At 32.6% G+C, this 144179-nt stretch overlaps 1 protein-coding gene across 1 annotated transcript; it reads right to left on the bottom strand.

Annotated features, from left to right (window-relative positions):
- Positions 1-84553: 84553 nt before the first annotated feature.
- LOC129233825 (cytochrome P450 4C1-like) lies at positions 84554-124215 on the bottom strand. The gene is made up of 13 exons (XM_054867802.1): positions 123627-124215; positions 115513-115687; positions 112088-112162; positions 106301-106355; positions 103641-103726; positions 100107-100300; positions 98473-98542; positions 98183-98309; positions 95870-96067; positions 94214-94387; positions 93251-93317; positions 85858-86037; positions 84554-84832 (listed from the first exon to the last, which is right to left on the bottom strand). Exons 1-13 carry the CDS (start codon positions 124213-124215, stop codon positions 84675-84677), a joined length of 2148 nt encoding a protein of 715 aa, XP_054723777.1. The 3' UTR covers positions 84554-84674.
- Between the last annotated feature and the right edge of the window lie 19964 nt (positions 124216-144179).

Raw genomic sequence — 144179 nt, 5'->3', positions numbered from 1 at the left:
CAAAAGGGAAGGGTTACAGTAGCGTCGTTTCTTAGCGCGTTAAGCGATGCACTATGTAGTTGAAGGATTATTTTGAGTTTTAATCTACTGTTAATATTTTTATATGTTTTGGCGAATAGTTTTAAATTCGAAAGGGACTTTAATAGGTCTTTTGAAAACGTGTGTGCGCATTTTAGTTGAAAAAAAAAAAAAAGATCATTTCACATCAGAACGGGGCGGGCGGGGGAAGGGGCGTGGATTTTTTTTGTTTAATGAACTTCCTTTAACTTCTTAGCACGGGCATCGCCGTACTGCTAGTCTTTTATATAAAAACTCTGATTTTTTTAATTACTTTAAAATATAATTTGCATGTAGCAAAAAAAGCGAAGTGATAAAAATATGCATGAACAATTTTTAAGAAATATGTAGCTTATGGGTGACACTTTACAATATCAAATTTGAAAAGACAACAAATTTATTCGAGTGCGATTTTTAATTGCAAAATCTTGTCAAAAGCAAATTCATTTCTCTTTTTTTTTTTCGAAGTTCGAAGCCATATTTGCCAAAGTTGCATTTGAAGACCATACCGGCAAGTAGCAGGTAGGCCCTCATAACTCTCTTAAACATGAAGAAATTTCTCCTACAATGCTATCCTACTCCACAGTTTAGAAATGATGCTGAACTACAGATTCATTTTTTGTGGTGTTTTTAACCCTTTATCGTATAAAAGTAAAGCGATGATAAGTTGTGACGTGTATCTGCGTGTCTGTCTGTCCATTTTTGAGCTTGAATGAACGATATGGTTTTGATAACTCGCTTTCTATTCGAAAGGTGAATTGATCGATGGTATTATTAAATAAACCTCATCTTTTCATGACATGGAAGTTGGATTTTAGCAGGGAAGCTATAGTTGCACATTTAAAATGCAGTTAACTCCCGATTACCAGCAGTCGGATTATCAACGGGTCTTTTCACAATTTTTTCTTCCTTAAACTTATGATTGTGTCATTATTCGGTTTTAGATTTTACCTATATTTTTATATTCAATGTCAGAAGATGCAAGGTAGCAATGTTTTTAGTTATAGCTTAAATTGTGAGTGTTATTATTAATGTTTAGCTATCGTATACACTTAGTATCGTTTTTTTACCTAATATTCGGTTTATCGGTGGTTCCGGTTATTCGCGGTTACCAAGCTACCATTTTCCGAGGATAATCGGGAGTTTACTGTACTAGTGCCAAACTAAAGAACGAAATTTCTTCGTCTGATGGAATTTGTTTGGAACTTTCAAGTTGTGTATTGTCGGACATTAGACAGCCTTTTTTACTCTACTTTAAGTATAGTTATACGCTCTTTTGCACGCAATTGGTAACGATGTCATCGTTGGAACAGAAGGAAATAAAACCCATGGAGAGAGTAAGACGAAGATATGCTATAGTAAGAAATTAATGCCAGAAGTTGCAACAACCAAGATCCTTAGCTTTTCGCTAAAGATCTAGTGATACATTTTGGTTTAAAACATTGCATAACTCAATCTGCATTGGGAGTTAATTCAAACTGAGATATTGTAGCAAGTTTATGAAGCATGTTTTTGAAATTGCATTGAAACGTGAATTAAAATATAGTAAACCAATTCGCCAGCTACTTCATTCGGTTCCTTTGCAAGATTTGTGTTTATAAGAGTTAATCTCGTCACCTTGCATTTAATTAACATTGACCATATAGAACTACCAAACTACCATAAGAGCTCTTATCATTAGTCTAAGCTAATTACATCTAATGTGACAAAAAAAAATGCAACCAACCAAAGATTTAAAATTTGCAATTGTAGAGTTTGAATTACATCGATGGTTTGAATACACCACTTTGCATCGGTTTAAAAAATTATCCAAAGAAATGATCCTAGGAAATGCAGCATTTGTACCCAACATTATATAATTAAAAACTGAGCGTATGTATCTATGTATGTATCTATGCGTTGCCGTCTCTGTTGCGACGGTAACGATCTATGTATGTATCTATGACCGAGTTACTTTCCCGAATGCCAGTGATTTGAAAACCGACCAAGGTATCGATAGATTCGTAACTTTCTCGTGTTTGGCTATTTAACATAACTCTCCAATAATATTTAGCGGAGACGATACTTAGATTTCGACATAAAATCCCTATTTTTCGAAGGTTTTTTCTCTATTCAAATAACTATTCAGTGCTTCATCCCAATTTACCGTAACAATGCTTTTATTAAAAATTTGTAGCGTGAAGAAAATCATTGAAAAGACAGGTATGTTGCCATTTTGTTTTTTGAATATGAACAAATAAGATTGTGGTTTGTGTTTTGAGGTTTTTCCTGTAATCGGGGGATTTAATATGTTTTCTTTTTGGTTATTTTCCCCAATCTAACGCAAAATTTTACTTTTTTTTGTTTTGTAAAATCCTTATTGTTGAACACGTGTCACTTGACATAACTTTTATTTTCGCGATAGACCGTGCAAAGCCGGGCGACGCAGCTAGTAATTTATTTGAATTGCGAATTATTTGATTCATTCACTTAGTTTTGTGTTACAGCAAATAAATATAGGCCTTGGTTTACATATAACAAAACATAAATAACGGAAAATGGTTGCTTTTTTATTTCTAAATTTGGCAATTCATAAATAAGTATAAATGAAAATAAAAACTACATTAACTAAAGGATAAATTGTTGATTTTGGATCCATGTATAAGGTAAGGATTTTACCGGTGCTTTTGGGTATTTAACTTAAATAAAACGTAGTTCTAGTAGTCAACCGTCATTAATTTTTTGTAGACACAATAGGGTTTAATGTTGTAGCACTAACATATTAAATTGGACAATTTTGACAACAAAAAGATGGAATTGATTGTTTTCTTTAAATTTAAATGAAAATTTTGGGGATATTTCGATAATTGGGAATCTGGCGATCTTTCTTCATTGGCGTCAATTTTTGGATCCAGCGCCTGCGCGAGAAGTATTTTTCTTTGCAAATCGAAACAAAGAGATCGGAAACATCTATTCACATAGGGTTGCTGTGAATCAGCAGGGTTACCAAAATAAAATTATTTACGCCAAAAATGAGACGACCGCGCCGGATTCCCAATTATCGAAATATCCCCAAAATTTTGAAGGATTTTTGACAATTGGAGGGGATATTTCGATAACTGGGAATCTGGCGCAGTCGTTAAATTTTTTAGGATAAATATTTTATTTTGGTAGCCTTTTCCTCTGTTGCTCTATGGTAACCCTATGTGCCTTGATATTTCCGTAATACTTTTTCTCTTCGCTTACATTTGCAAAGGAAAAATTTCCCTTGCTCCTGCAAATGGTGCCAAAAAATGGACGCCAGTTGAAAGAGATCGCCAGATTCAAAATTATCGAAATCTAACTCCCTCCAGAAAAAAAAAAAAAAATCAAGCTCTGAAATAAGACTAAACATTTCCTTTTTACGAAACATACTCCGCCGAGTGATTAATGTAGGGCATTCAAAGTAAAACAGTTTGCGAAACAAGAAAACAAGCTATTAAATAACGTTAAAAGTCCCATTAAAATAATTCCCCACTAATCTGTAAATGCTCCATTTACCTGAGATATGATCTGAAAAATAAATACGTATATAACGTAAAAATAGAGATTAAGAGTTAGTTTATACTGTAAAGTTAGAAAAAGAAGCGCAAGCATTGCGACAATGTAAATGCAATTTCGCGATACTCACCAAGGTGGAAAGTAAAGAAGTCGCCAAGTCAAATGCCGTGCCTATTACGAGAAAGTACCCTTAAGTTTTCTTATTTGGAGGATGACATTATGTTTTACATTTCAGCAATATCGATTTTCGCAACAGTTGACAAGCAGCTAAGCGCTTTGTTTTTATTGGTTTGGCGAAAAATTTTGAAAACATGAAAATGAAAAAAAATCTTTGAATTTTTAACATTGTTTAGAGCTTTTTTGGGTCGGGGGTATTATCATAAGTTGGAACATGCCAACTAGTAAAAAGTTCCTGAAGCGAAAGTTGCCAATTTTTCTTTCACATGCTTAAATTTTACATTTTAATGGAACTTTTATTTGTTTTTCGATGGCATTTATTTTGAGGCCTTTTTTTTTACAATTTATAGGCTAATTTAATTATTTTGCTGCTTATTTCTGTATCTCTGAATCAGAACGATTGAAGTCACATTATGATCATTTTGCAGTAGAGTGGAATAACTTTTTTCTGGCCCATCCAAAGGATGGAACGCGCGCTCTTTTAACCCTGGTAAAAAATTGCAAAGTATTTTTTTAAGAATAACGTTCACATGGCTCGATGCCGAATAGGCTTCTACATACTATGCACTATTAACAGAAAATCGAAAATTTTGGACTCGCGTCACTCTGGCTCTGAGGTATAGATTTTAAGTTTTAATAGAAGGACCATTCAATATGACATTTCAAATAGATTTGTAGGTAGATTTTGATTCATAAATACAAATAAAACAAGCTAGAAAGTTTATATAAAGATTTGACATAAGAACAACGTAGAACGCTCAAAGTTAATGATTTTAATGCAAATAATTGAACGATATTGAAATACATCTGACGGAAAGGAACTCATATGACTCCCGTTCCGTCACGGGCATTTTATTGCACTTTCTTTAAGTATTTCATTTAAAAACAATTAATTTTAAATTTTTTATGTGATTCTTATGCCAAATCTTTACTGTTGATAATAAACGAGAAACGTAGCATGTTTTATTTGAGCCTATAAAGCGAAATCATCTGAAAAAACTAGTCCAAATGTTTCGTCACATGGAATGACCCAGATTTTTTAATCTTTTTAATGACCTTCTTTGTTTGAGAACTAAACAATTCAATTTAAAGTTTCACCAAAACTGCCTTTAGCTAGGACTGACAAGCAAATACGCGCTTTGTATTGGCAATGTTACGCATATATTCTTTTACGTTTCGATAGTTCACTCGTTTGTTTTATTTACTTTGAGGATTATTTTCAACTATAAAGTCACCCGTCAAGGTATGACGGATGAAAATTGCTTCTACATTTGAAGAGACCATTGCCTATTCGGTGATATTTTGACAATTGAAATTGCAACCCTAACTTCAGTGGATTAACCTCAAACTCCAGTACATGGCATTTATTGTTGAACACTTTTTCATTTCATTCTTTCCCCTGACATGACAAAGTTTTACCAGTAAAACGGTTAAATTACCGGATCCAGTAGAGCCTTGCCACAATAAAGACTTTCCCTGGATGTTAATCATTACCGAAACATGTTATCAAATTATCATGCCGTGGCTTGAGTTTCATTGTTGAAACTTGCGCGTTATTCCGTCATCGTATGTAATATATACGAGGATGTGTTAGATTTATCGAAGTGGAGCACTTAACTCACGTTCAGTAATTTTTGCAAAACTAGTCAAAATAATATTCTAATTTGATTGCCAAACGTTGTCATAAACTAAAATTCAAAACTTGAAATTGAGTTTTTTTTCAAAGCAAATCCAAGAATTAAAAGGGAAAAAACTTACTAAAAATATCCTCGACAATATGATTAGGAAATGAAAACATGTCACTAACCACGATTTAATGTTCGATTAAAATGCAAAATTAAAGAATGAGTAACAAATACGGCTACAGCTATTTTGGCAATGAGAATTTTCAACTCCTATTTGGTATGTTTCATATTATGATATTATCCCCTTACATTTTTACGGAACTTTTTAATGTTTTGTTTTTCCTATTTAGGGATGGTTTTTTAAATTGATAGTCTATGATACGCAAATGTATTTTGGAGAAGTTTATGGGTGTCTTGTATTTATAAAATATTTCATTTTATATTATACCTGACACTCAAAATGTTGATGTTTTTTGACTTATTGTTATCTTATTCTTCAGGAAAAATTCTCAAGGGAATCATATCACTCATGAAGCATTGCTTTATATATTCTATTCTAACTCAGTTTTCAGTACTGCTCGTTTCTATAGCATCATATGTTAATGATAATAAATACACAAATATCAACTCCGTGGCAAATTATGATTTGATTGGCTCAAATAAAATCAATTATCATCATGACTCTCATTCCAACTCCAATTTTATTTCAACAAGTGATATTTTTTTGTCTGCAAAACCAAGTATAAATTTGTATTTCATAAAAGAGAATTCTAGCAAAAGTCCCGACTTTTCAGCGAGACTCAAAAATCCGAAACTTATTCAAGAAGAGAATAGCAGAGGCAATGTTGAAGCATTTGTTGGTAACACATTAATAAATAACGTAACCGACCATACATTATTGGATTTGGAGTCAAGTTCGAACATAAAAGGAAAAAAGAAAGGGATGGGTAGCATAAAAGTAAAGCATGAAAATCCATCAAGATATTGGAGAAAAGAATTATTTCAGAGAAATCCGTACTACAATGGTGGAAATGAAATTAAAGAGACTCATTTTGTTGCTGAGTCAAACTTTAACGGATCTCTAAAAAATAAAATAGATAAACAGAGTTTATTGCACAAAAAGTTCCCTCTTGCAGATAATCAAACCTTTATAAAACATGGGAAACTAAATAGAAGTTACAATATTGCATTACATAATTCTAGAATGGTGAATAATGAAGACACATCTTCGCTGAATAAAACTTCCATCAGTGATTTAAATTTAATACATTCAAATCAAGCTTACAAAAAAGATAACTCTCCTGCAAATCAGCATGTGTCAGAACGTCAGGAATATGACTTAAAAGAAAATACTGAAACAACCATCATTACAACTATTTTACAACAACTAAATGGTTCAGGATCGATAAATCTTCCAGCCCAAGTTCAACGAATGAAAAAACATATTCTTAAGCCTATTTTTTGGAATGAATTGAAAGAGCAATTTTCAAGTACACTCAACCACAGCACTTTAGACACTCAACCACAGCAATTTAGTCAATCGTATACTTACACAGTAGATGATAAAGAAAATAGAATTGTTGAGGAAACAAAGAAACTAGAGAGATATTTCCTGCATGATTTGACAACCAAAAACGATGCAGCTCCGCAACAAGATTTATCAAACCATATTTATACTCAAGACACTATTATTGCGCAACTAGATAAAGAAAATGTTCACAAAGATAAGAATTACGCTTTGAAAACCTTCCTTGGCAGATTAGGAAAACTTCATCGTACAAAGCAAGTAGAATTTAATCCTGGGCCTCTAAACAATAACAAATTTCTTAATAGCTCCTTGGTTGAACCAAGGAATTTCATTTTTCCTGATATATTAAGCAGATATGGACACTTACATGACGAGCAAGACTTCAAGAATCAATACAAGTTACGTCAAAAAAAGAGAAAAAGAGACAGACTAGAGAGCCGACAGGCAGAGTGGTTCTCACACACGACTCAACATTTCGTGAAAGAGATGAGAGACACATCTCTGGTAAAGAAACTTAAATCAAAGAAACAATCAGAAGATGTTGAGTTTACACTTACTAACTTCTCACAATATCAGCCCGAGGAAAATAAATCTTCAACTCAACACAAAGAAATTATTTTTGATCAAGTATCACATAGTTTCTACGAGGAAATAGTAAATATAAGTTCGAATTATCCTGCAATGAAGCTAAAGAACAACACAAAAAGGCAACTACCTGTTATGGGTGCTGATAATTTCCATTATTTAGCAGCTAATAAAATTTTTAGTGAAAGGTAAGTTTGAACGTACTTGTAAATGTTGTGGAGGGGGGGGGGGGATTGGGGCATGACGCTAAGCAGGCTGACCGTTTCTGTTACCCCATGTTATTGTTTTAAGAAAGTTTTCAGCTGATTCATTATAAAACTTTACCATACCCTGCAGGCAAGTGTAAAATATTATTTTCAAATGCAGTGTACTCATTACTTTTATAGAAATTAATATTTAGCCGTGCATTCATGCGTATGCACAGTTTTGTAGTGTTTTGTTACGCCAATCATAAAGTGTACAAATCCAATATCGCGACGAAGGGAATAATGGTGCTCAAATGTGCTAATTAGTATATGACATCAACTCAACTGAAGACACTCATCAGATGCAACTGTGAGGTAATGAGGAGAATCACCAACAGAATGTGATACAAAACAGTCGTAATACGTAGACCGATATCTACTGCTTTTGAGGAAAAATCGGAATAGATTACGAGTCATGGTTTTGTTACCACAAATGTTTAAAGAGGTCGCACAAACCTCATGAAATGACTATACCCTTATGTTTGGTTGTGAACAGCCCATACATCTATCAATGTTGTTTCAGTAGCACTTTGATGCTCGTCCCAGAATTTTAGCGCAAAAGCCCTATTCTAAGCGGCATAACATATCATCAATGGTTTAATTAAATCAATAATAAAACGTTTCTTTAAATTTTCGTTCAAATTATTAGATTGCAAATTGTTTCTTGCATAGTGTTATACTATGTTAAAAAAAAATGCTTTTTTTTTTTGTAAATTAAATGGTTATTCATATTTTTCCTTAAATGAGGGTCTATCCCCTACTTTCCCCTATGTAAAAATAATAGGTAAAAATATCTCTCTAATGAAATATATCTAGTTGATTTTGAAGTAGTGTAACACGGGGCAATTATGGGTCACTCTCTTTCTGGGGAAAATAATGGTCACCAACTTTTTACTGTCAAAAAATGTTTTTGCAAAAAAACTAAATTATGCTTAGTCATCCTTATACATTCAATTTTCCTATACCAAGGTCAAGAATAATGCAACAGTGAAGTAAATATGAGAGAAAAAATAGTTTTTAAAATTCTATAAAAACATCTTCAAAAAAAGATTGCCTCCGAATATCATGATTTTTTTCAAGATTTGTGTTGGTGAAACACTGTTGAAGGAATAATTTTGTTGGTGTTGTTTTTTAATAGCAAATAATCTAAGCTTTTCATACCTACATACATTTTTGCTTCTTTTAAAAAAAATTAGCATAGAAGTATGCTGATTTATACCCCAGTTTAGCGGCGTAATTCTGGGTCACCGGGGTAATTCTGGGTCAGTATATTTTCTGATATTTTAGATGTTTTTCTTATTTATTTCTATGTGCATAATATAAGTATTAACTTCAACTTATCCTTTTCTGTGCCAAACTCTCTCTTAAAAAGAAATTTTAATGCTCCAAGTGCAACATTAGATATTTTATCATCTTTAATTACTGCTTAAGTATCATGTCCTTCAAATCAATTTCAGCTTTGTAGATAATTTATGTCAGCATGCAATTATGGCACACATCAAGAAGCAAAATAAGCAACAAATTAATGCAAATCACTTTAGTACCAAATAAGGAGACAAATTCGATAATTATAACAAATCAAACTCGCTTGTCTATCTTGTAACTGCAAGAGAAATCGAATTCACTAATGTAGTCAATGTCTATCTTGTAACTGCAAGAGAGATCGAATTCACAAATGTAGTCAATGAGAAAAACTCTGCTAGCAAAGAAATAATTGTACCTCAACAAGCTGATATAAACAGCGTTTAAATGCAAAATGAGCTTATTTTGGAGTTGTTTATGACGACGACAAAAATAGGGACGAATTTGCAATAACATAATTGCAAAAACAATCCTATTTTAAAAATGTTAAAAGCTGGTGCTATATTCATTCTGTATTTGAAAATCAGATGTACTTTGTTATGTATGACGATAAGCAACATATTCTACAATGGAAAAGTAACTTAAATTTTGGACAAAGAAAAAGCAGAAATAAATTTTTTGGAACAAGGTGTCGAAAACTTTAGTTTGTTTAAGTGAAACATTTCTAGAAGTAATTTGAAATAAGTACATTTTTTTCAATCTAGTTAATTGAAATTGAAAAGTAAAATCCTTGCAGTTAATAGAAACATGAATGATGAAGGTAGCATACAGCTATTAAAGAAATTTCTTCATTGAATTGTGGGCTTAGAGAAAAGAACAATAGCCAATTGTAGTCGGCTAGTAAGAGTAACATCAAATTATTTCAATTATAATATGTTATTTCTTAAACATAAAACTTTTTGTCATTAAAATGTCTCATAGTGGGCTAAGAAATGATAATTTAGAAAAGTTAGTTATTTTTGACATGTATTACTTTAATAAAAGGCGGTGACCCATATTTGCCCCATGTGTGACCCATAATTACCCCGATCCGGGGAAATTCCTAGTCACTGATTTAATTTAAATAAAATAAATAACAATGTAATTTTAGGTAAAGGGATTATCTGAATAATTTCTAAATTTTGTAAGCTTACTCCATGCCAAATTAAATCATTTTATCTTTTATACTTAAGAAAATATTAAGATGTTATGGCATTTTGACCCATAATTGCCCCGTCTGACCCTACATTTTACAATTGAAACAACAAGAAATCAAGGTCGTAAGCTCCAAAATTAAAATTTACATAAAAATATTTTTAATTCTAAAGACTTTTTCTATAAGCAGGGCCATTTAACTCGTTTCATTTATCATTCGATCTCATCATTCGTTTCATTCTCTCAGTGTTGTATATAAATGAACACGTTTTGATACCCCATTGTAATTTGTAGTAAAATAAAGTGGAAATACTCTACCGTACTTGATATCCACTTCTTAATTTTCTTTGAAAACAAATTACCAGCAAATTGATTGGAAGGATATTCTAAACATTTTCTTCTTCTTCTCTATTTATTTATTTTTTTTTAAAGAAATGGTAATATTAAAAAAATATGTGTGAGTAAGCATGTAAAAATTAATAAAATAACTTAAATATTTATGCATTAAACTGCTTTTGTTTTCCTTCGAAGTTTACCTTTGGATCAAAATACGTCTTGGTATGTCTATTTGAATTGTAGTAGAGATTTGTGTGAATTCACTAATGCTACAAACGAAGAGGAACTAATGAAGGAAGGTTGGATACTTCATAACTGTACCGCACATGGTGGTTGCATTGAAATGTATCCTAAAGGCGAATTCAACAAAAAAGTCATAGGTAATCAAATTAAACTCCACTAAAATGTACTTATTACACACAAATATATATTTCTATACTACCATGGAAAGGTAAAATGCAATTGCTCCAATTTTTTATTTATTTATTTATTTATTATTATTACTATTTTGAATTTTTGTTATCTATAGCTTTGTTGTACAATGTTTGTTGCTTGTTTGGTTTCCACTGAAAATGAAGTACGAAACAAGCATTTAATTCCAAAATTTCAGAATTGTTAGTATGAAATCTAAAACGTGGCTCTTCAAAGAACTAAAAACTCATTTTTCTAGATACAGCGCTTTACCTTCTCACGGCAGTATATCATAAAATTACAATGTTGGCAATGAAGCAGCCAATCAAATCAATTTCGATGTAATGACGTAGTAAGAGTATTGTGCAACAAAGACCACGTTTAACTAGGACCCACTGTTTCTAATGGGTCCATCTCCAATTTACTTCAAATTCGTTTTAAATTCATGTTTGGTGTTGTCTTTGAATCGTCGGGATTAAGAAGGGAATAAGTCAACAAATCAAATGTTTACAAAATTGAACTAATTGGTACAAATGTTAGAGTTTGCATTTAATGGCCACCACATTTTTCTGTTTCTACCTATAGGGACTGGTTTCTGTTTACATTTTTTTTACTACTCACATGTAGAGCAACGCTTGGAGATAACTTTGAGTTCGAAAAAGTAGTGTTGACATTTTTGGTTTTCTGTTCCTCCTCGTTAAATCTGAAAGTTCAATTACACTTTTGAGACATTCATGTACTTTTACAATACTTTTGATTTATTCATTACTTTATAAAGGAGATGGTAATGTTTATTTCCGTAACTCATTGACAGACAATCGTAAGCTCAAAAAAATAGTGATTTTCAGGTAGTTACTGCGTTGTATGTAGAATATTATTATGTACTAACGGTATGTGCACGGCTTTGTCCGTAGCAGAAAATTAAAAGGTCATTTGGCTCTCCTGTATATTTACAAATAATGGATGATGAATTTCTCGCCAATACGCGGCGTTAGTTTTCACGTTCATGTTATGGTAATTTGCTCGCAGAGGAATTAAATCTATCAATGGTAGATTAAAATTGGAATAGAATAATAAAAAAATCGAATATTCAAAAAATCACTTCGAGATGCTCACTCTTATAGTACGAACTAATTTTGTGCCAAATTTCATGAAAAATCGGTCGAACGCTCTATGAGCTATGCGCATAACAGACCGGCAGAGATCCAGACATCTAGACATATAGACATATAGACATGCAGAAACACATATTTTCAGCTTTATTATTAGTAAAGTTAAATATTGAACCATTGAAAACGTAATTGTATAGAAATATTTTATTTATTAGTAAATTATATATAGTGTTATAGGAGAGCGAGTTTCATCATTTTTATACACCAGACAAACGTTTTTATTATATCCTATAAAGAAGTGATTATGTAACATATGTTGATCTGACTTCGAGATTCAGAGTTGAAAAATGATTTAAAGTAGTGTGAGTGGTGTTTATATGAGTCTAATTGTGCATTTCAAAAAATCATATAGACGTTACTGTGAAAAAATCAAAACCTTTTCAATGTCTACATTAACGGCTGAATCTCATAAAAACACATTGGCGGACGATCAAGTGTTTCCGGGGGAATCACCGGCGAAAATTCGACATTATCCGATTACAAATACAACTTCCGTACTAGGATTGGAAATGTGGCTTAAAGGTAAGAAGTCTAGAAGGTCATGAACAATCTCCGTTTGCGCATCGTAGCATATAAGGCTCTAGCATATATGGTTCTATAAGCGCCAGTGAAAACCAAAAGAATCAACCGTGACTTTTTTCCTTTGCAACGACTCGCAGAAAACATATTTCGGTAGTCAACGAACAAAAAAGTTTGAGAACCACTCCTGAGTTGTATGAACGACTCAAGCTCTAATTGTCGTTAACTGAAACTCCCTTTTAATGTCTATTTACAGATATAAGTATAACAAGGTGGGTCGAAAAACATTTTCTTCTAATCAATTTCTAATAGTGCGGAAAACTTGCTCATTGGCATCCTAATAACGGGGAAAATAATAATAAAAAATATAAATTGTTTTTGAAATCGTGCAAGAGCCCTCAAGTTAAGTAAAAATAGAAAAATCTGCAATTTTTAAAGACGTTTATTTTTTTCAAGAAATAAGTTACTTCAATTTTAAAATAGAATAAAAAATACATTTTGCAGTTACCGAAATATAAAGAAAAAACTTGGGACATATTGTCGATCTTTTGAGTTTTCGCAGAAAGCCTTAAAATACCATTTTTTAAGCAAAAGTAGTTATATTATTTCAAAAATTCTTAAGCTGACCTAAAGCTGTTAAAATATACCATTAAACATCCGTGTGAATGTTTTACATACGTTTCTCTGGTTTTGAAATGACTCTGGACACACCACGTGCAGGCCCGTCGTTTCAAATGTTCCGGAGGGGGGGGAGGGGAGAGAAGCAGGAGGCTCAAAGGATTCAAATTTAAAGGAAGTTTCAACGAAAAACAGCAAAAATCACTCCCACCCAAATGTAAATACATTTATTTCTCAAAACAGTGGGGGCAAGGGGGGGGGCAATGAACCACCCCCTGGTCCTCTAAATACCGGGCCTAATCACGTGGCGGTGACAGCAAGTCGAGTCCCACTTAACACCTTACCCAATAAATCAACCAATTTGGATGTGATTCATTATGCTGAAGTTCTTAAAACTTTCTTGGTTTTCACGCATGTGACGTTTTCATTCGGCCTCAGTCACAAGTTTTTGCTCATCTATCTACCGATTGAGTGTGTTATCAAATATTCAAGTTACGGCAGGGTTTTGCTTTCAATGAATATTAAACATCCATTTTAATGCTTTACTTATTTTTCCATTATGTAAAAATGACTCAAAACTCCCCACGCAGAGGAAGCAGCAAGTCTAGTTCTCTGTCTCTATCTCCCCCCCCCCACCCTATACAAATTGCGTGTGGTTTTTTCTGTTGAAGTCCTTTAAATTCTGACTTAGAGTAAATTTTTCATCAAAGATCTTGATCTATATGTTGTATACTTAATAAAACCATCTGGGTTTTCATAGCAGCAAACTTATCCACCAGTCTCTGTCACAACTTTTACACATCACTCTACTCATTGAGTATGGCACGGAAATTTCGCCTTTTCGTAGAAATTTCCCTTCTCCGAGCACAGAAAATGTTCACCAATTGATTTAGAATAAAATTTTAAGAATCCCAGGCCCCTCAGTTTTTCCCAACGGTTAACTGTGCTAACTGGGTGTTAGGACTTTATGTTTCCCAAATTAGTCCAACAAGCGTAACGCAGATGCTGGAAAAATTATAGTTCAGACTTACACTCCTATTTGGTTTGGTAATAAGATGCATTACACCATGAAAGACGGCCCGGAGCATATGCTAAAGGTCATTCAAACAACAAGACATTTACCGAATAACACTAAATGAAATTCTTGATCTCGTCATCATAGAAACTCGTTCTTTTGTGATCTAGCGAATATGATGTGCTGAGGATAATTTACTAAAGACCACACACAGCAAATACGAGAATTACGCTAGAGGAGAATGTTGGAAGTCTGAAATGAGCCGCCAGTAATACGTCACGTTAGATTCTTTAAGCTTTCATCAATTTTCAAACTACAGATTATCCTGAACTTATTGATCGGCTTAGTGTAAGCTGATTGATACCACTACCATTGTTGTCAATTATGGCAACAGAAGACTGGAACTTCATTGAAAGTCAAAGCACGGCCATAACTTGAATATTTGATACCACACACTCAATCGGTAGGGAGATATGCAAAACTTGTGACAGAGGCTGCAAGAAACTGTTGCAGGCATGAAAACCTAGAAGGTTTTCATGGTTAATAACAATCAGATCAAGAACATTTGATACGAAGTCAGAATTTAAAGAACTTCGGCATAATGAATCACACCCTAATTGGTTGGTTTATTGGGTAGGGTGGTGAGTTGCACTCGACTTGTTGCCACTGCCACCTGATTAGGTTCGTCATTTAGTGGGGTCAGGGGTGGTTCATTGCGCCCCACTCCGGCTTTGAAAAATAAATGTATCTACATATGGGTGGGCGTGCTTTTTGCTGATTTCCGTTTAAATCTCCAGTGAATTTGCACCCTTTGACCCCCCCCCACCCCCTTCCCCCTGGAAAAATTTGAAGTAACGGTCCTGCACATAATGAAACCCGAGCCATTTCAACACAAGAGAAAAAACATGTAAAACATTAAAACGGATGTTTAATAGTATTTTTTTAGATTTCAATTTAGTTTTAAGAACTTTTGAAATAATATAAATTTTACTTTAGAAATGAAAATTTAAGACTTTCTGCGCGAACTCAAAAAGATCCACAATGTGCCTCAAGTTTTTTTCTATACATTTCAGCAACTACAAAATGTACTTTTTATGTTATTAAAATTGAAGTAAATTGTTTTTTGAAAAAAAATATACACCTTTAAAAATTGCCATTTTTTTCTACTTTTACTCAACTTGAGGGCTCTTGCGCGATTTCAAAAACAATGAAAAAAGTTTTTAATTATTTTTCCCGCAGGGCCGTGGTAGCCCGATCGGTAGAGTGTCGGAGTCGGGACCGGAGGGGTCCTGAGTTCGAACCTCGATGGTCGAAGATCCACCGTCGTCATTAAAGGGGATTGGGCGATGTTAAATATGCTCGTGGTCTCAATGTCCTCTAAGTGAAACGATACCTTTGGGTGGTGCTAGCTCCTGGTCTAGTTCTAAATTCTCATTAACTGTTCGATCCGGTGATGGTGCTACCATGTATCGGTATAAAAAATAATGGAGGCAAGGCACTTAGTATGCAGTCCTCGACATAAATGCAGTTGTAGTCAGTTGTGACTCGGAATCGAAATCGAATTTTTCCCGTTATTAAGATGCTAATGTGCAAGTTTTCCGCGCTATTAGAAATTGATTAGGAAAAAAATGTGTTTTTCGACCCACCCTAATGTATCATGCTATTTATTAATAGTACATGTTTTGCTTTGCTCAGGTGTGGTACTTCTCGTAATAACTTTATGTATATTGAAGATTTTAGGATTTTATAGTTATGTTTTACTACTGCCGACGCCTTAAACTACGCAGAAGGTCTGTCTCTGACGACGAGTTTTCATCTTAGAAGTCCTGAAAAAGAGTTGGAAAACTTGAACGTAAGTTATTGGTATAGTTTAAAGATGTAATTTAGCTCGGGTTTTTATAATCAGTACTATTATCAGTTAAATTTCAATGTAAGTTTCTATTACACAATCACTCCAGCATAAATGTTGACTATTTTCAAGCTGCTTTTAAGTTGCTTAAAACTTTTTTTTTTTATCAGATAGGAAATTCTGTCTTCAGTATAACCAATTCCCTAACCGCTTGGAATCTAGTCAAAAACGGTTGTTATTTTACTATCAAGACTATAAGTACTTCATTGTTGACTATTTCATAATTCCTACTTACTAGTTATCGCCTTTAAAACGGTTGTCCTTTTACGATTGAGGCTCCGTACATCAACCTTATACGTTTTCTAACCACTGGTAAAATAACAGCAAATATCCAGCGCTGTTTTACACAAACCATATTATAGAATACGCCTATTTCAGTGAATTGATGCGTCACATTAAAATCCTTAATACTTAGGTCCCTATATACAGAGTGTCCCTATTTATATAGCGGTTCTACTTAATGCATCTTTTATCGTGAAGCTATTTCTAATAAAGTATCACTTATCCCATTTTGATCAGATAAAATAAACTTAAGGCAACACAGACATCCAATTACAAAACAATTTTATTATTGAAAGCAATTAAATAATTTTGAAATCTTAAAATACATCTGTTCTCAAATTGAAACTAAAGTTTTTAATCTGAAGGAATTGAAAATTTAGTTCAATTGCTCCATATGACTTTCGGACCACACGTTTAAAAGACACGTACCTTGCGTGTATTGAGTCGGTCATTATAACCTCGGGCCTTGACCCGTAACTATCGAAACTGGGATGACTTACACAGGGAGGAATGAGTCATAAGTAGAATCTCCACTTCTTACGTCCTTTTCACCTCCACGTTCAAGGGGATACGATTCCGTCACAGAATAACTTCGTAAATCGTCATATTTATTAAAAACGTTTTTTTTTTTTTAATTTTCATCGAGTCTTTATTTTTTTTTCAATCGATTGTCCCATTTTTGAAATTTTTGTTTTACATTGCAATTTAAAAACTTTTTAAATTTTAAATGAAAGGGAAAAAAAAGCTCTTAATGTAGTTCTTTCTTCCTTGTAATTTGTGCAAGCAATTACAAATGATGCGGACATTATGAATTGAAGTGTTATATTGCTACTTAATTATATTAGAGTTAAGCAAGATGTTTACCATCTGAGGTAAACTAGCAGCACTTAAGTGAAAGTAAAAGTAGTACTTCTGAATTATCTTGCATATTCCAGAAGGTACATTTTAGACCATCCCAAAATGTGATTTACTTCAGTTACCATAGTACAGTTTTGTGTGGAAATAAAAGAATATGTTGAGGGGTTAACATTTGTCTGTTACTAAAATTTCCAGTATAAAATTGTACACAAATGGTATCGGCATATTAAAAAGTACCACTCCGTTTTTCATCATTGGCAACAGAGCAAACAATCGGTTTGAAAAAAAAACATTTTTGAAAAAAAAATGGAACCGACTTCAAAATTGCTCTAAAAAGTGAAAAATAATTTTATTCTTTAAAACACCATCGATAATGCTTTTAAACATAATTTTTGAAGTTGGCGCAAAAAACAAAACGTAAAATCCAGTGTAACCATGCTTCGTTCATATTTTTTTCCAGAAAAGCATCCAAAGTTACGAACGAAACATTTACGTATATCGCTATTCAAATATGCTGTCATCAATGCATAATGTATGTGATAGTGAAGAAACTGGTCCTGGTTAAATTTATAGTTGTATTTGAGTTATGGATGTGAATGATTTTATCTATCGTTTTTGCGCCAACTTCAAAAATTATGTTTAAAAGCATTATCGATGGTGTTTAAAGAATAAAATTATTTTTCACTTTTTAGAGCAATTTTGAAGTCGGTTCCATTTTTTTTCAAAATGTTTTTATTTCATTCTTTTTAGTGTAAATGTAGGTATTTCAGAAATAATAAGAAGTTACCTTCACATTTTTTTTCTAAAAATGCTCCATACTAAAAAAAAAAAAAAAAAAAACTATTGACACGCGTTAAACTTTAAGCGATTGGCACTAAAAACTTATCTTTGTTCCTCTCTGGAAATCATGCGTAGTTAATTTAATTATACCCATTTAAGTATTTCGTTTTTCCTAACTAAATTACATTCCACAGCATCTAAGTTGCTCATGATGCAATCCTGTATTTTCTTACTTAGCCCCGATCATCTGTTATCGGCATAGATGATAACGATAAAAATACTACAGAGTAGTTGAGTCGAACCTAATGGTAGCATTGTGAAGGCTAAGCAGATCCTAATCACTCCATCACCTCGCTTCCAGGTTAGGTTTACCCCTACTATGGAGCAATAGCACTGAAGAAAGGAAGATTTCGATATTTCACATAGGGTTACTATAAATCAGCAGGGTTAATAAAATAAAATTATTTACGCCAAAAATAAGACGACAGCGCCAGATTCCCCATTATCGAAATATCCCTTGAAGAAATTTGATGCTTGCTTCAGAGAAGCCTTCATTCAAAATTATCATTACAATTTCTATTACTGTTATAGGGCACCAAAGTTTTATAACAATGAGTTTCCTATTGTCGTGTAGATGAAGATAGCGAAGACAATGTGAAAGCCAAATGAAGCGAATACTCGTTAGTCTCAATTTGAGATCTTTATTCAGAACCACGAATGAACGTTACATCTCCTTATATACAACTTGAGAAAGTGCTGGAACTTTCCAGGCTTGGAAAGATACAGAAATTAATAGAACATTCGAGAAAATACGGAAAACAGTAGAAACGAAATTTTAGAGAAATTCACTTTGTCCTAGTCGGGATTTGAACCCGGGTCGCTTGTGTGGGAGGCGAGAATTCTACCACTGAGCCACCGTTATCCACGGATGAGAAGTGCGAACTTCGCTACAAAATCATTTAATAGGGAAATTGCATAAAATTTACTGTTTTTTGCTCATAACTTTTTTTCTAAAGAACAAATATGGTGAAACAAAGTAATGGGACCTAAGTTGAGCCATCCCCTATCCATTAAAAAAAGAATCATCAAAATCGGTTCACTAGGTGAGACGCTATGAGTGGACAAACAAAAAAAAAAAAAAAACATACGGTATGAATTGATAACCGCCTCCTTTTTGAAGTCGGTTAAAAACCAGTTTTGAAATCAGTACAAAGTTTGGTGGTTAGGGAAGCTCAGGGACAGAGCCGGCCTTAGCACATGTGGGGCCCGATTGAAGAAATCTCGATGGGCCCTTCACATAATGGTGCCGACCGATTTTTCTGATTCGGGCAAGGATTCGAAACTGCCGAAATTATCCTTTTTCCTTCAAATTTCTACATCACGTTTGATTTTTACTTTTTTTTCTTAAAAAATAAATGAACGAATCGCCACAAAAATAAGTGTAAGTTTTAGGAACGTAAGAAAAGTAGCTCTGAGAATCTTTATGCATAATCACTTGCGGTTGGTGCACGAGAAAATTGAGGGGTCAAAAGAACTGTGGGGGGTTAGGGAACGGCGCCCCGATGCTGGTTTTTTCTTCCTTTTTTTTGAAAAATTGGACTATTTTATGGGATTTTAGCATGACTGATTAAATAACATCCATAAAATGTGGAATATGACCTCCAAAACAGGGACGGATGGCCACCGTAGACTTCCTTCTTCCAGTTCAAAGTTCGACTATCGTGAAATAGCATGAAAAAAGTCCTTTTAGTTGAAATATTTAGTTTAGAATAAATCAACCCACCCTGTAAAAAAACCATTTTTCTATAGATCATTAATGTGCAACTTTGAGAAGTGAGAGCCCCTTCAACGTTGGAAATGAGGGGGCCGATTGCCCCCCCCCCCCCCCGTACCCCGTACGAGCCGCCTATGTGTGCAATTTATAGCTTTGACGGGAAAGGAAAATACACCAAAATTTATCAGTTCTAAAAAAGCAATTTCAGACTACATGCAGTCTTTCTGATGTCATACGTAGAATATAATTGCAGGGAACGAGTTAGCTCTTCCTTGAAATTTTTCGAAATTGAAGTTAAAAAAAAAGTTTTGATACGGAGAAGAGGTTTTTTTTTTTTTTGGTTGGGGGAATGCGTTAGAGGTACCCCCACGGACTCCGGAAGAGTCTTCAAAGCTGACGTCTAAAATCGCAAATTTGGACAATTTTGTGTAAAATGAAGGCGGTATAATTCGGTTGGCGGAGGTTCCCTGCCTACTGAATTATTTTTTTCAACTTAAGATAAGTTTAGATTAATTTTGGTAACGATAGGGAATTCGGGGCTCCTGTTAGAAATTTTAGTCCGAATTAGGTGATGTTTGATGAAAATCGAGAAGGAAAGAATTTGGGGATCTCCTGCGGAAAACTTTCGAAATCGAGGGCTTTAAGGCGCAATTTTAGACTATCATTGGTGACGTTAGGGGATTCAGCGACTCTTCGAACATTTTTCGATATTGAAGTGTTAAAAATTCAGTTTTAGACCCTGTTTCGTAACGATAGAGGAAAAGGGAGGAGATTCCTCTTGGAATTTTTTTCGAAACTGAAATTAATTTTATGCTATAAATGGGAAGGAAATGTTCAAGGGTTTGCTTTTCTCGCGGTAATATTTTCTAAAAGGGAAATTTTCAGCTATTGTGCTGGTGCTAAAGAAAGGGATCATTAGTTACGAAAAAGATTTCAAAGACCTTCCACATAATATATTTCACAATTTATATCTTAAAAACACTATTTTGTGCCACCTTTGGAGACGTTGAAGGCGAGAAGGGTTGTGAAATTTATGAATCTTCCTTTCTTGGAGCTCTTTTAAAATTGAAAACTGAATGATGTAATTTTAGTCAGCTTTTTTGTGATAAAGTTGAGGTAAGAGTGGGCGTTTGAGTAGCCTTCTCCTGAATATTTTGAAATTGAAGTCTTAAAAACGCATCTTCAGCCACATTAAGAGATATGTCAGGGTTTGATGGCTTTCCCAAGAATTTTTTTGACCTTGAAGATTTTAAAACCAAATTCCAGGCTATATGTATAAACGTTAGAAGATGAACGGCAATTTTATTTCTTTAGAGTTGTTATGGAGATATTTTACACGTATTAAGCACGCAAGTATTTGAATTTTATCATTTATTTATTTATTTTTCAAAATTGCACCTACTCAGAGCCTGATTACTGAATAAGCCAACTAGGCCGTGGCCTAGGGCCCCTTATATTTCGGAACCCCCAAATTGCTGAAATTACTTAAGTCTGGTTAAAATTGTTTCAGCCAATGGCTAAAGTAATAAACTGGCTAAGTGACTGGTAAAGTAACTGGCTTACTTTACCAGTAACCGGATTTTTTTTACCACTGTAAAAAAAATCCGGAAACGTTTCTGAGTATATCGTGCAGCTGCGGTTCATGAAATTTTCAAAAACGTTTCTGAGTATTTCGGAATTATCTTTCTATAGTGTCCAGAAACGTGTCTGAGTATTTCAGAATCCTCTTTCAATGTTTCTGAGTATTTTGGAATACTCTTTCTGTAACTTTCAGAAACGTTTCTGAGTATTTCGGAATCCTCTTTCCGTAATTTCCAGAAATGTTTCTGAGTATTCTGTGCAGCTGTGGTTCATGAAAGTTTCGAAAACGTTTTCGAGTATTTCGGAATTCTCCAAACAATTTTCAAAAACGGTTCCGAGAATTTCGGAATCCTTTTTCTGTGATTTTTTCTAAAATATAATTCTTTACTATGGTATTGCATACCATATCAGTTTCAATTCTTTCATATAGAAGAGCAATGAAACAAGCAATTTTAGAATCATTCGTGGATTTTTTTTTTCTGAATTTCTAATGACAAATAGCATGGTTAACCGCATAACATATGCAAATTTATAAATTTTTGAAAATTTCTGAAATAATATAGTAGTTTCATTCCTAATCACAAAATCATCAGGGGAGGGGAGGGGGTGCTTTCTCAAAAGTGGGATTGTTTGTTAAATAATCTTAAACTTCAGTTTTTCTCTCAATATTTTCAAGACAAAATTATCAACATATTGTATTTTTAATGCAGAACTTAAAAACATATCTTGTATCAAACTTGATAGCTTTTATTTTCGAATAAAATTTGGCAGAACTTACCTACCCTTCGCGTTCCGGAATTCGTTCACCTCAAGTCAAATTCTCTAACGTACAAAGTACCGAAAAGTACCAACAGAGAAATTGGTGAGGTAAACTAATGTCAAGGAATTTTTTATTGTCAACCACATTTAACAAAATGAATAAGCACATGAATTAATTGCATAACTATGTTGCTTACTAATAGATAACTGGGTCATTTTCTAACGGTATAAATATTTTTTAAATGAATGAATAAATTATAATAAAAAAAGATAAATAATACTGGCACATTTTTTGTGAAGCATATTACAATACTAGAAAACATTTACATTACCATATTTTTAATGAATTAAACAATTGATTTTTTTTCTTTTTTAACCAAAATGTATGTACATCCAAGTATTTCGAAATAACTTTTCTGTGATTGCTTCTCAAATATAAATCTTTTTTTCTTTTGCGTAATTAATCAGTTTCAGTTGGTTACAACAAATATTACACCGCGCACATAGGTATGTAGGATAACTTTAAATTAATTCGATAAACCCAAAAACAGTTACAATTGGAGTCTCATCAAATGCAAATCAACAAAAATATAAATGTATGTAACAACATGTTTTAAAATATTCATTAATACTTACAAGTGAACATGAGCGGAAGAAAATCTAAGTACCTCCATTACAACTGAATAAGTAATCCAAAGGGTTTCGTTTCATTAAGTATAAACGTGTTGAAACTATTCACGCTTGAACACACAATATATATCTAATTATAGTAGCACTGGAAATTGTAAAGAAGCAAATGGTTATTAACTAACTTAATAGCTGCGTACATCGTCTAAAAAATCAAGGGCAGTCCAAAATGCAAAGGCGTAAAATTAGTTTCGACACATTTTGCTACTCTCTAGACAAGAAATAACAAGCAATCCAATGCTAAACAGTTGCTGACTGCAGCAACCATAGATAAGAAAAAAATATTTCCGACTCATTGGCGCTCGTGTTGGAAGGATGAAATACGTTTCGAAGCGTTGCGTCATCACTTCCGCTTCTAGATTTCTTGAAATAACAAAAAGCTTTCTGAATAATCAGGAGTTCGCTATTGGATGAAGGATTCCTACTATTTCGGAAACGTTTCCGATACATCCAGAAACGTTTCCGAAATTTGTTACAGTGTATATGTTTTATTTTTTTCTTCTGGAAATTTATTTAAGACTAGTAGTTTTGAGCATATAGTTTCTAACTTTAATAGGGTTGCCAAAAGGGTCAGGAAACTCCTCATACTTCCTTAATCGCACTTAAAGTAGCTCCATACCCCCCCAGATTAAATATCAGTTAAGCATATTATTATTAATATTAGTTAACTTCATTTGACCTTTTTATTTTCTTTATTTTCGTTACTGAGGAAAAAAAAATAGAGCAGGGCCCCTGCTGCCACGGGGCCCCATTTGGTTCTTTTGCTCCCCTCGGCTTAGGTTCGGCTCTGCCCGGGGAACGTTTACGTGGATTGTTTTCAATGAATTTTCTAAGTTGCTTGATATAACTTAAAGAAATTATAAAAAGCTTAAGAACTATAAACAAAAAATGCTAAAACAAAGAAGTTGTCTCCACAGAAACATAAACTGTCTCATTGCTTCAAAAGTATTGTCAAAAAGTAGGACTGGTACTTCCATTACTTGATATTTTTTAAAGATTTCTTGCTTGATATTATCCTAATAAAACATACCATGTTCCCTTGTGTTCCGTGCTCGCATGGGCTCCCATTTCCCTTATCAACTATTTTCCGTTTACAAAACTTGGTTCTATACATTTCCCTCTGTTGTCTTCTTGTTCTGCTTCTATAGAAACTAGTACACGTTTAAGGAATTTCTTCTTTTTGTTTCGTTGAGCCGTTATTGTATTTCTTTTTCGCATCTAACTGCTCTTGTCTGAGGGCTTATTTAATCAGAGTATCAGTTAGGATTATGAGCATCCTTTTTTTTTCCTTTCCTGGTTTCTAAGCTTTGGTGCTACTTTTTCAAATGGTTTCTGTTGAAATAGTCCACATAGGATGAAGTGAAAGGCCTACTGGAAGAAGTACTTGGAGAATCCATATTCATAAAATCTATTAGCATGTAGATATATGCTAATAGACTTCTGCTGCACTGCCAGAACCGTTATTAGGTCTATTAGTGAAAGACGATGTTAGGTCTGGTCTGTCAGTACGTACGATGTTATGAAATCAGTCTCGAGAATTACACTGCGCGGGAAAAGCAAATAACCTGACCCTTATGTTAAATGATTCACTTAATCCAAATATGACCACCGTTTCTCAGCATCACACCCTACCTTTTAAAAACGGTGGCTCCCGTTTTTTTCCAGTTTTCTACAGTTTCATAGCCTTTATTTTTATTTGGAGGGGAATGGAGTCTTAAATTAACCACTAACAATGTTTTTTAATACAGTTATTGCTTGTCTTTATCGCTAAATAGCATCTTATTGTACAGAAGAAGGAGCCTCATTTAAAATTTAAAATGCGGGAATGAAACTTCCATTTCATATTTTTACCATGTACTCTTATGTTATTCAAGTTTAAATCAAGTATGTTCGAATTATTCTTAACATATATATTATGCATTTGTATTTCAGGTCAAAATGTCAGGAAATAGAATTTCCTTACAACGAAATCATGACACGAAAATAAAGTACGAACCTTATAAGAATTCGAGACAGCATGAACTTGGGCATTCGGATCTTAGAAGCGAAAAATGTGTCGTCAAAGATCAATATAGTCCTCAACAGTTTGAAGTAAACAGCCAAAATAAAGACATAAAGAACTCTTTGACTCTCAACTACTGCAATTTTGAAATTTGCGATTTAGACCATAATACTCCTCCAGCAAGCAAAATTATAAGAAAAACAGAGGAAGGATATGAGGTAATATTGTCCAGGGCGGAAATAGTTCAAGATTCCGAATTCGGCAAAATGAGCAAATCCAAAAGTTGCGAAATGTTAAGTACTATTAAATTAAAACTACCAAATTTGGCGAAAAATTCAACTCGAAAGCGTAGCAGCAAAATTCCTCAGTTGCAGAATGTTAAGGAACGTTTAGAAGAGTCATAAAACTGAGTACTTTCATCTCCATTTAAAATATATACTCCTGAGAAGAAAAATGTACCTATTTTTGACAAAAGCATAGAAGAAAACATTTAAAAAAAAGAGAGAGAGAGAGAGAGATTTGCCTTTCTGTATCACAGGCAATAGAAAACAAAATTTAATTATGTTTTTAATATTTGATTTCTTATTAATAAAAATAGTAAGATATAGAAACTTTTATTTTATTAGAAATACCAATAATCATAGGAATTAAGAATACACATTTCTTTTGTGTTTTTTTTTTTTTTTTGCATTGAAAAGAAATACTAATGGAGGGAGCCATAGCAAATGTCTCAGTGAAATAAGCTTGGGACCTAACGTTTCCCAGGTCAGGTGACTTGTTTGGGTGGTAAGTTGTCGCGTTTTGGCACGCGATCGCTCATTTGGCATTAAATATTTTTCAGACGACGCGACGGCGCTTATTATGAAGTCGGGCTACAAATCAGAGCAACTCTGGCTCCAACTCCTTTACCGCATTACAATAAATAAATAAAATAATAACGGATACAAATACAGGCCTATCATTTAAATTCCCTCTCCCCACTTCTTTCCGGATTTTAAAATATAATGTAATTGCATTTTTTATGTATTTTGATGTTTATTCCCTAAAATGACGGGCATGTACAAATAGTTTAAAGTGTTCTGTTATAGACAGAAAATTTATGGATTCATATGTATTGTAATCAATGTTTTGAAATGATTTCATACGCAGGCATACTAGTATTTAAATTGAAGCATAAAAATAGCAAATCTTTATTCTTTCGCATCTGCTGTTCACAGGAGCTTGGCGAAAAGATACTCGCCAACAAAGCAAATGTACACAAAATGCTTAAGAGCCGTTAAAATAATTACTAGTTAAGTAAAAAAAGTTTTTATGGAACGAAAATGTTATTTGCACTCAAGATATACAATGTTTTATAACTTTTATAGGTAAAATAAGTACAAATATTTAAAAATTATAGGCAACTGTGGAATATGTACTCGTTGAATGCATATAAATGTTATTTTTTCTTTATTTAGAAGTAAAACACATTCGTACATGCTAGGGAAAGTTACTGGACCTCCTGGTGTGGCTTTTTACTCACAGTTTACAATGCTAGAATGTTGCACTAATACTATAAATCTAATTTTTCCCTTCTACAGTTAAAGGTTGTTATCATGCATGGCTTCAGCTAATGAAAACTTCTTTAGCGGTTACGGTCAACTCGAAATTGCTCCCCAGGTCACATGGTACTGTTGCCGTATCCGGATAGTAGGATTGCACTCTCTACATCTATTCCTTCTCAATGTTTTTTTTTGCTGTATTGTTTATTCTAGATATCCATGGCGTTACAAATTATTCAAGTCATATAAAGTGTAATGCACCACGGTTAGACAAAAACCATCATAAAAGTCAGGTATACAATAACATGAAAGAATTATACTGGAACGTATGGTCGTGAGGGGCACTTTATGCCAGGTAAGTCTGATATAGTCGGTTAAGAAACATATCATACAATTTATTACACAAATACAATTTCAAACCATATTTCAAGTTCAAAGAATTTTTTGAAGAAGTTGTCCAACAAGACGGCATGCAGGTGTAGTGCATGTTTTGCAATAACGACCAACATTTTGGAAACATGGGTTAAAAGCCATTCTGAAACTCTGATCGATTGCTGCGTCACCGTTGTAGAAGCTTCACTGTAAAAAAAATTCCGAGACGTTACTCACTATTTCCGTGTAACGTTTAGCCTGGAAATGTTAAGTATCGTTGTCAAAAAGTTTCCTGAATTATTACAAGTTGTACGAATGCAGACTTTTCTCTGTTGTAAAAAATATTTTTAGCTCCCAGTTTAAAAAATCACTGAGCGTATTTATAAGTTGATCCGACTTCAGTTCGAATACGGATCGTCCATGCTGATTAAACTCCCAAAGGGAGCGACTAAGTATGGACTATACGTAGCTTTGCAAGAATTGCAATCAGGTGAGATGCTGGATACTTATATGCAATTCTGGCTTAGCTTTGGACATGTTTGCAATATTGCTTTTGGAACGGTCTTGATAAATCAGGAAGGTTCCAAGTTTTTATGTTATCCCTACCTAAGATTACTCTGAAGTTCCAATGGCACGACTGGCTTTAAACGGGAAGATTTCTGGATTTTTCAGGAAAGTTACTGAATTTTAACAGAAAAGGTTCCTGGGTTTTGCGAGGTATGTTACTGGCATAGATTGGGCACATCAGTCGCCTATTATTTTCCAGAAACGTTTCTGAATCGTTTTTACAGTGTTGTACTAAAGATAGCCGCTGCAGCACCTAAAAGTCAATTCAAACCTTTCTTAAAATTGTAATGCTGCAGTGGACTTCGGTTAATTAAATCAGTGGTTAATTAAATAAACCACTTTAATGAACCAAACTGCTAAAAACAGAACAAAATCCAGCTTTACTGAACCAGTCGCTTTATTAAATCAGCTGCTTTATGAAATCAAAACTGTTTAGAACAAACGTGATTCATATAAGTGGTTGTCGCTGTATTATAATTCTGCATTATACCTCGACGTTATATTTCTATGTATAAAAATATGTTAAAATAAATAACCAAAAGAAATAGAAAGCGACTAAAAATTGGATACATAACAACAATAAAATTAAAAAAATTAAAACCCCCGACTGAATCGCAACTTTAGAATCAAGAGGAAAAATTGAAAATGCTTTTAAATGCCTTATATTATTACTAGTGTACCCGCACGGTTTTGCCCGTAATAGAAAAATTAAAAGTTCTTTTGGTTCGCCTGTATATTTACAAATAATGTATGGTGAATTTTCTCGCCAATTGGCTTGTACCCATCTTACGGTTCCACGTTCTGATAATTTCGTATCCCGCCAATTGGCTTGTGTCCATGTTACGGTTCCCCGTTATGATAATTTCGTAATTTACTCGCCCATCTTATGATAGTTTTGTTCTTAAAATTGTAATAAAAAAAGAACCACATCGAATTTTCGAAAAATCGCTTCGAGGTGCACACCCCCATGCCACAAACTAACTTTTGGCCAAGTTTCATGAAAATCGGTCTAACGGTCTAGGCGCTATGCGCGTCACAGAAATCCAGACATCCTCCGGACAGACGTTCAGCTTTATTATCTTTACTAATAATAAAGCTGAAAGTCTGTCAGGATCTCTGTGACGCGCATAGCGCCTAGACCGTTCGGCAAATTTTCATGAATCTTTACTAATAATAAAGCTGAAAGTCTGTCAGGATCTCTGTCTGTCCGGATCTCTGTCTGTCCGGAACTCTGTCTCTCAGGATCTTTGTGACGCGGATAGCGCCTAGACCGTTCGGTCGATTTTTATGAAATTTGGCACAAAGTTAGTTTGTAGCATGGGGGTATGCACCTCGAAGCGATTTTTCGAAAATTCGATGTGGTTCTTTTTCTATTTCAATTTTAAGAACAAAATTCTCATAAGATGGACGAGTAAATTACGAAATTATCATTACGTGAAACCGTAACCAAACCAATTGGCGAGAAAATTCATCATACATTGTGTAAATGTACAGGCGAACCAAAAGACCTTTTAATTTTCTATTACGGACAAAGCCGTGCGGGTACCACTAGTTAGTAATAAAGAAAAAACCATGTCAAGTATTTTATTTGCTATTAAATAGAAACTGGCAACAGATAAAAATTTTAAATCATTGCGTTTGATTTCCTTGTCGGGCAACAATGAATTCGTTTATCAACCGCGTGAATAAAGGCTCAGCCGTTATTAAAAATCTGCTTTAAAAAACGCTATAGTTCGAATTCTATAAAACATTGAAATTTCAAACACATTCTATCATACGCGGGAAAAAAATCTTTTTTTTGGTATTAAATTTTAAAATTTTCAACTATGTTTTCACTGCTAAAACCGCAAAAAGCCTTTTAGAGGTTTTTAATTAATATCTTCTTTAATTAATGTCACCCAAAGATGCAACCTAGCTAAGAACACTCTCTCCTTCCGAACATTTTTTTTTTCAAAATTGGTATATCCGTTTAGGCGAAAAAGTGTCACAGAGAAACAAATACACAGACACGTCAAATTTATAACTCCCTTTCTTTGTGTGTTGGGGGTTAATTACTGCCCCACATCCGTGGGTGCCAGAATTACACACCAAAAGTCAGGCAGCTCAATCAGATTCTGAAATCTCCATGCAGTATCTTGCATTTAGTTCTGTTGCAGCTGTTCAGTATAACGAGCACAAAAAAAAAGGACAAACCAGCAGGCTCTGGATGCTGTTTGGTGTTCCCATGCAGTCACAAAAAATGGTTAGTGATAAACAAATTAACGTTAAACGTTTATTGATGTTACTTTATAGAATACTAGCGGTATGTCCCGTACTAAGATTTCAGTGAAGCCGCCAAAGACGTCAGATATAGAGGAAAAGTCATCTTCTCCATAAAAACATATAATTCAATTAAAATTCTATTGGAAAAATTAAATTCCTCTCCGATATAAGAACATTAAAAAAAAACAAACAAACACGCGCATTACAAATTCAAAAAAATAAATAAATTCGCTAATATAAACAAAAAGAAAACAAACTAAGTAAAAAATTTGCGCAGTGAAATTAGAAAAAAAAAATGAAAGTAATCTTGCTCCGAAAAAAAAAAAAAAAGAAAAACACACTAAAATATTCATACTAATGCTTCACAATTTCAACACAAATTTAATTTCCATTTGCCGGAAAAAATAGCTTTGATTTATATGCGCATTTTAGTTGCAATGAATGAAAATACACTTTCCTATAGAAAAAAATACAGGTTTTAAATACGATTGACATGTAAAATGGAATAAGAAAATTCACGTCATCCAATAATTTTGTATTTATTTATTTTTTTTTTAAATCGTTAAATACACTCATAAAAAAATCTTTTACTGTACGGATAATACCATTAAACATAAGAGTTAGATCATATTACCCTACCACTCTCTCCCGAAGAAATGAATGCAATTTTAAAATACGAAAGAAAAAAACAAATTTGAAAGGATGGATGTTTGTTACTCTTTCACGCAAAAACTGCTGAATGAATTTTAAGGAATTTTTACAATAATATAGCTTATGCATCAGAACAACACATAGGGTAGTTTTCGCCCTGTTATGAGAGAAAACCCTCCATAGAGAGGCAATAAAACACAATTTTACTATAAACTTTCTAATATGGGGATGAAAAAATACTTGAACATATTAACATTATATTTCCATCGAAAGCTCTGATTTTTCTACTGAAGTCGACACTTGTTCGAAATTTCTAAGTAGAATAAGAAGCGAGTTATAAGATTTTTTTGTTCTATGTTCGAAAGCTTTTCTCAACTCAAAACAGTATTTAGTGTTTCATTTCAACTTCCTGTCGATAGCGACAATTCGCAACTCCAACGAACTATAGGGGCACTGCAGTCACTGTCTAATGGCGGACGAAAAAACTAAAACAAACGCATGTGGTAACGAAGAAAATGCTAATAAGTCTAGTAAACGTTGTTCGTATGCATGATTTTTTCGCTTTATTCTTTTAAAATTAATTTTCAAAGTCTTGTTGATATTCTGGCCCATGTAGAAAGAAATGAGAATTCAAGAAGCATTACTAAACGTCAAACATTAATGCAAACTACGTAGTTCGTAGCTCTAAGCAGCCATTTTCACGATGTTGAATTCGATATTTATCAATTCTTGATAAAACTAAATAATAATTGTGGCCTGACAAGAATAACAATTAATGCTAGAAAATTTAATATGACATTACAAATTATTACCAAAAGAAGATGATACTTCTTTGCTTTTCTTTGGCTAACGCTTATTGTTTTGCATTTGTAGCTGAGTTATTTCTCTCGAATTCCCGAATCGGTTAATTTAAAATTTTCTGTTTCGATGTTTCTAATTTCTGAGTTACGATTTAATTATGTCATGTTATGCAAATCATCTACAAAATTCTTACGGATATATGGTGGTAGTTTTCTTTTCAGTTGATTGACCGTTATCTCTTTTTACTTATCGAATTCTGTAATCTTACTACCATTTTATTCCACTCATACTCGCACAATACTAAAACTATAACCCTAAACAAATTTGGCGAAACCTTTCAGCTGAGAATAAAAAGAATAAAGTAAAACCTTTCAGCTGAGAATAAAAAGAATAAAGTAAAGTAAAGTAAATTCTTTAAAATAATTGAAAAAAATATTTTTCATTTTGTTCAACGATAATATATTCAAGAAAATATTTTGCATACTGTGCATTCCAACTAAATGTAAAATATGGTTATTCAAATTAATTTAAGACTAAAAAAAAACTCATATTCTTACAAATTCATACAAAACAATATTTTTTTTACCTTGTATAACGTTATCCAAGTTTGTTAATCCAGAGTTTTCGCTTTCACCATTTCTCAACATATTTTAGAAGGAAATAAGGAAAACTAACATTATTTTGAGAAGCTCGAGAATACTACTAAGGGACGAATTAATTTCTGTAGCTGAAAGCAAACTAAGACACATCGATTGCGTTAATAAATACTCAGAACAAACTGCCTCTGTTTACGTCAACAGACACACGTGGAACGCAACGTGGCAATGTTTTAGTTTCATCCGCAGTTTTGTAAATCACCGCAAGGTAGCGTATTCGAGCGCTGGAGTTGCGAATTGTTGTATTTTTGACTATTTTTGCTTTTCGTCTGACTGTTCAAGGCTTTTCTCAAGTCAAATCTTAAAGTAACATTTTCGCACAAGATTGGCAGATTATAAATGGCTTTAGCCAATTATTTTTCTTTTTACTGCAACTTTAATGCTATTAATAGGCTTTTTTTACTAATTTGGGCTGACTGGACATTTACTCATCTTCCAAACGAACAGCAAGAATCTTGCCAAACTTTTTTTGAGGAAAAATTTCAATAGCTAAGGAATTTGGCAATTTTTACAACTGTCGTTATTTTTGAAATTAAAGAATACGCAATACTGTTTTTCGGTTTTCACCATGTAACCAAAATATCGCCATCAAAAGAATCTTCAAAACTCTTGTTAAAACGTTAAATAATCCGCCATTTAAATTAAGCAAATTCATAAAGAGCACTAAAACTTTAAATAATTTATCTTTGCGCTCAATTTAAAATCATCGCCAAATTTGACTACTTATATTCGAAACATTTCGGACGAAATTGTGTAGCAGCATTTTATATTCATCAGAAGTATCTCAGTATTTGGCGACACTATCTTTTCGACGAAAATCAGTTACACACAGTTTTAAAAAGTAGGTAGGGGGAGCCTTGTCCAAGGCATCTCAAAACGATTACCGCAAGGTAACATTTTGAATCGCAGCAAGAACCCACAATGATTGAAATTTTCCAAAATAACTAAAGCAATTATAGGGGGACTACGGGCAGCTACATTTTTATAAACAGTTTGTACTTCAATAGCCATATAGAGAAGGTTTTAGATTATGTTCGAAATAAATAAATAAATAACTGATAAATCTTTTTAAACAAGTGAAGCTTAATTTCATAGTTGGAAATTCCTCAATTTTGTAAATGCTTATATGTCGTTCTTTTCATTTCTAAAAGAATCCTATTTTGTAATGCTTCATACTTATTGCCATTTTATTTTTTTAATTAAAGATGAAGCTCAATTTTTAATCACGTCAAAGCGGTGTGTTTTGAGATTTTTTTCAATTAAAGCAGAAAACGAATAAACGTAGCCATTGTTTCTGATCACGAGGGAAATTTTAACTCCAGATAGATTAAAAAATGATATTTTAATTGGGTCTAAAAATTTAATAAATGAGTAAAAATTCCACTGTTTCAGGCTTTAAAAAAATGTTATGTTACTGACGAAAGAAATTTTCTGAGCTCAAAGATAAAGATTTCAGTGCGCTCGAAGGACGAAAAGGTTATACAGAAACTCATTAATGGATTTGTTGAGAAATAGTATATTCATTGAGCGTCAAAGGTAAAGTAAACCTTTAATTGGATGACTAATTTTCTGTTTCATACTAAACAGTTTCATCCAAAAGTTTAAACATGAGTTTTAATTTACGTACTTCCAAAAAAAAAAAAAAAAAAAACCATCCATAGTTATGGAGGAATGAAAAAAAAAAGTTTTGAATTTTTTAATTAATTATATGTTATTAAAGAATAATATATTTCACATTTTGCAGCAAGTAAAACTGCAAATATGTTCTGTATAAACTCATCACCTTAATCGAAACATTTGCAAACCGTTCGGCAAATTTCCTGACGTAAGATAAGAACTCTTAAGCTTTGGAAAGACGTTGTCTACTTCATTCATCGCAAAGATTGCCAATAGTAATCTACCTGTCAGTAGCATCTGCGATATAACTCCTATGCATTTATCTTCTCATGACGTCATATCTACAAAGTCATGAAGATTTGTTGTGACGCCGTATACAAGGAGAAGGCAGGATGCGTTTCAGTTTCTGTTTTGAAGACATTTGAATGTAAAAATAATTGTTGTAAAGAAAGTTTTGTATGTATTGTTTAACAAAAGTTATTAAATAAACATGCAAAACTGACTCACAAAGTGCATATACCTATTTTTTTTTCCTCCAGGTGCAATCAATTGGACATGGTTGGTAATACATGAGGAATTACTAGTTGTGATTCAAATTAAAATATATTAGTATAATCACAAATAACATACTAACAGAAAATGTAGTGGGCACTTTAGAAGCATGGGTATACATTGCAATTAAAATGACATTTTCATTTGCTTAAACAGTTAAATTGTAGTCTCTTAAAGTAGAAATACTAACCTCTTTCACTAAACACATATGTGCACGGTATAATATCCACTTAATAATTTTCAAAATGTCGTAAATTAAAAATCCCTTTATTTGGAAGTCTTTATCACATGGACTCCAACAGTTTCAATCGGCTCAGTCTTTAATTGTCTCCACAAAGGAATTATTAACTGACTAGCAAAAATACCCGGCGTTGCCTGGGTCAGTAATAATTATTAGAAAAAATCGTTACTTGCTTTTGTTTTCTGCTTTAAGTGAAAGAATTTAAAACACATCTTTTTGACATGATTAAAAATCGAGTTTCTTCCTTACCCATTACACTAAAATAGCAATAAGTATAAAGAACAAAGTAGTATTGATTTAGAAACGAAAGCACTATATTTAAGCATATACAAATTTAAAAAACATGAAATTAATCTTCTCATATTTAAAAAGATTAATCTGTTGATACTTTTTTTTAACATGGAGTCTAAAACCTTCTCTGTATGGCTAATGAAGTACGAAGTGATTAAAAAAAGTAGCTGCGCTCGTAATCCCCTTATACTTGCTTTAGTTATTTCGGGAAATTTCTATCATTATGACTCTTGGTGCGATTTTACCGAATTTGCGAAAGTCGTTTCGGGGTACCTTCGATGATGCTCCCCCATTCTTTCCTTACTTTGTAAAACGATATGATATTAATTTTCGTTACAGAGATATCGTCGCCAGATGCTAAGATATTTTTGGTCACCATAAAATGGCGCTAAACAGTTTCATCCGAAATGTTACCAAAATAAGTAATAAAATCTGGTGATTGTTTGAAATTGTGCAAAAAGGAAAATTAATGGAAGTTTTTGTGCTGTTTATGGATTTGCCTAATTTAGTTGCTGGATTATTTAACACAGTAAAAAAAGTCTTTTGAAAATTCTTTGATTGGCGATATTTTGTTTACATGGTGAAAGCTGAGAAACATTATGACGTAGTCTTCGGCTTCAAAAACAGCAACGTTGAAAAAACTGCCAAATGCATCAGCTACGGAAATCTTTCTGCAAAAATTTTGGCGATCTGCTGGTTGTTTGGATAATGTGTAAGTGTTCAATCAGCATAAATAATAATAAAAACCATTAATTACATTAAAGTTCCGTTTAAATGGAAAATCATCAGCCAAATCATGTATTATTTGCCAATTTTGTGTAAAAATCTTACTTCAAGATTTGACTTGAGAAAAGCCTTGAACAATCACGAAAAGCAAAGAAAGTCAACAATACAACAATTGTCGCTATCGACAGGGAGTTGAGATGATACACTAAATACTGTATTGAGTTGAGGAAAGCCTTCGAACATGGATCTAAAAAGCTCATAACTCGTTTTTTATTCTACTTAGAAATTTCGAACAGGTGCCATCTTCAGCAGAAAAATCAGAGCTTTCGATGGACATATAATGTAAATATGTGCAAGTATTTTTTCATCCCAATATTAGAGAATTTATACAAAAATTGTGTTTTATTGCCCCCCTAAGGGGGTTTTGCCCCCCATAACGGGACGAAAACTACCCTATGTGTTATTCTGATGCATAAGCTATATTATTGTAAAGTTTCATCAAAATCCGTTTAGTAGTTTTTGCGTGAAAGAGTAACAAACATCCATACATCCATCCATACATCCATACAGACAAACTTTCGCATATATAATATTAGTAAGATTTATAGCTTAATTCAACAAACGAATATATCTTATAAACTTGTGGTGTTACATATTTGCTTGTTAAATAGCATACATTTTAATAAATGAAGTATTAAGCACGGAATTCTATACATTTGAAAAAAGTAATAAAGTGCATGATAAATATATTTAACGCTACCCTGCTTGAACCTACATAGAACTTGTTCAAATAAGCGTATATCATTGAAATTTGATATATATATCTCACATGTATTATGGATAAAATAAATTTCAACTAAGAAATTAGTTGTTCAACATTTTAGCACTAGGTGAAAATGGGAGCATGCAGAAAAAAAAAGTCTGAAAAAAAGCATTTGTCTTTACTTAAATAGAGAATTTTCTCAGTGCGTTTTCCATTTGCTTCTATTACACGTTCGATATTAGTGATCTGAAATCGTTTTGAAAACATCGATGTTTTTTTTTTTTTTAAACATCGATATTTTCACCATTCACTAAGTTATTATTCATTTGCATCAGAAATATTAACAATTAACTCAATATTGCTAAAAATGGTTTTTGGAAGTTTAAAAATCTTAGTAATTAGCAAATTTAGACTATGAATTTGATTTGATCATTAAATAAACTATTTAAGTTTATTATGCAATAATATAGATTAACATCGATGATTTTGAATTCGATGTAACGATACTAGCCATGTTTTTGTTTTGAACATTAAAGTTTATTATGCAGGAATATACATTAACGTCGAGGATTTTGGGGTCGATGCATCGATACTATCGATGTTTTAATTTTGAACATCGATATTTTTCATCGATGTCGCACCATTTTTCGGAACATGTTATATCATGCTCAATAATATTGCGAATTTTGTTTTTATCAATTGCGAAAACTTGGCAATGATAATTGCAATTGTCATAGAACTCACGAAACACCTATCTAGGAAATTAAAAAAAAAAAATTATATTTTTTTATAGCACATTAATTTTTTCCTACGTCTATATAACATTCCATGAAATTTCAATAACTTACTTCATTCAAGTTAACACCTCGTAAGTATAAACATGTTAATTTTAACTACAACCACCCGAATTAAAGCGATCAGTACTTAGAAAAAATGCAATTTGCCTACTTTTTCGTCTTCTTCGAAAACGTAAAAACGCTATTTGTCCCGATTGAGGAGCAATAGTTGGTGTAAAGAGCAGTTAGGAACGATACGCAGTGTTTTGCGCATTAATCACACAATAAGATGAATTTTTTTTAAACATATTTGGTAAAGAGGAGGACGCATCTTTCTAACTGGTGAGTTATCTTTAAAGATAGTTATTCGTTGCTGTGCTAAATTTACTTCAGTCGAAAAAAAAATGCTCCTGAGTCTCGTTAATAAAACCTGTTTTGATGGTAGGATATCTCGATTACCTTGGATAGAGTGTTCCCGATCTCTTGCTGGCACACCTCCATAATTTCTGCCAGTGCAACACGCCTTCAAAAAATCCTTTATTTTGGGCAATTCCTTTGTTGTTCCCTCTACTGCTTCTATTCTATTTTTTATGCTGTTTGCTTCTACGAATATTTCAATGAAAGCCATTTCGTTCTGAAAGCATCAAAATATACTACGCAATAGATAAAATATTTCAAGGTTCAGTATAGAAAGTAAGTTAAGCAGTTATTTGGATAAAATAGCAGTACGTTATGCATTCTAATTGAACTTGCCAAATAGCTGCACGCTATGATGACTGGTTTTCTGGAGGAAGAAAAACAACAAGAAATACTGTGTGTTTGCTATGTTGAATGATTTTATATTTACTTATCTACTGAAATCTAATACTCGTCGACATTACCCGGCGATTCTTTGCATTCACATTCTAAAGATATTGGCGAAAGACCGAATATTTTCAGTGAATCACAGGTGAAATGTCGTATTTACCAAGATCGGTGTTTCAAGAAAGCACTTACTCACTCACTCACTCACACACACACAGACGCTCACACGCATTTATGTTTTTTTCTCAAAGTATTTTTTTTTCTATTAGAAATCTTTATCTTCCTCCAAACCTCAACAAGTTCGATAAATAGGGCCTAATTTTAAAGATTTTTTTTTTTTTTTTGACCGCTTTCTGAAAAAAATAAGTATTAAAATTATTTTGTGTTTAATTAAGCATTTCTTTAATGTATAGCATTCTACGAGGAATGCGGTGCTCAACAGCTCATTTGGCTAGAGAAGCATGCAAATAACTTTAAGGTCTTGGGTTCAATCTCACATAAGCCTTTTTTTTTTTGAAAGGCGTTTTTTCGTCCTACGCAGAATTTTCATTTACGTTTCAGTGACTTAAAATTTCTTTAAGAATCTGGAGACATTTACTCACCACGTTCTAATTTATAATATTTTTGCAAGTTCAAGAGTATTCTCACATTAACAATATATTTTTTTCCTATAATGAGATTGCGCTTTATTGTATTCAACCATTCGCAGACATACTTGTGCGGTACCCTGATATGGCATCCGTTCTTTCACGTGGCATCCCCATCCGAGAATACCTATTACCACGAAAATTTGCTCAGTTTCCCTTCTAGATAACTGCACTTGGGATTTAATTTTGCTGACAGCAGTTCAAAGTTAAAGGAATATTTTACGTGCCACAGATAGTAAAATACAGGAGTTGCTTTTTTTTTTTTTCATCTCGAAAATTTATCGAGTGTGCGCCACGCAGCCGACAAAATAATAATATATTCTGTGTGCTTTTTTAAAGCCTCGTATGTTTTACTAGAATTGGGAATTGCCCAAAATTGGTGATTGTGTCAAAATCTAAAGTAGGGTAGACCGGGGCACGTTTACGCATTGGGCACGTTTACGCAGTGCCCTTTTTCGAAAATGAGATATAACTGGAGAGTCAACAGTCATACCAGATTGATGCTGATCCCTAGCAAATATTCTTACAAGTTTTTGAGCATCAGTCGAGCTTTGGTTTAGCATGCGGATAGAAAAATATGTTTTCTACCAAGTCGAATAAATTTTTTGTTGAACGTTTTGAAACTTATTGTGAATAAAAAATACATAGTTAAGAACAAATAAATATATAAAAATGCGCAGAATTTTATCATTTTCTGAGAATTATATTTGTGTGGACAGAAAAGTTATTAAATTTCGTTGCACATTAAAAATAAGTCAAAACTTGCCGACAAGGCACTTTTATGCATTTTCATTGGGGGGGGGGGGAAGAGGCACATTTACGCACGTTCTTAATGTGCCTTACTACACTGCCTTACTTTTAAACGGGCCTCGGAAGCTTTTTTCTCTATTTACTGCTTCAAACATATAGTATTTTTAGATTACTTAATTTCAAAAATAACAATTCATTTTAAATTAAGTAAAAGTTTCGTTTCTTATAGCTTACAACCATAGAGTGTGACTTCATGCATGTTCAGCTATAACTTTATACACTGTTCAGCCTCTGACACATTTTCTTTATCTTAAAGTTGGTAAGACATCATGCTCAAACAGAACCACATTAGATGTCAAAATAATGAAAATACTTACCAATAATCCACATATTTTTCCCAGTAAGCCTTCTACATCATCACATACGGACTACCCCAAGTGAGACCATTTGAAAAAGTAGGACCAACTCTGAGGAATCAGGAAAGGAAAAAGAAGAGAGGATGCTCATAATCCTAACTGATACTCCGATTAAATATGCCCTCAGACAAGTGTAGTTAGAAGTTACAAAAAAAAAAAAAAAAAAAAAAAAAAAAAAAAAAAAAAAAAGGTCAGAAGAAAACAAAAAGGAGAATTTACTTTAAAATTTACAAGTTTCTATTGAAGTAGAAATAGAAGATATCAAAGAAAAAAGTAGGAAACCGAAACCAGCGACAGGGGACATCTGCACCTATTGTTTGAAAGCACAGAAGCAATCGGAAAAAGGACAAGACAGGGTTCAACGTCTTAGATGTCAAAACGCAATCCCATGACAAGTATGCGAAAAGAAATACTTTATTTTTGTTAGTAAAATCTAACAGTGATGAAGAAGATGACTAAAAAGTTTCTGTTTTTAATTAGCAATAAATCCCGTGATTTTAGTTTAGCCTATAAATTGATCTTTATTTATTTATTTGTGATTTTCTTATTTTAAAGTGTTTTAAGAGAAATAAAATATTTAAATTTGGTTAAATATCTATTTCAATTACTATTTGGTATCATTTTCAATATGCGTGAACGTGCCCCACTCGATGCGTAAACGTGCTTTCGGGGCAAGTTTACGCAACCGATTTGCACTCAAAAAAAAAACATTTTTTTAACGGTTTAAAACACAAGCTGAACAACTGAACTGAATATAAAAATTTTGACTTCATTAACTGCTTCATAAAATCACACAATGTCAAAAATTTCCTAGGTTCAAACATAAAAATTAGAAAATTCATTGAAAGAAATTGTCGTAAATGTGCCCCGGTCAACCCTGTTAAAATCTCCCTCGCCATTGGCGCCTGCTTTAAGTCATACCAAAAATATTTCATCATAGTATGCTGTGACGTTAGTTTCATACATGTTTAATTAGGTTTGACTTAGCGTTGAATTACACCACTTTTTCACTATTTACATTTCAACAGTTTTACCTACTTTAATATATTTCGGGAATAAAAACTATACGAAATACCGTAAAAAATCCACTAAATACGAACAATTAAGCCATCAAAAGCCATCACAACAGCGCTTTTCAACGCCTTTTGACCTTCAGAAGGGCAACAGGTTTTGAAAAAAAGATCGTGGACCGGTGAGGCTAAATTGGTATTTTGAGGCATTGAGTTTTTTTTTTTGTTATGAAAACAAAACAACTATAACATATTTTATGACATTTTTAAAGCGATTTTTATGCTTAATTTTAATAATGATGTAACAGAATATTTTTATTCTTATGTCGTTTTTTATTATCGTTTACCACTGACTACGAATAAATACTACGAATTCACTCAAATGAGAGGAAAAAATGCAATTTTGTCTCACAGTTCCCCTAATGAGTGGGAACAGTGAGACACGCAATTTTTGAATTAGCAAACTTTGAAAGAATCGAATTTTACCCAGAAAAATATGAATGATCGTTGCTGTTTGGGTTTGGTATGGGGTATTGTCTTTGGCGAAGTAACTTTCATGTCGTCTAGACACACAGTAGAGACATCTACCGAGTATTTGTTTGGGACTATGATAGCATGATTTAGATTACTCTGAGTTAGCAAACTGACTTAAGTTTCATCTTGTGATGTTGAATTTGACAAGGAGGGAATGCTTTCACTGTTAGCCTTTGTCTATTACTAGCTCTACAGTTTCGCTACTATCTGTTTCAAAAAATCTCCAAACAGGCTTATTTGATTTCATTTATTACATTTAGCATATTGCAATGAAACAATAAAAAACAACATAATATAAATAGAACAAGCACAAAATGTACATATTTATGTGATACTGAATAACAATAAAAGTTATAATTTCATTCAATCATCCTTATTTTGTGAATGCACGGCTTTCAAACATATTTTAATGTTATTTGAATCAACAGGCTAGTGGTAATTAAATGTATTTCAATGTGTTATTTTTCAACTTTTATATAAAACTGCCTTGAGAACAATGAGCAATACATTAATGGTGTCTCACTATTCCTGTCTCCATGATCCATATTTGCAAATTATAAACTTAATGGCTGACAGTATCAGACATAGAAAATTAACAACATCATTATGCTGCTGATATGAACTTTAGTTAATAAGCTAATGTAAGATTAATAATACCAATCTATAAAGTTTATCCAACAGTTTAAAAACAGTGCAACAAACAATAGAGATTATTCTACTTTAATGGATTCAACCTATAATGACATAGCTATTTTTGTACATGATACTTGAAAGCAAACTTTTTTCTATTTTTTACAGTATGTCGACCTGACTTTTCAAAAATATTACCAGGCAGGATCCAAACAGAAAATAAGTTACTATTGCCTCACTGTTTTCTTTGATTCAATGTACCCGCTTCTGCCTTACCTTCGATTTTTCAATATACATTGACTAATTAACTTAAATAACTATTGAAAAGCTTGAATATTGATAGTTTTCAAAAGCACCGAAAAAAAATTCATATTTTTAACCATCATTCTTTAAAATTTAATTTCACTTACACAGTTTATTTGATTCTTAAGTCTATAAGTGATGTAACACACTTAGAAAAGACATTTTATGCCCTTAATCATTGTCACATTTATCACATTTTCGCCACGCCCACCCTCTTTAAAGCATCACATCATTTGCAGAAAACCTTTAAATAATGTTTAAACTTACCTACCTAAAACAGCTATATTTTTTAAAAAAGTCATTGCAGAAATAATTGTCATGGTTATAAAAATGTATTTTTTAAAGTATGCAATGTAAATTGTATTTGATTTAAGGATGTAAGTATGTTTTGTAAGTTTTATTGATGATTGTTTTCTTCAGTAGTATGAACTCTTTAGAGATTTCAATTAATCTTGGGTATAACTTAGGAAGTGTACTAAAGTTGAAATAGCTTAAGACTAAGGATCTCAACTAGCAAGTGGTATACTTGAATATGGAAGAGCTTTACGTGTTTTAGCATAAAATGAAGCTGCCAGGAAAACACACTTAACCATAAATCAAAGTTATTTCTAAAACCAAGAATTCAAAGTGCAAACTCCTTCTCCTCTAGCATTCACAGCTTTGATTACAGTGAAATATAATATGTTTAATTAAATTGCATAAATCAATTTTGTTTAACGTGAGAAACATGGAAACCACCAAACTATTTATTTATTTATTTATTATTATTTTCTTTTTTTGTTGTAATATGCATTGTGTCTGCCTAAACTTGGGGCAAATCTAATCTGGCAGCGTCATAATGTTGCGATTAGGATCTACGCAGCCTTCACATTGCGGACCGGTTAGGTATGCCCCAACTTTAGAAACAGTTGTTATTAGTAGCAATATTTTTCGCATGACTTAATTAAAAAAATATAGATAGTGTAGCTGTGGTGCAGAAAAAAACACCTCCAAATGTATTGAGGTTCTAAAATCTGTATCTAAGTTACTTTCAACAAAACAAATTATGGCTACTTACGGTAAACGCAAGTTAGTAAATGATATGTAAAGAAGAACATTTTGGCTCTAATGAGTGTTGTTTATAAAAAATGAATATTATTTCCACTTGCTTTGTCTAAACCGGATCATGAAAACGTTTCTCGCTAAAAACCGCAAGATGAAAAGTAGTTATAAAATGCTACGTAAACAAGGTAGAAAAATGCAAGGGTACTCACGGGGGGGGGGGGAAGGATTATGGCGCAAAATGCATCATCAAAATTTTTGAGGGGGGATTTAAAAAAATGCATTTATTTAAATATCTTATTTGATTTTTTTAAAGTTTAAAATACTTTATTTTATTTCATTTATTTATAGTTTGTGAGTCTGTGTGTGTATGTTATTAGCGTAGCACATAACACTTCAAATAAAATAATAATTAAAAATACATAAATAAATAAATTAAGAAACATTAAAAAAAAATTAACAAAAGAGCTAAAATATAAAAAATAAATAAAAAACGGAAAGAAGGTTGAGAAATATTTTGAGGGGGAATTTTCGCCATTGAACTTGGGGGGGGGGGCACACCTGGAAACAGTATTGTGTCTCAACGATTATTACTTATTAGTATATTAAAGGAATACTTAATTAGGTACAAATATAAATTAAGATAGAGCCATCACACCCTGATACATTTAAAAAATGTTTTAAGTTAACAGAAAAATAAATCAAACAATCTGAAGATAGTTGCGTGTTTTTGGATTTCATAATTCATTTTCACCGCGGCGGTGATCCACTTTTTGTGCCCCAGCAGAGGGAGGCGGTTACTATTTCTATTTAATGTAATCTACAATTTTATATACTTAACTAGGGCAGTGTAAAGTAAGACAAAACAACAAATGCTTAAGTAATATTGCTGTTGATGCTAGCAGCATCTTACGATCTTCCTTTCCAATACAGGGTGAGTATAAATTGTAGGGAGAAACTTAAAGAGGTGTTAGAGGGGAATATGAGAAATAAGATTCGTACAGGAACATATACAGTGGGATTCATATACATCACAAATTAATAACATAAAGACGTTTGTACAAAAGGATGCAGCTGTATTACAAGCGTCGCAATGTCAAAACACCTCCAGTCGCAGTAACGAGCCATTTTGATAAAAAGCCATCGATCGATGCGCCGTTGTTGCGACGTATGTATTAGAGCTACTACACGCTGTAACTTTTCAAAAACTCATCTAAACCTTTCTTTAAAACTAAAATGTTGGGTAGTTGTTAGGATAACTTATATTGTTAACATCAAATAATGCAATACTATAAACTTTTTAGTTAAAAAAAAAAACTTAAAGCTAACTTTTCCTAGTAACCATTAATAATAATATTCAGAGCTAATACATTAACAAAAGCATTTCATTAGATCATATTTTCTGGGCACAATTCCTTCTCCACACATTGTTTTCTGTTACTCTTGCAGAGTAAAATATGTTACTAACAAATTAAAAACTAATTACTAGCAAAAAAAAAGCTGTAAAAAGTTTTACTGGCTGGGGAAAATAACTGAAAGATTCGTCACTGACTATATATGAAAGTTTCAAGCTGTTTCTCGGAAAGACGAAATGGAACAGTCACGCACACTCACATGCTTATTCATCCTGATCATTCCCCATTGGGAATCAAACCCTTCGACCTGAGTAAGTTCTTTCGGAAAAACATGCCTTTATTTATTCTGCACAGTATGAATATTTTACATACGCAAATGGACATGTTTTAGCATGCCTGCATAAAGGAAAGAGCCTCGTTGCGCACACTCTTATATTCGCATAAGCTAATGTACTTGATGAAACTTCTATGAAGTAAAAGCCGCTGATCGGCGTTCGTTGCATGCAAAATAACAAAGTGCTGCTTGAGTTGAAATGTTTTCTGTGCAGAAAATTGCCGTTTCCGTAGGTATCTAAAAGTTTTTTCCTTATATATATATATATATATATATATATATATATATATATATATATATATATATATATATATATATATATATATATATATATATATATATATATATATATATATATATATATATATATATATATATAAAAAGAAACACTATCATATATTGTATTTATAAACTGGACAAGTCAACCGAAATGAACTTCACTAAAAATTAGCATCACTACCCAGGCCCCAGGTACCAGAGGCCCCAGAGTATTTTGGGATTTTTTCATTTTTTCCTTCTTTTAAAAGAATTTTTCTTTCTTGTTCAATCCTTATATTGCTATCAAATTATATATATATATATATATATATATATATATATATATATATATATATATATATATATATATATATATATATATATATATATACAGTCAAACTCGCTTATAACGACAGCAAAGGGATCGCGATTTTTCTCGATATAAACGAGTGCTCGTAAAAAAAAACAGGTTCTTGAAAAAAATCATATAAATCCGTCAAAGTTCTTTTTTTCTTCTTTTTAATCACTTAACAGAACCAAATAAGCTGGTTACGCTGCTTTGAACTGTCTGAATGACTCTTTCTTATGTCACTGCTTTTGAGAAATACACATATGCACACATATATTATTTTTTAATAGTTCTTTACTCCACAAATAAAAAAAAAATGGGGCTGTCATCGCTTGTTCTAAGGATTTATGATTTATAACTAACTTTGGTCGACTTTGGAAGGTTAAAGAAAATTTATCAAAAAAGGATAAGCTAAGCTATAGAATATAAGTCCATAGAAATTTTATGAAACAGAAGAATCTTGCTTGTTTTAAGCGGGATTTGTTCGTTAAAAGCGAATTATTTTCTGATAGATTTTACTTTTGATCAATTAAGCATTTCTGTTTTTCTTGCTAAATACAGGTTTTCGTTAAATCAAGGCTCACTATAAACGAGTTCGACTGTGCATATTAGAAACTCACCCGTCAAGATATGACGGTTGAAAACTGCTATGGTTGAAATTTCAACCTTATCTCCAGTAGATAACATTCATTGGTGACCACTTTTTCGTTTCTTCATTTCCCTGACATGATAGTCTTACCAGTAAAACAGTTAAATTAGCGGATCCACTTCAACCTTGGCACAATAAAGCCTTTCCCTACATGTCAAACATTACCAAAACATATTATAAAATTATCATGCCACGGTGCTACTTTCTTTGTTGATGACGTCAGAAGCGTTACTCGATCATTGGCTTTTAGAGATATGAAGATGCATGGTGTAACTGAAATGCTTCAACAAACTTGGAGGGATGATGGTACCCATCTAGACGAGCAATAAATATAAAGGAATATGTGGTCGCAAACGTATTTCTGACGCACTATAGGCACACTAAGACATACTGATGGCATCAAGGTGATTATTTAGAGAAGAAGTCTTAGTTGTACTTGCTTACTTTTTTTTTTCTTGAGCAATCACGATTGCTTATTGTCCTCACTTGACCTTCCTTTTTCCTCTTGAACCAGGGGCCTCTGCAGCACCACTGTCCACCGTCCTCTGCAGACACGGCTCCTCCAGTCCTGTGTTATCCGCTTCTCCTGGTCGGAGGCGTCCATGTCCTACACATACGCACGCTCACACACATATACACACACACACGACTTCACACGCGTACACTCCCAAACGCCTAAGTGCATACACACAAGTCTACGCACACACACAAGCCTACACACATACATACACAACTATGCACACGTAACCACCCCGGAGGAGGGGCAGGCTGGGGGAGGGGGGGGGCAGGAACCGTTTCTAGAAACAATAACTCCATTGAGTAGGGTTCTGTCGCAGTTCGTGATTGCAAAATACATAATTTGAATTCAAAATTTCAGAACTCAAATTAATTTTCTCTTTTTTTTTTCTTCTTCTTTTATTTATTTATTTATTTATTTATTTTTTTTGAGCTGTTACGATTGTTTATTTTTTTTACTTGGCAGTAGTTGACGCTATTTGATTTAATTTGTCTACTATTATGATGCAGACACCTGTGATTCCACTAGCCTATCAAACCTCCTGGGTGGTCGCGTCCGTGTAATATGTTTCACAGGCCTAATCGAGCATTTCCTTTCCCCTAGGCGGTGTCGCCCATTTGCCTTGGAGATTTATAAACGATCTTCTTGAAATTACAATCTTTTTTACCCAAAAAACAGCATCCAGCACACAACATTCAGCATCGAGCATATAACATCCAGCTACCAGCTATTGGTATTCATTTGAATTTTGAAGACATGAATTCAAATTATGGTTGCGTTGAAAGTCATTAGTAAGAACAATAAATCCAACGAGTAGGGACCAGGGTTGTTAACTGCTCCGCATTTTGCGTAGTCGCACCTTAAAAATGACGAAACTCCGCGGCTCCGCAAAAGAAGTTCTTTTGCTCCGCATTTCCCGGCCTAACGCTTCCAAGCTTACGTTTTGCTATTTTATCATAACAAACATGTATATAGTATGAGAAATTAAAGTTGCTGTACATTAAAGTAGTGTTTAAAGCTCCAAAACAATTTTAGATAAGTGATTTTAGTTATTTTTATAGATTTTAATACACAATTTCTAACTGCCACGCAAAATTTTAAATTGCTCCTCAAAATCAACACAGAAGATCCTCAAACTTTCTCCAAGGTTATCAACCCTGAGGGACCTATCGAAAGTCGTTACTGTAAAACACATAATTTGAATTCCAAATCTCAAAATTCAAACTGTTTTTAATTTTTTATACAGAGTGTAACTAAGATGCTTTTACAAATTCGAAGGGATGATAATACCCATCTGGATGATGGCACCTATAACATATGGTCACCAATGCAATGCTGTCGCACTACATACACACGAAGGCAGAAACTGACGGTATCAAGGTGATTATGTAACGAAGTAGTCTCCACTGTACCTTATTTTCGGTAATAAAATTGTTATTTTTTAATATATTCAACGGTCTTTCCTTTGTAGCCCGTTGGAGATTTAAAAAAAAAAAAAAAAAAACAGCCTTTGTACTTTGATTTAGTTTCTCTCTTATACCCATCAAATTTAAGCAAAGCGCATGTTTATCATGCTCCTTCTTTATATATATTCCATCTGATCAGGAAAGGTAAAAATCGAAATTTTGTACAAAACTATTTCAATCGCATTGCTTGTAATTTTTAAGTCCTTAAAAGAAGCGTTTTAAAATAAATGATTAGTTTTGATTGCTTTAGAGTTCCAGAGGATTTAAAAAAGTATTGATTTTTTTTCGGAGAGAGCAGAATTTTACTACTTCACGCAGAAATAGCACTTGGACTTTACGAGCCCATAAAACTGAAATTGGTGTTACGGAACTTGTGAAAACGAGTTGTAAAACGCAGCAGCTGGGGAACTACAAACTTGTGCACCCAAATACGATATTTCATTCTTAATAAGTAATTACATTGACCATAAATTGCGAAAAAAAAACTATTATGCATATTAACTAATATTTTATAATGGTAAGTAAGAGTAATTTTTAAAAAATTTTTATTTTTTAATAAAGACTGGTGCAGCCCTTCACGATAACTTTAACCATTCTGGTTAACTTTGTGACTATTTGAATTTTTTAGTACATTCCAATTTAAAAACAAAACTAGAAAGTTTGGCGCTGAACTCCGCTAGTGAGAAGATGAAATCAGTTTTCAACTCTTTACTTAATAAACAAGTTCTCAAATTGGGATCGTTTCCAAAATTTTAAAAGTATTTTTTTCTGAAAGAGCATGCTTAAAAACATAGTTTCTGACCATTTTTTGATAGATTTGTTTACGTTTAATATTTCTAAAAAAATTACTTAAATCGTGGAGCTTTCGTTGTTTACACTTCTGTCGTGTGACATCAAAGCCATTCAGTGTTGCCATTTACAGAACAAAATATTTAATTCGCATCTTTACTCATGTGTATTGGCAACGATATGGTTGATAACAAGCGTAGAGCGCAATTTTAATTTGCTGATTGATTATCATAACGTGGAAACGTAGTAGAAAGATGCGCCAAATTGCATCATTTTTGACGTCATAAAGACCACGCCTTGTTTGAAAAATCGTACATTAAAAAAAATAATTTGAAAAAACTGTTGGGAAAATGAAAGTATTTTCTGGGTCCATGTATATATATATTTTTTTTTGCACATTCTATTCATTTTAATGACTAAAAGTAGTACTTTTGACTGAAGGAAACCACCCCATTGCACACGGCAAATAGCAAAACACAACATATATAGTTACCACTACTTGGAAATCACTTTCTAACGCCGATTGAAGTTGCTGAAATCTTACTAATATTTTAATGTACGTGCTATTACTCATTTATCAGACATTTTATTTTCTATATATGGTGTCCGGACCCACCTACCTCCCCTTACATTACAAAACATACCATACAATTGCGTTTTTCACAGTTTAGTTAATCTCAAAGATTTTACGGAAAGAGCCCCCGTGAACAATAACAGTTTACTTAACGTTACCAGAGAAACTAAAATTGAGTTTTTAAATTCTTATTTTCGGAGAATCTCTAAGATAATCCCTTGAACCATTGGCGTTGCCTAAAATTAATCATGTCAGTAATTTACTGAATATACCTTGCCTCGCGTTCAATCTTCGAGTTGAACCGAATCATTGCTTCGGTCACTCGTCTGGTCTGCTAATCCTGTATTAGCTACGAGTTTGTTTCGCATGTTGGCTTCCTTAGGAGGTTTTCCATCTCCAGCTCAGTCACTTTCCTATGCCGGGTTGATGAGTGCTAATAAGCACGAAACTGCAGTCCTCGGCTGGAAATGACTGAGCTGGCGGTGTATTCCATGTATTTCTGCTTTAGCCCTGGCTAATGGGCTGTAATTTACTGAATGTGATACTGGAATACCTGTATTAAAAACAGTATTTGAAATTTTTAAAAAACTGCTTGAAAACATATTCTTTCGTTGCCACATTTCATAATTTGGTACAAAAATTGTATTATTATGAAAACTTATTGTGAACAAATATAAAATGAAGGAACAAAAATGTCAAATCAATGCTAGTGAAAAACATAATGCACATATTTAACTGTATCTAAGCAAGGAGCTCATTTTAGTGCTCAACTTTCCTACTGTTGAAACAACTCTTTCTGAATTCACGCAGATCGGTGGTACTGTTAACAATGCAGGATACACCTCCTCTACTTTAATTGTCTAAAAGTATTTTACGTTCAAAAAAATTTGGTCTGTTGCATGTCATTTTTTTATTAAGCCTTTTGTGTGTGTGTGTGTTTATACGCACTGTGTTTATTTCTGTTATTTTTTTAATTTAAAGCAAGTTGAAATTTCTCCCCGGAGAAACGATACTTTTCAAATTTTAACATCATTTTCTCTTGAACAGGAGGGGTTTCTGTTTAATTTTTATTCAACCCCTTCCGTTATCCTTTGGTTTGAAATTTACGATAAACTTGACTCAATTTGATCTTGTTTGTTTCTCTTATTCGTATTAGCTTTCCTTTCAAAATTCTTTGCAGTTATAATTATGTAAATATCTAAAAATATCTTTGAATTCGCGGAACATATTTATGTTTTTCCTCTATGCAAATTTTCAAGGCAATGTATTATTCCTAAATATTATCTTGCCAAGTATGAAGCCAAATAGCGAGACGGCATAACAAACCATTACTGGTGCCAATAAATTTAGTACAGTTCAGACACACATTTAAGAAAAAAAATATCATACATAATTTCTAAAATTGATGGTTTAATAAATTGTTCATCATACAAGGGGGGGGGGGGGTCATTCAAAATTATACTCGAAATTATCTTTAGCAAAAGGGAAAATGAGCAATCAGGGAAATGGAAAAAATAAATACAGGCGTCCCTCAAATAACACGGTATTTTTATAACACGGTTTTGATAGTACACGGTACCAAATTTGTAATTATTATAACACGGTTTTGATACTACACGATACGGAACTTACTTCATGGTAGTATTTATACTTCATTTTAATACTTCATGGTTTTGATGTAACTCAAATGTTAAATTTAAAAAAGATGGAATTATTTTTTGTTTAACGCATTCTGTTACTGGTTGATAACTCTAAAAAGTTTTACTTTGTTTTTATGAAACTTGGTTTCGATATAAAACCGCATGCATCCCTTAATTACATTATTTCTAAGTCTTGTACAACTTTATTTCGATATAACACGGAACACGGTTTCGATTTAAGACGATACATAATGACCTGATTTTTTTCATGCACATACATAATTAGTATTGAAATAAGTAAAAATGTTATTTTTAAAAAGGCCTTCTATAATACGGTTTCGATACTACACGGAACGAATTAAATGTGTTATACGAGGTACACCTGTACATGGTGCACAAAATACTTTTGTTTAAGGATATTCTATTAGTTCATGCTTTCGAAGCTAAATTTTTACATCAATAGATTGATTTTGATTCCGTATCATGGTAAAATAAATGTACGTTTAACGTATACGTAGATAGTTAATAAGTTAAAATGAAAATTCTTGAATTGAAACTATTTATTATTTTTAGCTAATACCGAAAATAGCGGTATTTTCCTCAGCAAATGCCGGTATTACAAAATTGCAAAATTGCTCGGTATTGCAATCCCTATATACAATATTTATAAAATTACTTAAGATTGCAATTTTTGATGTTAGTAGTTTCTTTATTTTGACTCTATGCTTGAGGGTTTTTTTTTTCTTTTTTTAAAGGAAAATCATTTTCTCAACTCTTACCTCATGCATTACAACGAATAAATTCATTCTTCTAGATTACGTTAAAACATTAAAGCAAAAAAAAAAAAAAAAAAAAATTAAAAAAACCCTAAAAAAGTGTTAAAGAAATGTATTACTATACTACACATTAGAACCATTGCCATTTAAATAAAACTAGTTTGTTGTTTTGTAAATCATGATCTCCATTAGAACTGTAACTCGGTTTCTAGATATTTTATTCTTCTCATTAACATCTTTGTCTCATTTAGACTCAAAGACTTCCGCAGCATCTCCGATGTTTCATCATTAAGTTCTGCATGAAACGTGCTTTGAGAATGCCCTCTGGCTAACTTTAATGTTTATTTAGATGCCAATGTGTTGTTGGCTGCTTTTGGACTTTTAATGCTGTCTTCAGTACTTGAGGTAGACAGAAGATGCAAAGTAAATATTTTCATTTCAAATGAGGTGATGTTATATTTTATGAGATACCCATTTATAAAATTTAGTCAAAAGTACTTTACTAGTCATTCGTGCAAGATAATATTATTACATAACTTAATACAATATCAATGGTTTCCTAATTTACATTACGCTTTCTTTGAAAAATGAGGTTTTCAAATAGCCCCTACTCCAGTTTGCAGCTGTATTAGGTCTAATTTCAGTTATCTTTTTTTAACTAACACAGAATATATTTTTTACTTAGAAAAACATAGAATAAAGCTCCATAATAGCAGATGCTAATAATTCAAAAAATATAATAAAATGTTAAGCAACAACTATTAAAAAAATAATATATATATTTTTTTTTTATGTTTGAATATATCCTCTTGTGATTCAAATAGCTAATAATAAATAAATTGTTCATACATAGCCACTTGTAGTACTACATGTGCATTCTAGCAAAAAAATTGCAAATTATGAATTATTTGCTAATGAGATAAAATTTTAATAATGATGTATCGATGTTTAAAGGCAACGTTTAAGACATCAGGCATTTCAAAATTCATTTTTTTTTAAATCTTATTTTAATTAATATTGGTAACATGCAAACAATGTTATATTAATTAAAACTCTTTTTTGAGTATCCGCAAGTGATATGGAAGTTTTCAAAACATATTGATTTAAGTTCAAATAAAAGTTAAAAAATATATACGATTTATCTTAGGCTGGGGGAAGGTGGGGCGCAGTAAGAAGAAAATATAAAATTCAAGAAATTTTTAAACTTTGATTCTATAAGAAACATTTTATGTTGGATTTGTAATGCAGCTGAAGGGTACAAGCTTTGGAGACATAAAAAACTTAACTACTATTTAAAGTTTGTGAGATAAAAAAAAAATGGAAACATAAAACTTCGTCTCACTGTGTCCCACGCTTGGGGTACAGTAAAACATAATACGGGACACAGTGAGACAGCATACAAAACACATAGAGACAGCACACAAGGCACAGAGAGACAGCATATAAGGTTGAGTGAAACATAATTTGTTCAACATTTAAAATCAAAATTAAATCATTCTGAAAAAATATTCTAATTTCATCGAACATCTAAATAACTAGCATGTTGTGGCTATCACGAAACTTTCTTCTATATCTTTCTTATAATTTTGATCCCTCACCATGCTTGACAAGGAAGCAATATTCCCAACAAAACAAATTACACACGCCAAAACTTGGAGACCGTCCGGAAATCTGATTTATCTAAAAAGCAAAGCAAAGAATGAAAATTGAAAAAAGCCTTGCTTAAAATGATTACGAACATTTATTTGTTAACAAACACAAGATGGTAACAGTTAAAAAGTTTAAATCATCGCAGTTTTCTGGTCATTTCCCAATAATTAAAATCCAGAATGTAGCATTTCTTCTTGAGATATGGCACTCACAAAAAAATAACATTCGATTTCGACACCCCCTTTTCAGCTATTAACGCAAAAATAGAATCAGCTCTTGTACCCTCTAAGAGTTACTTGTCGATATACTTTTGATTGATTTCGTTCATTATTTCTTGAGATACAGCAGTCACAATTAACGACAAAAAACGTTCTATACCTCAACCCCCGATTGAGCTATTGACACTAAAAATGAATCAGCACCTGTACCTATTAGGGGTAACATATTGAGCGAAGTTTGTTTGATTCCGCCAGTTTTTTCCTGCGGAATAGCAGGCACACATAACTCAAGAAACGTCCCATTGCTCCATCCCCCCCCCTTAGAGGAATTCGCCAAAAAAACCAATGGGCAAAGTTCACATAGAGGCCATGTGTACCAAATTTCGTTCGATTTCATGCGGTAGTAGTTTTTGTTGCAGAGCGGCCACAAAAACTGGTCACACACATATGTGACACACACACACAGAGACATTTTTCAAAAATGGTCGAAATGGACTCAGCACACTTCAAAAGGTTCAAATCCGTCAAAATTTGAAATTCGAAAATTGGCATGAATCCAATACTTTCTTCTATATATTAGATATAGAAGAAAGTAAAAAAATAATTTTCTACCACAAAAAAAAAATTGATTTTGCTTTGTATTATTTCTTTTTTTTCGGAGTTGTTATCAACAATTTTATATTTTTATTCGGATCGGATGCAACATTCGTTACAGATGGTCAAATAACTATAGTCAAAATGGTTTTACTTCTGTGCCAAAAACTATTATACAAGTCTCCATCTTTACTAGCTACCATCAGAGCATTTCCAACATAAAAGTGTTTCTGCTTGATTGCAAATTGTTTTAAAACAAAGTCTCCTTCAAGTGTTTCACGATCCAAGGTCCACTCTTCAAACGTAGAAGATTGATTTTTGAGCACATTAACAGAGTCTGATAAAATACCAGATCCCCATTTAATTTTTTCTACCTCATCAGTTGTGTCGAATAAGTCTGCATTTTTCTATATAGTTCACTTCTTTTTTTCTTTTCTCTACTTGTTATGTTTTTTTCTTCTAAAATTTGTTTTCCAGGAGTATCACTTGCAACAATCTTCTAAAACTCTAAGAACCTGAGAAACCACTAACTGCTAAACTAGATCTCTTTTGTATAACTTTTATCCAGATTTATTGATTATTATGATCTATTATATCTGAATTGCCACTTGGAACCAGTAAGATACATAAAAATGAATGTATTATGGAATCATCAGAAAATGTCCCTATTTTCGCCTTAAGTGGTTTAATTCTTGAGGTAAAAATGCCTGTAAAGTACGTAAACAGTAAATTAAAAAGTTTTAAATCCCCCTAAAATAAATTTAAAAAAAAAACATCCCTTTAGAATCGGAATTCAGGATGGGTCACAGTTAACCTGTCTCACACTGTCCCAACTACGACTGTCTCACTGTACCTCACTCCGTCTTTTTCTTATAATTCAAAACTTGAAGTAGTTCGTTTAAAGCCTTTCCTAAATGTTTTGAACGATCATTTGATTGCAAACACAAGCAACAACTTCATATTCCAGAATGCATAAGGTCGACTGCTGCAGATTCATGGGTTCACACCATCATTTACAAATTATAATTAAAAAAAAAAAAAAAACCAAAAATAGCTTTGTCTCACTACCCCACGTTTCACTGTGCCCCATCCTCCCTTAGTAGTATATAGTTGTGTGCGACTAAAAATATATTTGTGTGTGAAATATAGCTCATCAAGTGCGGTAAAAATGATTTTCGAATAATGGGGCGGTTTCCTTCAGTCAAAAGTACTACTTTTAGTCATTGAAATGGATAGAATGAGCAAAACAAATTACATGAACCCAGAAAACATTTTCATTTTCCCAACACTTTTTGTAAAATTATTTTTTGAAAATGTCCGATTTTTCAAACAAGGCGTGGTCTTTTTGACGTCACAAATGATGCAATTTGGCGCATCTTTCTACTACGTTTCCAAGGTTATGATAATCAAGCAGCGAATCAAAATTGCGCTGTACGCTTGCTTTCAACCATATCGTTGCCAATACACGTGAGTAAAGATGGAATTAAATATTTTGTTCTGTGAAAATGGCAACATTGAATGGCATTTCATCATTTCTGATGTCACACGACAGAAGTGTAAACAATAAAAGCGCAACGATTTAAGTATTTTTTAAAAATATTAAACTTCAATAAATTATTTTAAAAATGGTCAGATCCTATGTTTTTAATCATGCTCTTTCGGAAAAAATACTTTTAAAATTTTGGAAACGACCCCAACCATTGCTCACAGATTTGTATCCGTTGACAGTTTTCATTTAAAGAGCAATTAGCATGTCTGTACTTCTACCATTTTCATTCTTTTTCAATGGACATATTATTTTTAAAACGAATATGATGATGAAAACCTATTTCTTCATTTCTATTTCTTTAAACTCTGATTAGAAATTCCATAAAATTTGAACGTAGGGATTTTTTTTTCGAAGATCTAATTAAAAAGTGAAATCATGCATCCTAAACCCAATTTAAAGAAATCAAAATGCAATCATGAAGATAATGTGGTTTTTAAATCAACCTGTCAAATTCATACTCTCTTCAATGTAAGGGATGTCAGAAATTTATATTGTTTTGAAGTTTTTTGGAATTGCTTCATCATGGATCTAAGCAATTGAAATATCTAATTATGGAAACTTTTTGCAATTTGTGTCACTAAGCGAAAAAAATATCATCTTTAGAATAAGTTTTTATTTACATTTTTGAGAAATGTATTACAGTATTTAAATATTGCTAATGTAGTTACAATTTTTGATATTTGTTTTACTATGAACGGCTATATTAGACAAAGTTGATTGGTTTCTCCCACGACTTTAAACTGAGCAAGACGCAAAAATGTATTTAGCGTCCTTTTAGAATGGACGAATACAAAAAAAAAAAAAAAAAAAAAAAAAAGAAAAGAAAACGTTGACGCATAATACATAACTGAGAGGTCTAGTCTCTGCCCATACGTAAATAGCATACGTTAATCGTGACGTCATCGCACGAACACATCGTATCGGACGCTAGCAACTTACGCACTCACCGTACGTACGGTAACTGCGGTAGTCTCTGCCCAAAAATACCGGAAGTTCGTTAATACTCACTGGGATAACGAACGTACGGTAAGCATTAAACCACGCCTTTCTTCCTGTCCCTGTAAGCCAATGGAAAATTAGAATCGTTGACATGAGAACGCTCAGGAGACGAGGCTAGCCTCAGTTGTTTTGTTTTGATTCTCCTTTTGACGTCTGCTCTCAATCATAGAAAGATGGAAAAAAAATTTCTTGTTATTACTTACACCACTCGGGTACCCAAATCAGAAGAAAAGGGGCACAAAAGAAGAACCTTTTGACCTAAGAATCATAATGATAATAAAAAAAAGCATTTTTGTTGGAGTTTTTTACCATTTTTTTTATTTTTTTTGGAGCATTCAGTAACAAATTCCTAAAATTTAAAATATCAACCAGCAAAGAAAACAAAGCAATGGAAGGTTCTAATTAAATTCATTTTTAATATTTCTTCATTGATCTGTCAATATGATAATGAAATTACAAAATATTCCTAATGTAGCGAAATATCATTCTTTGAAACATTATTTTGAATTGTTTTGTAAATTATCAAAATAGCTTTAACACTATAATATTTTTTAAGAATTTGGCTCAAAGTACTTTTGTGCCAACTCTCAAATAAAAAACAGGCATTTCTGGCACCATGGACATATTCACCGGGGGGGGGGGGGGGCATTTGTCAATGAGTTTGAAAGTGTATACATCTTCTTCCAAGTACATTAAAAAAGAAAAATTACTGGTGTTGAGTTAATACTGCTATCATTTTAGAATTGCATTGCTTCCAAAATCTTGGGGGGAGGCGGGGGGCTAAAAGACCAGTCCCCAAACTGTCCAAATTATGGCCCTGCCCAGGAGGACACTGAACTTTAATCTTTGGGAGGAAAAAAAGTCTTCAATTATTTGCCGAATGGAATGCCACAAATATTGTCGCTGAATGAGGATAATTTTACCTAATAAAAACTCCTAATTTTGCTGAAGCGGCAAAAAAATTTATCAAATAAGGAAAATTTTGGGAGGTCACAACGACTTTGCATTGGGACTTTCCTGGGCCTGCCCTCCCCCTTCCATGTTGAGATGGTGACACCCTTGTCTGGCTCTGATCTATAAATTTTAGGCCCCCCTGGCAAAAAATTAGCAGAGCCCCTAACTGGCTACTGGAGTTCTAAGCCACTTAAAGCCGGGGGCCCATTTAGTATAGTGAGCCGCCCCGCGCTGCAGGTAAGTAGATCTGGAGCGGGGGCTAACTGAGCCCAGGCCCAAGGAGTTTAGAAACCCATCTCTCTTTAAATATCCAATGAATGAAATTTAATTTGTATTTATTAGGCTTTACATATGCAATTACGAAAAGAAAAATAATTGCTAAAATGTTTTTTCGTGAATTTCTTTCTATTTGAAGTTTGAAAATTAAAACATCATTCAGAACAATTTGCATAACCAGATTATCTAATAGTCGATAATATTAATTTCTGTGACTGCCTGTCCTCTAACCGCATCTCCTCTGAACTGGAAATGTCTGCCAAGTCAATACTGGTACTGTTGAATACATCACACTCTAGGATTCCCCGTACCTACCATTTTTGTTCTAAACTGTAGGATGGGGGCCTGAAGACAGATGTTTTTTGATCCAGGTCAGAAGACGAGTAATCTCTGGTCTAGCACTCCCAGAGGTATTAATTCTTTGAAGGACTTTGACTGCGACATATTTAACTTGCCCCAGTCACCATTAACAAACATGGAAGATCTTTGACCGGCTGGCATCGGACCTTGGACCCTTCGGGTAAGCAGGGGTCCTCCCCCAAGAGCAAAAGCACCCCCCAAAAAAAATACCTCTCAATTTTCTTCCCCCCCCCCCCTTCCCTTAGAAATTCTATTGGCGCAGTCTGTACCATGACCCCTTCCAGGTGGGCACCCCTGAGTTAAGAGTCTGACACCTTACGAATCCGGCCAACACACCCCACCTTTGGATACGGGTTGTTAATCTCTGTATTTATTGCACCCGTTTATCTCACCCCTCTAAACCTTGAGGGGCCAGATATCCAGTTATGTCTTGAGGATATCCAAGGATGTCATGATACCCTAAAAAGCATAAAATCTTTGAGGCGGATGGCAAACGGGTTGGCGTGCAAAGCGAGCAGGGGAGTCGGGCCCCCCTAGTCTAAACTATTTATTTCTGTGTCTATCTTCTCCGGATTGGCCGTGTCTACCTGTACCACTGGATACAGGGCAAACAGGGGAAGCCATTTCCACTCTTTAACGCCCCTCTAAACCTTTAGGGGCTTCCATTCCTGAGGATATTCTGGGATGTCTCGACACCCCTAAAATCATTAATAGTCACCTGCTGCAAGTGGCTTTGAGCGCCCACAGGTGGCAACCGGGGGTTGGCGAGCCAAACGAGCAGGGGGCAGAGCCTCTAAAATTCCATTACAACTATACTGCAGTTTGTACAGAATATGTTTTAATATTCCTTTTTATAATAAAATGACAGCTTAAATAAAGAAATTTGTTTGAAATCAGCCGAAGGTATAAAGTGCATATTGAAGAAAACAACAATGAACATTGATGTAAATGTGCATTTATTGGTTCCGCAACTGTGTAAAATTTTGTGATGTGTATTATGGGAATGATGATATGTATAGTGAAGAACAGGAATTCCAGATTCATCAATTGGGTGGTAAGGGAACCCTCTGAATTTTAGAAACAATCAAATTTGGCATTATTGTGTGTACGCAGTTTGTTTTCTTCCTATATAATCTATTGCGCAAAAATCTTTAGACCCCCCCCCCCCCCCCCACCCATGGAAAATTGTGAAATGAGACCCTACTGTAGCTTAAAGGAGTCCTACGGAAGTATACATGTGTACCTGAGCTTACAGCTATTATGTGCAAAGTCTATGATGGCTGCTGAGTGATGAATTTGCTGCTTTGAGTGTTCAACAAAAAGAAGCAGAAATATTGGAAATGCATCAAAAGACAAGTATTTCAGGAGTCTTATACAATGTGTTGAATAGTTTTAGATGCAAAGTTTGTCAAACTTTTTTTCTGACCAAAATGTTCAGATTAACCTCACAGCAAATGAAACATTGCTTTCCGTCAGCAATATTACCAGCTCATTTGCTCATTCATCATTATGGGATTACCAACTAATTTACCTCATCATTCGGCAAACACAACATCATTTTTAATTCCTGGTATTCATTTATATTTACTGATGGGAGTGAAGTAAAAGATCTTGCAGCTTGGCCCTAGAAACATTGTTGTTTATTTTATTTGTACAAATTAATATTATTCGACACGCAAATGGATCATATATCAAACCTATAAATAAATAAAATTCTCAACCTGACCGTCTCAAATTTCATGAAAGTTTCAGAAGCCCTACTCTCTGACATCTTAAATGTAACAGTAAAACCCCTCCAAACGGCCACCTCACTGATGTGAACAATATTTTATTCTCCGATTTCAAAGAAAATAACATTGTTAAATCTCTGTCCTGCGGACATCCCTCTATTGCCGACAAAAAAATTGTCCCATTAGTGTCTGTATTAAAGGGGTTTTACTGTATATAATTTTTAAAAAACTTTCATACATGATTAGTAATTAATTTCTGAAAGTTGTTAAAAAGCACAGCACTTCTTTCTAACTTGCTGGCAGTGAGTAAAATTTTTATAATTCACTCTTTATGAGAGCTACAGAGCTGTATCATAACTCACTTTGAAGAGAAAGACATGCACTTCAGTTGAATGTGTAACTTAAATACTTTTTCGGAAAAAAATTCTCTTTCCCAAAATTTTCAAATTAAAAAAAAAATGAGAATAGTGTCATTTTATAAAAAAGAGCATGATTTTTACTGTATTTTAGTGAATAGGGCCAAACATTTTCAGAGTGGGACTACAACAAAATTTTAAAAAGTACATAATTTTAAAATTATTGGAATAAAAAAATGTTTAACTTACAAATCAGAGATGAAAGATAATGAAATTATCTTTAAAAATGCGCTATTGTACAGCTCTGTAGTTCAAAAAAAAAAAAAAAACTTATAACTAGTGATGTGCTGGATCGTTAAAAGTTCAGATCTGCGGATAGGGATCACTAGTGTCTAGATCTGTGAGAAACTACTTGTGGGTCAGTACACGCCAGAAACTGTAAGTAGATAAATTTTAAATCGTGGAGCAACAAAGAAATTGCTATTACTCGCAAGCATAAAGGTTTAACATTGAACTCAAAATTTTCTTTTATTGTGTAAACAAGATTATAACTCCTACTTGGAAATTCCTAACAAATATTCAACGCAGAAAATTTCATTCTTTCAACTAGTCCCAACATTTAAACGCACATATATGATCTCACTGTTCAAACTGCGAAAAACACTACGTTGGTTTTTAATTAATATCTTCATTAATTCATAGGTGTCCACCAAGGGAAGGTCAGACTTTGGCATTGAAAATTTTAGGAAGGTTGTTTTCAAGGGTATTTTTCTCTGTTGTATTTGGGGAAGAGGTGGACACCCCTGGGTAATTAGGGTTACAAAGATGAGACCAAGCTAAGAACACAAAGGTCAAGTCACTTTTTGAGCGTAAAAAAGAATGAACAAAATCGTTTCATCTGTTTGGAAGCTACGATTCCACAAACACACACAAATATACATGTCAAACTTATTATCTCTTTCCTAATAGAGTCGGGGTTTAAAAATTAACTTTTTCAATTTCTGAAATGATACCTTATTTAACAAAATGAAAACACTTAACTTACATAGAATTTAAGAGTGTTTCATGCCTATCTATATTTAGAATTCAAATATGTGTTGAAATTTAAGAATATAAAAGATTTGTTTAAGATCTGGAAAAAACAGATAAGGATACACATCTTTATCTTCCCTCGGACATCCGGCATAACACTAGTCAGGATTTTTTTAAGCCAATTTTTTGTAAAAATTATCCTACAATATTTGTATCAACTGTTCTGAGCCCACTCTGAACATTTGGGATGCATTCATTATAATACATTACAAAAAAAAAAAAAAAAAAACCCTGAATTTTTGAGACACAATGTCAAAATTTAAAATTGTGAAAAAATATTTTTATCTGAAATATTTGTGTTGTTACACATCAAAGTAAGGCATATGCAGTTTTCTTTAAAATGAGCTATTATGCAACTCTGAAGCTCCCATAGAACTTGAGTTAGGTATAACATTTCAAAACACTGCGGGGAAAATAGTGTTTAACAAACTCAGACATTAGTTACTGATCAATTGTGTAAGATAGATTTTTTTTAAAGTTTATATACATTTGAGGTGTCAGAGAGTAGTAGGATTTCGCAAAGTTTCTTGAAAATCTGAAACGATAAGCTTGAGAATTTTGTTTATTTTATTGCTTGGTTTAAAATGGAATGACCCACTTACCTGTCGGAAAATAATTAATCTGTACAAACAAAATCAACAGCAAATTTCGTAGGGCCATGGTGCAAGATCTTTTACTTCACTCTTATCAATAAATATAAATGAACGCTAAGAATTAAAAATGATGTTGTGTTTGTAGAACAGTGACGAAGAATGTAGGAGGGAAAGCAATGTTTCACTTCTGTGGCGTTAATCACTTAACTTTTGATCTATTTATAAAGTTTGACAAACCTTGCATCAAAAATATCCAACGCGTGTGATGATTCTTCAATACTTTTCTTTCGATAAGTTCCAATAGCTCAGCAAGTTTCATAAAACTCATTGCGCGGCGAATACAGCAGCCATCTTTGTTTTGACTCTTAAACGTACGTACGAAAGGTTTACGCCAGAAAAATCATGGCGTTAATTTACCGTACGTTCGCGTTTTGGCAGCTGCCTTTTGCGTCCGGTAAGAAAGGGCAGAGACTAGCGAATTTTGTTGCGTACGTAAAAGTGACGTCACGGGTGGGCGTTGCATGCGTTAAATTTTTACGTATTGGGCAGAGACTAGGCCTCTGAATAGCTAACTTGTTTTTACATTTTCTTAGCATTCAGTAAAAAGTTGCTTAAATTACTACATAAATCACTAAAACAAACTTTTCTATCTTTTTAAAACATTTTTTTTTAAAAAAAGGTTACGTTATGTTATCTAAAAGAACTTTTGAGTTGATATATTTCCATTTCTGAAATTTAATATTTTCATTTTCTTTATTTTTTGAAACTCATTACCATGTCCTTGTAAGATTACGTTGCAGATGATTATAAAACGACATTGACTAGTAGTATTCCGCAGAAGAAGGTTTAAAAAAATTTTAAAACAATGATATATGTTGTTTTTAATTTGGAATACTTATTTGCGACATTATGTAAATGGACCATTTTCATTTGATTAACAACAAATACATTGTCTAACATGAAAGCTTTATTTACATTTTAGTTTAAGACAGTTTGGGTTTATGTATATTGCCCGTTCGTATGTTTGAACAATGAAAAAGTGTTCCAAAAAATGCAATGCAAAGTTTTCTAACAATGGACTTATGTGTCAGTGTTAAACAAATGTTCGCAATGCGTCCCGCAAAATATTTGAAAAATGGTACTGAACAGAATAAATGTTTTGAAAATTGTTTTTACAAGCAATCTGAAAACTGTTCAATAATGTGTATTCTAAAGTGCTATAAAGTAAACATATCACGGTGCTTTATTATTTTTTTTAACCTCGAAACTGTTCTAAGAAGTGTCTAAAAGGGATCGAATTTTTTTTAAAGCGTACAATACTGCTTTTCGTAGCTACGCCTTAGCAGTCGAAGACACAGTTTTATCGGATTTGCAGCAAATGTAATGCAGTTGACGGCGAGAAAAAAAACTTTGCATTTTGTAATAAATTCAATGATATTTACATATTTTACTCTGCATCAGAAACTCGGAATTTACTTCTCTACATTTTTTTCTTGCATAGTTGAAATACTTCATTTAACATTTAGAAAACATTTATACTTTATACAAATATAATTAGAGTTTATTAAAATATTTATTTACTTTTGAAACTTACAAACTGAAAACCTTTGACTATCAATTATAGTGAAGTCTTCATCTACATCACGCTTGCTTAGTTACTAGTGGCCGAGTTTAGTAGGATCCGTGAAGAGCATGGCCTCCTAATCAATGACACGGCACTTAGCAATAAAAATCAGTGTGTCAGATTTCATTATACTATTTATACCAACCGTGTTCATTTAGTTAAATATTAGTGATTAAACAGCCTGATGATGCGAATAAAAAAAGAAGGCTGACTTCAAAGTCAAAAGTAATTAAGAACAGTTGTGAAACGTGGCTAACTGCTTAATTAAAATTATTGAAGGGATTATACTAATTGCAAATTTTTGCTTAAATAAATTTGCATTTTAGAACCCAAATATACATACGTTTTGCGTGTTAAGAGGATAACATTTTGCATAAAATGTGTTTGCTGTCATTTCTTACATTGCATTGCAGTTGAAAATATTTGGTTGCAAAAGTGTACTATTGTTGTACTGTATAAAACTACAAAAGAAAAAAAGCGTGGTTTTTAATCAAAGAAGGAAAACAATTAGCAATTTAAAAAAAAATGCAAGTGAAGAAAAGAATAAATAAATATAACTTTGCATTGACGCCTGGGTGGAAATTTAAGGTGAATGAGATAAATAACTTACAAGAGAATTTGCTTTAAACAAATGTAATTGGAAGACACTCTTGATGCATATTTATTGATTTATATTTTTTTATTTAACTATTTTAAGGATAATTTTAGGATGATTGTGTAGAGTTCATTTTTTTAATATGTACGACAACGAAAAAAAATTGCTTTTTAGAACCGGAAAACTGAAAATAGTGAGTGGATTCTTAATAATTCATAATTTTTTCTTGAAGTGATGAAATTAGATGTTAATTGTTTCGTTTCCCCACATATGTATGAATATTTTTCTTAGACATTTTGCGATAAGTGCACCCATCAGGGTAGAAATTGTTTACTTTTTTCAGACATGCTAACTAAACTTATTTTCTGTTAAATTAGTACCTTTTCAGAGATACGCATCTGTGAACTTTGTCTCAAAACGAAATTCTATTAAAACAAGCATAATCAAGTTCCAACATACAGTTTGCTGAATATAAGTATAATAAGTGAAAAGTTTTAGGATAGTAGAATAAAAAACGGAGATGTTGTCTTACTTGTAAATTAACGGAGAACGGATTTCTAAAGTTAATTTTGCTCTCACAAAATTAGCACAAGTAAAGTGAAATAAGATAAATAGTTTAACAGTATCAGAATTGGTTTCAGTTTTGTATAAAATGCCCTAGCATGTGTTACTGTACTTAATTATTTAGTTTTAATTAGAAATGCGGAATTTTACGACTTAAGCGTGTAAGATTACGCTGTTCTTAAGTAAATTCATTTTGATCCATGAAGCAAAGATACTATTTTCAGAAGTATCCCGAAATATATAAATCATGCATTTTTTGAAAATAAATGAATTTGTTGACAAAAACTGTTTAAGAAGACATGATCAACCTAGTGATACATCTAAGGTATTGAATGATTATCAAGCGCATTATTACTAAGGGATTAGGGTGTTTAACGACGTTAGCTTTCTCGCATTTTTTATCATCCAGTATCGATCAAAGGGAGGAATATAATCGATTGATTGGTATAGTTTTTTCTTTCAACTTTTTGTTTAACTCGTCGTACTTTTTCTTTTAATGTGTCTAAAAATTCTTGAGTATCCCAAAAATGATTAAGTAACCGAAAGTAAATCAACCTTTTTTTTTTAAATTTCAGTCTGGAAATTCACTTGTGTATTTTTTCTGTCTTAAGGGAACATGTCCCCTTTTCACACAAATTTTCTCTGAAACAGAAAAGAGGAGCACACATTGATGAATGCCTTCTTTAAAGAACATTTTATTAAAGAAATGTGTCTTTATGAATGAAATTTTTACAATTGACAATAAGGTTTGAGCAACTTACAGTTGCGCAACTATGCATAAGTGGCACGTCTATGCACAAACGGCACAGATTGTGCCAGACGTATTTTTCGTTTTTTCTTTTTTCTTTCTTTTTTTTTTTACAAAAGTTCTTGTTTTTTCTTTTTTTTTTATTGCTTTAAAAAAGGTCTTTGTAGCCGTTAATCACCTATCTTAAATACATATTGCTGTTTGTACAATGTTAACGGTTTTATTTGCATATTTGTCAACTTTATTTCGTAGAAAAGCAGTACGAACTTACACACTTTCATTTGTTAATTTTTAAATAAGAATTAATTTTTTCTTTGATCTGTTATTTCAATCTAATTAAAAGTTTGGAAATAAGATTTCCAAAATAAACTAAAATCAAAGTGAAAAATTAGAAGCTAATAACAATGTTCAACGTAATTATTGCTATATTCTTTATTTTGCATTATTATATTAGTTCAAATTTCAATTTAATAGCTTGGTGTTAAATTGAAAAAATTACCAATATTTTTTTCCAGGTATAGAATAGAGATTTAATGCAACAAAAGTATTCAAAAAATATTTTCAGTGACATTCTTACATTAACTCTAAAGTGTTTCATAATTTTTTGTGCAACTGTTCTACTTGGAAAGTTTTCAGCATAGCTTATTTTACTTACGAATTTCGCCAATGAGAAGCTAATTAAAAAAGTTAATTCCACCATTTTCAGTTACGTAAACCTTTTTTTTTTGTATAATTTCTCACATCCGTGCGAAAAGCAAATTAATTGGAAGATGTGGCTTTAAAATACAGCATGTAATTTGTTTCGCCATGAAAAACACTAAACAATTTGCAGAAAACATACTAAACAAAACTAAACAATCCTCCGTCGCGCTGAAGTTTCCATTTGGATATAAAGTCAATGCAAAGAAAACTATACTTAAAAAAAAATATTTCAAGGCATTATAACACATTTCCATATCACAAGTGCGCTCCAAATGCTTAAGGCAGACCATTTGTAACCACAAGAAGGAGACGAAGCCAAGTCCCAGTAATAGTTTGGCAAGGGATATTGTTTCCTTCCATACGACTTTCGTTACGATTTTTTTCAGGAAATCATCATTAAATTGGATTTCGTCACTAAAAAAATTTAGAAAAAACATGGGTTACAAACTGCATTTAAATAAAATAAATAACATATTAATAGCTTTCAATAAATTTTAGTCTCAGATAAATCATTTTCCGTTTCACTTGTTTGCCCCCCCCCCCCCCCAAATAGTAACAATAATAGTAATAATAATAATAATAATAATAATTAATATTATTATTATCATTATTATTATCGTTATTATTATTATTATTATTATTATTATTATCATAGCAATAATAGTAACATTAATTTTAGCTAGCTATCCCGTGCGAAGCATACGCACGGCTCTATTATCAAAAACACCATACTTACTTACTCACGAACTAAATAAGATAATGGCTTAAAATAGCATACCCTTTCATATGTTAGTGAGCTTCATAGACGTATAAAGTTTAAAAAAGTTGCTTGCATTTTTTCAAGAATTATACATGACTAGCATAAAAGAAGATCCCGGTTTTAAAAATTTATATTTCATAAACTCTTACAATGAGCACTATAAATGATACCTTAAAAAAAATAGATAAACTGTCGAAGTTTTTTTTTTTCACTCATACATGTTCGATATGTGCACCCTTTATAACGCTTCACACATCTAACATACTTTTTGGAGTGTTTCACTGTCAATTTTTCGTAATGCTTTACTTGTGTAATCTTTTAGTTCTTGCAATGTTGTAGGCAATAGTGGTGTATAAACACTGTCTTTGACGAAACACCATAAAAAAATCACATGGTGTTAGGTTTGGAGATCTCTCTGGCCAACGCATAAAGCATTATCACCTCCACAGTCAATACAGCGTTGCGGAACGTCAGTGGCGCAGCGAAGTGGAGAGTTTGGAGATAAAAACACCCCCTAGACGTCTTGGTTTCAACATTGCAGCCAATCCTAAGACAGAAGGAAAGACACTTATAATTACTATTGTGACCATTGTGACCAAAAAAAAATGTCCGCCAAGAGAAACGATACCTCTGGGGGTGCTGGACCAGGGATTGCCCGTCATCTGGTCTGGATCAAAAAAATCAGAGTTGTCTTCAGGGTCCCATCCAACTGATTAAACCAAAAATAATTTTAAGTACGGGGGACCCTGGAAAAGTAAAAAGTGACCAAAACATCCAATGCTAAAAGAATTTCCGGTTACGTGTAAGTGTTATGAAATATAAATTTGAAAAAGTAGGATACTCTTTTATGCTAACTTTGTATAATATTTATTGCTTTTGGTTACTAGGATGGTTTGAAAAAATTGATTTTTTTTAATTTAAAAAACAGCGTTATCCCTCAAAAGTAATAGTTTGATATCCTCAATTGGAGGAGAAAAAAATATATAAGTTGATATTTTCAGTTTGCGCATAAGACTGCAAGTGTGAGCAAATGCGCTAAAAACTGAATTTTTTCAAAAAAAAAAAAGAAGTTTTTTCTATACTTTTATAAGGCAACAGCCATAAAGTGTCAGTATATAATGTTATTTGAACCTAAAAAAAAAGAAAAAAAAGAAAAAAAAAAGTTATAACTTTTACATAAGATCTTTAGTTTGCGCATACGCCTTAAACTGGGCTAAAATCTCCTTAAATTTGAAGTCCAATTTAAGGCGTATGCGCGACACAAAGATCTTATTTGAAAGCTATAAAATATATTTTTAAATTCAAACTACTCTATATACTGAAATTTTATTTAACTTAGATTTTTTCCTCCAACTGAGGATACCAAACTATAACTTCGATTTTTTTCGAAACACCCTATTACTTCCCTGGGGAAAAAGAAAATCTTAAGCAAAAGATATTCAAGGATTGCAAATAACAGAACAAAGAATTAATATGAAACACAGTTCTATTTATATGCAAATTATTAAGACTATTAATAATAAAAGGTTGAAGCAAATTATTGAATATAAATATTTTTCTTTGTATATTTCCATAAATCATAATGTAGCAGTAATACAGTTACCGTTAATACATGTCTCTACATAACAGCACAAATCTACCTATCCAATTCCAAACCATGATAACGCGGTATTTCAAAAATCCGTTTCTTTAACGGAGTTTTCAAAAAACAACCAAATTTTGAAATTGTTTATATTTCTTCTGTAGAGGTTAAAAAAACTTTAAGATGATACGTTACTAAAGCTTTAAACTAGGAATTCTAAATAGTAAACATTGGCTACCAAAGTCACAAAAAATGGAAGCGCCGTTCTGACAGCAAATTAAAATATTATGATGCTCTCTACGAAAATAACAAACAAAATTGCACCGGATGTATTTTTTAATATAAGGAGATAAGCATACTACAAAAGGAAATATTTTACAATTTTTTAAATGTAATGCACATGTATATAATTGTAGCTAAATGAAAGCAAGTGTGAAAACTCATGCCGGCTTTGGTTTATTTATAAGTCAAAAGTGTTTCTCTTCGGACACGATATGTTTTCAGGGAGTTTGGAATTGTAAAAGGTCTTAAATGCAGAAACGAGCCTGTACCAAAAAAACAAAAAGATAATCGCGATCGTAAATACTTAAAGCACGCAAAATCTCGCAAAAAACGATGCAGTTCTTATTTTTTAATATGTTGTTTGAAACAGTTAAGGTAGTGTGAATCCTTGCTTAGAGTTTCAAAAAATCAGTACTCACTGCGTAACATTTTAGAAATTACAAAATCTTTGGCCTTTTTTTCAGTTATCTACTTTTGATAAAACTAGGAGAGTTTTGCACATAATTCAACATACAAAACACTCCTGTTATTAATGATTTGCTCAACTAGTTATGTATAATTGTAATGTAATTTTTTACCTATGCGTTTTCATTGCTATTTTGCTGTTGCGATTTAATGTGATGCCACAGTTGAACCCAAACCAAGAGGGCACGCTTGCGCAATCTGTCCTAATAGGGTCGGATAAATTGTGCATACCACTTGGAGAGATTGTTCGTAATAATAACTGTAAAAATCGTTAACAACAAGAATTACACTTAAAATGACAGTATTATCAGTTCGTAGTGTCATTATTATAGTAGGAGTTAATATTTTAACCTAACCATTAATAAATTGGAAAATGTACAATTATTAGAAAGGCCGCGGAAATTGCAACTTAGATAAATAAATAAATAAAAATAAAGAAGCAAAGCAAGGGACGTCAAACAGTTTGCAAAATTATATTCATTTACTTTGTAACATGTTTAACTTCAAAGTTCTCCATTTTCGTTTTACAATACAAAGTAACCAGTAAGTCTAGTAATATTTCCCGCCATTAAAATGAAGGAATGCATTGCGCTATATCTACTGAGTAGGAGATGTGGAAACACTCCTATTTCTATGGAAGAGTTTGCTCGATCTTCGAGAAAGACCGCACCTACAAATAATAACATTTACAGTGCTCGTCTAGGGAAGTAACTTCATAAGAAATCATTAAAATCAAATTTTTATTTGTTGCCACTAAATAAAATTCAGATAAAAAAGTATGATTATTAAACACTTAACTTGGTTAATCAATGAAAAATAACAATATTTTGTCACAACTGCTTAAATAAAAGATTAAAATGTAATTTTATCTGGACACTCAAATACTGCTGTAGCACAAGAAGACGAAGTCTCCGAACTTTTTCTCAACGTTTACCTCCTTAGACCGTAGTTCGCAAACTCTACTCGCTTTATTTACTACTAGTGGTACACACACGGCTTTGCCCGTAGTTGAAATATAAAAGGTCATTCGTTTCGCCTATATATTTACAAATAATGTATGGTGAATTTTCTCGCCAAATGGCTTGTGCCCATGTTACGATTCCACGTTATGATAATTTCGTAATTTACTCGTCCATCTTATGATAATTTTGTTCTTAAAATTGGAATAGAAAAAGAACCACATCAAATTTTCGAAAAATCGCTTCAAGGTGCACACCCCCATGCTACAAACTAACTTTGTGCCAAATTTCGTGAAAATCGGCCGAACGGTCTAGGCGCTATGCGCGTCACAGAGATCCTGACAGACAGAGAGAGTCCCGGAGAGATAGACTTTTAGCTTTATTATTAGTAAAGATGCGTACATGCTCGCCGCTGCAGTTTTATGTTTGGCACGATGAGCCAGGACAATTTCATTATCTTGCAAAAAGCGAGGGAAAGCTGTGGACTCTCCGTAGGGTGCTAAACTTCTTTTTGCTACTATTTTGTTGGCACTCTCAGCTTCAATGAGATGACATCTGGCTACATCTCGGTTATTGTCTATTCCAAACTAATGACTCCATAACAAGGACAAAACTGCAATATCTGGAATTCATAACAGGGCTGTCATTATATTGCATGTAGTTCTGCCCTAGTCCTGGCTGAAAAGCGGTTACTAACTGCTTAATGCCTAAATACATATTTTACTTATGAATGCTTTTTAAATGAGCAAATACCGTTTTTCAAACATCAATCTCCTTTAAGTGTACACTACAACCAAACCTGTTTTCATGCGGTGAATAGGGACCGCATCAAAAAAATCTCACGTAGAAAATAACCCAAAAAATTATCTTTAAAAGAAATCACACCAATCCAAGTGATGATAATTTTGCGAATAGACGGACAAAATTTCCCTAATAAGGAAATTTTGGGGAGGTCACACTGACTTTCCATCGGGATGCCTCTGCGTCGCGTTGCTTGGATATATTACCTCGGATTCGAGTTATAAATAATTTCGCCAATTGAGTCCCAATCTAACTGAAATTTTCATACACCGCACAAAAAAAGACCGCGTAAAACAGATTTCAGTGTACTTTGACTGAAGAAAAATAGGCAACGTAATTTAAAAAAAAAAAGAACAGCAAGGGTTTTCTTCTTATTTAGCATGATACTGCACATTTTATGTTTTTATTTTATTTTTTATTTGCGAAACTGATCAAGTATATTAGGCTAGGCTAATTTTTAAAGTAGTTTATTCGCTTAAAATCAGCATCTTTTGTGTAAATGAACCGTTGTAAAGAATTTATAGTTATTGTCATAACACATGTTGGTGCCTTTATTTCATCATTGAAGAAACCTTTATTTTCGCATTTAAGCTAACACCTATGTTAGGGTAGCGAGTCATTATATTCGGGTAGGTTTTATTTCATATTTAATTTTGTGCACTACTAAAATAAATATTAGACAAAACATTTTCGTTTCGTTAAACATTTCCTGTTTTATTACCTTTGGTGAAAATGGGTAAATATGACATTGATTTATTGCTATATGCTGAACAAAGAGTGAATATTAATGCGTTTGAAGCTTTTCCACTAAATCACAAACTTACCTTGATTTTATCATCATGTGTGGTGGGACATAATTTATTAAGCAATTAAATCCAAGGATGAGCAACGCTGGATTGATCATTTTTTCCCTCTTGGACGCAATATGCTTAAAATTCAAGTTCAAACTATTAGTTTTTGCATGTAAATTCCAGAACTAGCACCACCTTAATTTTAGAACAATAGAGTTCAAGCGAAACAAAAAGATGCATGTATCCTAATGTGACAGAGGCACTACGTCGCACATTTTTTGTTTATTGATCATTGTGAGTTCGAAAACTAATGGCTCGATAGCTGTCTATGTCGTTTCCGGTACTAAAGAATAATACTCGAAATTACGATTGATCTGTCCATTAATATGTGCGCACTGCCAAACAATTGAACATAAAAGAAGAAATATTCTTTAACATTTCTACTTATTTGTCTTTCCCTATTTGAAAACGGCTGACTGATTTTTAAATTTTAATTAGTCTTGACGTTTAATAAACGCCGTTATGCATTTATTTTAAGAAAAGAAAATTACAAACATACTGTTATTGTATTCATCAATAGAATAAAGTAAATGATACATAGTTGTAAAAAGTCCGAAAAGTAGCAGTAATATAATGCAGAAAAAATAAAATTAATTTACTTTTTTTCTTCTGAATATAAGATTTTTTTGCATCAATGCAAACAACAATGATTTGCTATTTTGACATTTAACTGGCTATATCAACTCACTAACTCTTTTGTATTGTTGAAATTGATGAAGATCTTTTGGATTTAATTAAGAATCGCTCAAGTATGTAATATCGCAATTTCGTGGTCCATTAGTCTTAAGCATTCGTGGCTTGTCTAGCAGTGAAAATGTAAACAACGTGAAAAGATTGATTTTGAATAATAAAATGCTACGAGGAGTAATACATTGTAAGCAATATTAACATTGGAATGTTTCTCGAATTTCTTAAGCTAACTTAGGAAATAATAATAAAAATAATAATAATAATGATTCCGTAGTTTGGTAATTATGTTCTAGTAACCGCCGCAATAAGAAAATCCATTTTCTTTGAGAAATGAATAAATAGATGTGCTTTTGACAACGTAACGGTAGTAAACATTGAAGATAAAGTACAACTTAGACAATTGATTGCTGAAACGTGCTTTTTTTTTGACAAATTATAAAAATTGAAAATTAACAAAATCAAACAAAATAAAATATAACCTTGAGCCAAAATTTATTAAACAACACTCGTAAGAAAAAGTTTGTTTAGTTAGTTTTTTAATTATTTTAGTATGACTAATTTATAGATAACATTCGTGAATACATTTTAACTTTCTTTTTTAATGACACATTTATGAAGAACAGATTGAAAAGTTCGTACAGTAAACTTAAATGCATTTAATTGTAGCTTAATTCATAACTCAGCGAACGCTTTCATAAATTTAAAAATACTACTCTATGCACATTTTTTTTGTTTATACTTATACAGTAAATTTCAAAAATATAGAAACAATCTTTAAACTAAAGAAAGTGAAACATACCAAAAATTACTTTTCTACTTAAAACACCTTGAAAATTTCGTTACCTTTTGTATAAAAAGACATCTGGTACGGTAGACAATACTGTATCTTTATTTTTAAAAACAATCTAAGCACATAAAAAAAAAGAAAAAAAAAACCTGAAACACGATAAATCAAGAGATAAACCCAATTTTAGCCACTGTGCTTTAGTTATTTCTTTAACTTCACTTTATATGTAGAAATCAGGAAATTGAAATGTGTGATAAATTTTGTATGACGTTTTTAAAGAAAAATAGAAATATCTTTTTTTTTTATATATATTTCTTTTGGAATAAAGAAACTGTGATACTAATTTAAAAAGTAATAAATAAAGTAAAATAACTGCACGAACGTATTTTACTTAATCCGTATTTTAAACTTTAAAATATTACATTAATTAAAAAAAAAGCTCTAATATTTATTTTTTTCAAACCAGAATTATTTACCAAAAGAGTAAGAGGTTAAAAGCCTGAGCGCTTTCATACTTGAGGCTTGCAATTTCTATTAGACATTCTTAGGTATCGATAATTTGTAAGTTCAAAATTGACCAATACTTTCAGACATTTATAATGATATCAATGGAAGGAATAGTAATTATTTATTACAATTAAAACATGAACTATGTTAAAAGTTTTTGTCCACTTTTTTTTGTTACTTTAAAAAATCTGTTAGCAATTACGTTAGCAAATAAATAAATAAATACAAGAAATATGCCTCATCGCGTATTTAAAGTACATTATAATTTGCTTACCTTAATGTTAAAAGCTTCCGTGAAAACTTTTTCATAATATGACATATAAACAAAGCAGTGTTTCGACGAAATGCTTACTCTCAGCTCTAAAACGTCCATGAAAACATCGGTTTTATGCAATAAAAAATGAACCCGAAAGGGACATCTAAGTTCCATCTGACGATGAGGAGCAATGATCGTCTATACGTTAGACGATCATTGTTTTGCTTGTTTTGATGTCGATTATAATGCTTGTACGCAGGTGATTTTGAACTACGTGCTTTATGCGGGATATCGAAACCAAGAGTTCATGATTATTTAATTTAAGCTTTAAATATTCATGTCCCCTCTTTAAATATTTATGTCCGTCCTTAAATCTGCAGTCACATGCCATATCCGGAAATGTCTTGTTTGAGTACCGTAGACTTGAATACAAAGCATATAATAAATCAAGTTTATGGTGAGTTTTCTTAAAAGCACACTGTAAGTTTACTCTTGACTTAAATTATTAGAGAAAATTTAATTTGTGTAACATATAAGAAAATTAATCGCAAAGTATTTATTTATTTTTACAACTGAAAATACATTAAAATTGCTTCTGCAGAAGCATAAAAAAGTGAATAAGGTAAATGAGATGTTGAAAAATACCTTCAAAACATAATAAACTCAAAAAAAAAAAGAAATATATATGAAATTGATCAAACAGTTTTACCAAAGTTTAGTTTCGGAGTAAGTTTCATTGCGAGGATTGTTTGGAGAAAAGAACACATACAAATATAAACAAAAAAAGAACAAAAGAAACGGAAATGTAGATGGTTAAAGTGTTTAAATTAAAAAAATTAAATCTAATCTAATTGACTCCTAAACGGTATCGACGTACACATAATTGCCACAAACCCTTCTCATTTAATGCCTATTTTCTATTTTATTGACTTCAGTGTTTTTAAAATCATTTAAATCAAGAAGTTAATAAAAAAGGAAGGTATTAGTTGCAAAAAAAAAAAAAAAAAAACTTTTCCATCTATAACTATAGATGAGTTTTGTCATTCATGCTTTTACTAGAAAAAATAGAAAATTATTTTTTCACTGCATCAAAAATGATACAAATAGAAATCAATCACAAATAAGTATATTAAATACATAAAGAGGTACACTCCATATGAAATCAGCAAAAAAAAAAAAAAAAACGTTTTATTTAAGAAGTATTATTGCTTTATTTTCTACCCATAAAATTGACAAAAAATAACACAGCCAAATCTAAAACTAAACTCAATTCTATGATTTTTCGAATTTCAACCGTTTTTTGCTGAACTCGGAATAAAAAACCTTGATAACTTTTGTTCATCCTTTAAGCACTGTTTATTGAAAAATGTCAGTATTTTATTTCCTTTTTTGAATGCTTTTCAACTGTTATATACGACGACAGTTATTTCTTCATTTCAAAAGTCAACTTTTGAACGTGTTATTATTCAGCATGTTTGTAATAAGCTAATGATGTAATAAAAAGAAACCGGCAGGCTTGGTTTTAAAAAAAAAGAAAAATACTTTTATAATAGAAAATGAGAAAAGTTACATAATCAAAAAAAAAAAAAAAAATGACGTCCTACTAAGCAAAGAGGTACCGAACATCGTTAGAAATAATTTACTGGATCTGTATTTTCATCTTAAGAATATTGTAGTGTTTAGGATCAAACCGTATTTCATCCAGTATGTATGTGATTAATTTGGTATTTTATACATTTTTTAGTTCTAATCAGTATTAATGATGGTAATTGATAATCTGGAAATTTTGCTCTTAGATGAAGTTTTGCTGTAAAGTTCTTCTACTACAGAAGTGTTTTGTTTCCTGAAAAGAAGTGATTTCAAAAAAAAAAAAAAAAATTGAATGTCAAGTCTGAGTTGGATCCTGAAAAAATATGAATAAAATCAAACAATAACTAACGTTTAACTATGACGACGAAAATTTCGACCTCTAGCTAAATATTAAAAACAACTATTATCTTGCCAAACTAAAAAAATCAGAGCAACATCAACTTTGGTCAAGTGAGGATAACAATCAATTAGTGATCACTCAAAAATGCTCTAATATTTGCAGTCATATTTACATTTGCATAAAAATATATCCGGTCTAGACAGTTGTTTTTTGGGGGGGGGGGGGGAGAGGGAGTGCATTATTCATGGGCTAAAGCTATTCTTGCAAATTGTATTAGACATAATTTGCAGCGTCCTTAAAAACATTTAAACTAGTAAATCCCATTTCATATTTATTTTGCAGGTTTTAGTTAGTACATAAATATAGCTTGACTGAACTGCTTCGTTATAAACTGCTTCAACTATTTATTAGATTTGAATAACTTTTCGAAAAAATGTTTTTTGTAAATTGGCAGAAAATAAAAATTTTGGACAATGACATTATCAGCAATAATATCAACTATATTAATTAATTTTGTCAAGAAAGCTTTAATATGCTAATCTTTCAAAATTTTTGAAACATAGTTTCAAACTCTAAACTGTTTATAATGTCTGGGAGATAAATTATTTTTCTATAGTGTAGTGAATTTATTAAATAGATGCTTCGTAATTAATTTAAGATGAAACAGCTTGACGGTTAGGAGTTCATCTTTTTTAAGAAATGTTATGCATTCATAACTTCCTTGAAAATCCTGGATTTGCCTTAAAGAGTTACGTCATGTCTCAAGAATTTCAAACTAAAAATATACTGATCCAGTTTATTGCAGTTTATACCGAGTATTTAATTTGGCTTTAAAAAAACAAGACTAATAAAATGAAAAGTATTTTTCTAAGTAATAAAATCAAACCATTCAAAGTTAAAAAAAAAAGTCCGCCAAATGAAGTATTCCAAAAAAGTAATTCGCAAAATAAATTTTAAATAATCCATTAGCACAAAAAATTATTTGCATATCGAGTCATAAATAGACATAAACGTTCTATTAAAATAAAATTAAAAAAGAAGGAGCAAACATGGCAGCAACGATGTAAGCGTTTTCTTTTCTTTCTTTTTTTTTTTTTTTTTTTAATTTCGCCAAACAAACAAGGAAAAAGTGAAGTGACGTACCTTTGATAGAATTGTACTTTAGACACTGATGACCTCATTTTAATGACGAATTTGGAGAATATATATCTTTTTTTAATGCAGAATTTTACGCATTATCACGATTTAAATGGGAATTATTAGAGACTGTTGTCCTTACTCTGATAAGTAGCCTTAATGAGAACTTTGATGCTGTTTAGGAACATTTCTCATCATTTTGAGGGGAATTTTTAGAGACTGTTCTTCTCAGTACATTCGAGCTTTTCAGGAACTATATTAGAATGAGGGAGCGATATAAAAATCGAGATACTTTGTGCAGCGCCGGGTACATTATGATGGGATTGGGATTTTCAAGGGAAATGTTGATTTTATTTAAGAACTGTTCTGCCGTGCTAAGCACAGATGTGGTATCTGCAGTAGAGCTCAAAACGAGAAATTGACGATTAAAGTTTTACAACTCCTTTCTTTGATTTATGACTTAATTAAATGCTCAACTTGAGGTAGTTGTTTCGTAAATAACTTATCTAAAAACTGTAAGAGAGTATTTTTGTAAAAATATTGATTTAAAATTAATAAATGTAGTTACAACAAATTTTCTTTTCAAAACTTTTTCATATACTAAGCTATTTTCACCGTAAGTGACAATTACTAGGCATTTTTAGGGGTATCGGCACAGATACGACAAAAATAGCTTAGTAAAACGTGCTCGGAGTATTAATAAATAATACTGAAAACATCTGCTTTCTTTAGACTAAGCTGTTTCGCTTTATTTTGTTAATACAAATCTAACAGAATCTACCTTCTGAAAGATACCATTTTTAAAATTCCGGACAGTTAAAACTGTAATCCATTACAATTTTCTGTTTTTTATATTCAAAGAATGTGTTTTTTATAATGTTTTAATTTCTAGATTCATTTTTACCGAGCATGAAGATAATTTTGACAGCAGACGATACTTAAATAAAAATATGACTGGCCGTAGAATGAAATGCGTTTTTTGTTTTTTTTTTTTTTTGCATGAAAGAATTAAATATGAATATTTTACATGCATTTCATTTTTAGAATTTGCATTTTAAATAAACATTTAAATAGAAAAAGCTGAATATTTACTCTAATAATTATGCAAAACTGTATTAGTTTTTATTATCAACCTGTATCAACTATTCAACAGTAAACTAATTTTAATAGTCTGTGTTACAATAAACTGCTACATTATTACATATGCTGCTTTACTAAGGTGTAAAAGTCGTATCTACAGAAAATACTAAGGAAAAAAGTGGTAACTGCGCAGATACCACTTTAAAGGCTTAGTATTTGTCACTTACGTTCAAATTGCCTTAGCAAACTCCGCAAACTATGCAGTTACGACTTTTTTCTTAAAACTTTTTTTAATATTTCGCGTTCACAAATCGCCGAAAAACTTGACATTTAGGTAAATTAAATTACTAAAGAGCACCTGGTGACAATAACTCAATTTTGATAAAATGTGCAGATACCACATCTGTGCTTAGCACGGCAGTGTTGACCTTTTTGGATAGGTAACTTTTAGGGATAGGATAGCCCGTGCAACGTCAGACAGAGATTTTCAGGGACTGCTTAAAAGTTTCCCCTCCCCCCATTTCGGCGGGAGTGCTGAAATTGTGTCACGTGACATGAGATGATTTTCTCCTCGCCCTCAGGAAATGACGGAATACTTAAAATAGCCAGTGCAACGCCGGGCGTGGATTTTCAGCGACTTTTTTCGCCATTCTCTCTCTAAAGGGAAATTTTACCCTATTTTTTTCTTTTTAAGCAATCCGCTATTGACGTTCATTTTACACCAATTGCGAACGGCAACACTTCTTTGTTGAAAAGTAAAAGATGCACGAGATCGTGTTCGATAGATTTTTAATTTAATAGAGCGAAGACTTCTTGAGGTGTAAAAACGTTATGTGTGATGTTAATAAAGTTTGATTGATTTTTATATTATAATGGAGCCAAATTGATATACGAAATTAGGGAGTTGATTTCTACCTTCCCGACTTCCTCCTTACCTTAGGTTGGTTTATACCTTATACTTTTGTCATACCTTCACGAAAACTAACCGATGAAGAACGTGCTATCGCACTAATAACGTGTTTGAACGCAATTGCAATTCGGATTGCGAAAACATCTTTTGAATGCAACGTGCCAGTATTCAAATGAAAAAAGCCCGAAGGGCCCATCGCCAGATGCAGATGCTTTTTATTATTAATATTATTTTATTTTATTCTTTTGACCTGAGTGTTAAACATGCAAATCACTTTTGATCGCTTTTTCAACAAGGTAGCCTGTACAAAGCCGGCGACGTCGATAGAATTTAGTAAACAGTGATAGTCATTACAATACTTTCTGTTCAAAAATGTTAGGCAGTCATTCTTTTTTAGCGACATCGGCAAGGCTCAAGCCTCAGTGCTTATTTATGACGTTTAAAAATTTGGCGACACATGAAAAGATGGCCAAGAGATTCAGTTATCGAAATTTTCTGAAAATCATTATAAGGAAACAGTTCTTAGCAGTGTTTCTGAACGACAGCCTTTTCAAAAGTCCCATAAAATGTTTTGTCCAAGGTTTACGAAATCGGTTTTGCAACGAAGGATAATTCAACTTCAAGTATAGCTACTACTTCTTGCTATTGCGTCTATGCGTTTAATTCAGTGAGTTCTTAAGTGCTAAATTACAAAGATTTAATGAATGCTGTTTTCTTCATATATTTATTATATTCTTATTTTGTAAATACTGAAATAATTAATTTTGTAAGTATAATGATGTGCTATATGTTTGGCATTAACTTTTGTTAAAATTAATTTGCTTATCTTCCAGAAAATTAATAAAAATGAAATGCTTGACAACTGCATTCATACACAGTCTGGCACTAAATTTCTATGCCTACTACTGGAGAATTCAGCTCGCATTTAAAATAGCTTATTTTTTTTTCAAAATAAAAATTGAAATATTTCTGAAATAATTAAGCGGTATAAAATTAGGAAAGTACGTAACATAGTTTTAAAACGTTTCAATACAAAATGATTTATTACTAATTCAGGAAAAATTACCCACGTATTTATGTTATCGCCTAGTAATTGGCGATCGGTTCATGATCGTAGGAGTACGTTATATTTGATTTTGAATTAGATATATAACTTTTATAGGATCTTAAATGCCATTTCAGCCGACTTGTGGAAATGGGACGAGCGCTGGTATACTTTTCCTATTTCCGAGGATAATGTAACCAAAAATCAAGCTAGTGCCGGTGAAACAAATAATAAAAACGACCAGAAGATTGACAAATGTACTTAATATGAAGCTGAACAACCTTCAACACATTACTGAACTGATTTTCATAAAATGAATTATAGTAATATTTTTGCATTAACTAATAGAAAAATTTGGAAATAAAACATCTTAGAAAACAATAAAAAAAACCCACAAAATACTAAGAAAATTACCAAAATTAAGTTTTATGTTTATCCTATTCTAAAATGACAGACAGACAATATTTCCCGCTCGTAACCGTTCTGCCCCCAAAAAAATGTGATATGTATTTCATTAATTTAAAAATTCATTTAAAATAGCAAAAGTTCAATTTTGTGCATTAGTTTCTGTAATGTAAGGGTGAGAGAGGTAAGTATTTATACACTACTGTAAGAAAAGTGTTCAAAAATGTAAAAATAGTAATTTATTAAGCATCACTTTTTAATTTTTAAATGTATTAGCTAACGTGGCATTGAATTCCAATTACAAGAAAACTATTTAATCAAAATATTTTTTTTTTATGAAGCATGTTTTCCCAGTACAACAATTATGCACATGATGCGTTTTAAAGTGTTATTTTTCGCTTTTCTTGATTAAGAAGCTATCAGCGCAACACATCGTAAAACTGCTGAAATTTACAGTTTAAAATGTAACCCAAATTTGTAAGGATTGTCTTTTTTAAAATTAGTTTACCATATACGGATTTATACTACTGTGCTAAGCACAGAAGTCGTGTCTCTACTTTTTATAATAATTGAATTATTACCACCACGTGACTCATAGTATAACTAAAACTCTTATCAAAGCACAACGTTTTACAGACATTTCTAAATTAGAAAGTATTGAAAAATTCTGGAAGAGTGGTGTCTGAGTCAATTATAGGGAGACGTAACACTTTAAAAAGACATGTCTCATTTTGAGCTCTACTGTAGATAACATTTTTGCATTTAGCACAGCAGTATAATGACTGGTAATATTGCGACAAAGGTTTAACGCTTGCATTTGACTATATAAAAACACTGGAGTTTGCAACAAACATTGTTCTGTTCACACTTTGTAAATTGAAAAGTTGAAAAATTTTAATAAACCGTCAAGTGTCTGAACCGTTGTGTTGAAAATAATAAGTAAAAAGAAAAGGTTTTAAGCTGCTTCGTGTCAGAATGCGTATATTTATTACAACTTGATTTATCTAATGCCTACTGAGCAGTTGTTTTATCAACTAATTTTTCTCGCGTACTTGAAAGATCTTCGTGCATTGTATGGTTTGTTCCTTCAGCTATACTCAAAGGATAAAAATCATCCTCAGATGTTAAGTATAAAAAACTAACTACCCATCTTGAACAAACGAGAAATTCCGCTGCAACGTCTCCCATATGAAAAAGAATAAAACAACCGAAAGGATATCGTTTAAAAAATAATAAAGGTAAAAATAGTTTCCAGAATAAACGAAAATCACCCCCCCCCCCTTCTTGATGTAAAATAAAACACGTTCTTCAACTAAAATGACTAAATATTCATTAAAAACGAAAAGCAATATTTTGCAATTTAAAATATTTCGCCAAATAAACAAAAAATACAATAAATTACCCTAACAGTAGCTATTAAATAGAAACAAATAATCACGCACTTCTATTGTTTATGGCCCGAGTTGCCACGCCCCCACGTTCCCATAATACAGCCGATCAGTAAGCGACACGAACTCCGACAGATTAGCAGTCCGATCTTTTGAACAAAAACTTTAAAACCTTTATATATTGCGAGATGTGTTCTTTCCACCAAAGATAAAAATCTTCAACTGCACTGATCTTGTGTGTACAGAACTACCCTGCTGTAGTTTATCTGGACTACAATAAAAAAAAAAATTGTCTTTAAATTCCACCATCTTTTCCTTTAATAATGTACTGATTAGTTTGACAATCCTTCAAGTATTTTCTCCATTTGTGCCAAAACTCAGATGGATTTGAACCGAGAAACAAATGTTGCTAGGGCCGGTACTTTCTGATCATTTGGATTATTAAAACCTAAAGCACCGATCCGGTCACGTGGTTTAACTACGACGACAGAAGACGCGGTTTGCGTGAACCTAGTGAAATAAACCCGATTTCTTCCAGTACTTTACTTTAAAATATATCACGGGACCAAAAGTCGTTGCTTTCAAGAAATGAAGGCTTTAATTTCTCTCTACGCTCTCTACGTTTTATCTGTTTTCAATTGACATATCAGAGTAGGAAATTTCATTACAAAAAGCAGAACTGGATTTCTGATTGTCCTATGGCAACGGGTTAAATATTTACTTCAGTTCTTGCTCAACAAAAGGTTAAAACAAATATTAATCATTTGGGAAATGTAACCATCCAATGCTTGAATTTGTTAATTAATTAACGAAAACGTTTCCGATTCGATCCATCGCGACTGTGAATCATTCTCGGATCAACTTAATTACACACAATTTTTTTTTATCAAAATCGTTCCAGCCGTTTAAAAGCCTTATGACTATAAACACGCGCACAGAAGAAATCTTACTAATATTATATATGCGAAAGTTTGTCTGTATGGATGTATGGATGTATGGATGTTTGTTACTCTTTCACGCAAAAACTACTGAACGGATTTTGATGAAACTTTACAATAATATAGCTTATGCATCAGAATAACACATAGGGTAGTTTTCGTCCCGTTATGGGGGGCAAAACCCCCTTAGGGGGGCAATAAAACACAATTTTTGTATAAATTCTCTAATATTGGGATGAAAAAATACTTGCACATATTTACATTATATGTCCATCGAAAGCTCTGATTTTTCTGCTGAAGATGGCACCTGTTCGAAATTTCTAAGTAGAATAAAAAACGAGTTATGAGCTTTCTAGATCCATGTTCGAAGGCTTTCCTCAACTCAATACAGTATTTAGTGTATCATCTCAACTCCCTGTCGATAGCGACAATTGTTGTATTGTTGATTTTCTTTGCTTTTTGTGATTGTTCAAGGCTTTTCTCAAGTCAAATCTTGAAGTAAGATTTTTGCACAAGATTGGCAATTAATACATGATTTGGTTGATGATTTTCCATTTAAGCGGAACTTTAATGTAATTAATGGTTTATATTATTATTTATGCCGATTGAACACTTACTCATTATCCAAACAACCAGCAGATCGCCAAAATTTTTGCAGAAAGATTTCCGTAGCTGATGCATTTGGCAGTTTTTTCAACGTTGCTGTTTTTGAAGACGAAAACTACGTCATAATGTTTCTCAGCTTTCACCATGTAAACAAAATATCGCCAATCAAAGAATTTTCAAAAGACTTTTTTTACTGTGCTAAATAATCCAGCAACTAAATTAGGCAAATCCATAAACAGCACAAAAACTTCCATTAATTTTCCTTTTTGCACAATTTCAAACAATCACCAAATTTTATTACTTATTTTGGTAACATTTCGGATGAAACTGTTTAGCGTCATTTTATGGTGACCAAAAATATCTCAGCATCTGGCGACGATATCTCTGTAACGAAAATTAATATCATATCGTTTTACAAAGTAAGGAAAGAATGGGGGAGCATCATCGAAGGTACCCCGAAACGACTTTCGCAAATTCAGTAAAATCGCACCAAGAGCCACAATGATTGAAATTTCCCGAAATAACTAAAGCAAGTATAAAGGGATTACGAGCGCAGCAACTTTTTTTAATCACTTCGTACTTCATTAGCCATACAGAGAAGGTTTTAGACTCCATGTTAAAAAAAGTATCAACAGATTAATCTTTTTAAACATGAGAAGATTAATTTCATGTTTTTTAAATTTGTATATGCTTAAATATAGTGCTTTCGTTTCTAAATCAATACTACTTTGTTCTTTATACTTATTGCTATTTTAGTTTTATGGGTAAGGAAGAAACTCGATTTTTAATCACGTCAAAAAGATGTGTTTTAAATTCTTTCACTTAAAACAGAAAACAAAAGTAAGTAACGATTTTTTCTAATAATTATTACTGACCCAGGCAACGCCGGGTTTTTTTGCTAGTATATATATACATTAAGATGTACTTAGAAATAACTAATGCAAAGCGAGTATTACCAACACCATTCGCCTTTTTCAAAATTTTATTCAGTTAAATTCGTACAAATAGTTAGCACGTTTTTGAGAACGTCCCACGTATTAAGGCATAGCTTCATACTTTGTAATTATTTGTTGACGTTTTAACTTCTAATGTTAAAACTTATCTAAGTATAAACCGCATTCTCAGAGGCTCCACATTCCGTATAACAAGATCTGGTATGACGTTAACTTTGTCACTTGAATCAAGTGAGGTAACACGGAATCTTCGCAGAAGGTTGGCCAAAATTGTTTTCGCTTCCATAATGGCAAACCTTTGTCCTAGAAGGAAAAAATATACAAAAGTTTTATACAAAAGTTTTGAAAGAAAAAAAAATAAACATATTGCCTTATTTTATATTAGACATTATAATTAAACAAAGGTTCATCATTTTTATATAAAATAATGCTTTATATATCCTTACAATTACATTTAAAAAAAATCGGATTTGTGTCCCACTTACCCCAATGGTGAGTGCGAATTATTTTTTTGTATATGCCTTCATTTTAGAGATATTTACTGCCTTTTAAATCTGTATCACGTAAAATTTTAAAACGAAATTCAAAACTATTTCATTTGTGAAATTTATTGAAATCCTATAGGTATATACTTTGCTTTTACATATAAAGGTATGTTTAATGAACGTAATACAGTTGATTAAGATCCATTTGAGTAAGTTTGCCAAAACTATAAGCTGAAAAAAAAATGGAAACACTAAATGACTGCGTCTATGTAAAGTTGGCTAAGGATGAATAATTATCGCTTCATCCTCAGTAATTATTCCAACATCATTTGCACTATGCCAATAAAAATTGTCACTATTTCTATTCGTTCTGCAAATTCAACAGTAGTTTTTAATTTGCGTTGTCAACTTACAACATTAGACCTACTTAAATCCTAATGATTTTCTTTCATATATGTTTTACAAATACATAATCATCAGTTTTAGCAACTTTTGTAGCTGAACTAACAATTCCTACTAAGTCATCATAGTTGTCTTGAATTTCACCAATACAAATATTTAATCAGAGTTGCTCTTGGTTTTGAAATCCCATTATTATTATTGGGGGACTCGCTTACCCCATAGTGAGGTGATCCACTTACTCCGTATAGCAAAAATTATGGAGTAGGTGGGACCACTCGTCTTAAACTCTTATTAATAGTATTTTATGAAAAGAATTCTTGTTGTCTGTGTGAACTTTAAGTTAAACTAAACGTGAAAAATTAAATATCATAAAAAATAATAATAACTAACCTGGAAACACTATATATATATATATGTAACTATTTTTTGTTCGATACTCACCAATGCAGTTTCGTGGTCCAGCAGAAAACGGAATATACGAATAAGGATGCCTACGAACTGCATTTTCGATGAAAAATCTATCTGGTTTAAAGCGCTCCGGATCTGGGAAAAGTTCTTGATCCCGATGCATTATCCAGGGGAATATTAAACAAACAGTGCCAGCAGGAAGCTTATAGTCCACTAAAAATGAAAGATCGTGAAGAATAAGCGTGATTCTACTATTTTTTTTTTACCGTTGAGTAATGTCTACTACTTACAGTGTAAAAGCAAACTCACTACCTAACAAAAACATCTTATATAAAAAAAAACATCTTCAAAACATGTTATATAATTAAAAAGTGAGCTTATGTACCTATGTATCTATGTATGTATGTCCAAGTTTTCCCAAGCGCCAGTACACTGACCATCGAACCAGGTATCGATGGATTCGTTATTTTCCCGTTTTTATGTTTGGCTATTTAACAAAATCCTAAGATAATAATTAGCGGAGAGATCAATTCACAACTCCAATAAACTATGGCGGGCGCTGCAGCAACTGTCTAATGGCGGATGGAAAAGGTAAAACAAACAAGTGCCGTAACTTATACTTAATGCTTAATGAATGACACTAACTTTTCACCATGTTTGTGGGAAGCTTTCTTTTCTATTCCTCTGAAATTGCGTTTCACCTCAAGCTGTCTGAAGCCTATAATTTATCTCAAAGAATACACGTGGAACGGAATGCTTTACCTTTTTCGGTAGCATTGTTAATCCCCGTAAAGTAGCGTACTCAAGCTCTAGAGTCTTGAATTAAAAATTATTAATTATGATACTTAGATTTCGACATACATTCGAAAAAAATAAAATTATCGATTTTTGTTTTGATGCTTTTCCTGTAATCGGGAGATTTTGAGTGTTTCCATTTTGTTTATTTTTCCGGAATCTGCCGCAAAATTTTATTGTTTTTTTTTTGTTCAAGCATGATTATTGAACACCCGTTACTTGACATAACTTTTATTTTCGAGGTAGACCGTGCAAAACCGGGCAACGCAGCTTATACTTGCATAAAATCTAATGTGTGCAAATACTTTTCTGACATCAAAAATCCAACAAAAAATGCAATTCCTGATTTTTATTTTTTTTTTTTTTCAAAAAGGTTCAATTACATATTTATGATAATACTATCCACTTCGATTTTACATTTGAAAGTATTCCGTTGAATATTATTCCTTTTATTTAAATACAAGTAGTTATCAAAATAATGGGAACAGCTGTGAATTAAAGTGACCTTTTTGAATGCGCTTCGTAAGCAATAAGGAATAAAACTAGGTGTCTGATTTTTTTATAAAGAGCAATGAATGTATTCTGGTTGTATGTGGTGGCTTAATTAAAGTACTGGAAGGCTTGGATTTTTTTCAAGCGTGCGAAATGTCGGCCCTCTCAAATTTTAAAAGATATCAAATTTTTGGAGCGCGACTAGCTGGAGCAAGTGTAACTGAAACATCTCAACTTTTTGGCGTTTCTAAAGGTGCAGTATCTAAAGTCATGACAGCATACACACAGTGCGGTAAGACAAGCTCGGTAAAGCAAAATAGTGAGGGGAAAGAGAAACTCAGTGAAAGTGGTCAACGGTTATTGAAGCGGATTGTAAGGTCCAAAAAGCGAACAACAGCAGCAAAAGTGACCACAGAACGAAATCATCACTGGATTCACCAGTGTGAGTGATTACCGTTAGATGGCACCTTTATAAACCGAACATTTACGGAAGAATAGCGATTCCCAAAACACTTGTCACAAATGTTAATGCTAAACGTCGTTTACAGTGGAGCCACACTCACAAATTCTGGTTGATTGATGAGTGGATAAGAGTAACATGGTCTGACAAAACGTCTTTAGCATTTTTTCCTACTACAGAAGGGGTAAGAGTTTGTTACACACCAACACAAGCGTATGATCGTGATTCTCTCCTTCCAACGGTCAAGCATGGATTAGGATTTGTCATGATATGGGCAGTCAAGTCGTAAGTTTTCGCTGGACCAGTCGTAACCCTAAAAAGAAGGATCACTGGGGAGAAGCATAGACACATTTCAGCTGACCAGATCTATCCTATACTGCAAACTTTGTTTCCTGAAGGAGATGGAGTTTTCCAAGCTGATAATGCTCCAATTCATGTAGCGAGACTTGTCCAATCGTGGTTTGGTGAACACGAGGGTGAATTTAAACATCTGCTTTGGCCAGCACTGTCACCTGACCTTATTATAATTGAACCGTTTCGGTCTATTTTCGAGCAATCGACATCCTCCACTAACGTCTTTCCCAAAGCTTTCACAATATCTCCATGAAGGATGGTACGGAATTCCTCTGAACACTATTCAACACTTTTATGAATCGATTTCTCGGCGAATCTAAGTTGTATTGCATGTCAAAAGTGGTCCTACACTATACAAATAAAGAATTCTTTATAAATCTCAAGTGTTTCCATTATTTTGATAACTACCTGTATTTGCATTGCGCTTAAACATTTGCACATTTACTGAATTAAAATTTATTTACGATGCTTAAATCCTGATTTCTTCGGCGGACATCACTGGGAGTTGAGAGCGAACGGAGGTATCGTCCGTTTTCCACAAGAAGGCACCTTACTCCTCCTTCGTCACGCTGATTCTATTTCGCTGTTTTCGGCAGAAGATATATTCGGATCAAAGCATTTTATTGCAAACGCAGCAGTTTTTAAAAGGCAAGAATAACTAAAATGGCAACAGAGAAGTGAAGCAAGGGATGTAAAGGACACTAAGACGTTTTTGCACATTAAAATTCACGCCCAAGTTACGACTGTCTGGTTGTCTCATTTAGAAGCGCGTGATTGCTTATCGATCACCCCCGCGTAGAATGGAACTCTGCGCTCGAGGAGGTGGGGTGAAGTGCCTTCTCATGAAAAACAGATAATAGCGATTCGTGAAGAAATTTCACAAGGAATTCAAAATACTCGATATTATCTTTGAAAAAGTGTAGTTAGTAGATACATTAATTTAAACGTTGATAATCTTTCTAATGCCAACTTACGTGTTTGCTGTGAAGCCCCCCGACATAATCCGCTGTAGGCACTGTACGACAAACACCACTGAAAGGATTGTGGCTAGCCTTTGCAGGTTTGAGAACGAAGCAAGCAGAGGACTGAGCCCCCTAGTGAATATTTTATACTTAAAAACTTCGAGGGACCCAAATCAAAATAAAGAAATAAATCTATACTAATATTACAAAGAGAGAGAACGGGTTTTTGTATGTTTATATGTTCGAGGTAATTTCTGGAACCATTGAAGCTATTTGAAAAATGCTGTTCACTATGTGAACAGTCGGATCCCGGCTTACGCGAGGGATACGTTCCAAGACTCCTCGCGTAAGTCGAAAGTTCACGTTATGGAAAAGGGTATGTATAGGATTTTTTTATTAACATATCCAATTATTGTAGACATGTTTAACATGTTTCAAACTGTTTTAGACCATTTTAACTATATTTTCCCGTTTCTTACATAAAGAGCTGGATGTTTACTGTATTTTTAAAAAGCTGCATTATTCAACATAAAATAATGTTACGATGCACAAAATCAATGATCAACGGGAGAAAAAGACATAAAATAAAACAGTACTGTACGTACAGTATGTAGTAATAATAAAGTGCTGAACTATAATAGTTCTGTACAGTAGCTACGATTATAGTTACCGTTATTCTAATATAATTTTTAATGCAGTAGCTTCGCATTTACTTTTATTACGTTTCCATCTATGGTAACACCCCTCTTTCAGGGTCTCTATAACCCACAATACCAGATGAGCTTCCAATTTCATACTGTTTAGTATAAAGCATTTTGCTTAGACACCACTCTGCGAGCTTTATATTAAAACTTAGTTCATAACTACTACGGGTTGCGTTTTCTTGACTTTTAATTGTACGTAAGAAAGATTCACTGATACTTAATCGTCGTGCTATCTTCGATCCTATTTTTAGTTGTCTAAGCGAATCAAGAATATTTTCCTTTTCTTACATTCACTCTAACTTTCCCTTTTTGCTTTCATCTTCAAACTTTAGATGAAACAGCATGCCTAGGTGCCACAATATTCAATCACCTTTCATTTTTGGAATAAATAAAGGAAAAATGTGGAATGATTATTTATACACTCTAACAAAGTGATATTAGACTAGTGCGGTGTGAGTTAAGTTGCGCAGTCAGTAATGCTAAAAAATCAAGTTATTATCAGGTACTCCGGCTGAGCTACCAATACATATGTTGTTTCTTTTTTCGTTGTACATGGTCTATTGGTAGACCTGCCAGATTTCTTAAATGTTTATTCGGGATACTGGAATGTTCCCCCCCCCAGCTTCACAAGTACTCAAAAGGGTACACAGTACACGAACATGGCTTGATTTTTAGTATTTTAGAGGGTAGTTCATTCCCAATGCTATGAATAAATAGTTATCAATTCTGAACCTAAACCAGGGGATAATAGTAAATGATAATAAATGACACAAGCTGATAAGTTTAAACGTCGAACTTCCTACTTGTTACTATTTGTAAATTACTTGAATAAAAAGGACAATTTTGGAATAAGGAATAAAAATTTGAATAATATTTACGTGTACTTTGGCAAGTACTTATTTCTTCTTTTTTGGAATGTATTTTTGTTTTTAATCTTGTAAAAAAATATCACACGCTAATCTGATATTGATTTTGAAAGTCAATATTACAAATGACAAAATAATTATCCTAAATTATTCTTCAAAGATAACTATTTTTAGAAATTTTCGGTCATCTGAAAATCAAATTTATCTTTTACCGGGACGTGAAGTAAACCGGCCGGGACTCAGGGATTTTGTCGAAAAACCGGGACTATCCCGGTTAAACCCGGACGTCTGGCAAGCCTATCTATTGGTAATACAATATGTATGTATATATACAGTGCTGTATGGGGGGGGGGAATATAATAATTTAATTTTTTTTTACATGCTGAAGTGGAACCTGCGATTTTTTTGAATGAAAAACATACCTTAACAGATAAGACAACTTAGTGACTTTTAGGTCACTATAGTTATTTTTTCTTCAGAGAATATTACTGATCTAAGGAAACATTTCGAATGTACGTGAGTATGTCGTGCAGAGAGATCACCAGGGAACTTTTCTCAAATGAACGAATTCGTTCAAATGAACAAGTTAAATGAACGGATCAAGAGAATGAACGATCCTCTGATGAACGGATCATTAATAAGAACGACATTGCCCACCTCTAGACTCTATGTGCTTGTACTAATTTTTTAAACCATTAGTTTATCTTCGCTAGCAGTTTATGTTTCGTACTGATCTATTCTTATATCCGTAAACACAAACACAGATTGTCCCTTACTTGCAATGACAAAATAGCTGAAGGTTTCCTTTGAACTAAATGCTTAGGAACAGAAGAGAGTGAAAGAAGAAAATCACGATGGCGGCACAGGAACCGCAAAACCTATATACGTATTTGAAGCTGCACAGGATAAGGCATATAGCATTCTATTAGTTTTGGACATTGAGAACTATTTAGAGTCTCAGAATAATAAAAATTTATTCAAATGGATTATATTTGAGATTCGCTTCGAGCAAATTAACTTTTAAATTCATGTAGTGTTGATATACGATATTAACCCCTGATTCTAAAGTTTTAATTTTGCATGCATTTCGGGCTACTCTTTGAGGGTTTTTTTTATCTCTACTAATATTATAAAGGGAGCGGTTTCATTTTGTATGTTATATGTCCCTGGTAATCTCCGGAACCATTGCACCTAATCAAAAAATTTCTGCCTTGTATGAAAGACACAAACTTGCACAGTGACATCTATACTAATATTATAAAGAAAGGGAGCGGTTTGTTTTATGTTTATATATTCCGGAAAAGATTGATGCATGATTGCAATCTACTGAATGAGTATGTTTCCAATCACACAGCTAAATTAGTAACCGATCAGCGACTTCCCTATGCTACCAGAACAGAAATTAATATTTATCGGCATACTCGGTATAACTGAAAAAAAAGTTTAACAAATTTAACCAAAATCAACAGGCAGACTGAGGATTTGTGAGTGTTTTTTCTTTTTCTGAATTGCAGTAATTTTACTCAGTGGTCGAAAAACCTCATCTTTACACTTGCCGGTGATTCTTACCAACCAATTCCTGTGGCTCCCTTGATAAACGCGTACATATATACTTTAAGCATCTTTAAAGTCGTCTCGTTTTACTAACCCCGTACGATCTCTGTATCTTAAGAACACTTTTAAGAGCCCATATTCATTCTGTTAAAATTAAAGGCAGTATTCCAATAATTTCGGTCTGCAATTGAACTGGACCCCAAGTAAAATCAATGTAGACTAGTTCGATTTACCGTATTTTTATTTTGGACCAGCAGCAGGTCATTAAGGAATATTTCTCGAAATTCCATGGTCCGTGCGCATTTTCCATTTCTAATATAAGTAATTGCAATTTAGAATGAAAATTTCTTATGCCATCACCGTCATCAAAACTGAAGGTTAAACGTACAATGTTATATATGGGAAGATTATACTGTTCACGGGGAAGTAAAGGTTGGTCTCTCTTGACTAGGAATTGATTAGGAAAATTAGGATAGTGAATCAATTTCTTTCAAAAGCTCATAAAAATGAAGCTTTATGAGCTTCGTTTTTGTAATATATTAGCATGTTTCGGCAACAGGACGTTTTATAATAGCGATTGGTAATAAGACTGCATTCCATGAATTGATACTTTTGGATATGGTGTTGTAACAAAATTAGTAGTAGCGTTATTAAATGTTTAGTTTTTTATAAGCGATGTTATATTATTGTGCATATAAAACAGTTTTCAGCTCGTTATGAGCTTTCTTTATATAAAAAAAAAGCTTATGTATACCATGATACCATGAAACCATCGTATACCACGATATTTTAAAACAAAAAATTCTGCATGATATTTATTTAACACAGATATATTTTTAACCCGAACCGTTTCTGGACGGGTCCCTAGTGAGCACATAAATAAATAAATACATATTATAAAACCTGCGGAAGACAAACTTGGAGTAGAATATGAGCATTGGTCAAACAAAGTGAAAATTAGATACTAAATGAATTATTTTTAAATTAATTTTAAGTCACGCGATTTAGTTCGAAGACTATCTCATTATTTAAAAAAAAATTTTTGTAAAAAAAAAGTTTAGCAAAATTGTTTTCTTACAACTATTAGTAGTAAAAATAAATAAATTTGAGTATGCATATAATATTTATTTTTGTATCAAGCTTTGCAAAAGAAACATACAGCGAACTTTTTTAGAATGTATGATTCATTGGTTCAGCTTATGGACCAAATTACAAGCGACTTAAAACACATTTACTTACAGATTTGAATATCTTCTCTGAGTTCTCTAGTAATGAAAGGAACAGATGGATACAAGCGAAGGGCTTCCTAAGAAACATACTTGTTACAAAATGCACAATAGATTAAAATTGAAACATTTTTTAACAATGAAAAAAATAAACACTTGTAGTCAACAGCTTTTAGCAAAGAAAATTTCATAAATTTGCTTGAAGAAAAAATAGTATCAATAATCTCATAACAGGCTTAAATTGTTAAGGGAAGACAATCGACGTTCTTTTACATTTTCCTTTTTTTCTCCTCAAAGCTCAAATGTTTTGAGGCGCACATCACTTCAGCACAATATTTTCGAAATTCCTCACAAATATATTTTATACAAGATAATTATATTCTTTAAGTATTATTATTGTTATTGTTATTATTATTATTTTGAATTCAAAATGCTTCGCGCACGATGAATTTTAATATACTTCTTTAATTTTCTAGTTTTATCACGTAAGAAATCATTGCAGATAAACAGTCGGAAATTTTTTAATGAATATCAGAAAAGTATTATGTACGATAAATATTTCTATGCAAATTGTATAAAAATGTTTCGTATGTAAACAACTTTTAATTGGGTTTTATCAACCTGAATTAATTGATATCTTAAAACACATTCCACGTCATATTGTCAAGAAAGTTATATTGACCATGATACGTGCTGTATATTTCATTTACCGTCTTATTACTGGCAGCCTCAAAGAAAAATAATAAGTATTATATAAATAATATTTTATTTATTTATTTTTTTTTTCAACGTCAATCGTAATAAATATTTTTAGGATTTTCAGGGGTTCGCAGAACACGAAAAGATAAAAATCAAACACATTATAAGTTGAGAGAATGACAAACAGCAGTTATGTTTACACAAAAAATCAATTTCACTTTTAAACATCAAATTAAGATAAATGATTTTCTGAAGGTACAAGAAAAACTATCCTTACTTTTATAACGCATTCCAAATACTTCATGCATGACAAATCTTCCCGAGTTATAGGAACGCTGACATTACTCCCAAGAATATCATCTAATTCTTGGTGCACAAGAGCTTGTACATCTGAATTCAAACCTAATAAATGCAAAGCCCAGGAAATTGCAATTGAGCTAGTGTCATGACCCTATAGATATAAAAGAAAATTAACTTGAAATTTGTTTCAGATTGGTTGAAAAGTGATCCACCTATTTTGCAAAAGACTAAAGATACGTCCCATTCTTGCTACTGTTATCTTTGTCTAAATTATATTAGTAAACCAACATTTCAATAATCAACTAATAAACCTACGATTGTTTCAGTAGAAACAGGCGCAAGAATAGAAACTTACAAAACTGTTAGTAATTATCAGAGCTTATCGTCAGCTCAAAGCAAGAGTAAGATATCTTAATGTCATTCATGGAATTAGATGTTTTACTGTTGATCTGAGGCGATGATATATCCTAACACATAGAAATTTGAAAGAAGAATAAATGTTAATTCAGGACAAGCTGCTCTATTACTAAGAATGTTTTTCGTTTGCACCTTTCATTTTAAAGTGTTACAAATTTCGTTTTAATCAGTTCTTACTTTGTCTTATGCGATACCTTGCATATTAGCGCCAAAGCTATTTCACACGGGTAGAGCCACGGAGGGATGTGAATGAAATGGAAGCAAAAGGCACGTGGTTTTTTTTCGCTTCGCGTCATCTTGCTCGCTGATTATACCTGTTACAGAATGAAGTGTTCCTTTCCCACATCCAAATCAACAGTCATCTCTCCTTGGCACGAATATACCATTCTTGCACTGAGCTTTTAATAATAAGTACGAAAACATATACAACGTAAGCAGTGTGTGTTTCAAAAGCAGAAGTATTGAATTGAAGTAGGTACGGATTTCAAAAGCAACGATATAGTTCCGCTGATGAAATGATGCAGGCACTTTCTATACACCATTGACAGATTAAGAATTTAGCAGATTTTCTTAAAACGGCGTCCCTCAAACATGTTCTGGATTATCAGTCAAGCTTTTAGTGCATGCATTGTATGACCTCACCTGGTTACAATCAGTTGAAACATAACAAAACAAAACACGAATATAAATGATTGCAAAATAGACGCAGCATTTTCCGTATTTTTCTAAGTAATTGAAACATAAGCAGAAAAAAAAAAGGAAGTGGAAGGGAATACCAGATAGTAAATATTAATTTAACTGCTTTTACATTTAAAAAACAAACTTAACGTCGTTAAAAACTAGCATTTCGTCCATGATACTAGTGGCATTTTAATTGATTCATATAACTAAAAATTACAAAATATTTTACAATAATGAATCAAGTTTTTTTTGGAGGGGGGGGATTAAAATGGAAATTACCAGCAACTCAATAACTGAATACGCCCCAACCACCAAAAAAACATAGTCGTTTTCTTTTAGGAAGTGGATGAAAGGAGGCTATTTTACTAGGAATATCCAACTAGGATTTTATTTTTGGAATATCCCTTTGTTTTTTTTTTGGAAGGGGGGAGGGGGCTGGGACAGGACCAGTTCATTTCATTTGTTTATTAATTTTTCAGTGCACTCTGTTACAATTTAAATCAGCTAATCATTTTATGTACACATTTAAAAATACCTCAAACATAAACGTGTTTACTTCATCCCTTATATCCTCTTCAGTAAAGGATTGGTCCTCAAAATGATGATCCAATAACAGTTCCAAGAATACTTTTCGTCTATCCTCATATATTAGACTATCCTCGTCACGATTCACATTAGATGTTCTTTTCTTAGTTCGTGTTTTCAGAAAGCATTTTTTCTTTTCCTGGATAATCTGAAATAAAATATTAATAAAAAGACTGAGCAAGACTAAGGCAAATGAGAAAATAGTTTTATTACCAAAAAATTTAGCAATTACTGTGTACTTTCACTATTTTAATGTACTTTCTTTCTTTCATATTGTAGTTATTAGTTAGGTTTTTCCTCATTTGCTAGTAGTAACAGTTCGCTGCTTAACATTTTGTCCTCAAAAAATCACGCCTTGCCTTAGCAATAATACTATACAATACTTAAAATGTATCACGTTTAAGAGGAGCATTCGTCTATACTTGGGGCAAATCTCAGGGGTACAAACCTATGGAAAGTCATGGTGTAGATTGGGCCGTTTAAATCTTTAGGGGAATGTTTTGAGAGGTATTTTCTTTCTTTTTTTTTGGGGGGGGGGTCTTTCGCTTCATGGGTTGGTCTTTGTGATATTTAGGGTGTGCGTCCTTGCTCTTAGAAGGGAGGGACACTCCTGAAAAAGCTAACAAGGCAGCGTCTTAATGGAGTGAACAGTGATTTGCATCTGCGCAATCTTCAGAATGCTGCCAGGTTTGGTTTACAACTACATTGGATTTTTTATAGTTCACTATGCTATTATCACGTGTCAATCTAAGTTTTCTTATGCAAATTTTTGCTACTGCTGTTCATTCGTGCTTGTTTTATTGTAGCTGATGATTTTTTCGATGTATTTGGGGATTTACTGCTACTTTAATGGTGTATTCAGTAAATTACCGCCCATTAGCAAGGAAATGACTGAGCTGGCGGAGAATTTCATGTATTTCTACTTTAATGGTGATTTTGCGTAACTCTTTGATGTATGTATAACTACCAATATTTTTTTTCAATCATTAGCGAGAGTAAAAATTAAAATTTGTATAAATTATTGCTTAATGTGGAGAAAAAACAGATGCTTTTACAGTTTTGTCAAACAAAGCCAACTTTTTTTTACACACCATATTTTTTAATCTGTACAAACTCGATAAACTATTCTATGCGTGAAAATATGTTACTAGTTTTCTTAATTTAAAACATTGTACTTATTGACTCATGGACGACATTTCAGCCACAGTCAAATCAAAATTATGTATTGTTCTTTAAGACTGGATTTCGGGTATGAAATAAGAAGATTCAATAACAAGTGATGATTCATATCTTATATAACAGCGAGAATGTCAGATATATGTAAATTTGCCAGGTGTACTGCCTTACGTGGAGACAACCGAGAAAGCTCCAGCTGCTGATGCAACAAAATACAAGATAAGCATGTATTAAAAACTATAGAATTGCGAATTTCCATTCGAGATTTTATCAGTGTTTTATATTATAATGATTTTCACTCCGTACCACTGTGTTTGAAAACTTTGAGTTGAAAGTGCTACTCAAGGTTCTTGCAGCTACGGTTTTGTTGATAATTGTATGTTTTTCAAGAACGAACACATAATCTTAACGAATCATTTATGAATTTGGAAATTATAGGTTTTGTCTAGTGGGAAGAAGGGGATCTACGGGTTTCACTTTTGATTTTTTTCAAATTTGAAGTACTAAAAATGCACTTTAGATGAGCTTCAATAATGTTAGAAGGATAAGAGTTTCGGGAGAGCTCCCACTTTAATTTTTGAAATTGAAACGATAAGAACGCAAATGATATTGATCGATATATTGAACGATAAGAACGCAAAACGATAAGAACGCAAATTATATCTAAGCATGTTAGAAAGAGGGTTCTCAGGGGAAGTCCCTCGGAAATGTTTCGAAATTGTAGCTCTTAAACGCAGTTTTAGACATTGTTTAGTGATGCTATGGGGAGGAGAGGTTCGAGGACTTGCATACGAAAACTTTTTATAATTTGCAGACTTAAAATGGCATTCTAGACTGTCTCTGGTCTAGATAATGTTGTTGTTTGAAGAGGCTTGGGGGAGGGGCTTCTCCGGGAAGTTTCGAAATTGAACTTTTAAAAACTCGTTTGTGGGTCATTTTTAGAAACGTTTAGTGGACTGACAATAATTCCAAATCGAAAGTTCAAAAATCATAATTAAAACAATTCTTTAGAAAGCCGTGATAAAGAAGTGATTTGACGAATAATGTATAATCTGTGAATTTCTACTTAAAGTTTTAGAGCCGTTACCTTTTTCGTAAATCCATGAACTTTTTCCAGGTTTGACTGAAATTTGCGCCCTGTGGGTGACCGATAAAAGATTCTATCGTTCCAGAGCCATGGCCTAAGAATACGATGAAAAAATATTTCGCCAATCCTGGAAGACAAGAGTGTAAATTAATTGAAACAACCTAATACAGATTCCTCTAGTAAATTTTATACGCAAGGTTCGTAATAAACCCTATACTCCAAAGTATTGGTTTTCAACGACACTTAGAATTTCGCAGTGAAAAAATATTTTGTAGGCAAAAAATTCTTACTCGTAAACTGCTTTGACATAGTCTCTATATCCTCCACTCTGAGCATTAATGTGCACTCCCATTGCTGTTTCTGTAAAAGATTATATGATATAAATAAAAAATACCAAGTGTAATATTTGTAAAGGCATAAATTTAATGTAACTTGATACTCCTTGTTTATCGACGGTCTGGAGTTTAATGCTAGATATTGCTAGCAGTTTTAAAATTAATAGTATAGCTGCTGATTATCTACTCCGGTTTCTTCAATTAACATTATGTATCTAGTAGATCGTCATTAGGAATTGCAATTCCGTACCAAACATTCAATACCGGTATTCGCTATTTCGTGATACCGGAATACCGTTATTAATACTGATATTAGAAATTTCTCAAAAAAATGCTTGAAAAAATATTGTTTCGTTTCCCCATTTCATAATTTTGTACAAAAATTGTATTATTTATTAAAACGTATCGTGAACAAATATAAAATGAATGAACAAATGCCATAATAAAACATCAATAATAGTAAAATACATAATGAATTTCTTGAATTATCTCTAAGCATGGAACTCATTTTAGTGCTCATCTTTCCTGCAGTTGAGAATACTATTTGTTAATTCACGTAGGTCGGTGGTACTGTTAACAATGCGCGATACACTTCCTCTAATATTGTCAAGAAGTAATCTTCAAATAACTCGGTCTCTTGCGCGTTATTTTTGGATAAACCCTTTTGTGTGTGTGTGTGTGTGAGGTTTTATAACTGCTTGTAATTTCTTTCCAGGAAACGATACTTTTTCAATATTATCACCATTTTCTCTTGAGAAAGAGAGGTTTGAATTTGCTTTTTATTAGCCCTTTGGTTTGAAATTTGCGATAAACTTGACTAAATTTGATCTTAGTAGTTTCTTTTATTGCATGTTAAAATCTCAAAAATTGTATTGTTTTCAATGAAACCTCCGATGTGAGGCAATCTGCGTTCATCTAAAATGTCGTTTAACTCTAGTATGTTTATGATATGCTTAATCTGTAAAAACGATTCAGAAATGTTCCTGGAAAATAATAGGCAGCTGATATGCTCAAATTCTGCCGGTAACATATCTTGCAAAAACCGTTAAAAATCAGAAACCTTCTTGAAAATATATTTGAATTTTTCTGAAGGTTATGGAAATCTCACCGGTCAGAATTAGAAGCAGGAACCAAACCTGAAATTCTTGCCCTGCAAAGCTGCAGCTATCCAGAGACCTATTTGCTCTAATTGAGAGCTTAGTTAACCTGGACAGGGCCGTAATCGGTCTAAAGACGACACGCCTAATAAATACACTCAGTTCATCTTTAAAGTGGTAGCTAAAAATATTTTTCACACCAGTGAGGAGGCTGCATGCTTGCAACTTGAAGCAATTAAGGAATAGTTTTTGCAAATGTACTTGCTTTTACTGGGAAACAGGTAAAAACCCGTGAAATCCCGCACATTCCACGGAAATAATAAGCAATGTTTCGGATTTTTTTTACAGTTTACAAAATGCTTTATATAATGCTTCATTTATTTATTTATTTTTGATGTTATTAACCCTCTCCATCTTAATACATATTTTTGTTATCTAATGTACTCTAATGCTGAATAATGATGTTGCAAGAAGAATAAAAAAATGACTCACGACATATGATATCTAAAGTGCACATCTTGATAAGGGGAACTATATCAACACAGGAATCGTGGCCACTGAGCACCTCTAGTTTATCCGCTAGCACTGTAGATTGTTCGTTAAACACTGGAAAAAAATCTGAAAGCATCCTGAAGTGAAACGCAGGTGTGAGGAATTTCCTTCGAGATTTCCACTTTGTTCCTTTGCTAAAAACAAATAAGTTACAAATACATTAAGAGTTATAAAGAGATTTAAATAATATTATCTTATTTCGTATCTAAAAGAAAGTTGGTTAAAAACCTGCTTTTGTGATTGACAGTCATTTGCCAAAAATTTTACTTTTTCCATGACAATCGACTAAAAAGGATGATTCAGAAAAATGAAATGATCCCACTAGTTTCAGAGTAACGACATTAACCTCTGAGAAAAATTTAACTGATCATAAAAGTGGTTTAAGTAAGAGAAAAAATATAAGCAATGCAGCTATTCTCTACCAAAACCAACAAGATTTATGAGTATAAATTTAGTTAAACAATGAGCATTTTATAATTTCAGTAGTAAAAGTGGTGCATTTTCTAAATAAGAAAAAAATAGAGAAAAATAAATTATGAGTGAAATAAGTGATCAAGTTATCAAGTGCTTTTGAAAGGTCAAAATTAGAAATTTGAAAAAAAGGAAAAACAGTGACGGAGAAATTACAGCATTAAAAATCATAATCATTATACTTAATAACTTACCGAATAATCGGTATTCGGCAATCGGTCGATTCGGTTATCGGCGCATCCCGAGCCTGAATCCATAAACGAGTTTTAACCAGGGCTGTGGAGTAGTTGGACTGATTTTGGAGTACAGGAGTCGGAGCGGGAGTCGTTCGAAACTATGCCGACTCTGACTCCGAGCTTCTTTTTTTCTTTAATTTTCAGTGACTCTCCTTGCATTTTTCAAAAAACTGACCACCAATTATTTTGATTACATGTATAAAGACCTACTGACGAAAAGATAACTGGTCAATGTGGCATCCAGCTGGCTTAATTGTTTATCAAACTTTCCTTCAAACCTTCATATTTTAAGGTTAGTTCTGAAGCTGCCAATAAAACTAAAACTAATAAAATAATAGTTTTAAAAACTAAAAAAAACGCGCTTTCGTAGCAAAATGAACTAAAAAGTGAAAAATAATCTTTGGATGATAGTAGTTGACCAATCACTTAATTTTCATGTAATACAAAAAACTGTGGGGTGCTGTCTATTTACATTTTTGCATGGACAACAAATTTAAGAAATTCAAGGCAACTGATTAGAAGCCCCCCACGCTTTTTATGTATTACATTAAAATTAAGTGATTGGTCAACTACTATCATCCAAAGATTATTTTTCACTTTTTAGTTCATTTTGCTACGAAAGCGTGTTTTTTTAGTTTTTTAAACTATTATTTTACTTTCTTCTTTTTAGTTTAACTAGTTTTACGGAAAAATATTCATTTCAACATTGTTCAAAATCTTTCATATTCATGAAATTAGCACAAAAAAAAACAACTAAAGGTCTCAGGTGGCATTCGAAACGTGGTCTCTGGAACTCCAAAAAGAGCAACTGTACCCCTTAAATTAAAATAGTCGAGCTCTAAAAACATTCAACTTCGCTGATAAATTGCCTGTGGAGTAATTGTCTAATCCAGCTAATCAATCTCAGTCATCGATGTATGTGTGCGGAAATCATATCTACATTACTTAATTACAATTTGAGATGCATCTGAACAAAAGTTTTGTTCAACAATGGTCTGATCAGCAATGAATTTCCAACTGAAAGCTCACCGAAATTTTGGCATGAAATTAGGTAAAAACAATTATATTTCGTGTTCTAATTAACTTGGAAAATTGGAACAAATTTTGTCTGATGCAGAAAAATTAAAGGTTTTTGTAGATATTTTTAAATAATTTTTGCGAGCATTTTTTAATGTATTTTTTAAAATTTTTCCTTTTTCACATTGTTGGATTAATGCCAAAATGTTGATTAAAATTGGAGAAAACTAACAATTAAAAGAGTTAATTAATTAATTTGATCATAGAATATTGCATTGTCATCGGGTCTGAGGTCGCGAGCCAAATTTCAAAAGAATCCGATCGTAGGAAGTGGGCGAAATTTGAGCTGCAAGATTCCGTTACAAGGTACATACATACGTACATACATGTGAATCTTATAAAAGCGTTTTAAAATCAAAGCCAGGAAATATAGGTATACGTAGTAAGAGCTATTGGTACAAAGCTGTATACTGCCGCATTTTGGGTCAAATTTGCTCCAGACGTACATGTACCCGACCTTTACCCGCAATATAGTGCAATATTTTCGTTGAAATTTTTGAAATGAAATTTAGGATTTGTTATTCGGGAATTTTTTTAGAATTAAAGCATTTAGACTTTTATAAACTCTGAAACTAAGTTGAAGTGTAACTCACCACGTGGGTAGCACCCGGGGGGGAGGGGGGAGAACACCCCTTCTCAAAAAAAAAAATTTTCGATTTAGCAAAAAAGGTTTTTTTTTTTTTTTTTTTCTCTCAACTTACTGCTTTAAAAAATTGAAAGCACATGATTAGATCAGCATTTATTTGTTTAACATTTACGGGCAGCATATTAATCCTTTTCATTTTTTAATGTTATTTTTAAGTAATCTCACTTTTAAAATCGCAACTGTTAGATAATTTGATTTTCAAATTGAAATTTCTAACTTGTATGAATCTTTGGTTTATAATAAAATACACCGCGAAAATTTCAGAAGAAGGAATTAATATTTCAATATCTGTTTAGGGGTTTTTCCGTCTTCCCATGAGGGAGGGGAAAATAGCCTCCATAAGGGAGGGAGTGTTTGGAAAAAAATTAAAAAAGCCTAAGTCGGAGTCCGATGTTTCAAAATTCAGGAGTCGGAGTCAGAGTTTCAGTCGGCCATTACTCTTCCGACTCCGCAGCCCTGAGTTTTAACAAGCCATTAAAAATGTAGGCAAATAAGAACGTGGTCAGTAGTACTAAATATGATTCCCATACTTGGAGTATATTTTTGTCCGAATAAATGTATAAGAGTAAAACATACTCAACATGAACGCAATTTCTGAGAGTATCACCTGTTATTTCAATTAACAACTGACAGTTAGATGGATAAGCAATTTCGTGAAAGCAGGAATTTCTTTTAATGATAGCTACCAAAGCTAATTGATGGGGTTGAAAATCGACAAGTGTCATGCGATCGGAGGCTTGACACTTGTCATCAATGTTGTTGGGCTCTTGTTTTTCACCTAGAAACTCACGAACTTGCATAATGAGGCTTTTTATTCTAGCATTAAGTACTTACACCTAGAAGAAAGTAACTTGCTCATTTCCACGCGGCGTCAGTAGAAACTGAAAATTAATTGCTTTAAGCGCAAATATGAATTACAGCAGAAAATTAAGTAATAGTTGGAGAAAACATATGCTAGAAACAAGATCACGGGATAATCAGATACAAATCAAAGCATCGTGACTCTTGTCAGCCTGCTTGAAGCCTTATAAATACCCAACTGACCTGGTAAGTAATCCTGTGCCAAGCCATGGATGTAGGAATTTATATTCCGAAGACTTTTCAATCTCAATTGTACTGCTGAGTACCACCTAAAACAGTAAGCAACATCAGAAAACTATTAGCTATATCCGTTGTAATTTGCGTAAGTAGAAAAAATATACAGATTTTAAATTTGCTATTTAACAAACTTTGAAACACATAAACAGAATAGCAAGATTAATGCAGTATAAAATTAAACCTTAAGAATACTCCAAATACGTTTTTCTAATACATAACATACTTTAAATGTTAAAATAGAGCTTAATGAAATAAGTTATAAATTATGTTATAAATTTGAAGCAAAATAATTTAAGTTGACCAAGAGAGGTAAAAATCGAGCGGAATGAGCTGTGGTCAAATCTGCAGTGAAACCTGAGTAAGATTACCACCTGTATTGCAGCACTTTAGTTTTACCTTAGACAAGTGGTCAACTTACGGCGATTGACATATGCTCTAAGACTAATTGTGGCAGTGAAAAGCAAAGGGATGTAAGTGGCAAAATTAAAAATTTGGAGGTAACCAGTAAAAATGGCGGTTGAACCTATCCTCCTTCTTGGGGCAAGCGATAGTAACAGTAGCCCTGGTAGGTGCTGTTATACAGCATGTTTTAGAAAAGCGTGTCAATGAAAGCCTATTAAAGATTTTATCTTTTAACGTGTTTCACTCAAAGCTTGAAAATTTCCACTTACATCCCTTTGTTTCTCACTGCCTTAGTTATGTACCTCAATTTAGGTCTACCACCAGTGGTGTAGACTGGTGGAAATCTTTCAAGAATGGTCAATTTTACTGGTTTTACTGTTATTTAATTTCGTTGCATAATCAACATCTTAAAAATTTACATATCGATGTATTTACATGTATTCTAAAGCAGCTGCGAGGATTTATACCCAGAGTGGACATTACGTTCAACAACTCATTTTCTATGCATAGATATTTGTTAAATTGTGTACACTTCAATGAAGAAATTAATGCTGAAACGGTACTCAAAAAGTACACCACTTTTAGAATACACTTAAATCATTGTCAACTCGATACAAACACAGGTAGATTTTGTGTTATTTCTACGGATTGAAATGCCTCTTCGCAATTCATCTTGCAAGTTGCTGTAAAGTAACCAGCAACTCAACGTGTTTTTCTGAAAGTTTTGACGTATGAATTTAATTTTTCTCTGTACTGCTGGTGTTTACTTTTTCTTATTTATTCTCTAACAACTATCAAGTTAAATTTAAAGAATTATAAATCGACTATCCCAAATGTAAAACCATAATCTAATTCCAAATAAAATTGTTCATTTTATTTTTTAAATAAATGTAATTATTTTTCTATAATATTTTTTTTTCTACAAAATTTTATTTTCATGTTTGACAATTCCTGTTACCTATTGTAGAGTGTTAAAGCAATTCTCTGGTTAAGTAAATTTCTGCGACATTCTGTAACAACAGTGCCACAAAATGAGAAATTCATTGAACTATACGCATATAGTTGCCATTAAATTTAAGTTACATGTAAATTTATATTTGACATTAAATTTACCAAATATTTAAAAAAGGATATGCGTTAACTCACGGTGGACATTGAATTGCAACAAAACATTTCACTTATTGTAAGGAAAGCTAATATATACACTCCTGTTAGTGAAAATTGCAACACCATGAAGGAAGCATCATAGTTGAACGAAATTTAATACACATTTGAGTGGTAATGGTACAATTAAATGATTGCGTTTTCAAACCAAACAAACAATAAAAAGAGATAGAAATTAGTATTTTGTGTGACCACCACGCGCCGCAATAAGAGCTACTGCACGACTCGGCATGAAGTGAAACAAAATTTGAATATGTGCATGCGGTAGAGTATTCCATATTGTTTGTATGAGCAACCAAAGTTCGTCTTTCGAAGCAACGGGACGAGAATCACGAGCAAGACGCCATCCAACGAAATCCCACACATGTTCAATCGGTGATATATCCGGGGAATATGCAGGCTAAGGAAGAAGCTGTACCTAATGCGAATCAAGGTAGGATTCGACAGTCCTTGCGACATGCGTAAGGGCATTATCCTGCTGGAATACAGCCCCTGGCAATCCTCGCAGAAAAGGAACAGCTTGGGGCTGTAAAACTTCATTTATGTATCGAGTACTGTTCAAATTGCTCACAATTCGTAGCAATTGTGATCGTCCATGATATGCTATGACACCCCAAACCATAACTACGGGTGTTCGCCCACTGTGGCGTTCGATAATGCACTCCGGAATGTGCCGTTCACCGGCATAGCGCCTGACACGAATTTGGCCATCATGGTGCCATAAATTGACGCGGGATTCGTCAGAAAAGACGACCTTCTGCAAATCAGCACGCCAGCTCCTATGCACATTGGCCCATTGTAGCTGCAGGACGGCGATGGTTTTGCGTGAGAGGAATCCTGTATAAAGGGATCCTTGCGCGCAACCCACGCTGCAGCAGACGTCTCCGAATGGATGAAGCACAAAATGAAACACCTGTAACTGTTCACCACTGTGCTGCCAAATGTCTAGAAGAAACTGTGCGGTCCGTCCTTCGTGGTGTTACAATTTTCAAACACGAGTGTACATAAATATGAGAAAAAAACTATTATAGCATACTTACCTCTACTGTTTCGGGCTTATACAAATTGCAAATTGCCTGCCGAATAACCACATACCTGTAATTCTATGGCAATTAAATATTTGGCAAAGTCCACACAAAAATTGAAAAAAGGCTGTAAGAATGAATACAAAATTTAGAATAGTTCTGCTCTACGATTTGTCAGTATTATAATACCATAACCATAGCATATAATATATATATATATATATATATATATATATATATATAATATATATATATAAATATATATATATTATATATATATATTATATATATATATAGTATTTATATATTATATATATATATATATATATATAAATCAGTTCTTATTCATAAGTATAATATTCACAGAAAATCAACTGCTGAAAATTATGTTTTACGTATCAGTAAAATGTACTTACTGCACAGGGGGTGAACGTTCTCTTTTCCGGTTTTGTATGCAGAGCGCATAAGACCATAATAGACAAATAAATGACTAGCATTCATACTTGGTAGAGGTGATGTCAAATTGCATATTTTATAGATGATAACCGACAGGATGATAATAAATAAGCAAACTCCATAAGAAGTCCATAAGTTGTTGAAGATCATAAAGAGCTGTTTAAAATGTATAAGTGTTAATATGTTAACGTTAATTTCAGATGCAGAATCTATATAACTAAAAAAAGAATATAATAATATATATATATATTATATATATATATATATATATATATATATATAAATATATATATATATATATATATATATATATATATATCTATATATATATAATATATATATTATATATATGTATGTATAATTTTTTCTATGTTTTGAATGCTAAAGCACACTTTTTTTTCCTGTAATACAGATATTTTTTTGTCCTTAAATATCAATTATTTGCTTTAACCTACTGTGTTATCTCAGTTATTAGATAAAGAAATCTGATAATATATTATAACGCAAAATCTAATACACTGCGCTTAGATAGATTTGTGTTTAAAAAAAAGGATAAGAGAGAGAACAAAGGTTCCAATGAGTGCTTTTCATATAATAGCAAAGTATGCTCTTAAAAACGACAGAAAAATATTTAAAACGAATAAAATATGATTATATTAAAATACGCTCTAAAAGAGGGAAATATTTGAAAAATACCCAAAGTATCAAATCAGAACTACACACGAGGCAGAGCACTTTTACAAATGTCATTTAACACATGTTTTGTACTACAAACGAAACATCACTTATGAATAGAGTCAAATGAATCAAATGAACTTTAAGGGTGTTAACTTAAGCATCCCTATTAGTTGTTTATATATATTTATAGCATAAATATGCTTGAATAAAGTATAGAAATATGTTTTTCTGCAGATGAATATAGCAGTTCCAATCCTTACGTACACGTAAATGATATGTAAAAAAAAAAAGAAAGAAAAAAAAACATAAGCTAAGTAGTTTTAAAAATATTATCACCACGCCCTAAAAATAGCTTACCAGTGGCAAGTAAATCACGCTATTCTCTCGCTATTCTTCCGAGCACTGTGTATGCTTAAAAAAATTAATATATTTACTTACAAGTAAGTTTCTTTTGCATAAACAATTGTACAAAAAGTGCTTTTACTTTTTTTTTTTGTATCTCTTTATATTTTATTGAAAATCGATTTCTGGTATCATTTTTTTTTTTTTTTTGCAGTTCATTTGTTTAAGTTGTTTCATATATTTCTGAAAACTTTTATATTGAAAAAACCCTTTTAACTTTAAAAGTTCCGGATTTTAAAAACAAATGTATCAGATTGAATTTATTGAAGCATAATCCTAAGAATTTGAGAGAATGAATTCAATATAATTTTTATGTTACTGCCTACCTGTTTTTTTTTCTTTGTACACATAAATTGTATTTTGTTTTGTACAAAAATAAGTTAAACTCTGAAAATTTAGTACAAAAATAAAAACTTATTAAAAGTTGACGGATTAGAGGAAAAAGAATATATATAATTACATACGGGAAAATAGTATTGTTTAGTTCTGAACAAACTTCTTGTAAAAAAAATAATATGGTACATTAGGATCAGTTATCAAATTTAAATCTGAAGGTATGATTTCATTAGGTACTGCATACAGAAGAATAATTAGCAAAAAAAAAATCCTCTTTTTCTTAATATTTTCGAACAATGACTTCGAAAAAAAAATAATAAGTAAAATACTAATCAGATCTCATCAATGTTTTTTCAAACCACGATTGATTTTTAATAACAGACTCCTTTTCGTCTCTGTTTTTTTTTTCTTTTTTGTTTTTAAAGAAAAATTTTAGATCATCTTTAAACATCATATAAAAAAAAATAAATAAAAAAAACTAAATAGATCTAAGGAAACCTCACCATAGTAGCATTCTTATAAGAAAACGGCTTTGTTCGGTTTCGTACGAGGAGACGCTAAAGAGATTTAGATTTTACTACATTTGCACAAGTGTCCCACTTCGGAAAGAGTACCAAGCACTCTTTCAGTTTCTCTGATGAGAGAATATTTGTTCAACGTGCAGACTGCTGAATAGTATTAAGCATTCCAAAGAAAATATTGGTTTATGACGAAATCGTTGCATAATGTTATCGTTGCATAATGTAATCGTAGCAAAATTCATTTGATATGAGAGGAAGGCACGAAATCAAAAGTTATGCTGTGAATAGTTAACTAAACAAGCTGAGGTGTGCATCACATGAATTCCTTTTACTCCAATTTCCCCATTAATGGCAATTTTAATGTGATTCAATAGTTTACTCTCTAAATATCACCAACAGTAGCCAAAACTTATCGACTAAAAGATTGAAGATATATTGCCAAGTGCCCGCCAAATTATAAGACCACTTGAGTTTACATCGAAATTAACAATGACTCCCCCCCCCAAAAAAAGGGCAAAAACCCCTTTAGAAACACTCGAATGCAACCAAAAGGGAAGTTGCACAACTACCCGCCACTAAGAGTCTACGTACAAAATTTCAACTTTCTAGGGCATACCATTTTTGAGATATGCGACATTCATACGCATATACATACATACGTACATGCAGATGTCACGAGAAAACTCATTGTAATTAACTCGGGAATCGTCAAAATGGATATTTCGAGTGTCATAACGTTCTTAGGCGTAGTGGTCGAGTCGAAAAAAAAAAAAAAAACCTCAACATTCATTCGGGGGTGAGCAAAATGGAAATTAATGTCAATTTTTGAATGAAATCTTTTTCGCGAATACAATACTTCCTTTTTTGTAAAAGGAAGCAAAAAAGGTTTACAATGAGGCCTACAGGGCGTTTATTAAGTCTTGCACAGAAAAATGAAATGTATTTTAATAAAACTATTTATGGTTTATTCAATTTTCCTCTTTTTTAAAAATTCTTTTTCAACAATCATTTCGCCATTAGTACAATATTTGCCAACGACATACAGTTAGCGCTATTATTTAGGACTAAAAATGCCGTCAAAAAATAATAAACACCCTTTGGCACCGCTAAGGGAATGTTAAATTTCAACACACCAAGATTTTCTCTGAATGCCGTGTACAGACTTGGACTAGAGGTAGAGAACACGATAACGAACCATTATGCCTTTGGGACAGATGACCGCAAACGCAATTTTGACTTGCTGCATGTACATAAACCCAGATATGGACGGATGTGAAACGGGTCATACCTTTATTACACAAAGAGGATTTTACACAGCATTTTAGATTTTAAGAATAACTTAAAGCGGTTGTTTGAAATTGCGACTTAATTGTAACATGCGCGTAGCAACGACAACGCAACAACGAAGGAAAACTTGCCAAAATAGCTCGTAATTGCGACATTTGGTACGTTGCCATTCCGACGCATATACTACAGCTGCAGTCGCAAACATTACAACAATCCCTTCTCAATAACTGAAATGTAGAGTCAAATTTTATTTGTGTGATTGCTTATCATTATTTGTTCTCTTTTTCGCATCTTTCAGGGTCTGGATTCGTGTGCATAAGGGTGGCCAAAAAAAAAAAAAGAAAAAGCACTCTTAAAAATCTGATTTTTACTGTTTTTATCCTCCCACTTGATTCTTCTTATGTAAAAAATGACTATTGTGAAGTTGCAGCTCATAATTTTAACGTTTAAAGGTAACTCAACATCCTCAAAGTTGGGTTAATTTTTCATTTTACGCATTAAGGAAAAAAAAAAGCAATACAACTATATATTATAAAAATCTTTAGCGTTTTTCATTGAAAACTATAATACAAGACACAAATTATATTTAAATGATTATGGATGTGGTTGTGCTAGTACCTACCAAACTACTTTTACTTCCTTTTACCAAAAAAAAGGAAGTATTGTATTCTCGAAAAAAATTTCACTCAAAAATCGACCTTAATTTCCATTTTGCTTACCCGTGAATGAATGTTGAATTTTTTTTTTTTCCGACTCGACCACACGTGGATAAGTGTCTAAGAACGTATAGACACGCGAAATATCTATTTGGACGATTTCCGAGTTAGTTACAACGAGTTTTCTCGTAACGTCTGTATGTACGTATGCATGTATGTGCTTATATGCCTATGCGCGTATGTGCGGATGTATGTCGCATAACTCAAGAACGGTAAGTCCTAGAAAGTTGAAATTTGGTACGTAGACTCCTAGTGGGGTCTGGTTGTGCACCTCCCCTTTTAGTTGCATTCGGGTGTTTCTAAAGGGGTCTTTTGCTCCTTTTTGGGGGAAACCATTGTTAATTTCCATGTAAACTCAACTGGTATTAGAATTTGGCGGGCACTTGGCGATAGATCGCCAGTCTTTTGGTCGGCAAGTTTTGTCGCCAACTTGGCGACAAGTTTGGCGATTTTTTTTAAAAAAATTTGACTTCATTTTGGGCACTGTTGGTGATATTTAAAGAGTAAACTATTGAATCACATTAAAATTGCCAGTAATGGGGAAATGACATTAAATTAGAGTAAAAGGAAGTCATGTGAGGCACACATTAGCTCGTTTTCTGTCGGTATAAGCGCGGCAGTGTTTTGATGCAACCTGCAACAAGAATTGAAATATATCTTCAATGTGGTTATTATTTTTTCATTAAACTTTCTTATAATAATATATATTTACTCCTTTTTGCAAGATTATTAATAACTGATTTCCTCCAGTAAATTTTAGTGCTTTGCGATTATTCTCCTAAACTCGCAAATTCGTTGATCTCAAAAATTTTGCAAGATTAAATAGATCAAACTCATTTTTTCAGTTAATGAAGCTGATCATAAGTTAGGAAGTCCTCAAATTTCATGATATTTTTGGGCATAATCTCTGGTGCTTTACAGCACGTTCTTTTCATCCACTTCTTGAACTGCTTTACTAATTGTCTTATATCAAGTGCGTCAATTGATTGCTAAAAAAAAAACAAAAACACTTTTATTTTTTTTTTTACTTTTTAATCAATGTTTTTACATTGCAATAATAAAATTTTTATTTCATTGAATTAAAATCATTACGTAGTGCATTATGAAGTATAGAAACTGTCCCCAAGGTATTAAACAGACAACAATCTGCAAACATACCGATGTTTTTGAAATCCAATATCTTCTATTGAAGTGATGGTAAACGAGTGGTACAACACTTGTATTTGAAAACATTACAGCATTTTTTATGTTCATTTAGGATGGTGCAAAGCTCTAGGTACAATAACTCTTGATTCTAGGAGGGGGGTTTTATGCTGAACTATTAAAATCAGTTCAAGAAATTCTCGGTAAGCATATCTTAAGTCATACAGCAATTTTTTAACAGATTGTATTCTACAGTTCTTTACATCAGCCACTTTTCTTCATCATTGAGTCTTGTAATGCATTTATCCTTATCACTGAACTCCCAGCAGGCTTGGTATCTGTTAGAGAAATACATTTGGGGCAGAAGAGAACCTTATGCATTTAATAAAAATGGCAATACTTTTAATTATATAATGTGGTGTTGACATTCCAGAAGTAACTAATTTCTTAATTATTTTGTGCAAGTAAAACAGGTGCTACTGCTCTTGCCAGTATTAGTGCTTTTTCGGTCAAAGCGTAACATTTTGTAAATTTACAAAGAATGGCAGAATTGCATTAACTGAAATATCTTACAAAAAACGTTTGTATGTTTACAGAATATATTTCATCGCAAATGTAATGTTGAACTTGTGTACATAAAAATAACAATTTTAAAATGTAATTAATTTATGTAAATGGAAAAAGCAATCGTATTTGTAATTAGTTTGGTCCTTTGTCAATACACTTACATTCGGTAATGATGCCAACTTCATCCTCTTTGAGCTACCCTATGTGTCCAAAATATTGAGACACTATCAGAAATTCCCATTTTTACGGATTTCTCAAGAAATACAAGACCAATTGCTCTGTATTTTTTTCACATGAATAGTATACTCCAGCAGTCATACTCCAATGAAAATCAAGTCTACTTTTCTTTTAGGGGGGCCAGCAACAGATTGAGGAAGCAAAAAAATGTTTCTGATTATTTTACCTTGTAGATAGCTAAGATTAAGTTATAAATTATTTCAGAAATAAGTTAAAAAACTATAAAGAGTTTATTTTTATTTATTCATGAAAGTATCTCCTATAGCCACGGATATATAAGCATTTGTTTCAAAAATGAAAAAAAAAAAAAATCAAATTTTTTGGCTCATATCACGCAAAGTTTTCCGTCATACGTTATTAAACTTTCAGAATATTTGACAGCATATTAGAGAAACATAATAATAAAATTTGAAGTTAAAATATTGAAAATTTAATGAAATATGAACGTTTAAAGCAATTAATTTTTCATTGCGCATGCGCGAAAGATAGCAAATTTATAAACTTCATCATCGGAAGTCCAGATATATCCTACAACTCATAAAAAAATTCCACCTTGATATCTTTAAAATATAAAACGTTATCAGCGATCTAATGAGCCGAATATTAGTAAATTTGACTAGACGACGAATCGTGCGGGATCTTTTGCAAACAGTCCGTTCTTATCATGAATCACTCTGCAACGATAACAGGAAAGTGTTGCCAGTTTGCGAACGACCCCTTACCATTCGTCGCCTCTCCAATAACTATAGAAATTTGGTTTATTAGATAGCTGAAAACTGTTTAAACTTTAACGACATTGATGTTTAATTTTTTTTATGTGTTGCAAGATCTATCTGAGAATTGGATTATGAAAATTATAAGTTGCTATCTTTCGCGCATGCGCAGTGAAAAGTTAATTGCTTAAAACGTTCATATTTCATTGAATTTTCAACATTTTAACTTCAAATTTTATTATTATGTTTCTCTGATATGCTGTCAAATATTCTGAAAGTTAATAATGTTTGACGAAAACTATACGTGATATAAGCCAAAAACCTTCAAAAAAAAAAAAAAAATGCATTTTTACAAGAAATGCTTACATCTCCGTGGGTTAAAGAGATACTTTCACAAAAATATAAAAATACATTTTAGATAGGTTTTAAACTGATTTCTGAAATTTATTGCTTATTCCCAGCTATTTACAATGAAAAATTATCAAAAACCTTTTTTTTGTTTCCTCAATTTGTTGCTGGTCCCCTAAATGAAAACTAGACTTAATTTTTATCAGAAAATGACATCTAGAGTATACCTTCCACGTGAAAAAAAAATTACAGAGCAATTGGTCTTTTATTTCTCGAGAAATCTGCAAAAATGTGAATTTTTGAAAGTGTCCCAAAACTTTCGGTTATATAGTGTACCTCTAAATTTTATTCAAATGTTATAAAATTTTGCCCTACCTATTTTCTAATGCATTGCAACGAAATTTTAGGGTAAGACACAAACAATTTTCACCTTCGAAATTTTGGACCACCCTAGTGTGCATGCATCGCGTCGGCATTGCGTTTGCGACCTTCGTGTTCTCTACCTCCGCTCCAAGATTGTGCACGGCATTCAGCGATATCCTGTGTATAAGAAATGCGACACATCTTTTAGTTTTCGGGGACGCCAGTTTTTGCAGATGTATGTTAGCTTTTCGAAATCAGCGAAGCACGAGCATAAATTTTTTACTCTATCCGGTAATTATAATAGACTCATTTCAACTAAATTTGGCCAAGCTTCATATCACCTATTAGCAGACAACACTTAAACTTTTTTTTTACCATCAAAATGCTTCATTTTTAACAACATTTTCAAAGATCTTTTTTTTTTTTTAGTTTTTAGTTCGTGCGTAAGCGGTAAAGTTTCTTGTAACTAATCAAAATGCGACTTTTTTAAAAAAAAGACATTGTAGTAATTTTCTCTTACAGTGCAGTTTTACATTTTTTGCAGTAAATGTGCACTATGTAGTTCTTTTCTAGCAAAGCAATTATATTTTAACACGTCAACAACCCAGAGCCTCCCAAGTAGGAGGTAGGTGCACTTTGTGCCCCACGCTTTTTTTCCAATATAATCAACCAACGAGGATTATTATTTGGAGTGTTAACGGATATTTACAACTACAACTACTGTATCATTTAAAACAAGTTTCAACTTTCTAAAGGCTTTTAGTTCGACTTTACATCAGCTTAAGTATTAATGATCGTTATTTGAAAAAGTTAATATATTGTCTTTCCTCAAACACCCCTTCATCGACTCATGAACCAATTCAACAGCCTTCAACAGTGACATGGTTCAAGTGTGACATGGACCTGGTTTTCGGATAAAAGAACATTACCTAATTCAAAAAGCAATTTACTATTAATTTTCCCAGAATATGCTCGGACTAAATAGAGGACGAAAAGTTTTAAGAACTTACTAAGCAAGACCAAAAGCTTTTATAAATATTTATCAGAGAAATAAAAATAGGAAAATATGAACATGATCTCGCTATCAAAAAACCATATCCTTTAAGTCATTGGCATTGGTTACTGTCTGTTAGTATAGTTCAACGACTGTATTTTTCAAACTTAACTGCTAATCAGATCAATATATATTTCCATGGTATTTTCTAAGAAATATGAGTCAGTATGGTCGGTGTAATACGCTGACCTCAAAATGTTAAGGTACAACCGTTTTTTGTGTCTAATTTGCAAATGAATGAGTGTAGAAACAAAAAATTTGGAGGATATGTGCATTAAATAGTTTTTTATTGAATGTGTCATATAAATTTCTATAAGTGTATTGCAAAAACGATTTATAACAAAAAAAGAAATTTATTCTTGAAGAAAACAGAACATCATAGTGAAATGTAGTAAAATGTTCTAACTCATGTAACGACCTTGGGGGAGGGTTTAAAGCAGCAACTTGTCTGTCAAGATAGACCCAAAGCTGTTCTATCGGATTCAGCTCTGGAGATCGAACTGAGCATTCTATTCGTTCCAAACCGTGGTCATCAAGATGCTCCACAACAATGCCAGTTTGGCGAGGTCGTGCATTACCATCTATCAGAAAGAAGTCATTACCAACAGCACCAGCATGTGGGAGATCATATGGTTCAAGGATCTCATCCTGATATCTGAGACTAGTCAGAGTTCCTCTGAATTCGTCTGGTCACACTGACCAGAACTTCGTTCTGGTCAGTGTGACCACCGAACGAGATCCCTGCCCAAACCATGATTCCACCATCTCTATAACTGTGCCTTTCAACTGTGTTGGATTGATGGTATCTAGTGCGCTGTTCCCTCCGGATCAGCAGACGCCCTGAATTATTCTCCAATGTAAATCTGCAATGTAAATGTGAGCAGCACAGAAGCACATTGCTGCTGGGTCCAGAAAACATTTTCTCTTGACCAGAAAGGCATTGATCCCGTATGATTTGATGTCTGCGTGTTCGGCACCTCAGTCGGCATCCAGACATCACAACGGAAATATCTCTGCGTTGCCTCTTTTTTTTTTTCGTTATTCAACTATCAGCTATCACCAATACCAACTGGCCCCACTCAAATCAACTATGAACGACTGCGAACAAGGCACATTGCCTTTTTCGATATTCAAATTTAAAATGTTCAATTGAAAGAACCAAAAGTTGAGTGGTGCGGTGTGTGATTCGGTTTTTCTTGGCATAAAACATAAAACTTGAAGAAATTAATTTGCAAGTGTATGGAGTATGTGGAAACACTGTAATTAATAAATGTTCCTTCCAGAAAATTGTTGTTTAAAAATGTTTAATGTTTAAAAATTATGTTTAACATTATGTTTATTATGTTTAAAAATGGCAGTACTAACGTTCACGACGAAAGGAAGTTGGTGATGAGAGATTTTCTCCCATCCGTCATATAGTCGCGGTATTGCACCCATTGGTTTTCACTTGTTTCCAGGAATGAAACACGCATTAGCAACACGGCGCTTTGGCGACAACGGTTAGGAGCTCCTGGTGAGCGTCACTGAGTGACTGCGATCCCTTGCGACAGAATTATACGATGAACAAATTTCAAAGCTTGTCCATTGCTATGTTAAGTGCCTCAATTGGTAAGGTGACTTAGTAGAAAAGTAGAATTTTAGTCGCTCCTTCTGATGTATATTTAAAAAAAATTGTGCTTTGTTTTTTTTTTTAAATCTAAAACGTTTCTTCACTTTCAAATAGCTAGATGAGATTACTCTCGTATTTTCTTTTTCAGTTCCATCGGCAAAACACACACACACACACACACACACACACACAAACACACACACACACAAACACACACACACACAAACACACACACACACAAACACACACACACACAAATTCCACGTTTTTGCTGCATTTCGAAAATTTTCACTTAAACATCATACTTTTAGGCTACTTATGACGAAAGCAAATGTTTTTCGCGGTTGTTTTTCACGGGTTAGCTCCTCCGTTTTAAATGATAAACCCTATCCCTTTTTGCATCAGAAAACTTTTATTTCTAAAAAAGCCCATTTTTGGCCCATCCGAATGTATTCTCTCATCTTTCAGTCATTAAAATATAATGATATTTTTATGCGATAAATCTAATGCGCTAGCCCATACAGATTGTGTAAAATACCTTGCTTTTAAAGATGAGAAAACGCAGTTCAATGATCTTCATTCATACCATAGTAAAGAGCGCTCTCAAAATCGGCATAAAAAGTCTTTAAGTTTGAAAAAAAAAATGAAATTGTGTTCCAATGTACTCTAAAAGAGAAAAACAATGGAAAAATGCACGTGCGATCAAAATAACTACACGAGCTGCACATAAATTTTTCTAATGCCATTTAACGCGTATTTTGAACTAGCAAAAAATATCGCCTATGAAAAAACTTAAATATGGATCAAATGCGCTTTTAAGTTGTTTAACTTGTAATGTTTTAATCAATAGTCACTCATTTATGTTCGTTTTATTAATATGGTTGAATTAGATACTTGAATATATTTTTAGTGCAGCTGAGTGTAGCAGTTTAAAGTGCAGCAGTGCAGCTAATTAATTTAAGATATTCTTGCCGAACCAGAAAAGTTGTTTATGAGCGGCAAGTAAACCACAGATTCACTCACCATCATATAGATTGATTTATCTAAATTTTATTTTATTTATTCTCTTTTTTTGTAATTTATTGTTTTTATTATTATTTTACTTTATTTATTTTTTTTAAATTTATTTCATTTATTTATTATTTTGATGCGATATGCTCAAAATTAGGTTTTCTTTAATATACTCAATTTCACAGAAATTGTTTTACTTTTTTTAAGTATCTTACAGAAACTAGATTTATTATCTTGCTCTTTTTTTTTTTTTTTGTAGTTTCTTTTTTTATAAGTTATTTCTTGTGCTTTTTTCATCTTACAAAATAAAAATCGTTTTATATCACAGTGCTCCTGTTTTAAGAGACAATAGTATCAAATGTTATTTTTTGAAGCATATTGCCTGACAGTTTGAGATAAAAAGTTCGGGATCCTTTTCCTACTTAAATATGTTTGTTTTTCGTTTTTGTGCAACAGACGCATTTTGTTTTCAATAAGAACTGATACATTAAAATGGAATACTAGGATAAAATCGTATTGGAAGTTCAGAGGTCAACTGTCAGAACGTAGTGGAAAATGTATTAGTTTAGTTCTGGAAGAACTTCTAGTTAAAAGAATAATGTGGCGCACCAGGCTCAGACGTCAAATTTAAGTCGAAAAATATGGTATCATTAGACTTTGCATCATGTATCCTGCTGAATAATTAGGAAATAATTTTTCTTTTCATTTCTAGAACCATGACTTGGAAACTAAATGTAATGTACTCATTATTAACCCCATTATCGTTAAAGCCGTCAATGCGGTCAAAAACCAAGCGCGCAAATTGCCGGTTACTCCTCGTCTCAGGTTTTCTTTAAAAGGGATAATTTAACATATTTAAAAACAAGACAATTAATTGAATTTTGACGTCTTGAATTCAAACTGGTTTTTTATAATCCCGAAATTGCAATAGGACCCTACTCGCTGAGCTTCTTGTTTCTCCAAATGGAATGGAATAAAAAAGGAAAAGAAATTTGCAGCCAACATATTATGACTGGCAATTTTCTAGATTAGGTAATACAAGGCCTATCTAATGAAAAATAAATGGTAATTTGGATGCGGAAATAAATATGCCGTGGTTATTTTGGCCAATTTGCACCCTTACACTTATCACAAGGAATTATATTTACAGCGTATACCGTTATAGTATTTTTATTTCTTTTCCATCTTCAACGGTTGGAATTATTAATCGAGAAATTTTGCATTTAAATAATAGTTTTGCTTTTAAGTTCATCTATGTAGACTTTTTCCTGGGAGAAAAAAAAGAAAAAAGGAAAAAAAAAAAACGTGATTTTGCACAAAACTCCCCGTTTTTTTTAAAGCAAAATCTGCTTGAGTTGATTCCTGATGAACGCAGACAATTTGTTACCATTATGACGAAACAATTTCTCTATAAATAAGTATTAAAAACATCGAGCTGGACTTCTGCCCGTCGTCATGGTAATCTAAAACATCATACTACTCAAATGAGAGAAAAAAAAAACAAAAAAACATTAAATAGAAGTAAGGAAAACTCACCATAATAAACTTTTACGAAAACCGTTTTGCTTATTACGAGAAAAAGCTGGAGAGATTTTTACAATATTTGAGCAAGTGCCCCACTTCGGAACGAATACCGTGCGCTTTTTCACGGTTTCTATGATGATATCATTATTTGTTCATCCTGCTGACAGCGGAATTATATTAAGAGCTCCGTATAAAATATTGTTTTTTGACGAAATCGCTGCATTCCATTGTCCGATAGTAATATAGTATTTGATGAAAGGAAGAAACCCTCATTCAAAAGCCATACTATGCATGATTGTTAAAAAGTAGGTTTGAAATGCGACTAAGTACGGGGTGTTAAATGATCTGCAATAGTAGAGAAAATGTATTTAATTATAACTATGAAAGGTTTATACTTTTTTCCTTTTTTTATAAGTTTCTTCTAATTATTGTTTTTTTCTATTGGTACAATATTAGCAAACGGCGTACAAGTGGCGCTAACCTCAAAAACTGTAAAATACGTATATACCAGAAAAAAAAAAAAACACGCAAGGGTTTCACGGTCGGGAATTGATGAGTCCAGCCCTCAAACCTATGTTTTTACCACATTTGTTCAATCCTAATATGAGTTTATATTCATACGAGAACATTGTTATATTATTGTTAGCACATATCAACCTCCAGAAGGTAAATTCTTTATAAGCTATAGCCTGGTGAGAAGTAGAAAATTGAGATTTTATTTGCAGTGCATGACTTTAAAATCAACCTGATTTTTTTTCGTTTCAAAACTCCTAAATTGTCACATGGCGAAACACCATTGAAATATTTCGTCAAACTAATTCTAAATGCTCCATTTATTTGCAAAATAAGCAGTCAAAGTCACGACTAAACATTAAAAGTTCAAGTAAAATGCAAAATTAAAAAAAAAAAATGCAAACATGGCAATAATTTTACTTATTTCTTTTTCCTATTTTTTACGAGGTAGAAACTGAACAAGGTGTCAAACCGGAAGTGATTTAACAATTATGGGGAAGTGATATGTATCAGCTCATTTAAGTAAAAACTAATGTTACATTAAAATTTAAAATTGGGGGGCGGGAGGGGGCAAAGTAGCAGAAATATCGATAGGAATTTTACACATCCGAAATGTTTTCGTCAATTTGCTTCGCTCCATGTTTCGGTAAATCACAATTCCTGAGTTTCGATTTTTCTGCGATTGCCTGAAGAAAACGAGCATTACCCGAAATTTGCTGATTGCACAAAACAGCGCCCCTCCCCCTTCGAACAAACAAATTAAAACAACAATAAAACTCCATTATTTTATAAGCATTCTGGCCAATCGATTATGTTACAACAAGGGATTGCAATACCGGATCAAAAATTTAATACCGGTATTCGGCATTTTCAAAACGTGATACCGGAATACCGGTATTAATACCGGTATTTGAAATGTCTCAAAACATGCTAGAAAACATATTGTTTCGTAGTCACATTTCATAATGTTGTACAAAATGTAAATTAATTATGAAAACGTATTGAGAATAAATATAAAATGAAGGAACAAATGTCATAATAAAAAGTCAATAATAATAAAAAACACAATGCATCAACAGAATTGCCTCCAAGCCTCTCATTTAGTGCTCAACTTCCCAACAGTTGCAAATACTCTTTCTGAATTTACGCAGCTCATTTAGTGCTCAACTTTCCAACTGTTGAAAATTCTCTTTCAGAATTCATGCAGGTCGGTGGTACTGTTAACAATGCACGATACACCTCCTCTAATTGTCTAAAAGACCTTCATCTTCAAATAATTCGGTCTCTTGCGTGTTATTTTTTGAAAAATCCTTTTGTTTGTGTGGGAGATATTTTGTGTAGTGTGTTTTATTATAAATGTTTTTAGATTTATAGCTATTTATAATTTCTTTCGAGACACGATACTTTTCCAATATTAACATTATTTTCTCTTAAGTAGGAGAGGTTTGTGTTTATTTTTTATTATCCGTCCTTTGGTCTGAAATTTACGATAACCTTGACAAATTTGATCTTGTTAGTTTCTCTTATTCGTCTTCGAGTTTTTTTTTTTCCCAAAGTTCATTACAATTACAATTATGTAAATAACTGAAAACATGTATCAAATGATTATGCTTAACCTCTATGCTAATTTTCAAGGCACTATAATTTCTAAATACTATCTTGTTCAATATAAAGCAAGACGTGACAACAAACCAATACCGGTAATAGCAAATTTCGATTTGTTTTTCGAACAAAAAAAAACAAATAGAAACTTCGTACAGAATTTTTCGTACAGACGTACAAGATTTTTTTTTTTTGTTTTCAGAATCCAGTGCAGTTCAGACAAATATTTAAGAAAAATATCATAAAGTATTACTGCAATTTATGATTGGAATAAATTAGTCGCAGAACAAATAAATACATTCAAAGTTACTCAAAATTAATTTTCACAAAAAGGAAAGTGAACGATCATGGAAATGGAAAAAAGAAAAACATGGGGCAAAAAACGCACAAAATACGATTTATCTGATCGCTAGTAATGAAAATGTCATTTTACAATATTTTTGCTACTTTTTTAAAAAATGATATTCTATTAGTTTGTGCCTTTGAAGCCACATTTTTACATCAACAGATTGATTTTGGTTCTGTATCATGGAAAAGAAATGTACATTTAAAATATTAGTAGATATTTTATAAGTTAATTTGAAAATTTCTTTAGTTGAAGCTATTTAATATTCTCAGTTAATACCGAAAATACCGGCATTTTGCCTTAGCAAATACCGGTATTTTAAAATTGCTAAATTGCTCAAAATACCGGTATTCGGTATTCCAGTAATGCAATCACTAGTTACCATAACTTTGTAAATTTCGCACTGATGGAAATTATTGCTTTTTATTGGAAATTATTTTAGTTCTAGATTACAAGAAATAGTCAAAACACAAACATAAAAACTAAAGGAAAAGGAAAGAAGAAGATTGAAATTAAAAAAAAAAACATAAATAAGGATAGATAAATATTAATATAGAAAATTAAGTTTCAATATTTGAAGTTGACTGCTAAAAATTTAAATGCCATTGAATTTTAAAAAAAATGCAAGAATGGCAATATGACGGGCAAAAGGGATTTATTTAAATCTTGCAAATGTCATTCACATGTCCGAGGTAATGTATCAATTCAGCAAATGTAATTAGTGCATCTTTATTGAGAAACTTTTGAATTTACACAAACACTTACAGGTCAAGCAAAAATACAATGAATACATGACAGAATGCATTCGTAACAACACGTGACAAGATACTGTTTTGTCATTTCTTCTCTTTAATATATTATCTCGACATTAATTAAACTTCACTGTAGCATGTTTTTCTAAACAGAACATAAATATGTTTTCGTACTTTAGTTGAAAAAATTTTCACCAAGTGTTTTTCGTTGATATTTTTTATTTTAAAATTGTAGGTATTATTAAAAAATCTGCTTGGAGTTAATTTTATTAATTTTTTGATAAGTTTTTGCTATGCTCCAATGCTAAAAGTTGTGCAATAAAAAAAAGATTATTACACCTGGTGATGGCATTGTTTCAATTTCGAAGCTGTCAAAAGAATGAGTACATTGCGAATCTCTATTATTGAATCCGGCAAGTAAGAGCAGAAAAAGCAAGCACATGTCGTAGTTCTAGAAACTTCATATTTCCAGTTATACGCACAAACCTCTTCAGCAATTACACTCGGGCTGGTCTATGAAGTTAATTGTTGAGGGTTTTTCCACCCTAAACCTGTAGGGAAGCAAAATCCTCTTGCAGTAACTCGTTTTACTACTGCTTGCGCTCTTTTAAACAATTATGTTATAACAAAATAAGCGTTTTTTACTGTAGTGAAATGCATACAATATGTGTTATTTGAATTTTATCTAGTGATGTTGGAGAAAAATGTTTTTTAAAAAGAGCATCATACTTCAAACTAAATCGGAAGGAATCCCGAGCCTTAATAGTTACCAAACAATTTCTGAGATAACATTTTTGGAATTTTCTTAAATGCGTTTCTGTAATCTTTTCTCAGTATACCGTAAATAAAAGGATTTGTTGCAGACGATAAGAAAATCAATATTGTTGTGATGTAACTAAACCACTGAGGAATTTTCAATCCAGTTCTAGCTTTAAAATGCTTTGATAATGCGTAAGGAGCGTGGCACGAAAAATAAGTAAGAGTAAGAATGAGAACGCTTAGTATAGTCTTGTTCGTGCTGGAATCCTTTGAAGTTGCTCTTGTCTCCTCCGCGTGGTTACGTCTTACAAACAGTGTGCGTTGTTTCGACTTATACGCTGTGAAAATAATCAGCGAATTGCAAATCCCCATTATTGAACCCGGGAAGTAAAAGCAGAAAAAACCAGCACATGTTGTAGCTTTTGGGACTTCTTCGTTCTTCCAGTCGTACGCACAAACCCCTTCAGCATAATCATAAGCGGTCCAATCAAAAACAACTGTAGAAGTAGCCAAGGAAATTCCTAAGATGACAAGGTATGTGCCCATCCATACCATTATCTTTGCAGTCATAAAAGTTGGGTATTGCAGAGGTCTCATCACAGCTAATGCCCGATCCAAGCTGATGAAAGCGAGGTCAAATGATGAAGTACATGCAAACATGTAGCTCAGCCCTGCGTGGAATCTGCAGCTGATATCTCCAAGAGGCCAATAGTCGATGGCAACCGATATAGCAGATGGTAGCATGATGAAGAGTCCAGTTGCTACATCAATCACTGCTAGATACACTAAAAGGACGTTGCTAAGCTGGCTTCGGAGCACTTGGTTCCAAAGTGAAGCAAATACAACTGCCAGGTTACCCAGAACTGCTGTGAAACACAGAACTATCGTAACGAATGCGCCCAAATAGTTAAAAGCAGGTCTTCGCCGATATAGTATGCTGCATGTTTCGTTGAAACTGCTATCTGAGGTGATATTAAACAACTGGAGCTCCATCTTTCTGAAAAGAAAAGAAGAAACCTCTAATATATTTAATATATTTGGCATATCAAGCAAAACATAAAGTGTTAAAAATAAGCTAAAAAATAAAGTTTTTACTTTGCGAAGTATTATGCTACAAATACTCACAAACTTTACACATAAAATAGAAAAAATAAGTAAAAACGATTGCATAAGTTCTGTTAAAATAAGTTTTAAAGGGAGTTCAAAGGGGGTTAGAAGAGCCTATGTTGAGCATAGAACCACCCATTATCTTTCCAAATTCGAAACCGTAACTGAGTTACGGTAGATAGAAGAAAAATAAGTCAAAATCAACGTCTCTATGATTAAGTCCGATTTCTAAAATTCCTGGAAAATCTACACACAAAATAAGTACATATTTAAAAACAGCAGACAAAATCTTGTAAAATAACAGTTTTTTTTTCTTTGAGACGGTTGCATTTTGCAGTAAGCTACAAGATTTGAGACATTTGAAGCATTTAAAGTGGAATTGGCACCAAAATCTGTAAACGGCGTGTTCAAAAGCAATCGTTTTAGCTACAACCGGTCAAGTCTACCAATAACTAGTTCACCCCACTATCTTTCAAATGATATCACAGTAAATCATATTCGGGTTCAAGTTCGGCAGAACATTTGTTTGCAGCATTTTGTTTGAAGTTTTTAAATCAGAGTTTGCCGAAAAAAAAAACGAATCACAGCGCTTTAAGTAGAAACTATCTCTGCACTTACCTATTCGTGTAAGTAAAAAATTGTTTATGCGTTTGGTTTGCAATATAATTTTTTTTTTTTACATTTTACCTATTTTGAGATAGAAGGCAGAGAGTGCGCATCCCTAGTGGTGATGACGACTTGTTTAATACTATGACAACTTGTTTAATATCTAATTAAATAAAGTTAAAACGCTATGATCAAGTTTTACTGGTTTCAATTGTCAGCAAATCTGTGAAGATTAACGACTGCAGAGTATCTGTAGATCCATTGTTACTCTTTCAAAGAATAACTGGTTAGCAAGCAATTTTTGAAAAAAACCCTGAAGAATAGCTTCATTAAGAACCAAGCTCGCATCCAACACCTTTATTTGACAATGTTGGAATCTTAAAAGTCTCGAAATCGACGTTATATGATAGTAACACTTGTCATCGCGTCGTTTGGAGCAAGGATGATACGTTTTCGATTATTTTAGATAAATACGTAAGATATTTGCAAGCAAATTGTGGTTCAAGTATTGTTGTTGTATTTGACGTTTACTCTGACTATAAGAAAAACATAAAAGCAATGGAAGAGCTAAGAAGGTTTGCTGCTCTTTAAAAATCATATGAAGTTTGTTTCGATGAAAAGATCGTACCAATTAGTCAAGAGAATGTTTTAAGATAAAAATCATTAATACGCTTATTGAGAAATTAGAAACTGTTGATATCCGTACAAAACAGACCAGAGATGACGCAAATGCTCTTTGCATTGAAACAACTTTTGAAGAATCAAAACCTCAAAAGACCGCCGTCATAATAGGGGATAATAGATACTCGTCATTTTAATTGGGCGTACTCAGTCACATCAACAAGAAGTTTTGTTTTTTAACGTTGGCAAAGGAAACATTAAAACTAAATTATACTCCTTGAAAAGTTTTGATAAATATCCTCGCTAAAAAAAAAAAAAAAAAAAAAAAAAAAAAAAAAAAAACATATTGTATTTCTGCACGCATTTAGTGGCTGGGACACAACGTCTGCACTGTTTAAAAATGTGCAAAAAAAAAAAAAGAAAACTTTCACTAGAATACTAAAGAAACCTCCCAAATTGGATCAGCTAGCTGAAGTATTTCAATAAGAAAGCTGCCCTCTACAAACATTATATGAAAATTTAGTACGCATCTTGTTGGCAATAGGCAATATATAATGCTCCAAAATCAGAGAAAAATATCGATCAATTTCGTTACACACAATTCGTCAAGTCAACAAAGCTCAATAAACCTGTGTAGTTATCTAACCTTCCACCAAAAAGTCCAGCGGCTCATCAACATAGCAATCGGGTACATTATTAAATTCAAACTTGGTTAGGGAACGATTTAGATCCCCAGAAATGGGGCTGGATACTGCAGAATGAATTCCTGAAACTGATTACGACAATATTACCACCAGCTCCAGATGAATTACTTAATACAATATCAGAGTTGCAATGTTTTTCAGCTTGCGGTCAGTGTAATGGGCAAGCATGCTTCAATGCTTCACCATATATGAGAATCTCGATGAAGATAGTACCTTTGACCCCGAAGTTCTTGAATATCTGGAGACAAATTTCGTTGACGAGCAAACTAATGATAATGAATCAAAAATTCTCCAGCGTAATAAAAATTTATTTTCTTAATTTTTTTCCTACCTGATGTGTAATTAGTAAAAGTCAGAATATTGTTAAAATGTAATTAGAATATTTCATTCAACAATTTTTTAATCACACGAATAAATTATTGTTATTAAAGAAATATATACATTTGATTAATGAAAAATAATAAATATATTGGAATTAAATAAATATTTAATAATAACTAATTTGGGACTTTGCATGAAATGTTTTCTTCCGTTTCACACATGCCAGGATGCTTGACTGGAAAACCTTACACAGTAGCGGATTGTACCATCGTCCTATATATAGGGCAGCTTGTTACTTCCTTTTACAAAAAAGGAAGTATTGTATTCGCGAAAAAATTTTCACTCAAAAATCGCCCTTAATTTCCATTTTGCTCACCCCAAATGAATGTTGAGTTTTTTTTTCGATTCGACCACATGCGGAAAAGTGCCTAAGAATGTATAGACACGCGAAATATCCATTTTGACCATCACCGAGGTAATTACAACGACTTTTCTCGTGACGTCTGTATGTATGTGCGTATGTGCGTATGTGCGTATGTATCTCGCATAACTCAAAAATGGTATGTCCTAGAAAGTTGAAATTTGGTACATAGACTCGTAGTGGGGTCTAGTTGTGCACCTCCCCTTTTGGTTGCTTTCGGATGTTCCTAAGGGGGTCTTTTGCACCTTTTTGGGGGGAAATCATTGTTAATATCAATGCAAACTTAAGTGGTGTTACAATTTGGCGGACACTTGGCGATATATCGCCAGTCTTTTGGTCGCCAAGTTTTGTCGCCAACTTGGCGGAAAATTTGGTGATTTTTTTTTATCTGGTTTTAATTTGGCCATCGTTTTTAATATTTAGAGATTAAACTATTGAATCACATTAAAATTGCCAATAATGGGAAAATGACATTAAAATGGAGTAAAAGGAAGTCATGTGAGGCACACATCAGCTCGTTAAACTAAAACTAATAAGTTTTGGTAAGTTTTAAAATTTTATATTTCTTCTTTAGTTCGTATTAGTCTCTAATGTCAATTTTCCGGGAAAATGTGAATTATTTTTCAACGTGGCAAAGTAGGGGTTAATGACAGTCCGTAAATAAACATACTAAATGCCTCCGTCCCTAGGAGATGATCTAGATGGAAGGGAGAAGGGAGCCAGTTTTTTGAGTTCATCTTGAAAACGGTGGAAACGATTTGTTGAAAATATTAACTTATGCCAATTAAACTACCTATAAAGTCTACACATAGTTGTCAGATTTCCAATGATTTTCGAAGTTATATGTTATTAAAAACCGATGATTTTTAAAGAAATAATGTTTATCGCTCACTTTTTGTATTTGCTCCACGTGATATTCAGGGTCGTCAATCAGAAAAAAAAAGTAAATTTCGAAGTTGTAGAGCTTTGAGTTTTCTTTAAATTGAAATGCTACTTTGTTACCTTTTCTTGGACCAATAAGAATTGTAGAATTTCTAATATGCACCCTAATGTCAAAAATGGGAAACTTGCCATCCACAAACCTTAAACTGACCAGCAAAGATCCTGCAGTTCCTCGTTGTTCAATGAATTCGACAACCCAGATTAACAATGAAAAAGGTTTCTGTCGCTCTAATCTTGCTTTTTACTCGAATTTCCATTACCAAGAAATCAGAAGAAGATATGAAAAATTATATACATTATTATTTAGCTTTCTACTCCTACGCATTACTTAACGACAGAAGAATTAGGTAATACAGAAAGTAAGCACTCTACACTGTTTTCGCCGCAATCAAGAGGGGGAAGGGTTTTAGCATAAAAAAAATCTTTTTTTTTACGAATTTTTTTTAGAAAATGGTTTGTAAATTTATTAAAACCTTGTGTGCATTATTTTGTAAGGTTTTAAAAATAATCTATAAACTTTTGATCAAAAAATATCCACAGACGAGAGGTGACTGAGCTTTTCCCAGAGCATTTTTGAGAAAAGATGATTTACCGTGTTCAATGTATTTCATCTCTGACATTAATTTTAAACAAAATTCTACTTGAATTTAGTCAATATATTAATTAATCCTTCCCCCTATGTTCTCAGATTTTTTTTTTTTTTTTTTTTTGTTTCACTTTAAAATTTTTGACGGCCATTTGAATTTAAAAGTGATTTCATGGAAAATTCCGCTATTTTGTTAGTAAAAATCTCATTAAAAATATAAAAAAACTCAAACTCAACGTAGGCGGGAAGTTATTTGTATGCAGAATGTTTGTAGTTGATTTGAAATAAATCGGCCTTTTGGTTTTAAAATGGGAGTGATCACAGACTTTGAAAAAGTGGTTTTGAGAAAACCGCGTTTAACGTTTTAGAAGCGAAAAGCATCAATTTCAGCTTAATAGACTACAGTCACTGTAGCAGCTTTGATCTCTTCAGACTTTTCCATTTTCGTAATTTATATTATATTTAACTAACCACAAGCAAGCAGCATTGACATTCTGAGCGTCTGCATCTGTCAGAACTGCTGCATTCTTCGGTAGCTGTCGGAGCTGCAGTTTGAAGGAGCGAAGGCTGAATACTTGATAACTTTGAGAATTTTGCCCGAAACGATTTGAAATTTTGGGAATATATTAACTAAAAGACAAAATGAAAAAGAAAAAAATCACTTTTTTTGAAACTGCAAAAAGAGACGGCAGTATCAACTACTGCGATGGTTACTTTAAATTTATGAAGACCCATTATAATGTAAAAGGCTGTACAGCGAATTTGTAAGGGTATAGATACATCAGAAAGCACAAAAACAGCAGAACAGAATCGATGATGTCTGATTAAGAGGTGTGTGGATATATATGTCCGTTTAAGAGTGAAATGATATTCAAACAAAAATATTTCCTTCCAACTTTCATAATAAGAATCAAATGATAAATCTGCTGATGGTGCAGCTGCTAATAATGGGATAAATACACTCTAAGCTTTACGCGATGCTTACGTCGATATTTTGAAGACATTTATCTTCATATCACAAAATTCTTCAATAGTCAACATCAGCTTCAGCAAGAGTTGAAAATGAAGGACAGTTGCCTATTTTTTTATTCTTACATGCATATACAGGGTGTGGCTCAACGTCCTTAGCGTATCGCAGAAGTGACGAGGAGTTTGTCAACGTGTACTAGATGTCTAAAACCATAAAACACGCATCTGATGTATATGTCAGCATTCCTTCTTCCCGTAAACATATTGAGACAGCTTGGATCATGAGTATTCTTTGATAGTATGGTGCTTCAGCCACAGAGACGTTTGTCAGCAAGGCTACAAATCATTTATCAAAGTAGCTAAGAAAAAGAAGCCTGATCTCTTAACTCTCCCTCTAACTGATTTAGATATTATGCAAATCGCCTTCCGGACATGCCACCTTGTACACCTGTGGCTAGGGAAGGATCCTAATAGTGGAGCACCGATCTAAAGTTTGGTAAAAGGAGCGACTAACTCACTCCGAAACTCCAGAGTTAGATGCAGCTCCTGACGAAATATTGACGATGATTTTTGCCGATGAATGAAAGCTTTTGACAGCGGCAAGTGCAGTTGTAAAAAACTTCATTTCAAAGTTCATTGCAACAACGGTGTCAAAATATACACGACAAGGATGTAAACGATAGAAACAATAAGCTACCTATCTTTTTGGACAATATTCGCACTGCTGATGAACATGAAAGAGTATCGACCATTTGGAATAGAGCGTTACGTTATAATCGGAGAGTCCAGAGCCGCCAGACCTTACTTATTTTCAAACGAAAGTAAAGTAACAAATTGCAAGTAACTAAGTGCAAATTTTCCCTCGGTCCAAGTTAATAAACACGCGTATGTTCAAAGAACATGCTAACTTTATTCTGTCCTATATTTTCGTTTTCTTTTGTTAGAAAATAAGTAATGTCTGGTGGCCCTGGCTCTTGGACTATTACATGTGCATGTAAAACGGATAATATAGAAAGTTTGAGCATTGATAAAATCAAATAAATAAATCAATTTAAAAAAACGACATGATTGTTGGACAACATCTTCTACAAGACTGTGCTTTCCAAAGCTTCAAGATAGCTTCAAGCAAACTGAAACATTATTCACAGTCTAGGTGGATTAAAACTGCCTGAAGAGTTTTATCGTTTTATTTTAGCACCTCGAAACCTAGAAAGTCTAAGATATTTTACGATAATTTTAAAACGAATTTGCGCACCCGTATGTTTTTTACGTAAAGAAAAGAATAGGGTACGTACATAGATCTAAACCCCTCCTAAAATTCACTATTAGCAATAGCAGCTGATGAAAGACAAGGCATCAAACATCAGTGTACAAAATAACTAAGAAATGAGGTAGGTAATTTTGAGAACATAGAAAAATCGGCAGGTTTAGGTGTAAGCTTCAGAAAATTAACATTATTTCTAAGGAGTACTACGACTGCAGCAACGGATTATCAACTAATATTATCCAGTCACCGATTGCAATGTACTATTCCTTTGAAAAAACAGATAGAAACAATGCATCATGAACAATTTTGCATTACCTATTTTATTTTTGACAAAAGCTACAAAGATTATATAATGATGTAATAAGTAAAAGGATGTAAGTGGAATATTTGAGTATATCGCGTTTAAAGTTCAGATCCTAAATAGGCATTGGTTAAAATAAAATTCAAAAAAAATATATATATATATATATATATATATATATATATATATATCCAAATTTTTAATTTTATCATTTACATCCCCTTGCTTTTCACTGCTTGATATATGGTCATTAAGTTAAATATTTTTCTATCACCACAGAGCTGCAATTGAAGGAAAATGCGAAAAATTCGAATTTAAAAAATGCTTTTCTTGCCTAAAATAGAGGGAAATGCGCTTTAGACAAAACAATATGTTGTAAGGGCGAAATGAATCTTTCTGTACAATGCCCCCAAAGAGCTCTGGGGCTGTTACAAGTTCTTTTCGAACGCGAAGCAAATTGTAATTTGCAGCAGAATATTTTAATAGCAATGAACATTTTTTTTAATTCACCAAGCATTTAAGAAATGCATAAAGTTGGACACAATATACTTTTTGAAAAATTCCACGTACTTAACAGAAAAAGTTTCTGGAAGTCGTAGTTGCCATCCACTATGCCATCGTTTAGACCACTCAGCCTATGTGGCCACTCGAGAATGTTGATGTCCTTTCTACTCACCGTCAGCGTAGACAATATCTTCTACCGACTCTTACTCAACTTCTAGCATTTTGGTCAGGAGATGGGTGTCTAGTCAAAACTGCTACTTTGGCCAATATTTTCAGATCAAGCTGGATTGTAATTCCTATAATCTTTCAAAGTTTCATATTCCCCATTGAAACGAACGACACTTTTTAGGTAGCAAAGTGTTGGTTAAACGGAATAATTTCCTTCTTGTAAAATTAAGAACATTTTCTAACATGCCATTTGACATTGACAAAAAAAAAGAGTTATAAATTTAGAAAGAGTGTTTTTAACGAAATACGTAAACACTCAACAAATAGTAAGTTAAGAATCTTTCAGAAGTGAAAACAATGACATTGCACATTGACTTAAACAAGTAGATTAAGTTTGGCTTTAATTATGTATTTTGATGGGGTTTATTTTTTGCCTTTTGTGTATACATTATTGAAGTTGCTCATATCTGTATGTGATAACATTATCCATTTTTTAGTGCTCAAGTTGCATGCTTTAGATCCATAATATCATCCTTCTGCCAAATCTTATTACATAATAAACATTTTTTTAAAACTTCCATTATTGCTCTATGATCACTGTGTTACTGGAATTTATTTTAATAAACATCAGAGGTTTATTTCACACAAATACAACAATTATAAATGTTTGCTTAAAAAGTCAAAAAGAGTGAAGTAAATAGTAAATTGGAAATTCAGGATGACATAAACAATGACAAAAAATTAGATTTTCTTACATAATTAAATTCTATGTTAAAAGATTCAATAAACTTTCTTTAACTAAGGTAAGAAGATATACTAACAGAAAAACATACTTTAAAACACTTACCTATGTTCACGGAAACTCTAGGAAAAAGTCGAGACTCCTGTGTGAGACGACCCGTTCTCGGAAGAAAAATTGCTCCAAAAATCGCTTTACATGTCCGTTGAGAACGATTATGCCATCTGATTTTCGTCAGACGAGTAGCAGAAATAATCGGGGCAACAAGCAGGAGCAAAACAAGCAATCGGTTTCCAAATCGGACATCAAGGCAAAATACGCAGGTGATTTGTGCAACAAATGTTTTCAGGAAACGCAAGTCAACTAGGCAGATGCATTGCTTTCCTGGCATTCTTAGATAAAAAATTCATACCTTCCTGTTTTTCGTATATATTTACCTCATCTTTAAATCCTAGTTTTGAACATGATTGACTTCATTACATCATAAATTATGAATTGAAGGCCTGATCTATTGAACAAAACATGCAATAATAACTTTAAGAACGTATTTAAAACAGAGATTTAATGTGAAATTTGAGTTCGAAAAATTCTCTAACAGTATTTTAAAAATGAAACAATCAACTGATACAGTTGGAATCAGACTTTCAAATGCAGCTGACAATTTAAAAATGGATCAGGGAAAAGAAAATGTATATGAGATATAATTTGTTTTTCGTTCTAAACTCTGAAAAGAAAAAATCGATATTAAAAATGACGACTCAAAATTTAAAAACGTTTATCTATGCAAAAAGGTTTTACTTCGTATTATTTTCCAAATAGTATTATTCCTTCGTATTATTTTCCAAATAGTATTATTCCTTCGTATTATTCCCAAAGTGCTTAATTCCCGAAAGACACACTTCATAAAACAACGTTTTCAATAGATCGTGGACGTATGCATAGTTACTAAAAAAAGTACAATAGTATTTTAAACGGTATCTACAGTATCAACATCCATTTTCAAATATAAAGGGTAAAGAAACGGATCCTAATATTAACTTTAAGTCCAACAGGTACAAAAACAGAAGCGGTTACATTCTTTGCCGAAGGAACAAAAAAACAGAATTAAGCTGTTTTTTTTAATTCTTTTTTAACTTATTTGTTTTAAATGCTATACCGAAGAATAATACTTCTGTTTAGTGAGTGAAATTTTTCTCTGCAGAGTTTATATTTTTCCAAAACTCCAATTTTAAGAAATGTTTTTCTGGTGAGTTAGCTACAGAAAAATTAATCATAGGTCATGCTTCCGGGAACGATGTTTTTTTTTGTATGTTTTTTTTTAAATTTTGGTATTATACTTTCCTTTCAAAACTAAAATATATATATAATTAAAATGAATTATTTCATGAGACAAGTTGTTACAGTACAAGTTCTGACCCAGTGTAGCAGAAACAACCTGCCCAATATACGCTATTTTATACTGTTCAGTCATATTAATTTGACCACCATCTACTTCTGACGTCAGCGTTATATATCCTATCGCAAAAAGCACTTGTTTTCAACAAATTTGGTGGAAATACGTAGTACGATCCAAAAGATCAGGGACAAGATGTATCAAACTTTACTCTAAATAGTTAACATCACCGAAGCACATCCAGCTTCAAAATAGTCACCTTGAGCGACTATGCACTTCTGCCAACGTTCACATAACTTTTGGAAGCGCAACTAGAAGCCATTTTTTTGCATAATCCTCTAAGGCGTCCTGCAATGCAGCTTTAACTTTATCTGACGAAAGAAAGCAGCGTCCCTGCAAATGCTTCTTAACTACTGGGAATAGGTAAAAGTCAAACGGGGCAAAGTTCAACGAAATGTGGTGTTATTTGATTTACATCCAATTGAACTGTCCATCCACAACATGAAAGTCGCCTTCTTCACCATGATGAAATTAATGCTGCGTGGCAGGAGGCCTTAGAGGAGGTTGCGAAAAATTGCTTTCAGGAGTGCTTCCAAAAGTTATACGAACGTTGGCAGAAGTGCATAGTCGCTGAAGGTGAATATTTTGAAGGTGGATGTGCTTCGGTGATGCTAACTATTCAGGTAACTTTTTATACAACTTGTCCCCAAACCTGTGGATTGTACTACGTCTAAAGTGGATCATACACAATACACATTCGAAAAATATTTTAGTTCGTTCAGACTTGCAGAAACAGCGATTTACCCGACATTCGAAAGGCATGATCATTGATTTTCAGGGTATAAGAATTACCGGAACGGCTTATTTTAATTTGTTCGAGAGTCGCCGTGGTAAAATATACCCTGCATGACAAAATGGCACAATCCAAAATCAGTGACCGCTAATGTGGTGGACGAACAGGCCGATAAGGTGCAAACGGCGATAGCATAGGTGAACGCCGGCTGCGGTGATGCGTTCCGTAAACAGATGGGCAACTGTTCAGAAACTGACCTCTCAGATGAGCCAAATGGGTAAGCTAATGTTGATGCGCGACATACTTCCGCAGCAAACGGCCGGTTGATACGCCTATGCAGATTGTTGTTCACTGGCGACAGACTAGAATTTGCACTCCAGTGACGCAACTAGACTTCAGCTTAGGGAAAACAAGGCTTATTCCGATAATTATTTTGTTCCATTCGACAGAGGGACTTTGGCGTACACGATACGATACATAGTAAAATCTGTATGCTCTTATTGTTGTGGAAGACCCAATGGATCTACACAAGTATGCATATGTGTTTGCGGACCATGTTACCCCCAATATTCGAACTATATTTCCACAGACTGATGGATCTTTATCTGATAGACAATGAAAAGCACCATAAAGCTCGTAGAGTACGAGCTTATCAAAGAGCACCAGGATGATCTTGCCGTAGTCCAATGGCAAGCAATTATCCCGGACTTATACCTGACCGATAATAATCTCTGAGAAAACCCTCGATCGGGTTCTTTTCACCATGTGATTCCACCGCGCAACTAAGCACGTATGGCCATGGCACAGGAGTCGGCACGGCTCAATACTCTAGTAAACAGCTCTAGAAACCTAATTGACTCTCTTTCTGCGCGTCTTGCTAAGGTCCGCTTTGCGACACGTAGTTATTCTGGATTTTTGAAGGTAGTTTCATTAATTTAGCTTGAGAGTGTATCTTCTTTCCTATAAATATCATAATAAAGTCGTAGGGAACTTTTAAATATGCAACCACAGGTTTGAATTGTGGGTTTTCACGTAATACAGAAGGTTCAGGATTTCAGGATTAATTCAGGAGTTTTATAGCATAAAAAACAACAACAAAAAAGCACAAAGATTAGTAAATAAAACGCAAACATCCAACTGAATTCGATCTTTTCATTAAAAACAAGAACGGTTTCTGTGCTTAAGTTGTGGGGAGGGAAGAAATATTTTTCATTTTTTTCAAGATTTTGTGGATCAGTATCATCAGTTATTGAAACCAAAAGATGTCAACTTCTGACGTAAAAATGATCTATAAATCTAAAATAACAAAAATACTTTGATATATTACTTATTTTTTTTTTTTTTACTATCTTATTAACCAAAAAAATAAACTAGGTGACTTTTGAACTTGAAGTTCATTATAGTAATGAAAATTCGTCAATAGAAACCGAAAATGAATAAAGCATTGTATCTTATGAATGAAGTATAAAAAAAGACAAAAACGTGGGCCAAAAATTAACAATTGGATACAGCTAAAACACATAGTTCACGTGCGATTTTGTTTGATCTTACAGCAACTTTTAAAAAAGGCAAAATGCTCCTAAAAGATAAATACATGCATTTTTGAACTCAGAGGGAGAGACAGAGAGAGAGATTATTTTGAGAAAGCCAAAATATAGCAAAAAGAAGCACAGGAAGGACAGGGATACAATTTACACCGATTTAATGTTCATTTTACCTCAACATAAAAATCGACCTTTCAGGGTGCAAAAAAAAAAAAAAGAAAAAAAAAGCATTCAACAGCACTGGGTAAACTGAAATGTACCACAAGACAGTACTATACCAAACCAAGTTAGGGCATAAACTCACTCCAATGCAGAGGTTTGATTTTTTGAAAAGACATTGCAGATTAATATTACAATAAAATAAAAATTTTACAAACATGAAAAGTGGACAGCATCTTCCTGCAATTTATCTTTAAAAGTGCTAGTGTAAATGGCGCATGCTATGTGATGATCGGTTAGGCATAACCATTTGTTTATACTCAACTATACTGTACAGTTACTTATTTATCTACAGTTGTCACTGTCATAACAATCCCCACTCTCCCATACATTCGAATCGATTCTAGCTCCATGTTCGTCAATGACAATATAGCAAAAAAAAATAGATAAGAATAGCTTCAAACAAAGAACAAATATTCGCAGCAGATCCGGAGCACAGTGCTTAATTTATTGTTTTTTTTTTTAATTCATTGAAAACAGTTTTCTTTAAAGAAAAAAATACCTGACAACAAATGTTTAAAAAAGGTGTGTGCTTTCAATGCTGCTACAAAATATTAGAAGGTCAAAAACGGTCTATTGTACCCCGATCTATGCTACTGTCGAACCACGGATTGTATGGAATTTTCAAACGACCAAATAAGACGAATCTATTTGAATGAGGGGGAAATTAAAAATTTGATGCCGGTATTCCGCTTGTTTGATTGAGACTCTGCTTCTGCAAAAGCTGGCATCGCTAAAAAATAATAGATTCGTCCATTTCCGGCTGTAAAACGGATGTTTGTCTTTCCATACAATCCGTGGTCAGACAGTATAACATTAAAATTATATGCCAATATGTAGCAATATACATTCTTTTTTTCAATCAATATTTAATGGTAATGCCTATTTTTATTTAATGATAAGATTCTGCCAATATCAATGTTTATTGCTAAGGCTATTCTCAGCTATAATACCTTTCTTCGCCAACTTCTTCACAATATTCCAATATGAATCATTATACATTTTTGGTTCAGTCAATATTTAACGTTCACGTCTATTTTTTGGTACATAAGTTGCGGAATATATCGTCTCAAATACGTATATTTCTAAGTCAGAAAGTCAGTTAAGTAGCGATTTTTCAGATATGTTTTAAGATACTGTAGTACAAAATCACATAGAAGAAATTTTTATAACATAACAATTGCTTGAAAATATTCCACAACAAAATTTTTATCCCAGCTATTAAATTGCTATGCGAAGATAATTGCTAATACTTTTTGTATTATGTTTACCAATAAACAAGCAGAAACAAGTTGTTATTTTCAGAAATAGATGCAAATGCTTTTTTTGTTCGTTTCTTTCGCTTGTTTCTTTCTTATCTTCGATATTTCATGCTTACCTTCCCACGAGACAACACTATCTTGGTCCAAACAACTCAAACTCTGAAGAAAAGATGTGAAGCGGCTCTTTACTTTAACAAATGTGTTTCCATGCCGCCACAGAAAATAAAAAGATAGTAGCCCGGAAAAGCTTCTTCTCGACCGCAAAATAAGACATTTCTTTCTATTTGCTTTAAATTTATTTTATTTCTTTACGATGAATAGAAGAAAGGAAAATGCTGAGAGAAATGTGTTAGAAAATTCGATCCGATGACTAAATCAAGAAAAGAGTGTTAAAAGTTTCAACATACTTTTACGATATTTTATATCAGCGTGGGGTGTTGTATTTTATCTTCTACTGGCTAACTTGTTTTTACGGAACTTTAGAAGAAAATAAAAGTGGTAGAGATAGTTTTACATAAATAATTTTCATAAATCTCAGGCGGTTTGTAGTAAGTTATGAACGCATTTACTTATTTAAAATGAAATATATGATAGTCAAGTTGATAGAAAGCATTTTTCGCTGGCAAGACATTCACCCAGAGGAAAGTTAACAACATAAAGAATAGTTAATGAACAACAAAGTAATGTTACGCTATTATGAGATGATGTCTACGTTAAGTTAAAAACCATTTTCTACTAGTTTATTTACTGTAGTTTTAATTTCAAGAGCGTCTATCAGAATGTAGCGAACATTATTGGAAACTAATAACTTCAAATGTATAAAAATTTATATCTATATACAAGGGTGGTTAAAAAAAAAAAAACGATTTTTTATATATTTCGGAAGCGCATTACCTCTCAAAAGTGGTAGGTTGGTATCCTCAATTGGGGAACAAAAACAGAAAAATTCTAAGTAGACATCGTGAGTTCACGCATGAGGCTAAAGTTTGAAAAAATACGTTAAAAATTGAAATTTTCAGGAAAAAAAAAAAAAATTAGTTTTTTTTGGATTTTTTCGTAATTCAACAGTCATAAATTGTCAGTATATAGCGTAAATTGAACCTAAAAAATATTTAGGAGCTTTTACACAAGATCTTTAGTTTGCGCATGCGCCTTAGATTAGGCAGGAGATTTTAGCCCAATTTAAGGCGTAAGCTCAAACGAAAGATCTTATGTAAAAGTTATAAAATATATTTTTTTAGGTTCAAATTACGCTATATACTGACAATTTATGGCTGTTGCAATATACAAATATGAAAAAAATAATTTTTTTATTTTTTTTTCAAGCTTTAAGCCTCATGCGTGAACTAAAGATGCCAACTTGAAATGTTTTTATTACTTTTTCCCAATGAACGAACCGAACTACCACTTTTGAGAGGTAACGCGATTCCCAAATAAAAATAAAAATCATATTTTTCGAACCACACACCTACTGTATAACCACATATAACTCAAAAAATCTTAAAATTAATATTATTTGGGCCTCTTAAACAAAGCTTAAATGCATATTTTTCTTTCAAAGAATTGTTTTTTTTTTAAACTGTATATTGAAAAAAATATTCATAAATATTTTAATTTTTCAAGAATGTAGAATTTTTTAACAATAATTAAACAAATAATAATACAAAATACGTTCTTTGCTTTTATGGAATTTATAAATCTCCACAATAATTTATACTTAAACTAATTTTTAAACTATACGAAGTTTATTTTTTAATTTGTTGATTTACATTTATTAATTAATTTATTTTTAGTCACTGCTGACTTAAAAATGCGTTCTCTAAGGGAAACTGTTTAATGCATGCTGTGTGCGCTTTGATGAATAATCATTTTATGGATTTATTTTCCGATCATGTTGCAGCATTAACTTTTAAACGTGAAAATGAAATAAGGGTTCTAATTTTTTTAGTGTCATTACATTATTACAAAATCTAAATAGGAAAACGTAACCTAAGTCCTAAACACATAATAAAAAATTAAAAACTAAGTAAACAGTGTACATGTAAGTAATTTACATTTCTGTATCATCACAGTATGGAAAGGAAACTCTTCGCTGCGTCTTTAATCATTTTATTAAACTGAGAGGAACCTTTAATTACTAAAGTTCAATGTGTGTACCGTTTGTGGACATTGGTGAAACGTGTATCCCGTTTTGATGTGGTTCGAGCAACGTACAGTGCTCACATTTTACTCTAGTAATGAAAGGTACAGCTTTTTGTTTATAAAATGATTAAACACCCACATGACCTTTGTTTTTCTTATTGTGATAATACAGCCGTCAATGTAAATTACTTATAATTACATCCTTATTATTATTATTATTTTATTTTCTTTCTTTTTTTTTTTTTTTTTTGCTGTCATAAAAATAGTTTTAACCTCATATTCATAAGATAATTTGTTACTTTTCTGTGATGTTTTAACATGTGTCAAGAACTTTTCGCATACCTTATATAACAATGTACTTTTTATCGTTAGCTGAAGCTGGTGACTACAATTCAGTCCTTCTCATACTGATTCGAGGAAAACTCAAAACATTAATTTTTGTTTCGAATTTTGGATGGTGGGTAGATGTGGTCGTAATGTTCTCAAAGTGCCTTTTCTAAGTTGTACTGAATAAGAGGCATAAACTTCTTCTTTTGAGTGTGAAACATTTTACTTTGTCAAATTTGCTGTTACCTAGCTGAATCACCCAGTCGACAATATAATGTAGTATCTATATACATGCCAGATGAAACTATTTTTGTGAGTATTTACAAATAGCTCTAAAATAATTAATTGGTATTGAAACAATTTCTTTCAGTGGGCTGGTTGCAAAGTTCTTGCTATCTTGCCATGTTCTTCATGAAAATATAAAGTTATTCTCCAAAAGCTGATGTCAGAGCTCTCTGACAAGTTATATTTCTGGAGTTTTTCTGAAGCTGTAATTCAGGACAAATGTAGTCAAAACGTTGTAAAGAGAAATCCGGAAAATCTATCTCACACGAGTTTCGTTGCGATGGACATCGTTCTGGAAGTGATTCGTTGCATCTGATGATCCAAGTCTACGGTTAGAAAGATTAACATATGTGTTATTATGCGGGTCAAGTGCATTAGTCGTATTAGCTGCGGAGCTCCAAATGAGAAACTTGTTTTTTAAAGTTCTACACCTCCGTATACTTGATTCAGATTCCACTTTTTCAGGTTTTTTTAAAAGATTTTCCCAGCATTGTATGTAGTCAAAATATGTTATAAAAACCATCTTGTGACAGTGACTCAGTTTTAATAAAAGGTGCAGATACGGCTTTTGTGCTTAGCTGCTTTATGTATGCATTCATGTATGTCCGACAGAACGCCGCTTCTTATTGACAGTTGGGTGTCACGTGATCATAACAAGGGTTACTTTGATAGTGATGAAGAAAAGTCGCAAATTGTCGTCAAAGATACCGACATTTTGCACTGTCTCGCAAATTTTAACTCTAAAGACTCGCCAAAAGTGTCACTAACTGAACTTTACCTCAATAATTTCACGCCGGGCTCATTAAATCCATAACAATATGAAAAAATTACTATGAGAGCGCGAGAGGCAGCTAGATTTGCAGTAGGCACTGCCTACCGGCGTCAGTGCCTACTAGCGTGCAGAGGCGGTGAACCTAGTGCGTAGGCCGCTAGTAATTTACAACAAAAAAAGATGTGCGCTAAATTGTAAGTACACATTTAATGTTTCAGACATGTCAAACTTCATAAAATGATTTCAATATAAGGTATGTAAACTTTTGTTCTTAGAATTTTTAGTTACATCCAGGCGTTATTTGACAAATAATGTTATGCCATTTACAAAAGTGTTCAACCGAAATCTAAAAAACTTAATTCCAACTGATATGAACTAAATATAATTTTCTTAATTTACATAAGTAACTTTTTAAAAAAAATTGAAATTTATATAGTTTGTTATTTTGAATGAAAAATACATATGACGTGAAATTTATACTTATGCAATCATAAAAAAGCGCTTTCAACGCAAAATAGCTGTAAAAGAAAATATATTACTTTCTCTAACTTATTATCCTCAATTTATTTTACTTATTTTTCAACAAGTTTAGCATTAGCAAAAAAAAAAAAAAAAATGCATAGCTGCATCAAACTAACGTTAACCATCTTTTAAAACAAATTGCACTGTTGTTGAAAATACATACACAATTAGCTCTGTAAAAGTGACTCAGTATATTGTACTTCATTTCATTCAATCTCCTCAGTTGAAAATCAGTGCACACTTCAAAGCTTAATTAACAACTCGGGGAGCACGTTTATTCACACTTCACCAAGCGTTTCTGAAAGTCATTACCTCCCTGTATCATCTACTCCCTTAATTATTTTCATTGTTCATTACTTCTAGTTTCTTCCGTGATGTTCGCTTTCAACCTTGTTTCTTGCAATTACACCAAGAAGCATCTAATGAACTTAAGTTCCGAGAAAATTAAAAAACTAAAAAAACACGCTTTAGTAGCGAAATGAACTAAAACGTTAAAAATAATATTCGGATGACAAGAATGTAAAATAATTGACAAAACAATTAATTTTACATGGATAACAAGTGGAAGATATTTAAGACAACTGATTCTTATCAGCCCCCACGCTTTTTTTCTATTACAGTAAAATTAAGTGTTTGGTCAACTACGTTATAAACATGTTATCCAAAGATTATTTTTAACTTTTTTGTTCATTTTGCTACTAAAGCGTGTTTTTTAGTTTTTTTCAACTTTTTTTTATTTTTTACTTTTTAGTTCATTTTGCTACAAAAGCGTGTTTTTTTTTAGTTTTTTAAACAATTATTTTATTTTCAAATAAGATTTAGATACTAAATATTGCTAACACTTGTAACTCTTAAATGAAATCTTTGTGGGTGTGTTCGATTTTTATAATGGAATGTATCTTAGTATTCTATTGCGTTATTTGTATCAGATATTTTGAATGCTTTTTGGTAAATTCGTGTGCAAACATTGTTACACTCCGCAGCTCTGATTTGTGCGTTGTAAGTAATTCTAATAAGCCACTGGCTATTTGTCCAAAGGAAAGTTGGATCCACAAACATACAAAATAAGCTAATAAAAGCGTGTTAATTAGAATAAGCTAATAACGTATCGTTAATAAATTAATTTCATTATGGACTATTGCATTGTCATCAGGTCTGAGGTTGCATACCAAATAAAAAAAAAGAATTCAATCACAAAAAGTATGCGAAAATTGAGTTGCAAGATTATAAATTTAATTTCGGTGTAGACGGGATTAGAACGCACGCCCAAAGATTCCCGTAGGTGGACGCCAGCGAAAACACGCGCCTTAGACAGCTCGGCCACGAACGCTCATAAAATGGTGCAATGTACTAACACTAATAAGCCACTAGCTCGTTGTCCAAAGAAGATTTACTCACAAACGTAGAAGTGAAGCTAATAATAGCGTGTTAAAAAGAAAAGAAACAATTACTTTGTGAGTAAATTCTTTGACATTTTAGAGGAGTATCAGTTGTCTCCTTCATCCCTCTTAGATCTCAACAAAATCCCAGGTTGATTTAAAAGTATAACGATTAAATATCAAAAGTCTTATCTTTACTAATATTATAAAGAGAGAGGGCGGATTTTTGTGTGTTTATATAATCGAGGTAATCTCCGAAACCACTGCACCTATTTGAAAAATTCTTTCGCTATATGAAAGGTGCTTTCTTACTGAGTAACATAGGCTATAATTCGAAAAAAAATCCGATAAATAGTTCTTTTTTTAATTCAAATTTAGGCCCAAATTTTACGAAATTGCCTATTATTGGCAATTAAAGGGGTGAAAAAATATTTGCACATATTAATATTATATATCGTTGAAAGGGGTAGAATTTTCAGCGTTCTAAACAATTTATTTCAATGCTCTAACTTAATTACGGCGGGAGTAATTTGCGTTTTTAGCTCGAACTTTTTTAGGCTTAGCTGAAATTTAGGCACTACTTTCTTTATTAAATCCATCACTAAAAAGTGAAGGATTTGTCCCACAGTTTTCTTTTTGACAGCATTATAAATAGCGAGATTTTTTACTCCAGATCTCTCTCGACCTTTGGTCGAAAAAATTAGCTTCTATCTTCAAAGGAAAAAAAGTTACAAGCGTTTTTAAATCAATTTCGAAATATGTCATTTTGATTCAGGTTGTCAATTATTTTATTTTCGCCTTTCCATAGTTACGCTTTTTGAATCCATTGTATATTTTCTTATTTTGCATTAAATTTTTCAAACTTATTTTATTTCATGTTTCCATGGTTACGCTTTTAAAATCTATCTTTCGCATTTTAATTTCTTAAAAATATTTTAATATCTGTCGTCATTGTTTGGAAGGGTAATTTTGCATGGTGCATTTTTTTTCTTTTATTTAAGTTATTCTTTAAGTTATTAGGTTATTCTTTTAATTAATTGTTGAATATATGTCACTTGACACA

The sequence above is a fragment of the Uloborus diversus genome, chromosome 1, assembly GCF_026930045.1.
Source record: "Uloborus diversus isolate 005 chromosome 1, Udiv.v.3.1, whole genome shotgun sequence".
In the NCBI taxonomy this organism is placed as follows: domain Eukaryota; kingdom Metazoa; phylum Arthropoda; class Arachnida; order Araneae; family Uloboridae; genus Uloborus; species Uloborus diversus.
Note: the sequence above shows the minus strand (reverse complement) of the source record. Positions and strands in the feature narration are given on the sequence as shown.

What these genes read in the sequence shown, in the direction of transcription:
- LOC129233825 (XM_054867802.1), bottom strand. Translation starts at nt 124,215, where the DNA reads ATGGAGCTCCAGTTGTTTAATATCACCTCAGATAGCAGTTTCAACGAA. An exon ending in AAAAGCTACAACATGTGCTG is followed by an intron (nt 115,688 to 123,626) that starts GTTTTTTCTGCT and finishes TCTTTCTGATAG; the next exon opens with ATGGTAATGCACGACCTCGC. An exon ending in CAGAGAAGATATTCAAATCT is followed by an intron (nt 86,038 to 93,250) that starts GTAAGTAAATGT and finishes TTTCATTTTTAG; the next exon opens with TGGACTATAAGCTTCCTGCT.